General features: G+C 31.9%; 11 protein-coding genes, 1 long non-coding RNA gene, 1 other non-coding gene and 1 pseudogene across 30 annotated transcripts in view; 4 read left to right on the forward strand and 10 right to left on the reverse strand.

Moving 5' to 3' along the window:
• Positions 1–9,686: 9,686 nt before the first annotated feature.
• Positions 9,687–12,618, forward strand: LOC112695380 (serine/threonine-protein phosphatase PP1 isozyme 3). Of its 2 annotated transcripts, XR_003150382.3 has the most exons (5): positions 9,687–10,281; positions 10,355–10,914; positions 11,104–11,325; positions 12,184–12,456; positions 12,557–12,618. XR_003150382.3 is itself a non-coding variant. In XM_025747700.3 (4 exons), exons 1-4 carry the CDS (start codon positions 10,107–10,109, stop codon positions 12,205–12,207), a joined length of 981 nt encoding a protein of 326 aa, XP_025603485.1. In that variant the 5' UTR covers positions 9,687–10,106; the 3' UTR covers positions 12,208–12,528. The 2 variants fall into 2 exon arrangements, 1 of the variants encoding a protein (XP_025603485.1); XM_025747700.3 differs by lacking the exon at positions 12,557–12,618 and having other exon boundaries at positions 12,184–12,528.
• An 8,421-nt stretch (positions 12,619–21,039) lies between these two features.
• LOC112695381 (phosphoenolpyruvate carboxylase kinase 2) lies at positions 21,040–22,534 on the reverse strand. The gene is made up of 2 exons (XM_025747701.3): positions 21,457–22,534; positions 21,040–21,365 (listed from the first exon to the last, which is right to left on the reverse strand). The coding sequence occupies exons 1-2, from the start codon at positions 22,232–22,234 to the stop codon at positions 21,316–21,318; spliced, it is 828 nt and encodes a 275-aa protein (XP_025603486.1). The 5' UTR covers positions 22,235–22,534; the 3' UTR covers positions 21,040–21,315.
• Positions 22,535–25,877: 3,343 nt separating this feature from the next.
• LOC112695382 (probable serine/threonine protein phosphatase 2A regulatory subunit B''delta) lies at positions 25,878–31,976 on the reverse strand. Its single transcript, XM_025747703.3, has 13 exons — positions 31,557–31,976; positions 30,991–31,230; positions 30,802–30,907; positions 30,432–30,528; positions 29,890–29,995; positions 29,627–29,717; positions 28,936–29,077; positions 28,646–28,793; positions 28,300–28,409; positions 27,841–27,997; positions 27,534–27,659; positions 27,270–27,420; positions 25,878–26,543 (listed from the first exon to the last, which is right to left on the reverse strand). The coding sequence occupies exons 1-12, from the start codon at positions 31,704–31,706 to the stop codon at positions 27,280–27,282; spliced, it is 1,614 nt and encodes a 537-aa protein (XP_025603488.1). The 5' UTR covers positions 31,707–31,976; the 3' UTR covers positions 25,878–26,543; positions 27,270–27,279.
• A 6,439-nt stretch (positions 31,977–38,415) lies between these two features.
• LOC112695383 (uncharacterized) lies at positions 38,416–51,315 on the forward strand. 7 transcript variants are annotated; one of them, XR_011862078.1, is made up of 32 exons: positions 38,416–38,970; positions 39,736–39,823; positions 39,964–40,072; positions 40,596–40,694; positions 40,948–40,990; positions 41,472–41,543; positions 41,645–41,740; positions 41,870–42,100; positions 42,504–42,687; positions 43,166–43,277; positions 43,392–43,478; positions 43,576–43,714; positions 43,866–43,962; positions 44,067–44,129; positions 44,249–44,358; positions 44,690–44,794; positions 45,045–45,121; positions 45,449–45,524; positions 46,097–46,318; positions 46,880–46,951; positions 47,255–47,326; positions 47,410–47,474; positions 47,540–47,642; positions 47,717–47,848; positions 48,086–48,222; positions 48,402–48,509; positions 48,630–48,680; positions 48,753–48,830; positions 48,914–49,027; positions 49,321–49,517; positions 49,890–49,959; positions 50,526–51,315. XR_011862078.1 is itself a non-coding variant. In XM_029298798.2 (32 exons), exons 1-32 carry the CDS (start codon positions 38,842–38,844, stop codon positions 50,481–50,483), a joined length of 3,453 nt encoding a protein of 1,150 aa, XP_029154631.1. In that variant the 5' UTR covers positions 38,416–38,841; the 3' UTR covers positions 50,484–51,315. The 7 variants fall into 7 exon arrangements, 3 of the variants coding, with proteins under 3 accessions (XP_029154631.1, XP_025603489.1, XP_025603494.1); XR_003150383.2 differs by having other exon boundaries at positions 47,722–47,848; positions 48,079–48,222; XR_003150384.2 differs by having other exon boundaries at positions 47,722–47,848.
• A 9,098-nt stretch (positions 51,316–60,413) lies between these two features.
• On the reverse strand, positions 60,414–61,185 carry LOC112695386 (protein LIGHT-DEPENDENT SHORT HYPOCOTYLS 1-like). Its single transcript, XM_025747713.3, has one exon. It carries the CDS (start codon positions 61,183–61,185, stop codon positions 60,631–60,633), a length of 555 nt encoding a protein of 184 aa, XP_025603498.1. The 3' UTR covers positions 60,414–60,630.
• On the reverse strand, positions 61,091–76,856 carry LOC112695384 (low-specificity L-threonine aldolase 1-like). Of its 4 annotated transcripts, none has more exons than XM_025747711.3 (10): positions 76,202–76,846; positions 75,526–75,980; positions 75,318–75,429; positions 75,011–75,061; positions 74,849–74,920; positions 74,618–74,750; positions 74,428–74,486; positions 74,053–74,153; positions 73,798–73,864; positions 61,091–61,228 (listed from the first exon to the last, which is right to left on the reverse strand). In XM_025747711.3, the coding sequence occupies exons 2-10, from the start codon at positions 75,966–75,968 to the stop codon at positions 61,220–61,222; spliced, it is 1,047 nt and encodes a 348-aa protein (XP_025603496.1). In that variant the 5' UTR covers positions 75,969–75,980; positions 76,202–76,846; the 3' UTR covers positions 61,091–61,219. The 4 variants fall into 4 exon arrangements, with proteins under 4 accessions (XP_025603496.1, XP_072052644.1, XP_025603495.1 ...); XM_025747710.3 differs by lacking the exon at positions 61,091–61,228 and adding an exon at positions 72,985–73,184 and having other exon boundaries at positions 76,202–76,856; XM_072196543.1 differs by lacking the exon at positions 74,053–74,153.
• Positions 76,857–83,889: 7,033 nt separating this feature from the next.
• LOC112695387 (cell division cycle 5-like protein) lies at positions 83,890–88,942 on the reverse strand (annotated as a pseudogene).
• A 3,601-nt stretch (positions 88,943–92,543) lies between these two features.
• Positions 92,544–93,142, reverse strand: LOC140173403 (uncharacterized). Its single transcript, XR_011862080.1, has 2 exons — positions 93,008–93,142; positions 92,544–92,783 (listed from the first exon to the last, which is right to left on the reverse strand). It is a non-coding gene; the product is annotated as an uncharacterized lncRNA (long non-coding RNA).
• A 487-nt stretch (positions 93,143–93,629) lies between these two features.
• Positions 93,630–97,070, reverse strand: LOC112695388 (protein CHLOROPLAST J-LIKE DOMAIN 1, chloroplastic). Its single transcript, XM_025747716.3, has 10 exons — positions 96,757–97,070; positions 96,580–96,688; positions 96,386–96,490; positions 95,951–96,028; positions 95,243–95,298; positions 94,965–95,022; positions 94,723–94,848; positions 94,516–94,611; positions 94,034–94,105; positions 93,630–93,900 (listed from the first exon to the last, which is right to left on the reverse strand). Exons 1-10 carry the CDS (start codon positions 96,855–96,857, stop codon positions 93,838–93,840), a joined length of 864 nt encoding a protein of 287 aa, XP_025603501.1. The 5' UTR covers positions 96,858–97,070; the 3' UTR covers positions 93,630–93,837.
• A 41-nt stretch (positions 97,071–97,111) lies between these two features.
• Positions 97,112–97,184, forward strand: TRNAR-CCG (transfer RNA arginine (anticodon CCG)). The gene has a single exon. It is a non-coding gene; the product is annotated as a tRNA-Arg (tRNA).
• A 104-nt stretch (positions 97,185–97,288) lies between these two features.
• Positions 97,289–98,790, reverse strand: LOC112695389 (transcription factor MYB4). Its single transcript, XM_025747717.2, has 3 exons — positions 98,430–98,790; positions 98,147–98,276; positions 97,289–97,851 (listed from the first exon to the last, which is right to left on the reverse strand). Exons 1-3 carry the CDS (start codon positions 98,560–98,562, stop codon positions 97,452–97,454), a joined length of 663 nt encoding a protein of 220 aa, XP_025603502.1. The 5' UTR covers positions 98,563–98,790; the 3' UTR covers positions 97,289–97,451.
• Positions 98,791–103,380: 4,590 nt separating this feature from the next.
• Positions 103,381–107,728, reverse strand: LOC112695391 (uncharacterized protein At5g08430). Its single transcript, XM_072196544.1, has 9 exons — positions 107,514–107,728; positions 107,254–107,324; positions 106,717–106,904; positions 105,292–106,141; positions 105,052–105,152; positions 104,867–104,926; positions 104,590–104,640; positions 103,788–103,859; positions 103,381–103,631 (listed from the first exon to the last, which is right to left on the reverse strand). Exons 1-9 carry the CDS (start codon positions 107,624–107,626, stop codon positions 103,503–103,505), a joined length of 1,635 nt encoding a protein of 544 aa, XP_072052645.1. The 5' UTR covers positions 107,627–107,728; the 3' UTR covers positions 103,381–103,502.
• A 28,697-nt stretch (positions 107,729–136,425) lies between these two features.
• LOC112695390 (pentatricopeptide repeat-containing protein At3g24000, mitochondrial) lies at positions 136,426–143,318 on the forward strand. 8 transcript variants are annotated; one of them, XM_072196546.1, is made up of 5 exons: positions 136,426–136,905; positions 139,850–141,801; positions 142,186–142,322; positions 142,408–142,515; positions 142,616–143,318. In XM_072196546.1, the coding sequence occupies exons 1-2, from the start codon at positions 136,848–136,850 to the stop codon at positions 141,775–141,777; spliced, it is 1,986 nt and encodes a 661-aa protein (XP_072052647.1). In that variant the 5' UTR covers positions 136,426–136,847; the 3' UTR covers positions 141,778–141,801; positions 142,186–142,322; positions 142,408–142,515; positions 142,616–143,318. The 8 variants fall into 8 exon arrangements, with proteins under 8 accessions (XP_072052647.1, XP_072052651.1, XP_072052652.1 ...); XM_072196550.1 differs by having other exon boundaries at positions 136,431–136,905; positions 142,601–143,318; XM_072196551.1 differs by having other exon boundaries at positions 136,431–136,905; positions 142,613–143,318.
• Positions 143,319–143,690: 372 nt separating this feature from the next.
• LOC112695393 (uncharacterized protein At5g08430) overlaps positions 143,691–144,179 on the reverse strand; it is a 4,250-nt gene continuing 3,761 nt past the window's right edge. The window contains exons 8-9 of the mRNA XM_072196545.1: positions 144,108–144,179; positions 143,691–143,951 (exon numbers count right to left, since the gene is read on the reverse strand). Of these exons, the coding sequence (XP_072052646.1) occupies positions 143,838–143,951; positions 144,108–144,179 (186 nt within the window). The 3' untranslated portion in view covers positions 143,691–143,837. The remainder of the gene's footprint in view (positions 143,952–144,107) is intronic.

A 144,179-nucleotide genomic window follows, 5' to 3' on the forward strand; every position in this document is an offset into this window, starting at 1 on the left:
GATCTTTAGACTTTCTTATAATTTATATCTATATTCATATTAAAAATATTATTTATACACTAAAAGTAGTTATTAAAATAAGTCACTAATATATTTAAATATAAATATATATAGAGTTTAATATTTTTTTAATATGTATTTATATTTCAACATATATTTTATAGTGATAGTTGATTTTAGTATATATGTAAAACATAGTTATATTTACAGAAATTTTACACACAAAAATATATAATTTATATTTATATTTACAAAAATTTGTATGCATAATCAATATAATTTTTATATTCATATTTTTTAGAATTTATATGCATAAATTAATAAAATTTATTTATTAAAGATAATTTAATATTTAATTTGTGCTAAATAAATAATAGTCAAAAATACTAAAAATAATTAATTTTTAAGAACTTTTTAATTGTTGGTCAAAAATATTAGTCAATATTAATTAAAATTATTGGTCCTTTAGCGCTTTTTTTTGTTCGAATAATGTTTTTTTTAATGATAATTAATTACTAAATGTTTCCTTTACATATTTATTTGTAATTTATTATCATAACATGGAGTATCTTTTATTCTACACAAAGGGAAAAAATGAGAGTGACTTCTTTTTGGTTAAGTGTTTTTATTTTTTATCTAGTGTCTCCAATAATAATTTAAATAATAAAAATATTATTTATATATTAAAATTAACTAATAAAATAATTATTAATATATTCTGTATAAATATATATTATTTAATTTAATTTTAATATTTTATATTAATAATTAATTTTAATATATATTAATGAGTTATAGTTTAAATGACATAATCTTTTTATACTCACTTAGAAGTCACGAATTTAAGTTTCACTCTTAAATTCTTTTTTAAAAAAAAATTAATGCACACCTATTTTTCTTATTTGAACGGGTAAGGATGGGGGATCCGGGTGGGGCAAAGCAGTTGTTACGCTCCCGGTTTTGAAAGGTGGCACACAGCCAAATGATGACTATATATATGCAGTATGCTTAGTGATGTCAATTATCGTTGAATGTCTTCACTCAATAAAGTAACAAACTAAAGTCTGTCAAAAACTAATGTCACCCCATTAAGGATGATAGCCAACCCTATTAACTACCTAAGACATAGCAGCTATAAGTATAACATCCTCATACGCATTCGTTATTACAACATTTCTCTTGCCAACAATTAAATGTCAAAAACAATCAAATTCTCCTCTAGGTTACTTAATTTACATCTTATTAAGTGTACAGCATCAAATAAAGTAATAAACTATTAAATTAATTATATATATAACATAATATTAAAAATAAGTTAAATAATATATATACGTTGAATCATAGATTTTGTGTATATATAATATTTTTGGCTAACTTTCGTGATAAATTAAAGCATTAAGCAAATAAATTAGACACTGAATTCAATTATTTTTTTTGTTTTGTTGCTGAACAAATTAGTTATTGCCATCAAATTTCGTATTTATTTACAACCTTAGCTTTAATCAAATATTTCTACTTTACAACAGAATTTTGAATAAATGATGGTATTAATTTGTGTGCTCACAGTAGCTGGTACTCTTCTCTAACCCCTGGAATTGGTTGGGTTTGTCACTAGATGCATCTTTACATTAGACTTCAATCTTGTGCTCGTTATTAATTAATGAAAAATGTTACTTATCCATTAAATTTTCAGTTTTTAGATTAAAAAATTAAATACCAAAAAAATAAAAAAATAACATTTCTACTTTTTGAGATATTTAAATGATATTCATATTCTCTCTATTTATAAAAGATACATTTTTTTACGTAAAATGTATATTTCATATTATTATTTGAATCAACCAAATAATTATCATTAATTTATATATGCAATTATAGTTATTAAAGAGTACTATTTAATTTGGTCAAGTGAATTAAAGAATGAGTTGAAGAGTATTTAATTTGGTCAAGTGAATTTATATATACGATTATAGCTATTATTAAAGAGTATTTAATCTGGTCAAGTGAATTAAAAAGTGGATTATTTTAATCTTATAGAAGAGAAAATCTATATTTTATAAATATAAAAAAAAGAAAAATTCTATCTAAAAATTTCCAAAGAATAATGAAGTGTTATTTTCTTGAAAAAAGATAATTTTAAATAAAAAATGTTATATGTAAAAAATTTGTTTCTAAGTCAATTATTATATATATATATATATATATATATATTTATATATATTATTTAATTTATTTTTAATATATATTTTATATTTTAATATATATGATATTATATATTTGGTGACTGATATTTTGTATAAACGTAGTATAGTTAATTAATATTAAATTGATAATAATTCGTGTTGAATTTGAAACTATATATATAATCTGAACCAAAAATTATGTAGACTTTTTTTTTTTTATGGAAGCGTTTCCTTGTATAGATTGGGTTGACTTAGAGGCAAACACAACTACCACACCCTTCACAAGATCGATCTCTTCTACAACATCAACATGACTTTATAAATAGAAAATGGATTATGCTATGCTCACGCTAAAATCAGTCACTAAAATTAGTTATTAATATAAAATATATATTAAAATATAATTATATATTAAAAATAAATTAAATTATACATATATTTATATATAAATATATTAATAACTAATTTTAGTAACTAATTTTAATGTGTAAATAGTATTTTTTTTTATAGAAAATTAAAAACACGATCTAATTAGAAAAGGGAAGCGTAATTAAAAAAAAATCAAAGCAGGTGATTGCAATTGCAATAACGATGGAAAATAATTTATAATTTTTTAAGCGAAGATGGCGATCATATCACAGTTCACATCATACATTGAAGATGAGGGATCATTATTATTTAACAACAATGCTACATATTGAATATTTTGGATAATACTTGATCGATAATAATTTATGTTCATATTTATAAAAATTTATTTTAAAAAATATATAATTTATATTTATTATATTTATTAAGATTTATATACATAAATCAATATAGTTGAAAAATTAATCGAGTGATTAGTTTATTCGTCTAATTAAGTAAGTATTAAGGATGTGCATATTTTATATTTATCATACTGATTAAATTCTGCCTAAAATTATTTAAAATTTCGGGTCCCCAAGATTTTCTGATTATTTTAATTAATAAAGTAGAAAGCAATAAAAGAAGATCAAAAGAATGAAGTTTGGATATGATGGATGAGGAGAAAGGAGGGGTAGAGGGAGGTGAAGGAACCCTGCCACTCACTCTGTTCATTGATGAAGATGAAGATGAAGCAGCAGCAACAGCGTCTTCTTCCGAGGCCCAAGAGAAGAAGCTCAAGAAATTGATGAGTAACAGAACCACCACAAGATATCGAGCAGCTGCCATTATTACCAATTTGATTTAATGGAAGAGCACATGCATGCCACCACCTTCCATTCATTCTAGGTCAACTACACTAACACCATCATGCGTTTCCTTCTTCTAATTCCTTTCTCATCTTATTATTATGGGATTCTTTTTATTAACACTTCCCATTTTAAGTATGAAAAGTGTTGAGAAGTAAGCAATTTTTATAATTTGTAGTTATTAATTAGCTATTATTAATATTTTTAATAATATAAAATTATATTTAATAGTATATAAAATTATTATTTTTTTAATAATTAAATTTTAATTAAAGTCTAAACCAACTCCTCTCTAGGTAAATATACAAGTGCTAGTGTGCTACGCGATTATCAGTAGATTTTCAACTAACATTTTTTTTTGTGACTGAAATAAATTAAACAAAGAAAAATAAAACAAATAAAATAAGGAACTGCTTAAATAGAGGGGCAGTCATGTTTAAGACTACTTTTAAACTCCTCCCAAGATGAAAGAAGCTCCACATGCGAAAGTTGTAACTTTATCGCCATCTTTGCCATAGTATCTGCCACCGTGTTTGCATCTCTCGTAATCAAACGAAAGTCAACACGCCAATTCCAATGCATGATATCTCTTATTTTGAGCACCAATGGATCAATAAACCCAAAACCATATTGAGTAACAATATTAAATGCTTCCACACAATCCGTCTCACAAATAACATCTCGTTGACCCATATCCCAAGCTAAGAGATATCCTCTCCAAATAGCAAACAATTATCCTTGAAGAATACTATTACTCTCAATCATTCCCAAACACCCCCTTTGCCAGCTCCCATTACAATCTCTAATAACACAAGCAAAACCAACACTATCACCTGAACCAAAATAACTAGCATCACAATTAATCTTAAAAGTATCAATGGATGGGGGATTCCAAAAACCATTTAGAGTAGAGGAAAGGGACATACGTTGTAATTCAAAAATATTCCTAAGCTCTTTTTCTGAGGTTAATGCCAGACAAATCACTTTTTCCGGAGGCCAAGTTTCATGGGGATTAAATATGTCATTATTCCTTGCTCGCCATATCCACCAAAGTCCCGAAAAGAACTTGAACGGATGCTCTCTGCTATGATACAATAACTAGTTCTTCAAATCCAAAGGATGACAAGAAATATCCAACCTATGCCAGACAAGCTGAGCTTTTGGACAATCCTGAATACAATGTAAAACCGATTCCTGGCTAGAAAGACATCTTAGACACCTATCCGATGACAACATCCCTCTTCTAAAGCGAAAACTTGCAGTAGGAAGAGCCTCTTTAAGACACAACCAAGCCAAAAACTTATGCTTTTCCGGAACAAGCTGACGCCAAAGCCAAAACCAATTATCCTGCTCCTCCCAACCAAACAGTTGCTTACACAACCACAAGTAACCATTGCGTGAGTTATAGACTTTGGCAGCAGACCCACTCTAATACCAACCCACTTCTGGACCTGCTTGTTCATCTGGATTGTAAGAGAGAATATTATCTTTCAGATTTTGAGATAAAGGAGAATAAAGAGTATCCAAATGCCACCTACCAACCGACCAAATATCCTATATCCGGAGATTCGAATCAGAAATGTAAACATAATCCATCTCATTAGATAACCGTCATTCTCTCCTCCAGCTAGAAAACCAAAAATTCTGGTTCAAATCTCCAATACACCAAGCAAACCCATCCTTCAACACTTCCCAAGTCTTGCAAAGACACCTCCAAATGGGAGAGTCCTTATTCTTAGGATAACTAAAACAGTCATATAGAGATGATCGGTATTTGACATCTAACAATTGGACCCATAGCTTGTTTGGCTGCTGGAAAAAAGTCCAAACTAGCTTTCCAAGAAGAGCAATATTTACACAATAAAGATCTCTAATCCCCAAACCTCCATATTTTTTTGGAGTAACCAGTACCTTCCAACTAACAAGATTCAATCCTCTTCCATCAACTTGTCCTTTCCAAAGAAAATTCCTCATCATAGACTCCAATTTACTAATGATTCCTTTGGAAAAAATAGAGACCTGCATCTGGTACGTGGGAATAGCGGCGGCAATAGAATTAACCAAGTAGAGTCTACCAGCCCGATTGAGTAAACTCCCTTTCCAGCTTGCTAGCCTACTCCGAATCTTATCCAGGACACCATTGAAAGCTGAACGAGTCATCCTAGAATGGCTAAGGGTAACTCCAAGATACTTGCCCAAGTCCTGAACAAATCTGATAGAGGATACCCCAGTGAAAACCTCTTTCCTTGTTGCAGAGACATTCTTAGAGCAAAGCGCTTTAGACTTCTCCATATTAATCTTCATCCCAGATGCTTTGCAAAAAGTCTCTAAAATCAACATCACATTTTGCTCTTGTCTCTTTGTAGCTTTACAGAATAGAAGTAAGTCATCCGCAAACATTAAGTGGGATATTCTTGGTCTCCCTCTAGAAATAGCAACCGGCTCCCACAAGCCCAAATCAACCTGATGACTAATAAAGCATGCCAATCGCTCCATACACAACACAAAAAGATAGAGTGACATAGGGTCTCCTTGTCTAAGATCTCGGCTAGGAGTAAAGCCATTCAGACGACTCCCATTTCAAAGAATAGATAAAGAAGAAGCAGTGACACAATTCATAATCAAATTAAGTGTAGGAATAGGAAAACCAAAGCTCTTAAGGGTATGAGCTAAAAACCTCCAGTCAACTCTGTCATAAGCTTTCTCCAGATCAATCTTAAAGGCCAGTGTGCCTTTCTTTGATTTAGTCTTCTTCATAAAGTGGAGGACTTCTTGAGCAATAATGATGTTGTCAGGAGTTCCTCGTCCCGGAATAAATTCTCCTTGAAGAGGGCCAACAATCTCCGGAAGATGAGGACGAAGCCTATTAACAAGGACCTTCGTGATGATCTTGTAAACTACATTGCAGAGACTAATCGGCCTGAAATCTTTCATAGATACCGGTGATTCAACCTTTGGAATGAGAACCAGTAAAGTCTCCAACATTCTCGGATCAAGAGTAACACCGGAGAATGTCTGCTTAACCATCTTCCAAACATCAAGACCAGTGATCTCCCAATATTCTTTGAAGAAGAAAGCTTGAAATTCATCAGGTCCCGGAGCTTTAAAAGAGTTCATGTGAAAAACAGCTGTTCTGACTTCCTCCATAGTAACTGGTGCCGTAAGATTATTGTAAACTTTCTCATTTAGAAAAGGAAGAGGCACATCACCAAGGCAACCCAAATCAACATCATCCAAATGAATACAAAGAGAAAGAAATAAACAAATATCATAATGTGGAATTTAAACAGAGAAGGTCACACGATCAACATCTTAGTAAAAAAAAAGTTAATAAAAATTAAAGTTGGCTAGAATTAATTAGATATAAGGTAAATATAAGAGAAAATTATTAATAATTTAACATTTCTCATCAACTCGGAGATATTATTTTCTTACTAATGTCACTATTTAAAGGAATTAGAATATAAGAATAATATTTTAATAGTTTTTGAAAAATTTTTAGTAAGACGTACTTTTATTTTTAATTAATTTTTATTATCAAATACATTCTCAAATTTTTATTTAATTAGATTAGTCAATTATTTATACATCAGCTGGTTCGAATATATAGAGGAATTGATACAAGAGTTTTAATTTTTTTTTAATTTATATATTTTTATTAAATAATGATAGAAATTAATTTGTCTAATGTTTTATATAATTTGATGTGAAAATTTATATAAAAAATTATTGACTATTTGATGATTAACATTTTTTAAAAATTAAATATTTACTAAAAATTCTCTGTGATTGATTTAGAATATTACTCTTATAGGAAAGAAACGTGAATAAAAGTCAAAGAACCCAATAATTGATTAATATTGTTTATTTATAAATTATAAGCATTTCATACCCCAAATTTATACGTAATATAATGGGCTGTCTACTAGCTCCTATATCATTATAATGTGTGTAAAACTATAAAACTACTTATACACAATAATTTAATTAATAATACCCATGTTTGTCAACTCAATTTGGGAACATAACATATTTATATTTAACGTCCACCACAAATTTTGGTTAAACTCTCTCAAAGTCTTGTCTGTATCAAGTGGACAAACCACCACCCCAATTTACACGACTTTGAACTCTCACTATGTGTAATCCAATTTTCCCTTTTTCTACATTAAATGGAAGAATGGAACCTTTATACTTTCAAGCTACACGTGAAATTTAATGACATACGAGATTTAATTTAGAGTAAATAATCATTTTTCATCATAAAAATTCAGGTATTAATAAATTTATCCTAAAAACCAATTCACTTTATATCAGATGAATTTTAAATGACAAAATTATTCCAATCCTAAAATAACTAATTAAAATTTTTTAACTATCCTTTCTTATCTAACACAAATCTCAACTATAAACTCTAATCTTATCTCACTGGCAATTCTTAATTCTTTGTCACATCTCCCACTCCATTCCACTTGTAAGTACGATAAAAAAAAAATTAGGAAGTGTTAAGTAAATAATATTATCTTAAACAACATGAATAATTATCAATTAAATAAAAATATACTATATTTCTAAATTATTCATCTAAATTTTAATATTAAAATAATTATTCATACACCTAATGAAATGAATATCCGATATATATTTATTGTTTACATTGTTTAGTATTTTCATTGTTTACCTATACTTTTCCAAAAAAAATACTAAAAGAATCTCAATATAATTATTCAACTCTAATGCAGTTCAAAACAAAATTATTCAGTTAAAATCCCACGTTGTTGATTCCAAACGAATTCATCTTTTGCGATTCAAAATATTATAGTAAAAAATGGTTAATTTACTTTTTAATTAAAGTATTGTACACTCAAAATAGCCTTTCACTTGATGCTACTACTATCTTTTTTCACGTGAACATACATTTTTCCTCTTGAAAATAGTCTCTAATGATTCAAATCTTGTCGCACGCATTTAGTATCTCTCGAAGGCAAAGAAAAAATAAATAAAGTTAGACAATAATTTTTTTAAACAATATAAATAACAGATTTTAAAATTAATTTAATTAAAATAAAATATATTATATTTTTAAATTATTTATCTAAATTTTAATATTAAAATAATTATTTATACACTTAATAAATTAAATATTTGATATATTCATTATTTATATTATTTAATATTTTTATTATTTGTCAATACTTTTTTCATAAATAAAATACATTTTAATTTTCTAAGATAGAGCGGAGATTCTTGATGCCGCTGGTAGACGTGGACAGCAATAGCATAATGTGTTGATAATTGCAAGGTTCAAAGTTGTGGGACGCCATATGTTCCTCTAAGCAATGCAATGCCACGTCAATAGGAGCGTTTTTACTAACGAAACCGATCAAGTAAAGTGTGTGTTGCTGTGTTCTATTCAAAGGGGAAAACAATGAAAGCATGATTATAGAGAGGAACTAAACAAAATAATGAGAGGATAAAGACAAAGCATAATAGAGACTTCCACCACATACTTTGATCATGAAGCCATTGTCTCCAACGAGAGGTTACCATTCAATTCTACATCTATCCATGATTTTCTAAACTAAACAGTAAATACGTAGTAGTGACTACTGACTATTAAAATTAGATTAATTAAATGATAGATAAATAAATTTATATTTAATAGGTATGAATTTGACGCATCAAATAAAATGTAACAAATTGGTAATATATAAAGGGTTAATTATCGTATTTTCAAGAGTGATTATTCATATCAGTATAGTTAAAATAATATTAATTATAATTAAATATAAATAAGCATTTAAGTTGATTTCAACAAACTTTAGATTTGATAATTCACAATTAAAAAAGTCTAGGAATCAGTAATTTTTGTATTTTTTAGCCAGCACTTAACAATCAAAACAAAAGTAAGTTATCTCCCATCATTAGATGTAATCTCACACCATTAAAAATACTATTGATGGCTAATTAATGGTTATAAAACACCAAAATTACTGTTCCCCTAGCATTCCTCTTCACAATTTAGTTCCCACTAAATTTTAAATTTTTGATACACATATAAAATAAATAAATTTTAAACAAATTTTGTTATAAAACAATTAAAATTTCAAACAAATATTATGATAAAATAAATTAGATAATCGTTCGTTTGGAATATCTAAAAGCAAAAGTGTTAAAGAAATTACTCAAAGTTGAATCATAACGAATAAAGAGGTGTGAATCACTTTAGTTATTGATCACAATACCAAAAATGATATAAGAATTCTTTTAAATATTGTTGTATTTCTTTAATTTAATTTTTTGTTTCTGTTTAACTGCTCTACTGTACTGTGTTGTTGAGTTTTTTATTTTCAAAAAAAATGAGATAATCGTTCAAAGAACTTTTAGCATAATCAAAATTTATACTAAAAAATTTTAAAAATCAATTTAAATGGTTAATTTTAGAATAATAGAAACACAGAGTATATGAATACTATAATAATTTAAATATTTTGAAGGAAAGAGAAAGTAAGAAGTTAATAATGTTAATCCCCTTGATATTAAAAGTCATTTTAGTCCCTTCCTCTTTCTGTGTGTGTTTCCCGGAGGCAGTGGTGGCGAGAGAGGAATGCAACGACTCCTCCTCCCTCCGACAATCCATGTGGAGAATTCCGTCGAGTAGGCGAGTACAGTAGAAAGAGGCTGAAACCGAAACTCAAAAGTTTAACCGATGGAGCAGTCAGTGCTTGACGGCATAATCAACCGTCTCCTCGAAGTTCGTGGGCGCCCCGGCAAGCAGGTTCAGCTCTCGGAGTCCGAGATCCGCCAACTGTGCCTCGTTTCCAGAGACATTTTCTTGCAACAACCTAACTTATTGGACCTCCAAGCTCCCATTAAGATTTGCGGTACCCTAACTAACTTAACTTGTTCCAATCCCTCACTCACTCAACTCCTTTTATTGATTCGTGTTTGTTTCAGGTGATGTACATGGCCAATACTCCGATCTTCTACGCCTTTTCGAGTACGGCGGATTACCACCGGAAGCTAACTACTTGTTCTTGGGAGATTACGTGGATCGAGGCAAGCAGAGTTTAGAAACAATTTGCCTTCTTCTTGCTTATAAAATTAAATATCCTGAGAATTTCTTTCTGTTGAGGGGAAACCATGAATGTGCTTCTATCAATAGGATATATGGTTTTTATGACGAGTGTAAGAGGAGGTTCAATGTCAGTTTATGGAAGACTTTCACTGAATGCTTCAATTGCCTTCCCGTCGCCGCCCTTATCGACGAGAAGATTTTGTGTATGCACGGCGGACTTTCTCCGGACCTGCATAGTTTGGATCAGATCAGGAATCTGCAGCGCCCTACTGATGTGCCTGACACCGGTTTGCTTTGTGATCTTCTTTGGTCCGACCCTAGCAAAGATGTTCAAGGATGGGGAATGAATGACAGGGGAGTTTCTTATACCTTTGGTTCTGATAAAGTCTCCGAGTTCCTCCAGAAACATGATCTTGATCTTGTATGCCGCGCTCACCAGGTTAAATTCCAATTCAATTACTTCATTTGTGTTGCCATGTTGTTGTGAGAATTTTATGCTGTCACACTTATAAACTGAAATATCATCCTTGTGTTTGTAGAATAGCTTGAGCTTTTAGGCAAACATCTTCCATTGTTTAAGTTTGGATTGGACTTGAAATTTGTTTTTGGTTTAATTTGTTTGATACAGGTTGTGGAGGACGGATACGAGTTCTTTGCGAACCGACAGCTTGTGACAATATTTTCAGCTCCTAATTATTGTGGGGAGTTTGACAATGCTGGTGCCATGATGAGTGTTGATGAAACACTAATGTGCTCGTTCCAAATCTTAAAGCCGGCTGATAGGAAGACAAAGCTCAATTTTGGAAGTACGACCACTGCCAAGCCCGGAAACTCCCCGGCTGGAGTAAAGGTAAGAAGATAGTTTAGTGTTTTCTGGAAATTAATGCTCAACTATCTGCTGATTATCTTCTTCACATAAATGAGATATTTGTGAATACCAATCTTCGTGGTGAATTGGCAATTTCATGCTTGTTGCTTGATTTTCTTTTAGCTGAGACTATATGTATCGATTTTCTATGAAGTATTTAGATTACAATAATGCCAATGTATATCATGCTTTACTTGAATCAAACACCATGTTTGCCACCTTCAGAAAAATAATACGTGAAGTAGGTAGTTGTGATGATTACACAAAAACATGGTGATGAGGGGCATGTGCTTGAGGATAGGTTTCATGCACCAGTCTTGTCCAACATAACTAGTATAATTTGGATTTATCTTTTATATATACTAATTATACTAGGAATCAGGAAATCATGGTATTAGTGTAAACAGCAAAATATGAACCATAGCAGCCCAAGCTATTTGATATAGCAATTATTTCAAGAGTAAACACCAATTCAGTCCACCTATGATCTAAGTCGCATCAGTTTGGTCCCTCAAAGGAACTTGACATCAATCGGGTTTCTTAATAATAGAAAGTGACATAAAAAATAGCGGAATAATTTGATTTCAGTTATATATAATGGTTATTTATGGTGCTTTAGTTGTAAAAGGTATGTGCTAATGGTAAGTTCCCAAGCATGGATTAGTAGTCCATCACCCAAAAAGGGTGTGGGAGTACCTCATTTGATATCACAAGTTAACTAAACTATTGCAATCTTGCAAAGTTTCACATAATTTAGGCTATTATGCAAAAATTCTTTGAATTACTAGTATCCATGTTTCTAATCTATGGATCCCCCCACCCCCCAAAATTGTTTCACAGCATGCCTTTCCTAACATGTTCTGAAGTTGTTCTCGCCATGACTTTGGTGAAAAAGATTGCTGCCACAAGTGGTCTACATTATGATGAACACCTAATAGTTGCAAGAAAAGGGAAGTAAGAGATAGTTTGGATCCACACATGGATATTTGGAATTGTAAAATCAAAGGGAAACACATTCTGAAGTATGTAAACCATTGTTTTTATATTGGTACAAATTTGCATTTGAAGATGGAGAACCATAATCTCCTTCCTTATCTTCGTTGTACACTAATGGTATGTTTTCTAAATTGTAAGCTTTTCATTTTTCAAGAATAGATGGATAATAGCAGAAAACTATTTGAAAAATGCTTATACGATTGGCATATGGATGCAGTAGAGGAAAACAGCTCTGCTATTTGCTTTTTCGTGGGGCAATAGAAGCATATTAAAGAGCAATTGAGGATCGTGTTGGTCATCTGTTGTATTCTGTTTATGGCTGTTCATGTCTTATGGCTTATGGCCTCGGTTTAGGTTTTTTTTTTTTTTAATTTCCTTAATTAGAAGTGGAAGTCCAGTACATATTTGATGCTACATTTAAGTAATCCTTTTACATATTTCATAATCAAACTAGCTTAAACTAAACCTACACTTTTTCAAAAATGAAATAGCTTGCTTGTGTTCTACGAGCACATTTTTAAGAGTATGATATTATAATTTTTTTTTTGTAAGTTTTTGATATATTTAATGTATTAGAAATGTATTTTTTTAATATTTTTAATAAAATATTTTTTTATAATATTTTTAAAACGTGTCCTTGTGATTAACGTTAGCAAGATGCAATGAAAAATTATATAATTGATAACATCAAGACTAACCGAATTCATCATATTTCTAAAATCTAATCTTGATTCTGAAAGCCACTTCTTAGGCGTAGATTTTGCTGTATGGTCAACACTTCCCATGATCCCATCTTCAGTTCCGTTCCCATACCATTATTACATATAACGGTCGCAACAAATAAAAATGATATTTGTATACTAAAATTAATTTTTTTTGTATTTGTATACAAATACAAATATATATATATATATATATATTGTTTAAATTATTTTTAGTGTGTTTTATATTCTAATATATATTTTATACTAGTAGTTAATTTTGATAGCTAATTTTAGTATATACTTGACATAGTTGCACGTAGATTACATAACCACTAAAAATTTTTTTAAAACAATATAGCCCAAACCAATTCTAACTCATACAACAGCTCCAAAAACAAAAATCCATAATACTAGATACTTGGTTCAGGATAGTGTACACCAAGAAGAAAAGTGGTAGTGTGATTGTGAACTGTGAATGGGCAAATGGGCAAACCTCACTTAATCTCTCAATCGGAGCTGGTTCAGCTAACTTGAGCCTTGACTCTAACTCGGTTGAGTGATCGGATAGAGTAGGTTTCATGAACTTCAGGCCTGACTAGGTCCAAACGTAGTCAGACCACCAAATTAATCGAGTTCAGTCCAGGTCTTCGGGTCAGGGTAGGACTTGTGCACCCTTAGCGACTTTGCTTCTAATCTTTGTTGTAGATTTGGTTTGCACCAGCTGTTTGGATCTAAAGCATTATTCTTCCAGTTTACTCAAAACGCAATATGGAAAAGTTCTTTCTGGACTCTGATTGAGATGAAAGGGATGATGATACTACTTCAACTATGGAAGACAAAACCAAGGACAAGAAGAAAAGGAAAGAAAGCAAGGGAGGGGAGCCAACATTTAAGGATTTGTTATTTGTCATTAGATTTTAGTTTAATTACTCTATTGGTGACTATAGTTTTACAAAATTTTTAATTAAATCTTTATACTTTTTTTCTTTCAATTGAGTCATTGCACCAATTGATAGGACTCGAACCCAAGACTTTTGAAATAGAGAAGGGGCGGAATACCGTGTGAGTTATAGCTCATTAGCTATAATAAATAAATTGACTACTTCACCATTCAAAATAAATTTCAAAATCAATGTTTATATTCAATCAGTTGTAGCCCAAGTTAGTTTGATCACCGTCCAATATATAATTTAGAAAAAAAAGGGCAAAGCCTAGTTGGTCCCGGGCCCTAAAAAAAAATTCCATTGCATGCCCAAAAAAAATGACAAAATAATTACAATTTCATTCTAAAAAAGAGAAAGAAATACTACTTTGAACTCTTTTTTTAGATGGATTTTTTTAAATAAATAATTTAAATATTTTATTTACAGATATAATTAATTTGTAACATATTTATTAATTTTTATTTTTTATATATTTTATTTGTAATATAAACAAATTAAGATTGATTATATTTTATTTATCATATAAACGAGATAAGACACGATTTTATTTAGTTTTATCTTATTTGTAAATAAGATATATAGAATTTGAAAAATATACTATAGACGAGATAAATTTATAAAAAGAGATATGTAGAGTATATTAATTTTTACGTATCATATATATATATATGTGATACATGTTTAAAAATTTGTGTCTTATCTTATTTATATAAATAATAAAATAATTATTTACATAAATAATAAAATATAAATAGTGTCTAAACTCTAAATTACCTATTTCGATAAATAAAATATTTAAAATGGTTATTTAAAAAAATCCTTTTTGTGGAAGCTGAAGCTGAATATAGTAAAGGACGTTTTTAAAAAATATTCGAAAAGCTAGAAGTGTTTATGCCGCCCTCTTAAACCACAGTTAAAACATATTTTGAAATTTGTAATTATTTTTATATAAAGTTATTAATTAAAATTATTAATTTTGTATAAAAACAAAGGCGTGTAAGTATTTATTTTTTAAAAATATTGAATGATATCTACTATTGATGTAATTTTATGCACATAATAATGTTAATACAACTTAAGAAAGATCATAATTTTGTATCTTCAAATATAAACCACGTTTTGCACTCATAATGCTAGTTTTTATTCATTAATATTCGTACTAATTCAAAATAAAAATGTTTGATAGTAAAAAAAATTAGCTAAAAATAGTCATAATTTGTCTAATTTAATATTTATTAATTGTCGTGACAATTAATAAATATTAAATAAGATAAATTTTGCCTGTTTTTTTTGTCTAAGTAACATATATGTTCATCATTTAGAACTTGCACTTGGTCCAATCAGATTTCATCCACCAAGGAGGGAGTATATCTAGATTATAGTCTTAGTTTCGCTGCAAGCTTGTGATTTGATCACACGAATTTTATTACTAGTTTGCTGACATTATCAGTAATGTTCAATTTTCTTCAGGAGGAATAAATAAATAAGTAAAAATCAATCATATAAGAAAGAACTGGCTACACGGCGGTTTCAGATTTGTATAACATAAATCTCCGTCTTTCTCAACTATGTATGTGTCCATCAAAGATGCAATTAGATTATTATTATTACATTATTATATTTCTGTATGTGAGTGACACTTAATCCATGATAGATTTTATTTGAAGACAAACTTAGTGGTCACTTTTTAATTTTTATAAACAACTGGCCGTAGGACCTACCTAATTGTAAACGCAGCACACAAAACAAACTTGCTTAGGTTTATTACTACTAATAATAATGATAATTAACATCTATGTAGTAATAATCGAAAGGCTAAGATGATGTGTCCTTCCATGCCTTATCCACGAATGAAGCCAAAACTCTCCCTGAAATGAAAGCGACCTACATAATAAGTATTAATCATTTAATCATTTAATCATAGTATTAACTTTTCTTAGCATATGCTCTCCACTTAAGGGTACTGCTTCAACTCCTCAGCAGAATATTCTGAATGATCCAACATCATTCACCTTACTTAAGTTGGGTCACACACTTGAAAAATATTATTTGCAGTTTCTTACTGGAAAAAAATAATACGCTAACCAACTTTAGAAGCAGTGTGTCACATGGGTAGGGCCCTGTTTTAGGTACAATTATTGTATATTTTAACTGTGCAATTTCTCGATAGGAACTTAATCTAATAAAACATGGAAACTTTCGGTGGAATTCGAGAGCGGAATCTAACGAGTGAGGAGTGAGGATAAGAAGTTGACCCTCCAACAAACAAAGAAGTATAATTATTCCATCATTATTCTACGTTATATATTAAAAATCAGTACTAAATTAACTATTTTTATCTAAAAAACATATATTGAAATAAAAATAGATATTTAAAATATAAAAAACAACACATATATATACATATAACTACACATAATAATTGAATTAATAATAGTTAATTTTTGGTATACATACAAATTCAAAATTTAATGTGAGGTTGAAGTTAATATACATTAATTATTGTTGTACAAAATACTGCTAAAAAGTTAACTAGTTTAAATTGGTTTAATAATTATTCATTTGTTCACTTAAATAAATATAAATTATGTTAATATTTAAATTTTTTGGTAATTAAATTTAATCAAATTGGTTCAAATCCAATAAAAAATAGTTTCATTAGTGAGAACATGAATATACATTTCAACTACATGAACGTTCTCGCATTGTCCTTTCTTTTCCTTTTTTTTTTTCTCCTTCTTTTTCGCATTCCTTCTTCTTCATGTGTTTTCTCTTTCTCATCGTTCTTTTATTATTGTTGTTGTTGTTGCATTTTTTCTTTTTCTCCTCTTTTTTCTAGTAATTTTGCAGCATTATACATTTTTTTCTTTGTTTTATTTTTTTTATTCTTATTAAAAGAGTAAAATCAGAAGAATAACGAAAAGATAAAATAAGAAGAAAAACTAAGATGAACAAGAAAAGAAAAAGAAAGATGATAATGATGAAAACGAATAATAAGGAAGAGGAGGAGTTTTGAGTTATCATTAAATAATTTTGGTGAATTCTAGATTTAAAAAATGTGCATTTTTTGTCTATGCTTGTTTTAAATTAAGTTTGTTTGTGTATTGTCATCGTTAAATAATTTTAGTATATTCTGAATTTAAATAAAATATATATTTGGTTTGAACTAAGTTTATTTATGTGTCGTCATCATTAAGTAGTTTTTGGTGTATTCTAGATTTAAATAATTTGCACTTTTGGTCTGAGTTTGTTTTGAACTGAATTTGTTTGAGTGTCGTTATCATTAAAGAATTTTAGTACATTCTGAATTTAAATGGTTATATATATATAAGACGACAATGATGATAATAATGATAATGATAAATTGATGATGATAATAATGATGATGGAGAATAAAAAAATCGAACAAATTCAAATTAAAAACGAAGGAGGACAAGGAGGAGATGGAAATAGTAATAATATAGCGGTGATGACCACGATAACAAAAGATAAGTTTAAAAAAAAAGAAAGAAGAAAAAAAAATAACAACATATGTGAAAGAAAAAAAATGAAAAAAAAAAGAGAGTGCAGCATGACGTGGAACATAATAACAATTTTAATTAAATTTAGTTAAATATTTTATTTAGTTGTAGAATTTTATTCCACAAATATTACTAAAATTGTCTTCGAATTCTTCCAAAAGTTAGTGTTATTTGTCTTTTTTTTTTCATTTTATTATGAACAATATTATTTTTCTGTTAATAAAATTTAGAAGAAAAAGAGTTACACATATGATGTGTATGAAAAAAGAATCCCTCCCTTAACAGATTTTTTGGGGTTGTTCAATATTTGGTGTCCAAAATCTCCCGATCTTGTTAGAATCTATCATATTTTTTGTTTGGTTTGAATTTGTCATTTTATCTTATATGATCTAAGTTCAAGGCATAATGTAAAAATATTTAGTCTAATTCAAAATTATGTGATATAAATAAAATATATATTTTACGATAAATTAATAATAAAATCTTATATTTTTATATTTTAATTAATATTCTTTTTATAGTAAATGATATTGTATTTGTTTTAAAATAATTTATTTTATTATAATTATTGTATAATATTTTTTAAATATAATTTTAAATGTTAGATTTTATTATTTTCTTATATAAAATTTATAAAATTATACATTAATTATATATCGAATGCATCCAATTAAACATTTATTTTAAATTAATTTAGAGATAAATTTAGATCTTTAAAATAAATTCAATAAATAATTAAAGTGGAGTCAAGATTCATGACAGGAGCGAGGAATAATCCCGTCGATAAGTTATCAAACTTTGGCTCTGGCGTGGGCTCCACATTCAGCTCCCCACGTTATCATTAAATTAAATTATAATATGAAGAATATTTTATGAACATAATATTTTATTCAATAATGTTATTAAGATTAAAAAAAGTTAAAATTTATTTTTTTAATATTTATTAATTATTATAATATTAATAGATATTGAATAAAATAAAATTTGATTATTTTTTATTAATTTCTTTTAGTTATTAAATATTTTTGTATTTTATTTTACACTCAATAATGGTAGAAAAACAAAAAAATCAAAATTTATTTTTAGTAATTATTAAATAATTAATAAATTATAAAAAAATAAATTTTAATTATTTTTAGTTAATTTTTTATTATCAAATATTTTTAATATTATTTTAGATAATAATGCTTTGAAAATATAGAATAAATTCCTAAATTTAAATAAATCAAAGTTTAATTATTATTAAATCAAGATAATAAGAGTTACCTATACTGTAAGTTACAAAATTAACACTCTTAATATATCTCTTAATCAAAATCTTAATATTTGTTCATGATCTCATCTCATAAGCCAATAATTCAAAATAAAATAATATATTTGTTATAGTTTAATTTTTGCACTATATATTATATACGTGAAAATGGCAAGCAATTATAAATTAAATTCACCAAGTGTTGCTGATATGTTCACACTTCAATTCAAACAACTCCAAAATAGTCATCCTTTTATATATATATATATAACAACGTAAATTTTATGATGTCTATAATTTGATGTCTAATTTTTATCTAATTTATTTTTTTGTCAATTTTTAAATATTTAATAATTATTTATTTTTATATTTTTAAAATTAAATATTAATTTTTAACTCTTTTTAGTAAATTAGGTAAACACTTTTAGACACCATAACAATTACTATATATATATATATATATATATATATATATATATATATATATATATATATATATATATATATATATATAGAGGTTCTAAGTTCTAACACATGGCAGTATAGTGAAATGCTAAGCTCGACTATAAGTAAATTATATCTGTTTTTCAACGTAACAGACAATTCAAATAAAGTATCAAACAACCCATGACTCGTAAAATTGCCATCATTCAAGGAGTAAAATTAATAAAAAAAAAACAATTTTATTGTTCATTTTTTCATAGTAAATATTATTTAATATTAATATTTTGTCAACAATTAATACATATTTTTTGTTAATTATAATTAAATTTAAATATATAATTAATTAATAATAATTATATTTGTATAGGAATAATAATAACAACATTGATGTATAAATAGTATTATTATCTAATACTCTATTTATTTATTATAGAATACAAGTGTAAAATTAAAATATTCTTGACAAAATATTTTTCGTTGAGAAATGTGTATTAGGAGAGAAAAAACAAAAAGAATAAAGACGCAATTGCGATGAAGGTGGTGGCGTTGGGGTGCCGGCGACGGCGACGATGAAGACCCCTGGGCCATGCATTATGCATAGTCCTTCAGCTTTGAATTTTGACCATTGAATTAATTATCAATTTGTCATCATGTGTTCATTTTTTCTACGGTCAAATTAAAAACATAAAAACAGAGAATAAAACAAAGGATATTCCTTTTCCTTTTCCTTCAAGGAAACGAGCACCAACGTATCACATCACTATAGTCTATTGAAATAAGTTATCGCCATTATTTTGTTTCTAAAAAGATAAAAAGTCATATAAGCAAACCTGCTTCTTCGTCACTGCATACTTCATCTTTTTGAGTTTGAAGTTTAAACTTTAAAGAGGCTTAGTCACATGTTATTATTTGCAAGAATTTTCAGATAATAGATAATTGAATTTGGCATTTATATGACTTTATTTCAGTAGAATATGTTTGATTATTCTCGTAAATAAGCTTGAGTTTTAATAATTTTAATCTTAAAAAAATCTGTGAAAATTATCCTAATTTTAGATGTTTCAAATTAAAAAAAAAGAGTGATACACATGATTTTGAAGAAAAAACACAAAAGAGAAATGGTTTGTTACGTAAACAATGTATTTAAGTTAAATTCTTATTTTAACTGTTAATCATTCAATACACACATTCTTATTTGTTTTGATATTTTGATATAAATCTTCAAAAACTAAACTCTTTTGAAGATTAAAATATAAACTTAGTTTTCATACACTCACAATATAAAAAAATGTAACAACAAAAGTAACTAAATTTTAAATATCAAACTTTTTATATAATCAGTACATTAAAATTATCTCTTAAAATATATGTATCTAATCATTAAGAATTTAATTTTAAAGCTAAAATATTTTGGAGTGTAGACTTTTTTTTTTGGTGTCTAATTTTGAAGAGTAGACTGAGTGTGAGGTACATGTGCTTATATCTTTCAAGAAATCCAACATTGAAACAAAAATATTTTACAGTTAAAATATAAACATCTAGTTTCTTAAAAAAATAAAATGTTATTCACTTGAGAAATTAAAGTTTATTCTTTCTTAACCGAACAAATTTTTTTTTTCTAGAAAGACTGATATAACTACTTTCATAAAGAGTGAATTTCGATCGAAACTACCAATATATGATTGTTATAAGATATAACTCGTTTCACTTTTTTAAGAGATTAAAAAATAATGTAACCTTAAACAGGTACATTTAACTTATCAGCAAATAAAAGAACAAAAACTAGAATAAACAACTGAATTCAGTTGCACCAAACATCAAAAAGACATGAAACATGAATATCAATATACAATCTATAATTCACTAGTGAAAACTCTGTACATCAGGAAAGAACAGAGAAACTAAAACCAGTTGCAGAGTCTAGCTTAAAATCGTAGAACTCCATAAAATAAGAGTTTCTACTTTCTAGAACCATCAACCATATATCTTTTCTTATTTTTTTGTTAAGGGTGGTAAATCTACACCTAATTTTCTATGTGACATATGAACAAAATTGGAAAATTGCTGCTGAAATTCCTCGAATTCAATCACTCCCTCTTCCTCTACTTTCTTCAGTTCAGATCACTAGTCACACCTCCTCCACTTAAGATCCATGGATGCCCTGAAAAAACACATGAATATAAGTTTACAAAAACCTACTAATCATGAATGGAAAAAAAAAAAGAAAAAAAAAAGAGAAGTTAAAAACTTACTTAATGCTTGCTCTGCTGAAATTCTCCTTGAAGGGTCCTTGCAAATCATCTTTCTGAGAAGATCCTTAGCAGAAGAAGAAACAGACCTAAAGATGGTAGTTGGGAATCTAAGATTAGCCCTAACAACAGCTTCAAAAATCTCAGAAGCATTCTCTCCATAGAATGGTGGAATAGCACCCAACATTATGTAAAGAATCACACCGGAGCTCCAAACATCAACTTTCTCACTGTATTCCCTTCCCATCACCACCTCCGGCGCCACGTAATACGGCGTCCCCACCACCCCACTCATCCCTCTTCCGTCGCCGAACCACTCCGCCGAACCAAAGTCCGCAACTTTCAGATTCCCCCTTCTATCGAAAAGCAAATTATCTGGCTTTATGTCCCTGTGCGCTATCCCCAGCCTGTGGCAATGCGCCACCGCCTCAAGAAGCTGTTTCATTACGGCGGCGGCCTCTATCTCCGGCAAAGGTCGATCAGCAATTCGGTCGAATAGGGTTTCTTGCTCGCAAAGCTCAGCGACGATGGAGAGAGAATCGGAATCCTCATAGGCTCCGAAAATCTTAACAATGTTAGGGTGTGGAGAAAGAAAAGTCATGAACTTGGATTCGTTTTCGATGCAGGCACGATCGGTGGGGTCAAGAAGAAGACCCTTATCGATAACCTTGCATGCGAGAAACTCACCGGAATTAGGGTCGAAGCAGCGAAACACAGTGCCGAATCTACCACGACCAATCTCCTCCAGCAATTGGTATTGTCTCTGCAAGGCTTCACACATTGTCAATTTCACTCTCTTTCTTCTGATTTAGGGTTTTCTCGTTTTCTTAATCCCTAATTGATTTCGTGATTTGGGGTCTTCAGGTTGCGGTGGTTTCTGTATTTATAAAGAGAAGAAGAGACAGCGGGTTATGGAGGGGGTTTTGGACTTCTGAGTGGGAGGGTATTATGGGAATAAAGGAAAGGAATATTCGGTTTCAAAATTCCCAATTTCTCACAACACAACACGTTTGTCAAACTAAACGGAATCTATGATGGCCGCTGCTGTTTGAGTCCGTTATGGCGCTCATCATGCTTTTACGCTCTTTTTATTTTTCGTTTTTTTCAATAACTTACAAAATTGACCCCTTCCGTTTAATTAAGTTTGACATGGGGTTTATGACGTCTGATTATATTATGGTAAGAATAGTCTTCTTTAATAGCTCAGAGCTCATGCATGATGATGTTTTTTTTTTTAGTAATGTTTGAAAAAAAAATTCAAACTCATTTTATTTAATATTTATTAATTCTAATAATAATTAATAAATATTAAATAAAATAAATTTTTAGTCTTTTATTAATTTTTTATTATAAAATATTTTTTATTTTTTAAATAAAAATTAAATTTGGCAAGACTTTTACGGTTTATAACTGTTCTATACACTATAAGATATAGAAGATAAGATATTAAATTAAAGTTTAGAAGATAAGATATTAATTAAATTATTAAATTGACATCTCCTTTTATATATCTTCTCGCACAAGAAGACTTGCTATCTAATGAATAAATTTGAGTTATGACGATATCACCGCTCCTAAATTTAACTTTGATTTTTGTTTAGATATTGTATATAATTAAAAATAAAAAAATAAAGTAATACAGAATCAGTTATACCTAAAACAAACTATAAACTTTTAAATGATTTTAAATAGAGTGACAGATTCTGTTGGATGATGACTTGAAACTTGAAAGATAAGGCAAGAAATTAATATTGTTCATTTTAAATGAAGTGATAAGAGATAAATATTAGATCGGCGGTATTTAAAAAAATTTTACAATGGTATTTAATTTTTGTTATTGATAAAGTGATCTTTAAAAATTTTAAAATTTGACAAAAATACTCAAATGTAAAAGCATGACATCATATTAAACAGAAAATGTCGATATAGCTATTGAAAGAGTTTCAGTAATGGTGACAGAAAACTTTGATAGTGTTTTCAACAAGGAAGGGAGCTTGATTCGCTAATCTCTTCTCTTATCTCCTCCGTTACTTGTATCAAGACTTTTTTGTCTATTATTTTTTGGGACTTCCTCTCAAGTCAATCTGATTCATTCGTTGCATCAAACCTTCTATCTTCTTTTCATCAGGATAGATCGAATCAAATGAAAAACTTAAGCGAATCAATAATATCATACTTTAATTATTGATTGAAAAATTTCATCCATTTCAATTAGATGTCTATTCTTTTTTTAAATTAACTACCAGAACTGAGTTAAATAGGGCGTGCAAAAGACAAAAGGGATGGCTTCTATTCAAATTCTCTATCATTATATGTAAGAAGAGAGAGATGTTCGATGTTGCTTCTCCTCTATGTGCTTTAATAGCCGCTTGATGATGAAGCGAATCAAGCTTGGAGGAAAAAGAGAAAACATAAGAGGTGAGGGAAGAGATTAGCACATCAAGCTCTCCTCTTTGTCGAAAACGTCATTGAATTCTCTGCCACTATTACTGAAATTTTTTCGATTGCTAAATCAACATTTTTCGTTCATTGTGACGTCATATTTTTATGTATGGATATTTTTGTTAAATTTTAAAATCTCTTGAGAATCATTTTATCAATAACAAATGTTAGATACTATTTTATCAATTTAGTATTTACCTCGATAAAATATTTTAAAAAATAAGAAAATAAAAATATTATTAATTATTAAATTATTTAATTTAAAAATATTAGGTGAACAAATATTTTTATAACCAAATACACAACCAAAGTTTATTATTATACTTTAATGAGCATCCCAAATTCTTGATATATCTCAACTTTCATTTTACTTAGACTTGGTTTAATAAAATTTTTATTTTTAAAAGTAGTTTATAAAAGTTAATTTTTAAAAAATATTTTTTGTAGCATTTATATTTGATAAACTAAAATAAAAATAGTTTTTAATAAGCACAAACAACAACAAATATGTTTGATAAAATAGTTTTTAAAATTTTAAAATATTATAATAGATATTAATATAAGAATTAAATTTAAATATTAATTAATAGATAATATTATATTATATTTTTTTAATTTTGATGAGCACGATTAAACTTTTAAAAGCTTTTCTTTAGATACTTTTAAAAGCACATCTAACTTTTAAAAATTGTAAACACAAGTACATGACCTTTTTAATTTACCAAATAAAAAATGAAGTGTTTGTAAAATATCTATTTAAAAAATTTTACCAAACTAAATTTTAAAATATTAATTTACATATACATTTATTTAGGTAATTTTTAATGTGCTGATAAATAATTAGGTTAATTTAATTAAATTTAATTACCAACAAAATTTGGCCATGTAACATCATTCAATATCATTATATATATTATGTATTTTAATATATGTTCTAGTGACTAATTTTTTTATATATATGTAATATAATTGCTAAAAAAAATTATAAATACTTTAAATTTCCCTTGTTCTTTTTTATTATGATTGAATAAGTTAAATTAGCCAATTTACATGAGTTTTTCTTTTCGATTCAAAGTGGCTTAATATATGCGTTGTTCCTTTTTACATTAATTATTTATGTTTTGATATCATGTAGTAATAAATTATAGTCTATGTAATATGTAGTTTATATAAAAAATTGTCACATGCACACTAAGAAATTTTTTTGATATCCACTATTATATATTTGTGTATGAATATATAAATTATTTAATTTATTTTAATATATATTTTATATTTTAATATATATTTGATACGAACGATTAATTTAATTGTTAATTTTTTATATATATATTTAACATAATTATTTTTATATAATACAATAAAATACATTTCAATTTTTTGATATTATCATTATTTGGATAACTTTTTACGTTTTTATGGAATGACTGATTTGTTATATTACTTTTCTCTACTTAATTTTCTCTCTTTTTTTTTGGCAATTAGACCATTTTTTTTATGTATATTAATATTATTTAAAAATTTATTAGATTTTTAATATACTTAATTTTTTTTAGCAATTAGACCATTTTTTATGTATATTAATATTATTTAAATAATATTAAAAAAAGAAAAAAATTTATTGCTCAATTTCATTCTCTAATTAACATTTTTACGGTGAATACTACTTCAGTTAAAATACAAAATACAATGATTCTTAGAAAATGACTTACCAATAAAGTGATATACTACTAATAAAACTTTTTATTAAAAAATATGATTAACTCGATGAATAGGTTATTTTTTTAATTTCAATTATCAGAAAATAATATTGCTGCTTATTTTTGATAATATAACTATATATATAATTATACATAATTTTTACATTGTATGAATTTATAAAAAATGTCATTATTAAAATGAGAATTACATTCCGTAATTATTTATATAAATCTTAATCATCATCTATTACGGTATTAACTTATTCTTAGTATGTAGGGGAGTTGCGAAGGAAATGCCGTGTAATTATTATTAATAAAATGATATTATTCGAAAATGAAACAACGTTTTCTTCGAAGAAAACGCAAGATAAAAACAAAATCCAATGTCAACTTAAATGCTCTGCATACATCCTGAAAGACAAATCTAATAATGCAGAATGGATCTTATGTAGCAACTAGCAAGTAGCATTACATAATCCTTCAATTGGTCTGAAAAAGGTGGGGAGAAATAAATTATTTGCTGAAGGGTTGTCTGAATTATAGGCTACAAAAAACTGAAATCTTAGACACATCCGAGGCAAAACTGCAAAATTGGTCTCCACCGAAAAGTAAACTACAAACTTATCCATCAGAAAATCTCCCTAATAATGGTAAGCATACTAAGCTATGTCAATTTAATTCAACTTGGCTAATCACCTCTTAGCAAACCAGCCCTCACTTTAACATAGACTCATTAGTACAAGCTACAAAACTTCCCCGATCATGATTCCAATGTTGTTGCTGCTGTGTGCCCCTCAATCAAAGACACACTCAGTAGTTATTAGAGAAGCTGGGAATGTTTCATTCTCGTGGCTAAATTTGAAGGACACTTTAAAATTGATCTGAGTCTAGTGTCTTCGAACAAATGGCGAGTCCTTCCATTATTGGGCATTAAATTATGTTGATACACTGCATTAATGTATAATGATATAAAGTATAAAATCAGACTAGGTTAAAATAGGTGTCATGGTTACCAGAAAACAAATGAACAAGGAAGCATACTAGCTACATGATATTCTGATGTCAAAAAGGAACGTTAGTGGGAATAACTTGATAAAACAAGTGTGATTGGCAATCAAAATTTGAACTAGTCCATCCAAGCTCCAATTCATTTGAGCGAGCCCGCTAAACTACATTTGACATAATTCCAGGCGACTTATTTGTAAAAAATAAAAATGTCTGGTGACCAATATTTTTCTTTGTTTTTGTCTTTATATTTGAAACAACATTAGCAAATTCTCTACTTTTTTACACTAAAAATGTTTGTCCACTAGCATTTTTTGGCCTGAGCCATACTATCAAACCTCAATTTGGGTTCTGACCAAAAAAAGAAAAACCTCAATTTGGGTTGATGGCTAGCAAGCTAGGCGGCGGGAATGGATCCTCTCCGGTGAAAAAAAAACTGGATGGTGTCTAGTGCTTAATCCTACCATTCATTGTTCTCTCTCTCCTATTTAATTTTGGTCCCACTTATAGAATTAAAGGTGAAAGATCACACTTTATTCTCTCAAGTGTTCAAAAAAATGGAGACGATCCATTTCCGTAGGCGGCCCTAGGCAAGCAGACAAGAAAGAATTTCTGAATTCACAATGAATGCAGATTAAAATTGAATTTGTAACATCATATTTCACTTACCTAAAAAATATCAGTTGGGAGCCTCCATTGATTCATCCCATACTTCTGCACTTCCATTAGAGGCATCTTCTACATCTTCTTCCATTGAAAGCCTAATATATTCTCTATGAGCAAAGCGATCCCACTCCGTTAGTGTTGGATTCTCACGTTCCTGTTTACACAGGACATATAACAAGGCAGTCATGACTCTCGTGGTTCATTAGCAATGTAGCATCATATCAAATAGGCAAATAGCACAATAATTTTGATCACATATTTAGGTACCTGGCGAATCAAATATGCGTCACGAGTTTCAAAGGCCATGAACTTATTTATATTGAACAGGATATTGAAAATATGTCCTGAGAGTTTACGACCTTTCAGGTCACGCAGAGTTATATAAGTCTTATCCTGCAGAGCAGAGAAGTTAAATTTAGGAGCACCAAAATAAAAAGCACCCTGTGGTAAAAGGATTAGTAATAACATAAATAGAAGTAATGGCTCATTAGATTTGCATCACTTTTCAGCTATGAATTCCCAATAACAGAAGTGTAACATGACCAAACACCCAAAAGAAAAATTGAAAGAAAACCTCAGGTCCAATCATGTCAAGTATTTGGCACAATATATCCTCAAATAGCACACGCTCTTGGGCCATGCACTCCACTCGATGCAATTGCTCCTCATAAAAATATTGCAGTTCATTCCGTGTCAGAACTCCATTTCCATCCAAATCAATGCACTTGAACCTAATCATATGACAATGTCAAGCAAATTCACACGTAGCTAATAAGTTATTCACAAAGTTCAAATTCCCATGTTTCCTAATAATGGGAAAGATATCCAACACAAGTCCACAATCTGTCTCCAAGAGACAACCATGGACTCATTCACAGGCATATGCACAGTTCAAAATCCAAGTCACGTAAAACATGCTATGCACATGTGTAATTTAACAATGCATGATCTTTGTAACTGCATAGCTAGTTAGGATAATGAACGGGAAATAATGTACCAATTCTCAAATACCAAAAAAAAAAAAAAAAAGTACCAATACTCAAGACTCGGGTCTGATGATTTATCCTCTTCTGCCAGTATGAAGTAAACAAAATCTTCATAACACATCTTTCCCTCAACCTTACTAGTAAACTTTCTTGGAACCTGTGATAATATTGAAGTGAGTTAGAATATTCACCGGTGAACAAAGATTAGTGTGTGTGTGTGTGTGTGTGTGTGTGTGTGTGTGTGTGTGTGTGTGTGTGTGTGAGAGAGAGAGAGAGAGAGAGAGAGAGAGAGAGAGAGAGATGTGGTTTTGGATTGTATGTAGCAGAAGATGAAGACTGCTGAAGGCAAGTCTTGAGACAAAATTGATTTGTAATATTGTAATCCACACAAACCTGAGAAAATATTCTCTCGACAATTCGATAGGTGAGCGCATGATTACTATATCTGACAAGGTTGTCTTTGTCTATCAAGAAATCACGATCTGTATCCAGCTCCCAAAACTTGCAGTATATAACATAGAAATGTTCATAAGAGAAGTACCTGCAAACAGTTGTTTCATGCAAAGTAAAATTTAATGCATTTTAAAATAAATATACCTTAGAACCTTAAAACCTTAACTTTGAAAAAGAAATGTCTCGGTCATTTTCTGAAGTTGATGGTAATGGCATTTAACACTGTATACCTTAAAACCTTATTGATGTCGTCTTCTTCATCAGCATGCAGCATTGCATCAATTATGCTTCCACGCTTCAGCTCCCTCAGAGTAAGACGACCATTTGCCGATCTATTCACGTAGAAATATATTCTATATATTACGGTTTCAGCTGGAACATTGGAAAGGCAAGTATTAATGAACATCATATTCACATCCTAGATAACACAAGAGGATCATGCCAGAAACCATGAGCTATGAATCTTCGATAATCAAGTTTGATAAAAGTCCTTTAACTGGTTATCTTAAATAATTAACGATCAGCAAAAACCCCATATGCATAATTATAAATCAAACAATCTCAAAAATTGTTTTAAAGAAACCTTTTACACAAACTTATGCACTAGTACAGAACCGGCCTCCTTCCTCCCACTTTTCAAAGGCATGAAACACAACCTACAACATTCTGTGAAACTACAAGAAGTCCAATATAAGCTTACTTTTACGGAAACCTATCTTTTGGTGCATTTATTTTTACCTAATCCTTTATAATGAAACTTCAAAAATTGGTCTAGGGGCTCCCCTCACCCCTTTGGTCCCCCATGAACCCAAAAGTGAAGTATTTGAGGAACTAAGTATTATGAATCTCAAATTTATTTGCTGATATCTACAATTTTATGAGCCTAGGAATGCAAGGTTGTAACTAAGATGGAATACAAACCATATCTCTCTTGGAACTCAGGTGTGCTCTGCAGGAATTCTAGCCCTGGATGGGTTGCCAAAAGCTCACGTAGCACGGGTTTAAAATCATCCTGACGTGGGAGTAAAAAAAGGTTTTCAATAAGAAAGATAGATAGGAACATCATATCGGCCAAAAACAAAAATCAGTTAACGTGACCCTAAAAAAATAAATGAAGCTAGAATCAAATGGGAGGGAATAATTAATTGTCTTGAACTTTTGATAAAGAAATAAAAGCAAAATACCTTGGTAAGGTAATTGAGCTGTGGTTGCTTTAAAATTGTGTACATCTGAGTTGCAATATCCTTCGTCAACATGTTGCCTTTAATCCAATAATCAATAAATGCTTCTCTGAAGGAGCATTCCGTCAAGGATTTCAACAATAACAATTAGTAGAAAACAATAATTAATTAATTACAGAGAAAAGGCCATTCAAGTATAATTCTTAAAAGAAGGGAATGGAGATATAGTTAAATAAACCATGTTTAATTCATTAATAATAAATATGGTGTTCCACGCAAAGATATCAGAATAAAATTAGCATCCTTGCCATCCACTGTCTCTAAATTTCACTCCTTTTTCAAGAATATCTAACATAATAATCAGGAATACAGGTCTGTATTTCCCATAAAAGTTCTTTTCCTTTCTGAATAATTATTATGCTACTCAAGATTTCCAGCACGTCAAGTATTCAAACAGCTAAGGCTAAGAAGCATAATCTACGGTACAAATTAAAAAGGTAAAAAGTTGTGTTTTGGAAAAGAAAAAACAAGAAAAAGTTACGCACCTTGTGACGACACCAGTTCCATTATCAATCTTCTTGAAAAGAACTGCGGAAAAAAAAGATGGCAGCTTGCAAACTTCCTTTGTAACAGGCTTGAATTCTGGCAAAGCATAACAAGGAAACAAGTAAACAGGAAAGTGAATCTTAACTAGCTACTATAAAGTGACTTCCAGATAGATACTCACTTTTTGACTTTGGGAAACATTTAAAAGAAGTTATATTTTTCAAGCAAAGTTAGTTGGGGGAGTGTTATTACTTATTACTTAAGATAGCAAGAATATGATACTTATAAGTTATAACTATTTTAAATGCATTTTCTCAGTTGCCAACTGGCCCTTCAGAATATCACCTACTTATATGTGCAGTGTCTCACCATGCATCTGCAGCCCATCTGTGTGATCACGGAATAACCGGTCAATTCTAGACAAGCATTGTTCTTTCAAGTCATTTGGTGGTGGAGGTCCATGTTGAAAATAGAACTGCAAACACACAAGTCTATATGTTACAAGAATGAACATGGCATGAAAGAGTGATACAGTGGCAGTACATTGTTCTTTCTAACCTGTGGTATGGATTCTTTAACTGGCTCACTGACAACCTTCAGAGGAGAACTCAAATTAGAAGGACCAATTCTCTGTTTCACGACGCGAGGGGAACCAGACGTGCTTCTTGGTGAAAGAGGTGGAGCAGTGCCTGCAGGAAACATGGAAGGCAAAGGACTATTGCAAGCATTTGGACTATTGCTATTCGCCGGCACGTTTAAGGGAGCACCGGACTTTGCATCATTTAGCAATGATGTTATCTACAAAAATTACCAAGTGAGATACAAACACATTCATTATATTTGATAAAGTTTTCAAAGAATTAATAAATAAATAAATAAATAAATAAATAAGCATGTCTTATTGGTAACCACAATTTCAGACACTTGAGTCATCAAGAGTTCGTTCATAGTGCTTCATTCCAATAATAGGATAAGATGATTTCAACTAAAGGGAGAGGTTGAGAAACAATCCCTTTCAAAAACATTGTGGACTCGACTATGATTATCTAAATGATGATTAAATTGATAATCTCGCATGCAAAGTTCAAATGAAGAAATAGACATTGAATCTCTACGATGCATACCAAACGATTGCTTTCGGGAAGCGATAACCATTGTTCGAAGAGCGCCTCCATGAAATAGGCGTTAGTTTTGAGAGCAAAAGCAGAAACCTCCTGCAGCTGCAACATTTCGACGTCAAGAGACGCCACATCGCTAACGACATCCGTGCTCATCTCATTCACGAAAACTAAAACGCATAGAGATCAGAAAATACGAATTCTCTATAGAATTTTAATTTTGACACTGAAGCAAGCTGAATTTCAATGCCTTTTGATGAATCGGAACAGCGTAAACTAATCGGAAATGCGGTTTGCGATAGTTGCGGCGGAGTCAGCAGATCGAGATTTTGATGAAAAAAAAAAAGAAAAAGAATGCGAGCGATGTAATGAATGTGCAGATCCGTGAAGGAGAAAGAAGAAAGAATTGTGGAAGAGGATGAATTCAATTTTAGTGGTATTTTTAGTTTTAGGAAATAGTAGAAAAAATGAGAGGGCGACACGTGGTGTACTTAGGAAGAATTCAGTCTTGTGAATCTCACTAATCAAGGATCAAGGATTGTTAATAATTAATAATTATGTTCACATTTGTAATTGGACACACCCTTATCCACTCTCTCAGATGGACTTGCTTGAACAGCACGGTACCCCCGACGTTTTCGCATACAATGCAATGATCAGTGGGTTTGTTGAACCATGCATGCATGAAGACTTTAGCTTTGATTTTGCAAACAAATTTATCAACAATGGAGGGTTGAATTCATCTAATTCAAAAGAAAAATTAGAATAGTTGGTTACTGGTAGATGGATGTATATGGTGTATTGCTGACTCTGATTATTGCTAACAGGGGCTTAGGGTGTAGCCCGAATGAAACTAGTTACTCCTTGTTAGCATGGAAGCTATTTTTCAAACCTGAAAACTCAGATGCAGTTGACTTCACGTGAAGTTGATAACTGAGAGTCATTAGATGAAGTCGACTGCACCTGAATTTTCACATTTCTCAAATGTTTCATATGAATCCCACCCTTGATGTGTGCCACTTTTATGAGATGATTAAGAACACTTGTGCGTGTAAAATTTTTTTGGCATAAAGGTCTCTTCCATGAACTTTTCTTGTTCAATTTTGTTAATTAGTCTCATAATAAAGCTTTCGGTTGGAGTCAGGAGTGAAAGGACAAGAAGAGACTTGATTTCTACGCTATAAGGTGTAGGAGACTTCAATTTTCTGCATAAAATAATTAGGTTGAGTTAGGGATAAATAAATTGTCTAATGTATTCTACTGTTTTGGGATATATATCTGTGCATGCGTAATTGCGTATGTGTTGATTATGATTTTAGACACATGCAATGCTAGTTTATTTTTTTTTAATAAAAAATAGAGCCCAAAAAAACTACACAAAAATAACTCTAGAAAAAAAAGGATCAATAGTATTTGCCATGAAATAAGAAGAAATAGCAGAAGACACTGACTAAAAAAAATGGCATTCTAACAGTAGATTATGACCTTGTGTCGTCGGTCGATCAGTACAAACATTTGTTTTCCTGAATTCATGATGAATTTTTCAAGAGGTAAATCTATGACATCTGGAATGAATCGCAGCAACAAGAAATTTGGCAAAATGAAAATCAGTAATATTTTTCAGACAGAGTTTTACAGTAGCCTTTGAATCCACCTCAATATTTAGGTTAAAAATACTAAGGTAGCGTTTGTTTTGAGGTAATGAGACAGAGACTGAGAAACTGGGACTCAGTATTATATTTGTTAGTTCAGAGACTGGTACTAAAATTTATGTCTCTATCTCTAAAATTTCAGTATTTCAGTACCTCCAAAAAGTAGGGACACAGGGGACTAAAATTTTTTGAGATGGAGACTAAAACTTTAATAACATTTTATACCTAAAATATCCTCATTTCAATTAATTAATTCCAATTTTACCCTTTGTATAAATTAAATTAGAGTTTCATTCTTGTTTCAATTTCTGTCTCCCACTTTGCACCAAACAGAATACTGAGATTTATTTCAATTTCTGTTAGCGTTTGTTTTCAGGTACTGAGACAGAGACTGAGAGACTGAGACTCAGTATTATGTTTGTTAGTTCAGAGACTGGTACTAAAATTTCTGTCTCTGTCTCCAAAATTTCAGTATTTCAGTACTTCCAAAAAGTAGAGACACAGGGGACTGAAATTTTTAGAGATGGAGACTGAAACTTTAATAACATTTTATACCTTAAATACTTTCATTTCAATTAATTAATTCCAATTTTGCCCTTTGTGCAAATTAAATTAGAGTTTCATTCTTATTTCAATTTATGTCTCCTATTTTGCACCAAACAGAATACTGAGATTTGTTTCAATCCCTGTCTCTCAGTCTCAGTCTCTCAGTCTCAGTCTTTCTGTCTCTGTCTCTCCACCAAACGCTACCTTAGTCTCTGTCTTTCAGTCTTTGTCTTTCCGTCTCTGTCTCTCCACCAAACACTACCTAAGGTTGATAGCCAAATTCAGTCCAAGAAGAATTTTTCATAGTTCGGCTTGAGTAATAGAGCAAGTACCCAAATTAGCACTGAAACATGCCAAAAACTTACCATCATGATCCCTTATGATACCACCGCAAGCCGCAGTTCCTTCTTTTGTGACTGATCCATTAGTATTTAATTTGAAGAATGGCGAGGCAGGGGACACCCATCTTATTTGTTTCTCAAAAAAGGAACCAACTCTATTCCTGGTTCGAGAAAGTTTGGATTGTGCAAAATGGTAGTTTTTAGCTAGATGTAGAGGTGTCCAACAAATGAAATCTTCTTGCATAGAGCGGTCTACCTCAAAGATGAACTTGTTCCACTAAAATAAGAGGGTATGCATTGTGCAAACAAAGAGCAGGGGCCAAGAAAAACCTTGGTGGTGGGATTGAGCCGATAAATTTTTCAGAAGCCATGGGTAAAGAGGCTTACTGAAAAAAGTATCCATACTCAATGAATTATTTATGCTCTTCCACGTCTCATGCGCGACTTTACAATTTCGGAGGACATGGAGCACAAATTCAGGATAAAGACCATAAATACAACAAAGATCATCCGATTCCATTCTTCGAAAACGAAGCTCATTTGTGAAAAGAGCATTGTTTGCTACTAGTCAACAAAAATGCACGAAGTCGCTGTGGAGCCTGCAATTTTCAGACCTTTGTGAAAAGTGCAACTGTAGAGTTATCCTTAGCCTCCAAATAAATCGAACAAGCTAATTTAATGGTAAAGGAACTATTAGATGAGTGTAACTAAGCAACTTGGTCCTCTTCCATACCACTCTTCGGCGGTTTAATTGCAGTCAAGATAAGAACCCAATCTTCATCTAGAAAATTACCAAAGAAATTAAAATTTTAACTTGAGCCGAACACATATTCTGCCACTTTGCCCTCCATTCGATTTTCTATAAGAATTCGAGGACAAGATCAGCTAGTCTTTGCACACCAGGTATCCAATGGTCAGTCCACATATTCAACTGAGTTCCTGCACCCAGTTTCCAAATGAGATTTTGCTCAAAAATTGTCCAAACCTGACAGATACCTTTTCATACATTAGAACAAGATTGAGACTTGTTAATTATCGAAATTTGATTATTGCTGCATCTATATTTGCTCCGTAGGACATATACCCATAGAATATCAGAATGGTGAATCATCTTCCAAGCTAGTTTTATCATGTGAGCATTATTAAGAGCTCTGGCCGGTCTCAAACCCAATCCTCCCTGCGTCTTTTTTCCCCAACTAAGGAGATGAGGCTTCTTACCATCAGAAAGTCCTTCCCATATGAAATTTCTACAAATGCCATCAATTTTGTCACAAACACTCAGCGAAATCTTCATAGTTTGCATTAAATAAGAAGGGATGGTAGCTAGTACGGATTGCGTTAAAGTAACCCTCTCTGCAAGACAAATATTTTGAGCCTTCCAGGAGCTAAGTTGGTTGGCCATTCTATCCAGAATAAAATGGAAATTTTCTTTCTTAGTCCGGCCATGAAGTAAAGAAACCCTTAAATACTTACCCAAATTTGTGGTAAGTTTCATGCCCAAGGCATTACTTAAGTCAACTTTTCGATTAAAGGATACATTGTCTGAAAAGAAAACATAAGACTTCTCAAAGCTCATTTTCTCGCCAGAGCTATGGCAGAGGAGATCCAGAATATCCCTCATTATCTCCACTTGGTCCATGAAAGCCTTGCCAAACAAAACAATATCATCCGCAAAGCATAGATGTAACAGTTTAAGACCTCCTCGGTTTAAACATATCGGGTCCCAGAGATTATTATTCACAGTAGTCAATATGATATGGGCTAAACGCTCAATACACAGAACCAATAGATATGGAGATAAGGGATTACCTTGTTGAATACCTCTAGACAGGGAGAAGGGATTCCATTCCAGAGGACTTGCATTTCAGCAGAAGAATAACAATGATCAATAAGACTAATCAGATTAACTGGGAGACTAGTTTCAGTGAGAGTGTCATGGAGAAACTGCCAGTTCAGACGATCATATACCTTCTCAAGGTCAATCTTGACTGCCATATAGCCGATAAGACCTTTTTTTTATCTCATAGTGTGAATAGCTTCTTAAGCGATAATTATGTTATCTGCACTCTGTCTATTTAGAACAAAGGCACCATGAGATGGACTAATCAGATGTGACATCACCTCTTTTAGTCTCTGAGCAATAATCTTAGTAACAAGCTTATATGAGACATTATATAACCCAATAGGATGAAAATGGTGAAAGGATTTTGGACAATCTCTTTCAGGAATTAGGGAAATAAATGTCTTGTTTACTGTTTTAATGTCAAAATGGTTACTGAAAATATTATTTACCTAATTTACCAGAGAAGACTTGACCGTTTCCCATTTACTGTGATAAAACATAGCAGGAAGGCCATTAGGTAAGGGAGCTTTTCATGCTCCCATAGAGAATAGAGTAGCGGAAATTTTCTTTACGCTAACCATTCTATCCAGCTTGTTTTTTTCCTCCATTGACAGATTCGGAAATAGACCAAGAGCTTCCAGCCTCTCATAAAAATTATCATTAGTGTACAAATTGTGGAAATATTGAACTTCTATATTCTGGAGTAAAACAGAGTCTTCTACCCATTCTCCATTAACATCCTTTAACATAGTCACCATGTTCCTTCTCCTTTTAGAAATTGCAGTGCTGTGAAAATAAGATGTATTTTGATCACCAAAATTTATTCATTTGTACCTAGAACATTGTTTCTAGTATATTTCTTCTTGAATAATGAGTGTCTCCAGTTCTCTCCAAAGATCATATTGTAAATTATTCAAGAAAGGATTGATTTGGAAACGAAGAGCATTAGAGATACCATCTAACTGAGCTAAGAGGTGAGCCTTTCGTTTGGCAAGATTTCCAAAGACTTCTTTGTTCCAAGCCTTATCTACTTTAGAAAAGTTGCTAATATTAACCTCCATGGTATTTTCCTCCCGCTAGGATCTATCTAGAAGATTATCAAAACCAGAATGAGTGAGTCATGCTGTCAAGAAATAGAACGGTTGATTAGAATTTGTAAGACCTGAAGCCGTCTTCAAGTTCAAACGGATCGGAATATGGTACGATTTAAGCTTAGGAAGATGTTTCACCACGGCCATACTGAACCTCTGAGACCAAGCATTATTAGAAATATATCTATCAAGTCTTTTTCGAGTTGCCCCTTTTACCAGGTGAAAGGTTGCCTTTGAAAGCTAATATCCTGTAATCCACACTCTCAGATGTAGATAATACACTATTAAATTCTTCACTAACACAACATTCTCCTAAAATTTACACAACCAATTTTTATAATCCTGACCATAGTTCTTTAAATTTTTTATCAAATTTTTGGGACAAAAAATATAATCTATTCTTTTTTTTAAAGAAATACAATAACTAATATTTTGAACTAAAGTCTGCCAAAATATTATTTCACAATGAATTCAAATAGTCATCACATTTCATATGAACTAACTAATAAGATTGAGAAGAGTAATACTATACTTATTTATATTTATCACTTTTAGTTTTGTTGGTGAAAAACGAAAAAAATTTATATGAAGTGTAAAAATCAGTAAAATCATAAAATAAAATATTAATCATAATTAAATTTGTAATTTTTATTATATATGAATTTTACTACTTAGTTTAAAAATGATTAAATCTTAAGATATATTTGATTTATGTTTTTATTTTAACAAATTGTGAAAAATAAATATTTTATTATTTTATTGTTTTCTAAATAGTAAAAACAAAAGATATCAGAAATAAGAATGCAAACTAAATGCACTTTAATTTTTCACCTTAACAAATTCTTTACTCTCATATTTAAGAGTTAAGACAATGGACTTATATAATAAAAATAAAAAAAAGCTTAAAAAATAACATAATTTATTATTTTTTAGGTTTAATTACTCTGTTAGTCCTTATAGTTTTGCAAAATTTTCAATTGGGTTTCTACTTTTTTTCTTTCAATTGAGTCATTGTACTAAAATTTTTTTAATTGGGTGCTTACATTTTTTTTTTCCTTTTATTTACGTCTCTATACCAATTCTTTTTTTTTTTATTTGAGTCACTATAAAATTAAGCCAATTACTACTAATAAGAACTTAATTGAAAAAAAAATTTAGTGTAGAGACTCAATTAAAAAGAAAAAAAAGTATAAGAACCTAATTGAAAATTTCACGAAATTATAGTAATTAAATCTATTTTTTATTAACATTTTTTACTATCAATCTAATAATATATTTTTAATTTATATTTTTAAATAATATTAATTAATTTTAGATAAAAATAATGAATTATGTAATTCTCTAATATTTTTATTAATTTATTATAAATTCAAGGGTGATCTATTGTTCGTTAAACAAATTAATTAATTTTTAATTTTTACTAATTACTAATCTAGTGGAAATAAAAGGGAGGGGTGGGGAGGGGAAGCAGAAGTGCGGAAGAAACTGGACTTGACGCTCAACACCACCTACTCGCGGCGCACTTCTTGGGTTACTGCCGCCTGCACACTCATTCATTACATTATTACTCGCCACCTCAGCTCCACTCCTCTTCTTCTTCTTTTGGAAGTTAAAGAAAAAACAAAGAAAGAAGAGTGAGTGTGATAACAATAAACCACTCAGCTCCATTCTTAAACAACACCTTCATCACTCTCACTTCCCCCGATTTCAATTCCCAACTTTACCCCCTCATCGGCGACGCTGCTTTCCAATTCAATTCAAAGCCCTATATAATAGTCAAATTGTTTGTTTGCTCGGAATCCCTTGCGTGCGCCAAAGATGCAAGGGTTTACAGCAGCAGCACCACCAGCAGGTGGTGGTGGTGGAGGCGGCGCCGCCGGACCTTCCGATTTGGCTCAGCTTCAGTCTACCATGCAAGCCATCGAGCTAGCTTGCACTTCCATTCAGGTTCCCCTTCTACTTTCACCGTTTTCTGGTCTTGTCACACTGGATTCAATCATTCGCAATGGCATTTTTTTGTGCTACCTGTTTTACTACTGATTTTCAATCATGCTTGCTGTTTACATACAATGAAAGATCGGCAGAGTGAAAGTTCATTGATCGTTATATTGTGTTTTCTTCCCAGTTGCTATCGTTATCATTACTGGAGAGCAAGTTCCTTTTCTGGTTAGAATAGGAGGTATAAACTGTATGATAAAGAAAAATTCTATGATCATATAGTGTAAATGTTGTACACCCATATAGTAAGAAAGTTTTGCAGTTTCCTAAACTCAGGCACATTGCAAGAATATTGTATCTGAGATCATTTTCATTAATTAGTAGAAAATATTTATTAATAAGGAAAGTATCGACATGGTACCCACTGTCAGATTCATGGAACTTTCTAACCCATGCCTTTGCAAGGGAACAGATTGTAGATTAGTTTAGGAAGCTAGCATAGCACCTACCTTTTGAGTGTAAACAAAAATTGCGTGGAACCTCTTCCTGTTGTCGTTCATTACATCTCTAAAGTTGTAACAGATGTTGGGTAATGGGTTGTGCCACAATCTCACTACTTTTTATTGAATATGATTTTTGCTTTGAGATTTTCTGCTTCGGATCAATGAGGGTGCAGTTAAGTAGTAGGATCTCTGCATGCATTTAATAAAACATGAACTTATGCACATAAATTACTTATGAGGCAGTCATATTATCATTTGTGTTTGTTTTCAGATGCACATAAATCCAGCCGCTTCTGAGGCAGTCATATTGTCATTAGGCCAATCCTCTCAGCCATACAAGACTTGCAAATTCATTCTTGGTAAGTATAAATGTTGTAAACAGACAAATCCGTGGTTCTTGGGGATACTGTTTGGGTTCTGTCAAACAGCCTTTTTATGTTCATTAAATTATTCATATTATTGTTAGATCGTGCTGATACTGTTCTGGATGTCTTTGCAGAAAATTCCCAGGTGGCAACTGCAAGGTTTCAAGCGGCTGCAGCAATCCGGGAAGCAGCTATCAGAGAATGGGGTTTTCTTAGTGCTGATGATAAGAGAGGCTTGATTAGGTTTGCTTAAACCTTTGAATACCCGTTTCCTTATGAATACTCTATGTACTGATTCAGAAGAAAGAGGTTTCGGTTATCTAGGGCTTTTTTTTTTCCTTCAAAAAATGAGGACAAATATAAGGATGGAACCAATTCAGGATTTAGACAATACCTATTTTATTAACCACACAAGTTTTATCTTGTGTATGTATGCATACCACTTAAGAATCCAAACTGTGTTGTTTCAGTAATATTGATACTGGAACTGTCTTCTTTATTCTAAAGGAGGAAAATATTGCCGTGCCATTTCTTCTCAAAGGTTGCTAATTTATACACTTACTTGCTGATACCAAATGTATTCTTTGACATCAAGTGGTATACTTTTTCCTAATTCCTTGCCACATTAGCTGGGAGTGAAATATGTATGTTTCATGACTTATTAGATAATTATAATTTGAAGGATATTTCTCTAGTGATCTTGTCTCTATTAGAATCTGTCAAACCTATTGCTACTTATTCCTGTTTTATATTGTACTATGTGCAGTTTTTGTCTATGCTATACTATGCAACATGCTAGTTCTCCTGATGTGTTTGTCCAAGCAAAGGTTTCTTCAGTGGCTGCTCAGTTGATGAAAAGGGGTTGGTAAGTGACCTGCATATCAGTGTTGTCCCAACTAATGCGCATGCTAGATATCTTTTGCTAAACAAACAATTTACTGATATACCATGTGTTTGATTTGTTCTGATTGAAATTGCATAACACGAAACTTACTTCTCTTTTTTTTTAATACGTACTATAGCAATTAGCAATTTTATTGGCAGATCTGTATTGGATAAGGTTTAAGGTTAGATTTATGTCTCATGTTGTTGACTTGGCAAATGATTTCTATATATAGGCTTGAGTTTACGACTGCAGAGAAGGAGACGCTCTTTTATCAGGTACCAGCTTCATTTTTTCCCTTTTGTTTAAGCTCTCTCTCAGACTATGTTACTCTTTTTACATGTTGACTTCTTCCTATGCCTCCTTGTACTCATGCTTGAAATGTGTCAGTGGGCTGTTCAAATTCCTCAGAATTGATACAGTGATGACTGACAACTGGAGTAAATTTGAGTGGGTAGGTTGGGTCTTTTTCTTTGGATAGAAAATATTTGTTTGCTGTCTTGGTTTGGGGTTGCAACATTTAATATCCATTATTCCTTTGTGATGCTAAGTTTATTCTGCAGGATATCCCGTATTGTAATTTGCCCTACTTAGTATAACTTAATGCTCTTCTTGTTTGCTTACTTTTCCATTTTCCTCCTGTTATCTGGTTTTTCTGCTTTTTCTTCTGCGTTGCACATATTGTTTGTATATCCATTCAGTTTTTTAATTTGCTTGGAAACTTTCGTCTCTCATGCCTGACAGTTTTATATACTTCAGGTGAACCAAGCTATTTTGGGCATTCATGGCGTTGATGTGCAGTTTGCTGGAATCAAATTCCTTGAATCATTGGTATTTAATATTGGACTTCGTCACATAATGTCGGGAGATTTCTTTTTATTGTTTCAAGTGTTAATCTTACCTGCTTTCTTTGTATCTATATTCTTTTATAGGTATCTGAATTTTCTCCATCCACTTCAAGTGCTATGGGTCTTCCAAGGGAATTCCATGAGCAATGTAGGAGGTCACTTGAGCTAGACTACTTGAAGGTCTTTCTAATATATTTAGTCTCTTTTCTGCAAATCACTTGAAGTTTCTCTAATTCATCTTAGTCATCTTTATTTTCTTTAGCATTAATGTAGTATTTCTTTTGTTTACCTGGCTCATGTTTATTTTAGATATTCTACCGTTGGACACAAGAAGCTGCTTCAAGTGTCACAAACAAGATTGTTGAATCTGACTATGCTGTTCCCGAGGTTAAAGTTTGCACTGCAGCACTGGATTTAATGCTTCAGATTCTTAATTGGGATTTCCGTTGCAATACTAATGATACAAAAGTAAATGTATTCTCTGCTGGAATTAGGCAAGACGGGGATTCTCCTAGAAGGTCTGAATATCACCTAGTGCAGGTTAGAAGTTGGTTTACCTTTAATGAATTAATATGCCTTGGTGGAACAAAAGATAACATGGTGCCAAACTTGGTGGGTTAAACAGTTTAACCGATCGATTGTATTGTGTCATGGCAATCAACCCACCAATTCATTTTATTTTATTTTTCAACTTCATTATTGACCATGTTTAATATTGTTATCCCTTTATGGGGTGACCTTCAAACTGATCTTTTTAGAATGATGAACCTACCCCACCCTAGTTTTGGCTAACCCAAGGTTTATCAGGGCAGGCTGATCCTCTTGCTATCTCTATTGCTGCCATGCTTAAGAGAAGAAAACTATGATTTAAGTCATAACGAGAAATTTTGTGCAATTAGTTTGCTATTGCTGACTCTATTATTTTTTTTATGCTTATCTGCAGCCTGGTTCAGATTGGCGTGATGTATTAATATCAAGTGGTCATGTTGGATGGCTTTTGAGTTTATATTCAGCATTGAGGAAGAAATTTTCATGTGAAGGCTACTGGCTTGACTGCCCAATTGCTGTTTCTGCCCGAAAGCTAATCGTACAGTTTTGTTCTTTGACAGGAGCTGTATTTGCTTCTGGTATCCCCCTCTATGTTCAAGTTGATAAATATTTTACATATCTTTCTGATGCTTGTTATTTTAAATGATGGACTTACTGAGGTGTGGGGTTGTTGTGCGGATGGTAAGATCATCCTTGATAAGGTGTTAAAGTAAAGTAATTGGCCCTTTCTATAAACTTTCCCTCTTGTTCCACACACACGGGATTGTCTTTTGGACTGGAAAGTATGGGATGACACTTTAGAGATTGGGCTTGGCTTCAAGCAGTAGGCAGGGCTGCTAGATTGCTACTGTTTCAGTTCTTAAAATAATCTTATGCAAGTATGTGAATATTAGTTAATTCAAAGTTTCAAACTATTATTCATACTGCCTGATTTTGCTAGATAATTAGTCGTTGTTAAAGGGGGTCTCTGATTAGCAATAGGGACTCAATTCCCTGTATCTTCCTAACTTGTGGAGAACCATGATTAAAGTTTGAGTTTTTTGTATTGTGATCTAGATGATGTGAAAATGCATGAGCAGCACCTTCTGCAACTCTTATCTGGGATAATAGAGTGGGTCGATCCTCCTGATGCTGTTTCAAGAGCTATTGAATCGGGGAAAAGTGAAAGGTATGGGGGATCATCTGTATAGTACACCTGCACAAATGCACAAACGCAAATCTCAACCCCTCAAAACTTTTAATTATTTATATTTGACCCTATATTGGTGCTGGCTTCATTCAGTGAGATGCTTGATGGTTGCCGTGCATTATTAGCTATTGCACATGTAGCAACTCCCTATGTGTTTGATGATCTCCTAAAGCCTATGAGGTTATTTTTTATTGCAATTTCTTTTTCTGGTTTTTTCATTGTTAAACTTAATTGTAATTGAGTTGATGTGAACAAACTTTTTCCTTCGATATTTCAGGCCCTTTGGTACTCTTACATTTTTGTCAATGTTGATGTCGGAAGTAATTAAAGTCCTAATGACTAGCAACACTGATGAGGAGACTTGGAGCTGGGAAGCACGTGATGTCTTGTTGGATACTTGGACTGCCCTTCTTACGGTACTAAGTTAAAATAGAACATCTTTTCTTTTATAATTTCTATTATTATTATTATTTTAATGTTACTTGTTACCTTAATAAGATTCTTTCTGTCCTTGAATAAAGGAGGTTTAGTTCTGATCATCAAACTGAAATATTTGTTGTTCTCCAGCCAATAAATATGATCTCTGCAAATGCTTTGCTTCCATCTGAAGGGATAAAAGCTGCAGCAAATCTCTTTGGTTTCATTGTAGAATGCGAGCTTAGAAGTAACTTTATATACAACTTTGTATATTGCTTTGTCATTTTCTTGTTTTACTTGCTTCTTTTTCATCGTATAGTTATGCTGATGTGATTTTTTCATTTAATTTAGTGGCCTCCGCATCAGCATTTAATGATGAAGGCGATGCAGACTATCTTCACGCTTCTGTATCTGGTATGGAACAAGAATTATGCAAAGACTATCACTGCTGAATTTCAGCGGTAAAACATATGTTATGTTGGAGCTTGATGAGTTTTCCTGTTTTCCTTTTTACATTAATATTGTCTTTGCAGCCATGGATGAAAGGTTAAGCTCCTATTCTCTTATTGCTAGAGCTTCTGTTGACGTTACAATTCCCTTGCTCCATGGAGTGTTTTCTGAGCGGGTTGCACGCCTAAATCAGGTTTATCTATTCTCCTACCTATTTAGACTACAAAAATTCAAATTGGTGGTTGTTCAGATCTCAGATATTGAGATGTTGGCCTTTTGTGATTAAGAATAAATTATCAAAGGAAACCATTGTACAGGAGGTAGACAAATCAAATTTACTTTTAGATTGTATAAAGGGAGAAAATATCACGATGCTAACACTGTAACACCAGCTCATTCCACTCAGACTTGCTCTTATATATATTGTTCCATCTTTTTCTGCTTGTATTGTACTCACCATCCATAATATTTTCTGCTAAGCTGTGAATTATTTTCATAACTCAAAATTATTCACTTCATTGTAGGGACGGGGAATAGTTGACTTGACTGAAACTATGGAAGAACTTTATTCATTATTGTTGATTATTGGGCATGTAATTGCAGATGAAGGGGAAGGGGAAATTCCTCTGGTATGTGGATTTTATTTTCTCCTTATTTTTTAAATTTCACTTGGAACCAGCCTTTAGTACTGCATTTTTTTAATATAAAAAATATCCTAATAAGGAGCAAACGCTCAACGGATTTTTATTTTTATTTTATTTTGGAGAAAAAGGTTCTTCAAAGTTACTTTATATTTCAAACTTTATTTCTTATCATATTAAATGTTGGCAGTAATGTGTGATTCAAGTTTTAATTTAATGTGCCTTGTGATATATTTAGGTTCCGAATGCTATACAAACCCAATTTGTTGTTAATGCCATGGAAGCAGACAAACATCCTGTTATAGTACTTTCCAGGTAAATTTCCTTTCCGCTCGTCTGATTTGGGAATTCTCATAAACCTTTTCGTATTCAGTTAATACAAAGTGTTCGGCCATTTTTGCCCTTGTTTCTTGGTTAGGCCATTTTAAAATTGTTGTCCTTTTGCATTTGGGGTTTGTTTTTGTGCACATGTACATGTATGTGGCCCTTAACTTGTAATTTTGAGTTGAAGAACTGGTTTGGCTTAAGGTATGAATTCTTCCTTGGATATGGAAGAATTGGAATTTGAAATCCTGATAAGATTTGATATGATTTTAACCCAATTGTCCAACCATAAAATATTTATTTTCCTAATCAATGCAGCTCAATCATAAAATTTGCTGAGCAGTGCCAAAATCCGGAAATGAGATCATCAGTTTTTAGTCCCCGACTTATGGAGGTAACAAATGCTATTTATCTTGTCCTATACAGTATACATTCATTTTCTATGTATTTGTTATTGTCGTCAAATCTGGATATGGTGCTGTGCTGCCTTGGCTTTATTTCAGTCCTAGACTGTATCTTTGGGGGAGATTTTCTATAAGATTTTACAATCACAGATTATTATAATCATGGGTCATTGCATATATTCCCCACCTTCCAAACCCCCCCCCCCCCTTTCTTTCTCCCTTTCTTTTGTTTTCAAAATGCCAAGACTTACTGTTAAACAACTTGAAAATTTTCAAGGCTAAGCTGAAATTACTCTTTACCTCGATTGGTTGCATATGAATAAGCCATTTATGTGTTTAATGTTTTTAAGTTGTCTGAGGGAGGACAGTTTTAAAACCTCTGTCTAAGATCCTCCGAGTCTTTCTCTAGTTTTCTCACTCTTATTGTCACTACGAAGTTATTTATTTGAAGTGAGATGATATTGATGCTGAGCCTGATACTGCATTTTGCAGTTTCTGTAATTCTTTTCTTCAACAGATGTGTTTAACTTCCCACTCCCTTTTTATTGTTTATCAATGCCAGTCACTTATATGGTTCCTTGCACGGTGGTCACGTACATATTTGATGTCTTCCGATGGGAATGGGGACAAAATCTTGGATTCAGGTCATCATCCCGAGCATAGTTCAAAAAAGGCTTTGCTTAGTTTCTTTGGAGAGCATAACCAAGGAAAACCCGTCCTTGATATTATTGTTCGAGTATCCTTGGTCACACTTATATCATATCCAGGGGAAAAGGATCTTCAGGTTTGAGTTTAAAACTCACATCATTTTAATATTTTCAAATACTCTTTTAAATAAAGTAATATTGAACAATTCTTCAAATCTTTTTATGCAATTTGGTGACAGATTAGGGCAGGTGGATATACCTGTAGTTTGTTTCCTTTTATTGATAAACAAAGAATATTAAGAAGAAAAGAACAATATAAGATTAGAGGACAAAATCTCCTTACATGAGTAAAGCGAAACAAAAGAGAAAACTATGAATGAAGGATAGTTTTTTCAAAATCGAACATGTTTGAGGGAAAAAAACCCTCAAAATGTTTTGAGTTTTACACCAAATTGAGGCCAAACACCTAACTATATCCCCCAAAACATGCTTTTCTGAAAATCTAACATTGGAGGTGTGTGAATTGCACTGGAAGCAAATACTCCAATTATTATCGACTTAATATGTATCTTTGCCTTTTCTTTTTCCCTTCTGAAATTTAATATTTCAATCATAAGCTCTGCAAGTTTATCTATGTTAACACTACTGCAATAATAGTAAACTATCTTGCATTATTCTTTTGTATTATTTTTATGCAGGGCATTACCTGCTACCAGTTACTTCATTCACTGGTTCAGCAAAAGCATATATGCATTCATCTTGTTACACTGGTGAGCCAACAATTGCATGTATAATTTTATCTCTGGAAACTGGATTTATCTCTCAGACTCGTTTTCTGTTATGCTCTGTACAAGTGTTTGGAAGATATGAGAGACTAAATTTCCAATTATCTTAGAAGTAATGGTCATGTTCCAATGCTTTCAACGACCTTCAACTTTGACTATAGTCACTAAACCTCTAATTTTATGGCACTCGGTACTTAAAAACAGTAAATATTGTTTAAAAAAAAAAAGAACAAAAGAAGTAAATATTACCTTGGCATGTTTGTCTTGAACTTTTAATATCTTGGGCAGAATTCATGGAATGAACTAGCAACTGCATTTTCCACAGAAAAGACTTTGTTCCTTTTGGACACTGCTCATCAGGTAAGAACTTTATTAAACTTGCACATCCCAGCTGATTTGTTGCCATATGTTGTGGTGTAAATGCCTTCTGTTTTTTCCTTCAGCGGTCACTTGCACAAACACTTGTTCGTTCAGCTTCAGGCATGAGAAATTTGGACACATCAAGCCAGTGAGTATCTGCTGCAGCATTATTTTGTGACTTTACAACTTCCCTGACACTAAATTTATATGAAGGTATGTGAGGAATCTCATGGGTCATATTGCGACATATATAGTGGAGATGTCCAGCAAGAGTAATTTTAAAAGTATTGCCCAACAGCCGGATATCCTCCTATCGGTGAGGACACAAGCATTTATTTAATTCTCATCTTTATGTGAATAGTTTTCCAATATAATCACTGATATCTGTAGGTCAGCTGCATGTTAGAACGTCTGCGTGGAGCTGCTAGTGCTTCTGAACCTCGAACTCAGAAGGCTATTTTTGAGCTAGGGTTCTCTGTAATGAATCCCATTCTTGTTCTTCTTGAAGTATATAAACATGAGGTAGCATTCACTTTTTTTGATACCTTGCCATATTTTGATATTTTTATGCTCTTGACAAGCGTGATTTCTATGACTGTCGGTGATAATTTGTTTATTGTCCTTATAATGTCCGTTTTCTAAGTTACTCATATTCCTTACTATTAATCCATCATATTTTTAGTTTAGCAAATGTGTATGAACTTCCATGTTTCTGACATCTTTCACTGTACTTATATGTAATTATTGCTTAGTCTGCAGTTGTCTATCTGCTACTCAAATTTGTAGTTGATTGGGTTGATGGACAAATTACATACTTGGAGGCGCAAGAAACTGCTTCTGTTGTTAATTTCTGCATGCGTTTGCTTCAGTTATATTCATCTCACAATATTGGCAAGGTATTTTTTGTTTTATTATCAATTATGTAATATATTGGTTCTTATATGGACAAATACTTTGGGATAGGACGAAAATTTGACTTGTTGATGAACTTGTTACTGGATGAAAATCTTGTATTAGTTAGACTTGTAACTTTCTCTCATACTCAGATCAAGTGTATTTTTGCTCCTTTTGTCAGATATCAATAAGTCTTTCAAGCAGCTTACTTAGTGAGGCAAAAACGGATATGTATAAAGATTTGCGTGCTCTTCTTCAACTTCTTTCAAGTCTTTGCTCTAAAGACATGGTATTTTTTTATTTTTGTGTGTGTATATTAGCTAGGTCAACCATTGCAAAAGGATATACCTGTCTCTCATACTCCTACCTAGCATTTGGCCTGCTTAACTGAAAATACTTAATGTGCCAGATCGATTTCTCGTCAGATTCAATTGAGATCCAAGGCACTAACATATCTCAGGTATTATTATTATTATTATTAAACTATTTCATATAAATTTACTAGTCAAACTCTGATACCTGGGTCTTACAGGTGGTTTACTTTGGTCTTCACATAGTTACACCACTGATTTCTATGGACCTCCTGAAATATCCCAAACTTTGTCATGATGTAAGATATTCATCCATCAACGTGGAAAAATTGCTGTAGTGATTATTTGATCAAAAGCTGATACTTTAATGATTAATTTGCAGTATTTTTCTCTCCTTTCACATGTGTTGGAGGTTTATCCTGAAACTTTTGCACAACTAAATAATGAAGCCTTTGCTCATATACTTGGAACTCTTGACTTTGGCCTCCACCATCAGGTAATATACGTGACACTTCTTTTATAGTACTCAATTACATTTGATGAGACAAAGAAACTACAAAATTTTAGATACATACATATATATATATATATATATATATATATATATATATATATATATAAACTGATTTAGTTTTACCATTCACTGTCCTTTATGAATTTCTTGTGTTGAAAACAAGCGATATGTTCTCTACTATATATGTATTTCCAAATCCAAATAATTCTTTTGCATTTCATATAATGGTTGTAATTAGAATTTGTGGCAAATCTGCATGCCTTACTTTCTTGCAGGATGCAGATGTGGTTACCAAGTGTCTGAGAGCTCTGCAAGCTCTTGCTTCTTACCACTACAAGGAGACGAGTAACGGTAACATAGGCTTGGGCACACATGCCACGGGTCTTAAGGATTCGAATGGGAATTTCCAAGAAGGCCTCTTGAGTCGGTTCCTTCGTTCATTGCTGCAATTGCTCCTTTTCGAGGACTATAGGTGAGAGTTCAAACAAAACATTTCCTTCCTCCAAAGCCTGTTCCCTAACAAAGGATTGTGTCTTGTGTTTATCTCTGCAAGCATAGAATGATTAATGTAATTATGATCTTGTTACTGCATGACTTGAATCTATCCATAGAATGAATATATTTGAATGGAGGTCAGTTGCATTTGAATCTATGGCACCTTCCATTCAGTCTCACATTGTTTGTAGAAATGACGATAGACCATCAAATGAATTTATATATACATTCTGCCTGACCTTAAAGAACATAATTTCAGTATTTCAGACTTGTGAGCATGGTTTCTCACAAATACCTTGTATTGGTAAAACCATTCCAAAATTAGCTTAGTATTGGTTTGTTATTTCAGTTCTGATCTAACCAGTGTGGCAGCAGATGCTCTCCTTCCACTAATTCTTTGTGAGCAAAGCCTGTATCAGGTATGCTTCTCAAACTTGCATTTCGTATAGTATTCGCTGCAAACTTTTTCGGTTAAAAGTGCCCATTTTGGTTAAAATGCGTAAATTAAGATGAGCATGAGCAAGGATGATAAATCAACGCTCGCTGTTTGATATTCTTATAAACACCTCTTAATCGCATGAATTCCTTAAAGAATTTAATTTTGATGGACAGTCATTGGAAAGTAGTTTTACACGTGAATCTAATAACATAATGCCACATCAGTAAAAAGAATTGTTTTTTATATTGACCATGTGAATCATCATCCAAAAGAATAGATAAGATTGCATAACTCTGTAAAACGTTATACATTGTCAGTGCATCAAAATTAAACTCATTCCTTAAATGCTATGTTTTTTATTAATATTTATTATTTTCGAGTTATCATTATATGCAGGAACTCCCATTGAAAGTCGGCATGTACTCTCTATTACCGATTACTAAATATTATCACAATGTGCCCCCACCCCTGTTCTCTGTGTGTTGTGTGTTCATTCTTTACTAGACGCTCCTGAGATGTCTCTGTCTTGGGTGAATTTTTTGACAGAAATTAGGCAATGATTTGATAGAAAGACAAACAAATCCAACGCTCAGATCAAGGCTAGCAAATGCATTGCACACACTAACATCTGCAAATCAGCTCTCTTCCTCCCTTGATAGGATAAATTCTCAGAGATTTAGGAAAAATCTTAGTAGCTTCCTGATTGAAGTTCGTGGATTTCTAAGGACAATGTGATCAACCGTGTATGACTTCTGTTGTATAATGCTTCAAAGAATGAGTTGACATTCACATTTGAAACAAACCACCGGAGAGAGAAGCTCGTCAGATATAATTTTTGTGGAGTAATTGAAACATCCATCATATCGGCAGTGCCCATTCTGTTTACTCAGATCCGTCCGGTTGTTTCCAAAGGCAAAAGCTGGTTGTTTATGTTGGTCAGAGACTATGAAAGAAAGCATCAAGGCTCTTTAAAGATCTGAGTACCAACTTATTGGCATAATGGCTTGTGATGCCATTTTCTTCTTGGCGAATTGCATTGTTGTGTAGATATGTTACTCAAGTCTAAGATTCGATTGGAGGGGTTTTCTTTATTCAACCTTTCATGTTTGTGAAGAAAAGCACATTCTGTTCTGATCTGTTGAGATGTTAAACCAGTTCCGTGTTTCTGCATACTTGAGCTTTTATGCACCTGTAACAACTATACTAATGCCACCATCTTATTTTTGGTGTTTTTTCATCTCAAGAAGCACAATTTGTATAGCTGTAACTTTTTAACTGCAATTGTGTAATTATTCATGATGAATATTGAATTTTGCGGTTTTTCGTGATAAGTAAACTACAATGCTCCACTATGGTAAGTAATTATCTGGGGTTAAATAGCTGTTCATCGTGGACAATCCTTACGTTGGGGCCATGCACTGGAAACACCCTACAAACAAGACTTGTTTGAAGTTATTGACAAAGAAAAGGAGAATGTCTAGGATTTTTTTTATTATAAAATAAAATCTTTATTTTCAGATAAAAATTATTTTAACTTTAATTGCGAAGATCCAAATTTTTCTTTTGGTGTTAGGAGCAAGTTTGCCCCTCTGCTCAACGAACCTTGTCATTTTCACAAGGTTTGCCACTCTCTTCGGCAAATTTTAGAGTGCCTGTTCAATAAATCCTACTAAGGCTAATCAGTCAATAAAATCATTACTAGTAATTCATTCTTCTTTTTTTATTTTCATCCTTTATTTATTCTATACAATGTTTGGAATTTCATTATTATCCATTTATTATGATGGTGAAATAGTATATGATTAAGAAAAATCTATCGTGCTTAGTTTTACTCAACTAATATTTGTATATATGCTACATGAAGAAAGTCTAACAGCATTGAAGGATTTAATATTGCATACTGTTGGTCAACAATAAATGAAAAGAATAAAAAAATTTTAGTACAAATATTTGTCCAAAGTAGATAATACTTTGTTTTACAAAAAGTATATCATAGATTACAATTGAATATTATTGTTTTGTTATTTTTTTTTATTTGATGATGGTTTAGTTAAGATTTTACATCGGTTACGTGATGATGAGGACATACGTCATATTACAATTGAACCCCATGACAAACTCCCACATCGACCAAGGTCATCCAATAGAGGCAATCACCTCATGTGTATGCAAGAGTCAGAGGTATTCGGAAACAAAGTGTCCCTGATCATCTGCATGATGTGTCTTCTGGTGTAATGCAGCAGGCGCTCCTCCGTCGGGTACTCCTCCAACTGCTCGCAAACAATATCGCGACACCAAGTAAGATTGATAGTTCACTTGTTTTGTGATTGTCTATCATGGGGGCTCAAAACAACACCTAACAGCTACTGACAAACGTCCTCAATAGAGTGTCCATAATAAAACTGCTCCCGCCCACCGATGTAGCCGCTGACTGGATCTCCATCAATGTTGAGTTCCAACTGATACGCCACGTCCTGTAGAGTGATAGTCATCTCTCCACAGGACAAGTGAAAAGTATGGGACTCAAGTCGTCATCTCTCGATCAAAGCAGAGACCAATGCCCAATCATTTGTCCTACTCTAGCATATATGCCACATGCTCAAATCCTGTTCGTCTAAGGTGTGTCCTAATCTGTATGGACAACCATTGTAGTAAATTCCTTCTTGTACACAAGACTCGAGGATCCTACCAAAAAAATCAACCAGTTAGACAAAACGGAAGTCACAAGTAATAAGACAAATTTTAAACATATAAAAGACATAAGTTATAAAGTATACCATTCGGCCAACTCTGCCAGCAATATGGACAATCTGATCTCGTTTATAAAGGGTATTCTCGTATTCTAACATGTTTTACGACATGAGACTATACTATAATAGAATAAATTAGAATAAAATAATTTCAAATTAACTAGCGTTTTATCAAACATATTCGAAATAAATGTAAAACCTAAATCATAAACTATAATTTTATTCTAAACCATAATAAATTCAAATGAAACAATAATCTAAATAAAAAAACTTAAAACTAACTAGTTTATTATCAAACACATTGAAATAAATCTCAATACTCTAAATACTTAGACCATAAACTATAATTTTACTCTAAATTATAATTAGTTCAAATGAAACAATAATCATAATAAATTTTTTCATTAACTAACATCTATTAATCTCCTACCATAATTACATGATCGTTTGACATTATTTAAACTAATAATAGATGGTAATTTAAACTAACTATATCATCTAATTATCAAACTAACTAAAACTAATAAGAAAAGTTAATCTAACTAAATAAACAGTTAAAATCATAAAATAATAGAACAATAAATTAAATTAAAAAATAGAAGAACAAAATAACCTAAAATTGACTAATAATTGAAGAGATAAAAAAATTGAATACAGTTAAAATGAAAAGTAAGATAAGAGAGGACGAGAGTAAAAAAGTGAAAATGAAATCTAAGAGAAGACCATGTTATATTTGGGCGAATTTACTTAAAATTTGTCAGAGAGCGGATAAGGTTTGCCGAGGGAAGTAGCGAACTTGTCCTTGACGCAAAAAAAAAATTTCAAAATTAAAATTAGAATAATTTTTATTTAAAAATAAATATTTTTTATTTTATAATAAAAGAATCCAGAATGACAATGTCTAATTGGGGATAATTAATTCGGGAATGTTAGGGTGTATATTTTTAGTATATAAAAAAATAAAAAGGAAAAGTTGGCTATTGTTAGTCTAAAATTCTAAATGTAAGATAAAAATAAAAAATATATTAATTATTTAACATTACTCAATTAATTATATACTTTAAGGAGAAGTATATCTTTAGAACATGTTTGGTTAGAAGAATATTTTTATATTTCTAAAAGATTTATATTAAAAATTTTACATTGGAATAATTTTACAAAGTAACATTTTCGAAAATGAAAATTTTTTTTACGAACTACACATTTCTTTAGTGGTAGGAAGTTTCACCATACATAAAATTGAATGGCAATTTAATTGCACATCCAAAATTTGTTTGAAGCACATTTTTTTATTTTAATCGTTAAATTTAATAAATGCATTTTATTTATTCTCCATTAAAAATAAAAAGTCATTACGGTTCTAATAATTTTGAACAGAATTCACTATACTTAATTCAATCATATTGAATATACTAAAAAATAATCACTAAATTAATTATTTATATAAAATAAAATATATAATGCAAAATAATAGTTAATTTTTTCACCTAATAATAGTACAATGATAGAGAGGGGAAGGTGGCCCCCTACCATTTTTGGCGTGGAAGTGTTGTAAAAATGGTAAAAATGAAGCATGAGCAAAGATAGAAATAAATAAAAAGGAAAAAGCATAAGGAGGGAGGAAATGGACGGTTGGAAAATGATCTGAATCGAGAAAGTGGGGCTCGTGGATCGAGGTAGTCCACTTAGCCGACAGGGAGTACGATGTGCACGTGGAATCACACAAATAGAAAGTGTGATGTACCCTCAAAGGGTTGACCGTTGATTGCGCTATACTTGTACGATCGGTCATTTCATACCCAAACCCTACTTTTCCCTCCAATGCCAAACTATTTCTTCTTTTATTTTTCCACTCTCTTTTCATAAATACTCTTTCTTTATTGGTAAAATGGTTGCTAAGAAATTTTTAGTGAAAAGAAAATGTGGTGCTCAAATGATTGTTGTTATCGACTATAATTTACCTTATTGAAATTTTAACACTTTCGAATTTAAAACTCTATACTATGTCATGAAATCATTTATTCTAAAAATTTAAGCCGATGAAAAAAAGTAATTCTAATAATTATATCTCTAATATTAAATTAAACATCTTTAATTTTCTATTGTACACATTATACAAATATTTCATTGATTTCTTATACTTCCACAAAAAATATACATGATATACACATGTGTTTAGTGTTACATACATCACACAAAATACATATTCATAGTAACGCACATGTGTGTAATATTACTACGTGTGTGTTTGGATTACAGTTTGTAAATCAGAGTTTGCATAAAATTGATTTTGTAAAATTGATTTTGATGATAAGTTAGTTTGGGTTAACCTGTAAAATAAATATTGTTTGGATTATACTACTCAAAATTACTTTTAGATAAAAAATTACTAAAATAGACATCAATTTTATATACCTGCAAAATCAGAATACTATAAAAAATAATATAAAAAATATTTATTATATAAATAAAATAAATACAATAAAAAATAAAAATATAAAAGAAAGTACTATAAATTTTATAATGTCACACAAAAATAAAATATTCTATAATTTTTTTTAGTATCGTCAGTACTCTTTAATTTAGTATTATTTTAGAGTATAAATTTTTATTATTTATGACTCTATTGTTACTTATAATTAATTTTTTATTTATTTTGTCCTTTTTTTATAGGATCATAATTTATATTATTCAAAATTTTGATAATAAACATAGTATATAATAATTACAATTACAATTACAAATTTTACAAATTCAGAATCAAAAAAAAAATAATACAAAACAAAAATAGAGTACATCAAAGAATAGAAAAAAAATTATACAGATAAGAAATAATAAAAATTCCATAAAACCAACAACATATATCATATGAACAAAAAAAATACCATAAAACGTAAATAAAATTCATATGAATAAAATCAAATAAAAATAAAAAAATTTCAATTTGTTAGTGATTGAAATAAATCTAAACGATTTTGATGAAAAAAATGGAACTAAAAAATTATGAAGAAGTAGGAAGAATTACAAAGAATGACTGTGAAGATAATAGTTACTAGTATCATTCTTATAGAAGAAAATGAAGGGTAGGGATGGTAAAAAAGAAATATTTTAGCTTCTCCTAAACATGAAACGTGAAACGTGAAACGCGGAAGCTACAAATTTGAGCTTCTCCTAAACGTGGGTTCAGAGGCAGAATCAATTCTGCGTTCACAAAGATAAAAATTGCCAAACATCAAAGTGAAACTTTCAAGAAGTTCAAACGGACTTCTCTCCTCCCCAACGTGTTTTCCAAACACACTCTATATCGCTGTTCTAAAGTTTCAACTTTTAACATTGATACTTCTTTGGCTTGTGTGTATATAACAATTCATTAATAAAAAATAAATTTTTAAAAATAAAACTCAAATTGACAATAAAATTAGTCTATGAGTCGTCGAACTAAAAAAATATCGTGAACATTACAAAAAAAAATTCATTGATTCATTTCCTAATTGAAAAATCTCAACGTACGTACTGATCAAACAACTGGCAATTTCATGCTCTTTCGTATCTTGCTTGTGTTATTGACTATTTAACTATGGAAGTCGCTAACACAGACTCAAATTCATATATACTGAAATTCAGAAGTGACAATCTTTTTCCGGAAAAAAAAAATTATATTTAACTAGTGAAAATATTGCCATGAGTTATATACCACCTAATCAGCTTTATTTATATCCATACATCATAATGATTTTAAATTAAATACAACTTCTTTTAACAATTTATAAATATTTTAGCAAGTATTTGATGAATTTAATTGTTAGGTCGACACTAATAAGTTAGAGTAAATCTTTTCCTTAATAATTTAAAATATTTATTTGATTTGATTTGGAGTCTTTAATAAAGTAACTTTTGTATTATTTAAAACTAAAATCATTTTAAAGTCGCCTTAATAATCTTGCTTTGCCAACGGACTTTATGTCATGTTTCGGACTAGGCAGTGTTTGTGTTAACCTTATGTTACGGATCTAACATTCTAATATCATGTTATGATACCATTCATTTCAAAAATTTATACTGATGTAAAAAGGTAACACTAATGGTTATATTTCTAATACTCCCTAAACCTCCATTGTACGTATTGTACAAATATTTCATTGGCTATCTATACTTTCTTTTTTTAATAATTAGTAATATATATACCACTCTCAAATAGCTTTTAGATAAATAAATCAAACCATACGGGATTTTTTAAGGTTTTTTTTTTTTTTAGAAAATCATAATTCCACCAGCTCAATTATTATGTTCCTTTGTTTTTATATAGGACTCAATTATTATGTTGAAAGGTCCTTACACAACACAATTTAAGCATAAGGGAATCATATGTTTAATTCTTATATATATATATATATATATATATATATATATATATATATATATATATATATATATATATTTTGGATCAAAGAAAAATCCTCATTTGGCATTTTTTTTTCTTTTAAAAAAGGTGAAATAGTGCAAATTCACGAAATGAAATTTATATAATAGAAAGAATTTCAAGTGTTTTTGAAATATTAGCATTTTAATCATTGAATTATAAAAATATATATAATATATTAATTAAAATTACCCGTTAAAATTAATAAAACACCGATATTCTAAAAACACTTGAAAATTCTTTCATATAATAAAGATGGTCAGTTTTTTGTACCTTAAAGAAAGAAACAATTTAATTAAAAAGGGTAAACAGTATCCATTAGATTTAATATTAAGTATATCGAATAAGAAGGAACTTTGGAAAGGGTCCTGAAAAGTCCCTGGAAAAAGCTTGTTAAACTCTCTGCAAGATGCAAAACAAGTCAAAATGAACAGTATATATACATTCTTATCATAGGTTGGATCATTGATTTTTATTTTTGTGACGATAGGATACATCATACATGACACATCAAAACTAAAGCTGTATATGCAAATTTATCAGCTTCAATAATTTGTAGAGTTCAATGGTTAATTAATTCCATAATTATTTTTAGAACAATAATCGAAAGACAATAATTTAAAATTACCTTATTTAACTTAATATTTATACTTTTATGTATATAGTATTTAAAATTACATATTTATTACATTTAATATTATGTATTTATTTTAGAAATAATTAATAAATATATAATAAAACAACTTTGGAATAATTTGAGATAATTTTTATTGTCTCCACAATATTTCTGTCATTTTTAACACTATATGTCACGCTCCTTTTTTTCACAAATGAATCAAATAATTCCATAATATCTTATTGTAACTACTCTTGTATATGAATAAATCAGTTACATGTATCAAAATGTTCCTTAATAGTTAATAATTTTCCTGTTTTCTTGCCATCTTATCTTTACCTGCTCTAATTGTTGTTATGATTGCCTCCATTATTTAATTAACTCTTCTAATTGATGTTTTGCAAGTCTTCTTATAAATTTATGTTTTAGTAATAAGATTATATTAATTTTATCTTTTCATAATATATCAACACATCCAACTGATTATATATATAGATATAGTAGATTTGATATAAGAAATACACAAGTTCGATTCTGATTAGGGTTTCATACTTTGGAAGTTTTATTCCCTCTTTTTTCCATCAACGTTGGCAAAGACATAGTATACTTAAATAATTACTGAGTATAATTTTTGGCATATTTCTGTAATGTGATTAACTGTAATTTATTTAGATATGATTAAAAAAAATTAAATATTATGTACAGTAAAAAATTAATATTATTGAAGGATAAAATTAAAATTTATTTCTATATATTGTTTTTGTCCCCAATGTTTTCGTCCTATTTAAGTTTTTAACGTTTCAAAATCGTCTCAATTTTGTCCCGTCGTTAATTCTGTTAACGGATCCGGTAGGACAACATTAAGTCAATTTTAAAACGTCGGAAACTTAAATAGAATGATTGAAACGTTAAAGACAACTTTAGAACTTACTCCAAACGTCGAGGACAAAAACAATACTTTACTCTATACTTAAATAATTACTGAGTATGATTTTTGGCATATTTCTGTACGTTTAACGAGAACTTCAATTCCAAACCTGTTTTTATTAATGCTAGAAAAATAAAAAAATAACTATAATTTTTTTTATTTAATATTTATTATTTTTTACTAAAATTAATTAATCCTAAATAAAATAAGTTTTAACTGTTTTTTTAACTAATTTTGTTTTGTTATTAAATATTTTCGTTTCTCATATTATCATATAATAATTGTTTTCATGTAGGAGCATCATTACGTATATAAATATATAGGCGGATTTAATTTAATTATGTAGAAGGGTTGATGAAGAAAAGATAAAACTCAGATTGTTCTGATTTAATTAAGTCTAAGAAGTAGACTGTTAAGAGAATCATTGAAAGTGACGATAATCATGTATCATCATCATCATCATTAGTCAAGCTCTTGTCGTTTTAAAGCTTAAATAAACAAACATTTTTTTTTAATTTTGCATCAGAAACCAAGGGTAAATACATTGGGTTTGATAATGTATATTAGAATATATATAATGATGTCTCTTATCCAAGATTACCTAACCCATATATATTCCCAGAAAGGAGACAGACCATCATGATAAGCCTACGCTTTTCCATCCAAATTAAGGGGGTTAGGCAAATATAGCTTTGCCCTTATTGTCAAGAATTATTATTCTCCAAACAAATCAATTCCCCTTTGAGATTCCCATTTTTAATTAGCTGGCAGATATGATAAAGAAGATAATCTAGACTTTGTCTCATCACACTCTCACTGTCTCACACTGATTTCACAATAATATCATCTTTAAACTAATATACAATACCTAACCCCATTCGGCCAATTATATTAAGCTCGTGAGTTTTTTTGCTAATTTCAAATCTTCAATAGTAAATTGATATGTAACTTACAGATTATTTATTACTGACTATTATGATGTTTTATTAAGTTGTATTTATACTATATATCTCCTTTGGTACATATTAAAAATACTACATATATATCAAAATTAGCCATTATATATTTATATATAATTAATTTATTTTTAATATATATTTTATATTAGTAACTAATTAGTGAAAATATAACATGTATGTCTCATTTAATTTTATCTAGTTAAGTATTTCTCCAGTTAGTATATATGGTAGTTCTGTTAGGGTTTCAACAACAACAACAATAATAATAATATATCACTAAATCTTGAGGTTAAAGAAATGTTTATGATATTAAACTTGCCACCCTACATGGATGTATGTGCATGGAAGAAGAGAATAGATTAGAGGAGGAAAACCGGCAGTTTTAGCTAACACACAAAAATAGAATAAACTAAAATGAAGGATGGTGAAGTAACGGAAAGTAAAAAACTTGGGTATATATCCAAAACAAGTTAAATGCATCAATTGTAATAAGTTTGAATGATTGTATATATGACTCAAAAAGAAAGAGTTCACAGTTCACAGTGCAAGTTGAAAATGCACATGGCATAGTAAAATTTCATTGTAATCAAACAAAAACAGCAACAATAATAATAATAACACGCATTGTTGATGATTTGATATGACAAGAAGCTACATATAGATGGTCCAAAATGAATTGAAATAGATGAGTACTACTATCAAACTATTGATGAATATATATCTATAATTAGACAGACATGTATATAATAAGTATATATATATAGCAGCAGCAGATTGATTCATGATTATAATTATAAATAGTAAATAATATTGTCCAAGACAAGAAAATAATATAACCATAAATAGTAGTAACAAAGTGTATCTGATCAAGTCCATAAAATAAACGAAAAGAAAGAGAGACATAAAGAAAAGAACATATATATACCAGTTGCAGTTACGTTGTTCATGATGAAAGAAATGATTGAAGCAGGTTCCAAATTAAGCATGAGTAGCAGAAGCATCAGATGAAGAAGAAGAGGTTTTAGGCTTTGGCCTCTTGCGCTTCTTCTCGTAGCTCACTCCTCTTGCTTTTGACTGAAAATCACGAACATCTCTCAGGTAAATCCTAACGGCACGAGCGCCGAACGGATTCGTCTCTGCTCTGCCGCCGTTCTCCTCGTAGGCGGCGCGGAGGCGGCCGATCAGGGCGTCGAGGCTTCCCCAGGCCTGGCGGAGCGGGCAGGGGCAGGGCGCCGGAGGGTTAGGGAGCCCGAAGAAGGGGCAGGTAGGGTTGTGTACCTTGGTCTTCCCGAACTGATCCAGGTAATGGAGGAACTCCAGAACGTGTGCGCCGCTGCAGAGTGGCAGAGACAGCGGCGGACGGTGGTTTCTCAGGTACTGGCAGAAGGTGTTCCAGTCTCGGCGCTTTTGGTTCTCGTAACGGCTCGGCGATGAAGATGACGACGGCGGAGGATTGGTGTTTGTTGCTGCTGTTGGATTCACCAGGCTCTGGATTTCGAAGCTCCGGTTTGTTGAATCGGTTACCAAATCCATTGCTTTCAAGATCTGAGGGTTAGGGTTTTGGTTTCTAGGGTAACTGGAAAAGGAAGCAATTAATTAATTAATACGAACCTAAATTGAAACACACACTCTAGTGTCTACTACTGTATGTATCTCCTCATATATATATATGATCAGTGCAAATGGAAGAAGAAGAAGAAGAAGAAGGAGGAGAAGATGGTGATGTTATGAATGAAAGAAAGATTGAGATGAGTGTGTTGGGGAGTGAGTACTAAACTGAGAGTTGAATAATAATGGAAGTTATTGTGTGTCCAGTGTTAGTAGTACGTACTGTTTTGAATTTCATCATCCTAGCGAGTAGCCAGTGGTCACAAAGAAGAAGCTTTGTTTTTTGAGGGAAGCCAAGAAGGACCAATGGCTAATTAAATGATATAGAGAGAGACTATGAGTCAGTCAGAGACGACAAAGTTTGGCGGTAAACAGGGATACATGATGCTGACCTTTGATTATCACTCTCACTCTCACTCTCACTCTCACATCCATCTATCTATCCATTCTCCTTTCTCTTATTATAATTAACCTTTTTATTTTCTCTCTTACTTTTAATTCATTACATATACATCTAATTAAATGATCAATTAAGATATGGTGTGTTATAAGGAGAATAAGATTTTGAATAATTTAAACCTAATTTTCATAAATATCATATGTAGACAAAATAAATAAAGAGAATAAGATTGTAGGAACGCTTTTTCAAATCAAGTCTTACACGGACTAGCTGCCCGTTTGTAAGTTTGATTCCTTTTCTTACTAGATACTACTCTGCTCACCAATTTCTCTGTTTTTTTTTTTTGGGACCAAAATTTTCGCCTAATTAATCTATGTAGAGTTGTCAAGACAAATCTTGTTTTGCGCCACGTCATATTGATAAGAATGTAGCAATATATAAGGTGGAATCTATACTGGATATAATTAGGATGATTATATAAATATTATTAAAATTATATTTATAATTTTTATATTTTAATAATATTTTTAATAATTAAAAAATTATTAAATAATAAAAAATATTATTTTAATTTTTTGAGACATGTAATTATCATAACGACTATAGTATAAACACCGTATGATGGACAATTATTAATAGAGAAAAACTTAAAGAAAAATAGAATTTATTATTTTTGTCAAACACTTTTAATTATCAATCTAATTTTTTTAATTTAATAATTCAATAATATATTTTTAGTCTATATTTTAAAATATTATTAATTAATTATTGACAAAAATAATAAATTCTACTAACATTCTAACACTACTCTTATTAATAATAATCTATCAATATGAGAAACCAATCATAATAATATGAATATATAATATTATTTGATGCATTATTACCATCTTTCTTCTTTCTCTAAATCCTCACCTCCTTATCGATTTCCAATTATATATTTTCTTTTTGTATGTAAATAAATAAATACACAACAACGATATATATATAATGGTTTCATAGACACATTAGTCAATATTATTACTTTTGTCCGTCAAATTACATTTATTCTCTCTGTAAAGAAAAAAAAATTACATTTCTTTTGTATTGACGTTAATGAGAAAAATGTAGTTCGTCCTGAAGCGTTAGTTGACTGATTTTCAGGGTTGTTTTTGTTCTGAATTTGAAATTTGAGAAAATTCTCCTAATACAACGAAATTGGATTATTTATTTAGCTGGTCTAATAAGTTTGAAATTTACTGAGTCATATGTTCTAACAATATTCTTAGCACTTTTGTTATAAGTGTGTATTTCTTGGGTGTCTTCTTTTATTATAAGTATGCTTAAATGTGAACTGTTATTTTTTTTTTTAAACTCTCGATTCTTATTTAAGCGGACAAATGAGTCGTTATTCTATATCAAATATTCGAAAAATAGGAAGGAAAAATTAAAAGAAAACAAAAAAAATATAGTCATCCGAAATTGAACGTCAAGCTGAAAGCGCGATTCATGAAAGGTGCTTTTGTGATGGAACAATGACATTTATACGAAAAATAATTTTAAAAAGCAAATTCATTGCACCTGCCGGAGGAATTAAAATTTAAAAGGTTATGGTTGGTTTAGACTTTTGTAGTAGTAACTAGTAACTAGGACGAAGCAGTAACTGCAAAGCTAGGTTAAGTTGTAAGTTGTAACAGATGAATAGTACTTTTTTTTTCGATTTTATTTTTTTATGAGTTATTTTTAATATTAAAATAAAAATGTATAAAGTATAAAAATAATACTTTATGTAATGTTTATATATAGAGAGAGAAATTGATGAGAGGACAAAGTCCTTAATCCTTGGCTGACCCGGACCAAGCGGCACGGCAACAGGAGGTTTTTTCCGCCAATGTTATACCCTTTTTATTTTTTATAAATTACTAATTATAATAGGCTTAATTCTTACATATTATGATATCAAATTTTTTTTTTCAATTGAATTTAATTAAATTGATTTAAACTTGAGGAAACTCATTCGTACAATATACCGTCGCGTCGTTCTTCTTTTTTGTAATTTTCGTGCGTCTCCTTTTTTTAATTTGTTTTTATTTTATTTTATTTTTTTAAAGAGTAAAATAGAAAGAATTATAAAAAAAATAAAAAAATATAAAAAAAGATGAAGAAAAAAATAGTAAAAAATAAGATGCAAAAGATAAAAAAATTTTGAATTATGTATAATTTATCAGATAAATAACATCAAAATTTTTTAATAATAACACATAAATTTCTTAGTTTTGACACCAAAATTTTACTACAAAAGTGCAAAAATATATTTTTTAATGATGTATTTTTTTCTTTTTTTTTTGGTTACTCTTATTTCTTCTATTAGAAACATTGTTTTTTATATTAGACTTAAATAAACATGTTTGTACCGTAGAATCTTATTTAGTTGAATGAATGCATGTTTGTTTCTCTTCTTGTTTCTACTTCTTCTTCTTTATTTGATTTTTTCTTATTTTTATTCTTATTAAAAGAACAAGAAAAATTATAAGAAGATAAAACAAAAAAATCATTAGAAGGCAAAATAAGAAGAAGAAGTTAAACAAGAAAAGAAGATAGAAAAAGAAGATGATGATAATGAAAAAGAAGAAGGAACAGGCAGTGACGGATTTAGAAAATTTTGATAGTGGGACAAAATATATATATATATATATAATTATTTTTATAATAAAAATATTATGTGTATATAAAAATTAGTTATCAAATTATTTATTAATTATTATGTATTCGTATATAAATATATGTATTGTTTAATTTATTTTTAATGTGTATTACACAGATAGTTATTTTCGATGTAAATATAATATGATTAGTTTTTATAATATCTAATTTTATAAATTAAAACACTAAAATAATCATTTATAAATAGGGTAAAGTATATTTTTTGTCCTTAAAGTTTGAAAAGTTTAAAAAATATCTCTAAATTTTATTTTGTTTCAATTTTGTCCTAAAAGTTTTTGATTTGCATCAAATATACCCCAAATTTTTCAAAAAATTTAAGATCGATTCAACAACAATTTCATAAGAACAACCCCTTAACACAAGTAAATCAAGCATAATTTTCATGCGTTATTGTTATATTGGTCTTAAATTTTTTAAAAATTTAGCTTTTGAGTGCATCGAAAACTTTTAGAACAAAATTGAAACAAAATAAAATTTAGGGATATTTTTAAAAATTTTGCCAAATTTTGGGGACAAAAAATATAATTTACCCCTTATAAATATCTGTCTTTTTATATAGGATAATGCTACATATTCATATTTTTTTGTTAACCAAGTCTAATTAAATTTGTCTAAAACAACAAAAATCAGTTATGACTAATATTATTTTAAGTTTTATTGTTTAACTTGGTTAGACTTGATTCATAAAAAGACTTAGATGTGTAGTATTTCTTTTACATATATATAAGTAAATACTTATTTAAAAATTTACTTCTTATATAATTAAAAGTCAATTTTTATTGAGATTCATAGTTAAAAAAGTTCTTTCAATTAATGTAGTTGTTACAGAAAAAATAAATAAAACTAATATAAAAAAAAGATAAATAACACTCTTTTGAGTTGATTTTTAAGAAAAAACACAAATTTCATTTAAATTGAGAATTAATCATTCTAATAACATCTAATATGAAATTTTTAAATTAACTATGAAGTACCAAAAGTTGAGTAAAAATTTATTGTGGGGTCAAATTTAATAATTTAGTAGGGGCAAATAAATATTATTATCATATACTACTCAGAAAAATTTCAAATCGTAGTTGGGGTGATTGCCCCCACTCTTATGTACATACATCCGTCCCTGGGAACAAGAGCTGTTGTTTTGAGTTATCATTAAATAATTTCAGTGTATTTTAGATTTAGTTTCGATACATTTTAGATTTAAATAAAGTGCATTTATTCTGAACTTATTTTGAATTGAGTTTATTTGTGTGTCGTCATCGTTAAGAAATTTCGGTGCATTTTGAATTTGATCTATTATACTTATAAGAAGACGATGACGATAATGACAATAAACGATAATGATAATGATGATGACGAAGAAGATGGAGAAGAAGAAAGAGTAAAAAGAAAGAAGAAAAAAATTCATATAAACGAAGAAGGAGGAAGAAGAGTAGGATGAGACACTGGTGGTGACAACGACGATCACGAAAGAAAAAATGAAAAAAAAAAGAAGAAAAGAAGAAGAAAGCACCAATAAAAATGAAGAAAAATAAGTAATTGAATTAACGGTGAAAAAAGAAAAAGAAAAAAATATTGTAACACGAATAACAATTTTATTAGAAATTTGTAAATTAGGAAAATACATGCATGTACTCAAATTTTAAATAAAATATTCTACATAGTCAATAATAATTTAGAAATGAAAGAAAATATTTTATTCCATATAAAACAATTAAAAAAATTTTTTTTTTTGAAACATAGAAAGCTCAACACATTAAAGTGGAGCATAAAATAAAGAAGAAGACACACAACGAGCTACCAACCAAACCAACACCTAACACCCCAAACCTATCAACAGCCTCCCCCAGAATCACCACCACGCCATTCTGTATAGCTCATCACCGTCTTTGTGTGGATTACCTCCAGCCTTGCTCTTGTATTCTTAAAGATTCGTGCATTCCGTTCCAACCAGATGTTCCAAATAACTGCACAGAACACTGTCATCCACATCTGCTGCCCTTGTTGTCTATTATGCAAGCCATGCCAGCTTTCAAACATTTCCCTAATGGTTCCAGGGATCACCCACTCTCTACCTAGTGACCTCAACCACTTACACCACACCTGCCAAGCTACCTCACACCTAAGGAATAAATGCTCAGCAGATTCTAATTCCTTAGTACACATTACACACAAACTATCCCCCAGAATGTTGACTCCTATTTTACCCAACCGCTCCTTGGTGTTAACTCGATCAACTAGCACAAACCATCCAAATAGCTCAATCCTCGGAGGAACAAAACCTTTCCAAACGGAGCTCGTGAAACTATAACTCGTTATTTCAGCCGAAAGAGTCTCCGCTTGTATAGCCTGTATCACAGAACGAGTAGAGAAAACACCTTTATTGTCAAACTTCCACACCACGCTGTCCTCCCGACCTGATGACAACCTCACTGGCCTTAACCTCTCATGCAGCTGATTGACAAGTTCTAGCTCCCATTGGAACAACTCCCTCCTCCATTGGAAATTCCAAATCCAATCAAGCCCATCCCAAAAGCCACAGTCCCCAATTAGAAGTCCTTGCTGGCTTGAGATAGAGTATAGTCTCGGATAACTCCCTTTGAGAACACCCCCTTGAATCCAGTTATCTTCCCAAAATCGGGTTTGCATACCATTGCCTATTTCCATTGCCAGTCCACTTACCATTTTATCCCGAATCCGCGGTTCTTTTATATTCAGCTGACAGATGTCCCTCCAAGGCCCTCCTTTTACTTGTAAAGGCTGAGTTGCCAACATTACATTCGGGTTCAACTTGTTACACGAACAAACAATCTTCTTCCACAGCGGGCAATCCTCCTTTGAAAACCGCCACCACCACTTAAACAGGAGCGCTGTGTTCCTTAGCATTGCATCACCAACCCCCAAGCCCCCCACCTTTTTTGGAGCCTGTACTAGCTCCCACTTAACCATAGGTATACCAGAGTTACCATTCTCCTTGCACCACATAAAGTTCCGTTGTAGAGTGATCAGCTTGTCTGCCACGGCTTTCGGCATCTTGTACAGACTAAGATAATATATGGGAAGACTATTCAGTACCGACTTGATAAGGACCAGCTTCCCTGATTTATTCAACACCTTCGCTTTCCACAAGCTAAGCTTCTGTTCCACCTTATCAATGATTGGTTTTCAAGTCTTTACTAGCCGCGGATTTGCACCTAAAGAAATTCCCAAGTATCTTACCGGTAGAGCAGCTTGCTGGCATCCCAGTATTCCACATGCCTGATCAATCCATCTTTGCTCACAGTTCACCGATATCAGATTTGATTTTTCAAAATTGATGCTCAGCCCCGACATCAACTCAAAGCACCGCAACAGTCTCTTATAGTTGACAATTGTTTCAGTCTCCGGCGGGCAGAACAAGATAGTGTCATCCGCAAACTGTAAGTGTGACAGTTCAATATGATCTCCCCCTACCAACAGTGGAGCAATGCGTCCGTTCCTGACAGCTTCCCCCAACATCCGATGCAAAACATCAACCACTAAAACGAACAGCAGTGGAGAGAGCGGGTCCCCTTGTCTTAGTCTCCTCTCCATCTTGAATGGCTTAGACGGTGACCCATTCACCAAGACTGCCATGGTAGCCGTAGTAACACCCTCCTTCACCCAACTCCTCCATCTTTGGCCAAAGCCCATTTTCTGGAGCACAATGTCAACAAAACTCCATCGCACTCTGTCATAGGCCTTTTGAAAATCCAGTTTGATAATGGCTGCTGTCTTTTTCCGGGTCTTCAACCAATGAACCGTCTCGCAGGCTATGAGGGCGCCATCATGAATTTTCCTTCCCTTAACAAACGCAGTCTGAGTCTCTCCGACCAACCCCGGCATCACAGCTCGCATTCTTCTCACCAACACCTTCGAAATCACTTTATACACACACCCCACCATACTAATTGGCCGAAAATCCTTCACCTCCTTTGCACCTTCAAACTTTGGAGCTAGTGTCACCCAAGTGACATTGGCATCCGTTGGCATCTTCGCACTTTGAAAGAACCCCAATACCGCAGCAATGAAATCCCGCCCAATGTCCTCCCAGCATTTCTTTATGAAGTTCATGTTATACCCATCACTCCCTGGGGCCTTGGAAGATTCGCAGTCCCACACAGCCTCCTTGATTTCCTCCTCCGTTGGCATTGCTTCTAAAGCTTCAGCCTCAGCCCTATGGATACACTTTACTAAGCCATCCCTGATTCCAATCCTCGGAACATATTCTTGTCTATATAACTCCTTATAGAATCCTCGAATCGCACCTTTTATTCTCGCCTGATTCCGCACAAGTCTTCCATGTATCATTAGTGCGTCGATCCTGTTATTCCGTCTTCTGGCTGAGGCAATGTTATGAAAGTATCTGGTATTCTTATCCATGTTTGCAGCATGCTTAGATCGAGACATCTGTTTCCAGTGCAATTCCTTTCTAATGTACCATTTTGAACAAAAGCTCACAAGCGCCTTCCGTCGAGCCTCTGTTGTACCATCATAAATTCCATCACTGACTAAATTGTCTAGCCTGGTAAGCTCCTCCTCAAACCTCATAAGTCTCTTATCCATGTCCCTGAAGTTCTCCTTGTGCCATTTCCGCAATGGTTCTGTTAAAGCCCTCAGTTTGCACGTGAACTGCGCTTCTCCGAGGCTTTGCCATTCATCCTTCACCATTCTCAGAAACCCCTCATGCGTAAACCAGGAATCCAGACTTCTGAACGGTCGAGGTGCCCCTCCGAATCTTGTCCCGTCCAATATCAATGGACAGTGATCGGATAGCCCCCTTGGGCCACCCTTTATCCTAATATCCGGAAACTGCTCAGTCCATTCAATAGTCACCATCACTCTATCAATCCGACTACAAGACCGCCCCCTAAACCATGTAAACTTCCTATCCGTAAGAGGCAAATCAATCAACTGCATGTCATGCACCCATCCCTTAAACTCTTCCGATGATGCCGGCAAGCTAGTAACTCCTTTACGCTCCTCAACTTGTAAAATTTCATTAAAGTCCCCCATAAAACAGAACGGAACCTGACACAGCCCTGCCACATAACTCAGTTCCTCCCACACCCCCCTCTTTGCCTCCCTCCCATGCGCCCCGTACACCAAACAAAAAGCACAGTAAAAGTTGGTCCTTGTTAAGATGCCTTCAACACACAGCCACCTCTCACCTTTATATCTGTGACGGACTTGAAACACTCCATCATCCCAAATTAATAACAGACCCCCCGCTGTTCCTACAGCTTCCACAAAATCCCAACCAGCATTACTAGATCCCCAAAGCCTTGCAACCTCATATTTAGTAGTCACTTCTTTTTTTGTTTCAACCAACCCCAACATGTTCAATTTATATTTACTTTTCAAAGACTTCAGCATGCTCATTTTACCGTCCCCCCTCCACCCCCTAATATTCCAACTGCCCACAATCATTTAAATAAAGTTTTGCTCACCTTTTGTTTATTTTTTGGCCGACTCCTTCTCGCCTTTTCCTTCTGCTTCGCTAGCCTTCTCTTTGCCGCTATTTCCTCATTTTGCGCTTGTAGAATCGCCATAATGTCTTCTTCCTCATCGTATAAAACCGCTCCCAATTCCACAGCCAGTGCCCAGGTTGCTTGGTTTTCCTGGCTCTGTACTCCCTGCGTCCCCTTGTACTCCTCCCCTTCTACATGACCACCTGGGCCCAGCTCATTCCCTGCTCCACCCCCCGGGCGTCGCTTTTAGCAGCCACCCCCAGTATGTCTCCCTCTGTGTTGCCTTTAGCTTCTGAGGTTTCACCCTTCCTCGTTTTTCGGCTTAGACTCGTTTGGGAACCATCATCGTGGAGACCGGTCTCACCACCACTGTGATGCGCCCCTTGTATCTGCCGGCGATTTGCTTCCCCCACCCTCGTCCCCTCATGCGCTACACCGCCACAATCCAACTCAACACCAGCCTCCTCAGTCGGCCCTACTCCCTCCACCTTCTCTTCCAAAACCTGGATCCTATCCTCCAACGAGCCCCTAACTGTGTGCCTCACCTCTCCCTCCTCAAGTTCCTCCTCCTCTTGGCACCCCAGCCTCTCTCGCAAACCTACCATTTGCGCCGCATCACCCAAATCTCGTGGGACCTGCCGGATCATAAGACTACCCGACCCGGCCTTGCCCCCAATGGAAAGAGGTCCATGGACCGTTGCCTGCAGTAGACTAGCCTGGCCCAGCCCAACAGCTGGCTCCCTTCGCAGGCGTGTTTCGTACACAGTCAACCTCCCATCTACCCCCTGATTTGCTATTGGGCCAACTGAAGACCAGCCCACCCCTCTACAATAACCCACACACGCCCCAGCCTTGTAACACACCTGATGGGCCTCGTCATACATACCATAAGTACCAACCCATTCCACATGATCTCCTCTCACACCTCCACAAACCTGCGTAACCGTATTCTCCGACTCCCCCTCATGAACCACCTCACACCCCTTAGAATCTGCTACTCCACCTTCCTTGGTACTATCTGAATCTGGTACAACCGTATCCTTTTTGAAATTCAAATACTCAACGTTCACATCATTCAAAAAGACATCAGAAGTTACTATTCTGCCCTCTCCTTGCGCAGCCTCTGTAAGCCTGTCGGAAACCAATTCTGCCGCCGGATCCCAGTTACCCACCCCCTTTTCCAGGGCCGTGCCAGCGGCGCTAGAAGCTGCATTCTCATCATAGCCACTTCTGCTTCTCTCCATACTGACCGCAGCATCCTCCTGGCAGTCTACCTCCTTCACAAAAATCCCAAATGCTGTCTTCCCAACAACAATTTGCATCCATTCTCTGATTGCATCGAACACCCCCGTCTCAACTTGAATCCTTCCCACTGTGAAGGAGGCTTTTTCCCCAGTAATTACATCACACTGAAGCACATTGCCCCACTGCCCTCCTATTTTCTTGAACGTTTCCGGCGACCATGCATGCAAAGAAATTCCGTAGCACTCCAGCCACGTTCTTCGAGTAGTACAACGTTCCGATTCCTCCCAACGCGAGATCCTATGAAAGACTTGCAGCAAAGTATCCATCTTGAACGTAAACACACCCTCCGCATGCTGCACAGTATCAAATATTAACAGGACTTTGCACGTCCCGATCTCCCGGACATCCACAATTTGAGGTATATTTTTAGAGACCACCCACTGGGTGCAATGTTTGTCCCACTAAACTCCTCGCCAACCATTCCATATTTGGTTCAACTATTGGCACATCAATTCTTTTCATATGTCCACTCCCCTTTGTGGCAGTCTGATGTTCTCGCACTGGCTGTTCCCCAAAGGATTTGTCAGCCGCAACCCTGTTCCCATGATAAGACGCCCCTGCTACGCCTCCATTCTTACGTACGATTTCCTTCCTCACTGATCCACCCATCGCTTGAGATTGTCTTCTATACTTCGCTTCTCCAACGGTAATTACCTTCCCCCGTAATCTCCAGTGGTTCATTTCTGCAATCGCCTTGAGGGCGCCCCCTTTTGTCGTGTAACGAACAAAAGCAAACAGGTAAATCGATCCACTCTTTCGTTTCCGGGCAAGATATATGTCGTTAATTCTTCCTGTCACTATAAAAATTTGTAATATTCTAGTGATTTAGGTAAATACATGATAAAAATATATTTTTTTTTAATTTTTAAATTATTATTGACTATGTAGAGTATTTCTTTAATGTCTTTAGTCATTAGGATATTACAAATTTTTATAGTACTCCTAACATTTTTTAAGCTATTTTTTAAAAATTGTTTTGCATAGGATCAAATATTTTTTGTAGTATAATTTAAATAAATTTATTAAAAAAATTTATTAAAAAATATTCATGAGTTATTAAAAATAGACAAAAGAGTATTGTATGAAATTCGAACTGATAGCTTATTAATATTTTAAAAAGTCTCGTAATTAAATATTTTGTTAGCTTTTTTTAATGTATAAAATAAAAAATATATTTTTTTAATTTTTAAATTATTAATTTTTTTTTAATAAGTGTATAATTTGAACCCAGCTGGTTCGAATTAGTGTGTGCGTGTGTTTGTGTATAATTTGAACCCAACTTGTTTGAATTATCTAGAAATGGAGTTCGAATCAGGCTGGTTCGAACTACATATAAATATACATTGGTGAATTCGCAGATTTTAGTTTGGCGAATTTGTGTACAATTTTGCTTCCCTTAACTTATTTGAGTTTTTTACCCTTAAATTAATCTTAATCACCAATATGTATCTAAAAATTAGGAATATATTTTAATTAAAAAATAATTAAATAATATTAAAAACTGAATTTTATTATACAAATAATATTTTTTATATTTTAATTATTAATTTTTTTATAAAAATAACTATAAGTAAGTTTCTCGTTATTTGAATTACAATTACGAAAACAGTTTATGACAGTAGAACTGTAACATGATAGAGGGAGCAGTAGTAGTGATGAGCATCGTGAGACGTAGACATGCAGGGAGGGGAGTCAGAAAAATAATCACAACTTAGCTTCTACTATTTATTTCTTTCTTTTCACCGTCATTTTCGGAAATTCACATCCCATTATTATTTAAGATTAGTTTTTTGTTTTTTACATGCTGGCTTATTTTGCAGTTAAACGTAATGATGATCAAATGCTCTTGATTCTTGAACCAGATAGTAGTAGGGACTAATTTTGATTCCTTACCGAGATTTTAACTACAAAATGATTATTAACCCCCCTAAGGCCCATATTTTATTATAGATTCAAGTAAATTACATGGCAGCAATTATCAAATAATTCCACTAGTTGCCATTTTCATTTTGTACTCCATTTACAGCTTTCTGCAAAATTCAATAAAGAGGAGTTTCATCAATACTATATTCTAATATTCTAACTATGTTGAGTGAAAAAATGAATTATTGCATTGTATGTATATATATACGCTATATAAAACATCGTACAAATTCATACTTTATTTATTGTTAGATGAGATATAAACTAGATTTACGTTAGATTTATATCCTATTTAACGATAAATAAAATGTAAATCAATACATGTTTACTTAATATCATTAAAGTTAAATTACACAATAAGTTCTTACATTTTTAGTAAAATTGCAAATTAGTCCCTACACTTTAAAAGTTTATAATTAAATTTTTAAAGAGAATTAAAATTTATAATTTAGTCCCGTTAATTTAAAAAGTGTTTGATTTAATAGAATATTCTCAACATATTCTCAATTTTAACAGAATATTCTTAATATATTCTGAGAATATTCTGTTAAATCAACATTTTTTGACTGGCGGGAACTAAATTACAAATGTTAATTCTCTTTAGGAACCTAATTACAAATTTTTAAAGTGTAAGGACCAATTTACAATTTTACTGAAAATATAGAGACTAATTGTGTAATTTAACCTATCATTAAAAAAAAAAGGGGCAGATTAATTCACCTGAAAGCAGGACAAGGCGAACTGAACATCACTTTCTGATATTTGGTGGTGTAACACAACTCTCAACCTAGAAGAAGCAAATAATGCCATTATTTTATTATCCATAATGTGTGGTTAATATGCATTAACTACTACTTATTATGCTGTGAAAATATAATCACTTTAAAGTGCCCTGGCTAATATTATTGCACAAAACATATAAAATCTTAATCAATACTAATTGAAATAATTATTAAGCAATAAAACAATAAACACCTTGATAAGCCTGTTTGCTTAAGAAGAATACCATATTCTTCTAAGTCCTTGCACAGCTTTATTGCTGTAGTTCCTGAGGACTCTTCTATTTCAACATATATCTGACAACAGAAATAAAATAAAATAGTTGTAGATCTTTTATTTTTTTAAGCAACTATACTAGTAGAAAAAAGATTAGCAACTAAATAATTATCGGTATAAAATACATATTAAAAATAAATTAAATAATACATATAATTATATACAAATATATAATAATTAATTTTTAATGTGCACGTAATATTTTTTTTTTCAAGTTAATGCATCCATACACAACTTTTACTATTGCAGGACTCTAATTTAGATCACAAAAATATTGGGGGAAAAAGTACTTACTATATTGGTTTCCACAGAAGAGGTACACACTCTCAGGCCCTGAATTTTGTTCAATCCATCTAAAAAACAAAGGAAAAATTTCATGTAAAAATTAAGCAAGTGTGAATTTGGAAGTAAAAAATCTTTAGTGTGTAAAGTCTAAACTTGCAATTCTTCAAGCACACAAAAACTGCATGTGTAAATCAATTACCAGCCAAGAGTCTTGCTTTCTTGTGATCACTTTCTAGCTTTGGAAGATTTTCCTGTAAAGCAACAAGTGCAGCAGCACATAGGATCCCAATCTGTCTCATACCGCCACCTAACGTTTTCCGGAGCCGCCTAGCCTGAAAAAGGTGTATTGCACTAGACTTAGTATCATGTTCTTTCAGATAGAATCTGCATATAGCTTCTATTATATCCCCTTTTGAAGAGTTTGGATTACCTTGGCAATGAAGCTATTGGAACCAACAATGACAGATCCAACTGGAGCACCAAGACCTTTTGATAGGCAAACCTAATTAATTTTATTCAAATCAATCATAGACAGGTTAGATTAATTATCATGCAATGTGGGGAATAAGATTTCTAAAAGGGTATAACATACTGAAACTGAATCAGCTGCTTGAACAAGCCTATCCACTGGAACACCAAGTGCCTGAAATGTAACAATTAAAATTGCAAGTAATTTATTTTTCTTCAAGTGTCAGTATAATTCAGTAATTTATTACTTACAACCAAGGTAGAGAAAATCAAGATTTTACGTGAAATTAGAAAACTAAATTAAATATGTGAAACATAAAACTGTAACAAGATGTGAATCGTAAAATCGTTTTTGTAAAATCAACTGACTCATTAAAAATTGATATCAGAAGATTTAAGAGTTATATCGAGATTCTAACTACTATGCTTACAACAGATGCATTGAATATGCGAGCTCCATCGATGTGAAGCTTCAGTCCATGCTTCTTAGTAATCTGTCCAACTCTGTCTGTATATTCAACTGAAAGGCATCTTCCACCATGACTGAATGCAGCAAAAGAATATCACAGAAACACATTGTTAATAGAAAAAAGGGTAAGATTTCTACACCTTGATTAACAAAAGAACTGAGTTGCTTACTTGCAATGAGTATTTTCCAAGCAGATAAGCCTTGTGGTTGGAAACACAATCTCCTCCTTTGGATCTCTAATAGCAGCCTCAATCAAATCAATGTCCATGGTTCCATCATCGTTGTTCTTAACAGTTCTAGGATGCACACCTCCAAGAGTTGAAATGCCTCCATTCTCATATATATGGATATGGGAGTTGTGTCCAAGAATCACTTCACTTCCCCTGCTTTCACAATGAACAAGCACAGATATAAGGTTCGCCATGGTGCCGGACGGGACAAAAAGACCTGCTTCCTTTCCCATTATCTTTGCCATCTCTGATTCTAAGTGAAAAGCAGTTGGGTCATGTTCTAGAACATCATCACCAACTTCAGCACCTTCCATAGCAGCTCGCATTGTTTCGGTTGGTTTTGTGACTGTATCTGATCGAAGATCCACAATCCTTTTCACCATTTTCTCAGAAAACTAACACAAGCCAAAATCAAATGTCAAATTCCATTCTCTCCTTGTTAATGGAATCTGGATTAAGACAATCCTTGTTACATAATTTAATTAACAAAAGCATAGTCCATAAAAAGTCACGGAAGATATCTTGGAACTTGGTATGCTTGCAAAATTCAAGAACCATGAATTATGAATTACAATAATTTAGTGATTTAGAGATTAAGATAAGAGAATCTAATTACCTTGATACACCTGCTAAATTGAAATAGTAGTAAGAACCCAAGTAGAGTTGAGCAGTAATACGGTTGTGTACTCTTTATTTGAAGCAGGTTTTTTGGAGTAAATTGCAGTGGCAGAGATTCTAAACTTGAGTTCTGTTTAATACCGTAATCATAATTATAATCTGGGAAAGATTTAAAGGTGAATTTGCCGAAAGAATCATTAGCTTATGATGAAATGACAACAAACATGGAGAGCCAACAACCAATGGATAACACCAACTTGTTACCATATTTTATATTTTCCACCAACTATTGCTTTGTCTTTATTTCTTTCGTCACTGTTTTTTTTTTTCCTTACCAAAAAGATATATTTTTTCATACAAGCATCAATCAAACTTGAACAATTTGGTGCCATTTTTTTCAGTCCGATTATAATACAATAGATTTTTGGTTAATGTAAACACGTGGGAACAAATATTTTGTTTTTGGTCTGACCAATATTATTTATTCATAACATTCCATTAGAGGACCTTGAGAAAAGAAAAGTAAAAAAAAAAACAAAGTCTGAATAAAATGTTTCATTCTTGAGCAAAGGGATTTCTTATTTACTCAAGACGCCGCCTCCTTGCTGAAAATAGCTTACAAGGGCACGGTGAATTTGAATCTAATCTTTCACAAAACCATGTGCTCTGTAACTAAGTGTAGAAGAACACATAAACATCCACTTGGTGGAAGTAACGAGGACAAGAAGTAGGGACAATTACAGGTAATTTTTTTTTTGGGTTTAGAAACGGGGTAAAGAAACCCCAAAAAAAAAAGAGTCCCAGTTACAAAACTAAGCACGGCAAAGTAATTACAGTTACAATTACAATTACAATTACAGGTAAGTTACTATCTCACTAGTTCATATAATTTAGGATAAAGTATTAAATTGGGCTCCACGCTTGAGCTAATTCTATTTTGGTCTCTAACAACTTGTTTGAAATGCATCTAATTTAAAATCATAGATGAATTGAATTCTATTCCTTGCTTTGGAATAGAAAAAAAAAACATGAAGTTGAATTCTAATAAGAAATCAAATTCTCATTTTACTCCCATTTACAAATCAGACCTATTTTGGTCTGATTTCAAAATCAATTCTCACTTAAACTGTGCAATATCAAAAATACCCCTGTCCAAATTATAATATTCCATAATCCCCTCACTTTCTTAAATCCTATTTTTCTTATTTGTTGGAGGATTGAAGCTGCACACCGTGAAGCTCTGTTTGTATTCGTCAGGGTTGTTCGCTACTTTCACCATTCTCTGACAAGGTGCAAGCTCTTTGTTGCAGTGCCGTAAAGCCTTCCTCTTCGAGCAACGCAAACTCTTCACCTATCAATTGCTAGGAGCCGGAATTAGAGGTAGGGAAATGTTGATTACTTTGGCAAAAATTTGTTACCCATACTCTAGATTTGTGTATTTGTTTAATGTGCACAATCTGTTTAATGAAATTGTTAGAGAATCATTAGAATTAATATCGTATCGTATTAGTATCGTTTATATTTATAGCATATCTGTATATTAATTGTAAGATTCTATGTCTTTATTACGTTGATTCATCTAGCACTTATAAATACCCCTTGTATATTGTACATTTCATTACACTGAATAATACACAACACACTTCTCTCAGATATCTCTCTTGTTTCTAACATGGTATCATGAGCTTAGGCCTTTTTTTTAGTTCCATAAATTGTCATGATTTTTTGGCTTGTTATTGCTGATGGTCATAATCTTCAATCTTTGTTTTTATTTTGAGCACGCGATTCCAATCTGTTTGATGACTGATCACTTTTTTATGCTCATACCCACAACAACTTATGATTTTATTTTAAGCCCGCGGTTCTCATGTATAATTGGTTTTGTTGCTACTGTTTGGTGATTGTTATAGTGTGGTATATTGTTTTATATAAATCACAAGCTATTTCATTATAGATTATTTTGTTGCTCTCATGTTAAATTGGATAGGACTCAATTAAAGAACCGTTCTCGATGAAAGATATTTTGACACATGGATTACAAATTTGGATGGAATGGCTATTTTGTTTTAAGCCTTTTACTGTTAATTAATTTTCAAGGCTTTTGTATGGGTTTGTGATTGTGATGTCATCCCTTTCATGCGATGGTTCTTTTGGGTATAAGATGAAACTAAGTTTCTTTCTTTAAACATGTATCCTTTTCCTATCTAATGTAATGTCATTCCGTTTCTTTATTATCATCAACATACCGTTTCTTTATTACTTTGATATTATGTAGGTATCTAATATGATAGAATCTGAAATAAATGCAATTTTAGCCATAGTTACTTTTGCGGGCTATTTGGCTTGTATGCGAAATATGATTCGGCAAATGTTTTGTATTGAAAGATCAATCACCCAATCTCAACGTCATAGTAGAGAACAAATACGTCGAGAATTGATTGCTCAATTAGAAACACATTATAACTCACGTTCTATAATACGTATGAGTTATGATGCTTTCACTAGATTAGTTGCAATACTTCGTCAACGAGGGCTTCTTAGAGATAACCAATATAGTATTGTTGAAGAGCAAGTGGCAAAATTTTTACATATTTTAAGTGGTCTAATACCTCATCTGCTAAAGGTTAAAAAAGAAAAGTGGCAATAATAGACGAGTATTCCCAAGATATGAAAGACATGACTATGGCAATGAAAGATATTGCAAATGCTATCATAAGTTCGCATCCTGAAATTTAGAAGACATCTGATATGAGGGAAGCTTTAACTAAATTAGGTTTGCAGGGCCGCTCATTTTGTGAAGCTCTTGAATGGCTTGTTACTCATCCTACTCTTCTTGGAGTATTTTTTGGCTTACCGAAAGAGCTTCGTCTTGAATGGTTGAGGAGAAAAATGGATTTTGAGTTTTAGAAATTTGTGGCAATGTTTTTAAATTTAAACTAATGTTCCTTTTTTATGTTATACTTAGTATGATGAAATCTCTACTATTTAGACTTTTATGTTATGTTTAGCGTGATGGAAACTCAAAACTTCTATGAGGGTCATGTGAGGTTAATTTATTGATATGGATTATGAGTATTTTGTTTTAAATTAAACTTTGTTATGTTTATGGCTTATGGAGTTATCTCATTTTTAATTTTATTGTTTTTTTAACAAAAACATAATCATATCAAACGAGTGTCATAATCACACACAAATAAGATTATAGAAAAAAAATGAAAAAGTTATGAGATGTTGATTTTTTTTAAAAATAATTTAAATTTCTCATTTTTAAAAATTTTTTACCTATCATGATTTCATAGGTGAGATGGATCTAATTGGTGAGGTTGTGTTAGACCAATTTTACTTATAAGTGATTTATATAATTATACTATCTAATTTAATTGATAAATAAAATTATACTTAATATTTATTGAGAGGTAAAAATGTCTTAGAGAAATAATATAATTTATCAACAAGTCATTCCAAACAATGAAATTCAATTCTATCTCATTAAATGAGTTAGTTGTTCCAAACTATAGAATTGAATTCCATTTCTTTAGAAATTCATTTCTTGATGGAATTGAATTCTAATTCCATCATTTAAAGGTGTCCAAACAGGCTGTAAGATTTTAATTGTCCTATTCACATTCGGAAAAAAAAATTGATTAGTCTCAATTAAGTCCTGCTGTCAAGTCATGGTGAAAGTCCTACATTGCCGTTTAAAGAGTTTGTGGTTAATAGACGTGTAAGTGTTTTCGCATTGAGACTTAGAACGCATACACTCACTCACACAGACTCTTCTTCTTTTTCTTCTTATTCTTGTCTAGTACAAAACAAAAAAAGAACCACAAACCCTATCAGTCGTCATTCAAGGGTTGCGTTCGAATGTAGAGTGGTGGCATTGGCGGTCGCTCGTAAACAAGTTCTACCCGTGCAGTTAGTTTGAAACCTTTCAACGCCTAAAGAACAACGTGTCAAGTATTCATGAATTAAATCTCCTCTACCCTTTTGGTTCCCATCTTAATGCATGATGTATGTGATGATGCTGTGTGTATGATTGTATTCTTTTAGGATTTAATATTCGTGTAATGTCCCAAGATTTTTCTTGAAACATTTTATATTTGATTTCTTTTATTGCTATCCTATCCTCTAATTTTATCAAAATACCAATTTTATCCTTATCCTTTTCATCAAACCCTAACCCTAATTCCAAAAATTAAACTCAAACTCTCCCTCTTACACATATACACACACATTTCAGAGAAAAAGGGAGAAGGAATGAAAGCAAAGAAAAGAGAAAGGGGGAGCTGCAAAGGGAGAAGGAGAAGAAGAGAACATGAAAAAAGGGGGACGACGGTGCCGGCGGAGGGAGGAGCGCTGCTCGCCATCGCCGTCGCAAAGAAGGAAGCAAGAGGGAGAGAGAGAGAAAGAGCGACATGTGAGAGAGAGAGAGAGAGAGAGAGAGAGAGAGAGAGAGAGACCAGAGAGGAAGACCACGACGAAGAAGAGAAGAAGGCACCGCCTCTGCCACCACCAAGTCGTGCCTCGTCGTCGCTGCCGAATCTTCCCTCACTACCGCTACCGAGGAGCCCAAAAAGAGAGAAACTTCGAGAATGAGAAAGGAGAACGTGACGGAGCTCGTCGTTGGGAAGGGATGAAGCGACGGTCGTGGGTGTTGCCGCCGCTGCCCACCGTCGTCATCACTGGATCTCGCCGTTGAGATTGCTAGAGCCACTGCCTTTGCCCTTTCAAAATGCCGCATGAGTTGCTTTGATGCCACTGTGAGTTCGTTTCACCACTATTCTAGTCTAGTTGGTGATTGTTTGTTTTATTTTTTTCCGTCACTGTTTTACCATTGCCATTGATGATGCTGTCATTGCTCCGTTAATTCTTGTGCATATTGGTAGGCATAAAATTGATGTTGTTGCAGCCGCAATTTTTTGCTGTCCCGGTCTAAATTATGTGTCTTTTCATTTCATTCTACATCGATCTTCAGATTTGGTCTCTTCGGTCCCTTGAGACCACGTTGTGAGTAGGCTTTATATTTATAATTGTTTGATTGTGCATCTATAATTATTTTGATATATATCAATTATGACATTTGAATTATACTCACTATATTTGTCTTGAACGATTTTAAATTTATTAGAATAATTAATTTATTAGAATTAAATAATTCATTGTTATGAAGTTTATACGTTTGGAACTATACATACATGAGATCATATATATTTTTGATGAAGTTTTGTATTATTCCAAAATGTTTGATTTTACCTGAATATCTGTTTTTGAAGCATTGAAGTATTTGTTGGTACTCACTTACTTTAAAGATTGTGAAATATGTTTGAAATTTCTTATGATTGAAAAAGTATGATTGGAAAAAGATTTATAATGAGAAAGTATCATTTGATTTGATTTGATTCGATACCTTATATATTTGAAAGATCAAAGATTTGTTGTATTTGAAATTATATGTTTTGAATTGGTTTGGGAGGCTCATATTAGAAAATCGTAGTTAACTGTGGTTATGACGTTAACCTAAATGCATCTGGCTCAGACCTCAGCTAGTAGGGCATTGCTAGCCTAACGTGTAGGCCACACGTTGGATCTGTTATTCCATACGGACACACTAGAGAAAAGGGCTACCTATAGAAGTAGAGCCGCCCAAGTGTGGACTTTTGATTTGATTTCTCTATAAGAACTCCCTTATTGATTCACTTATGATTATCAACTACTATTTTCTAATTAAAATTACTTTAATAATAATGTATATATAGTCTCATGTCAATTATAGATGTATTGTCTAGTCACTGAGTTGCAAAACTCACTCCGTTTTTCTAAAAATATTTTTCAGAAACAAATACTTGACTATATGAGATTTTCTATTCAAGAGTAATGATCTGCACTGAGTATCTATTTTTTGTCAAGTTTCTAGATTGTTATATGCTCCACGTGTCACAGGCATGATCCAACCATTCTTAATTATTTTAATTTTTGTTAAAAATGTATAACTATTTATTTTAAAACTTGTAAAATATTTGTAACTTTCTTATTTAACTTATATTTGAATATGTTAGGCTTGTTATGAGATTATTTTTCTGAGCGCCGGTTATAGCTTATTTTGGGCCGTGACAATTCGTTTCTTGTTTTGTTTTGGAATTTCTTATTTTGTCCTAGTGAATGAGTTTATGTCTTTCTGTTGTTGTTGATCAATGTGAGAGTTTTATTGAGTGGTTTATGTTTATCTGACAGATTGTTGAGGGAATGAATTATTTTTGTGTAAGATACACCATGGGGGGAGGTTTGAATTTGATGATAAACCGTTACACTACGTGGGTGGTGAGACTTCCATTGTAGATTATTGTGATGAAGATAGGTGGAGTAGGTTCGAGACTGCTAAGATAGTAGTCGAACAGGGCTATTTAACAGAGAACATCACTGCGATGTGGTACAAGTCTTTAAAAGAAGAAATAGAGGAAGGACACCCAATAGTTTAAAATCTCTATACATTTAACAACCATTGATCAGTTGAAAGAGGAGACTAGAAATATGACACTTATCTGATAGTTGACGCATCCCCAAAATCTTCTTCTAAGATTCTTTGCCGTAGAAGATGTCTGCAGTACTGGTCTTTCCCCATAAAAGCACGTCCTTCTTCTCCCGTGAGTCTTATTGCTGCTATGCGAACCTCGAGAAGATTATGGAGAAGTCATTTTTAGTAGTCCGAGGGACAAGAACATGAATAACATTAGAAGTTTTGGGTTTACTTACATAGTGTTTGGAATAGCAGATTTTGGAAAGAAGAAAAATGAAAAAGGAGAAAATGGATGGAAAAATCTATTTTTCATTGTTTGAATTAGAGAAGAAAATGAGCTGAAAACATAAAAGTAGGTGTGGGGCCATATAAACATTTTCTCCTCAATGCTGCGATGAAAACTGAAAAGAGATGGCCAAACAATATTAAAATTTTATATTTACTATTGGAAAAATAATTTATATACATTAATAAATTATAATTTATATATAATGTATGTAAGGGTAATAAGGTAATTTTATTCTATTATAATTTTCTCATTTCTTACTTTTCTTTCTAGTTTCTATTTAAACAAAAGATATTTTTCTTCTTAATTTTTTCTATCCATTTTTTCTATATTCAAACAACATGCAAAGAAATCCACTTTTTCTTTTATTTTTTTCTCTCATTTTTTTCCTCCCATTTTCTTTCCTTTCATTTTCTATCAAACATCCAAACAAAGTGTTATTGATACTAATTTCTTTTTTTTTTTTAGGATTTTCTTGCCTCCAATAGTAAAGTCCATCGTGTGTGCCACATTGGCCATGTAGGATACGTCGTTACTTATTTTACTATGACTTGATGGCAGGACTTGATTGAAACTAATTAAAACTTTTTTGGATGTAAATAAGACAATTAAAACTTTAGGAACCAATTAAATTGGATTGGTCTAGTAGTTAACTCAAAAATTCACTTAAACAAGTGTTTAGGGTTCAAATTCTTCCATGGACCTCTTTAAAAAATTTTCCATCTGAAGATGCTATTTTTAAAATTTGTTATACAACCATTTGATACTTATATTAATTATTATTTAAAATTTGAATTTTGTTCTCACATACATCAGGAAAAAGGCTCAAATCCGAGATTTCTATACGGGAGAAATAAAATTTCTAAAATTTTTAACGCACCATTAATTTTCTGTAAATTATATATTGACCCCACGATCCATCAAAGTACATTATATTCTTCTCCCCATTGAAGAACTTGCCTACGTCACTAATGTTATGTTGCAAAATTTTAGAGTGAGCGTCCAATAAACACAGGTTAATGACTCCACTGAATCTGGATTCTGCAACAACACCCAAACCTCAACGTTTGAACTTGGTGATGGAGACTCCAGCCTAAAAAATATCCTCTCCTCTATCTGCCACAACTTCAATCCTATCTCCCTCATCAAGTGGAGTGGTTTCAGAAATAGATCCTCTCAATTGTTAAAAAAAATGGAGAATGCAAAGTATGATCTCTAGCCCTTCATTGTTCTCTCTTTCATATTTATTTTTAGTCCCACTTATAAAATTAATAGTGGAAAATCACACTTTACTCCCTTAATTGTTAAAAAAAATTGAGAGGATCCATTTCCAGTGGTTTCTTGGGTGCTGTTATCACATTGGTTTACAGCTTACATCCTATCCAAATAGTCAATGTCTATAAAACCACTAGTGTCTGTTCTCGAAACAAGATTCAGAGTTGTTAATGTTATCTTATACCACCTTTGCAATTATCCTCTACAGTAAGTGCATCTGCCAATTTAGTATGTGTGTCATGTGTCGTCCGCTCCTCGCAGGACTCCATATCCACACCATTTTTGGATTTCAGAGTGGCATTGTCAGGTACAACGTCTGCTGGCTGGTCCGAAGACGTAGCACCTTCATCGTTAACTAGGCAGGGAAAACCATTACAGTTCTCTGTGCCCTGGGCATTAATTTCATCAGCTGCATTCTCAATACACTCAAGCTCATGATTCTTTGCTACAATTTCTTGTTTTTGTGCTTGTGTCCTACACTGTTCCATGACCATTTGTATCCTTTCCAGCTCTGCTATAAGATCCCCATAATTCTGTTGTGAGGTTTTCTCAAGTTCCTTTTGCTTCTGTACTTCTGACCATAGATTGTTAATCCTGTGTGATGCTGCTAACTGCTCCTGCTTTTGTAAAGCTTGGAAGCACTCCAATTCTGTTACAGCTATATCCATCTGCTTAAAAGTGGCCAAAGACTTCTTTTTGCCCTCATCTGAAAACTCGAAAGCCAGATTATGACGTTCAAAATTCAGTACCGACAAGCAGTCAAGTGGTACAAAGAAAAGATACATATTCTATTTTTGGATAAAATTTTAGATTCTTGAGGGGGAAAAGAATAATGTCTTTAAATAGACTGAGTTAGGACACAATGGCTGTGTTTGTTTGTTTACGGGACACTGAGATCAGGGACACAAAGACACAATCATATTTAGCAGATAGAAAATGCATAGAGACATTGTGTCCAGAGACACCAAATTAATATATATTGTCTTTCCGAACAAAAAGAACATAAAAACACTAATAAGAGACACAACTTATTTTTCATTTTTCTTTCATTATTTTTATTAATTTTCATAATTATATTTTTTATTATTATATCTTTCTTCACAAATTTTTTGTATGAAAAAAAAGAATAATTAAATTTTCATAATTTATTCTAGTTTATCACCAAATAAAATACAATAATACTAATTTTTGTGTTTCTGTCTTTTGTATCTTTTAGTATTCTGTCTTGTTTTGTTTTTAAAACCAAATGCAGTCAATGTGCTTTTAGTTGCATAAATTAAAGCAAATTGTACCAAATTGTACCAAGAGGTATGAGCCCAAAACAATCCAACAGAGAAAGGTTCAAAATAAATTTGAATATCATGCACCTAAAAATAAAATACCTTCTACATAAAAACATTTCTTTGAAATAAAGTTTTTTTATATATCTAATATCAGATATGAACATGTGTATAGTGAGTATGAAAGCACTAGTTTGGGTGAAAGTGTGTTCGCACACCACTTTCCCCGTTAGTTGAATTCCTACAATAGTTTGTTTCGGTGCCATTAAGTTGATTAAAAAAATTTTTTTAACGTGTTTAGTAAATTTTTAATAATAAAAATAAAAGTATTAGAAAAATAAAAAAATTTCTTTTCAAAGCTATAATTTACATATTTTTTTAAAAGTTTTTTCCTTAAAAAAATTATATTTTTTGCATAATAAATAAACAAAAAAGTATTTTTATATTGTTATACCTAAACATAATTGATAGATAAAAAAATCTTTCTATATGAAATATCCAAACATAAAATTACTTTTATTTTTCTATAAGATCTTTTAAAAAAACATAACTTGAAAAATGATTTTTTCCTAAACACACCTTCATTTACAACCAACTTTAAAGAACTGAACAAACAACAAGATTCTAGCATCTCAATAATATCACCTGCAAGCCAATGTGTAAACAAGAAAATCCACAAGACTACCAGCCGGAAACCAAGGAACTATACACCTAAAATTAGTCACCAGCATCACCAGATACCAATACTGAAAGAAAGAGAAACATAGCAATAAGCCTTGAGTGAGTACTGTCACCTTCTTCTCAAGGCAATCTTCTCTTTACCATCATCCAACTTGCTTCTCACATTTTCAAATTCATTCTGTAAAGCTGCTAGCTTCTCCAAGTTTCCAGCAACACTTGATAGACCATAGGCATTACGAGTGGGAAAGTACATAAGATCATTAATGCAAGTTGTATGTGCTTCAACAAATTCATCAAAGGAATTCACTTTTGTGCCCCATTGCCACATGAACTACTGTGCCTCTTGCTTTATCTACTGATCGGCCTGCCAAGGACAAAATATGAATAAATAACATGCAAAAATGACATTATCAACTCTGCTTACAAGGAAGCCCCAAAACGTTTAATCCTATACTTGCGAAATCACATCATTTGTTTACTATCTAAAGGTGGCCAAGCTTCTAGCATATGCAAACAGAACTGACAACAAACCATAAAAATGGAAATTAAAGAAAGAAACAAGGTACGCAGATACATCAGTAACACATACAACTTTAATCTCATCTTCCTGAAAATCTTCTATCACAGAGACAATCGGCTCATTTATTGCACGCTTGGTTCCTTTGTTTTTCTCCTTATTCACCATCTCATCAAGTGGATACTTAGCATTGTCGTGCTCTGGTAAGGTTAGAAGCTCCTTTATTATCAACTCATCAGCTTGCTCAATAGAGGTTGGTGGAACAAAGGAACTCTTGTCCCCATCAGCTCTCACGAGGGAATTTTTAATAAGCTCCAAAGATGCTTCAGGAGGCCTAGGAAGTCCTCTTTGAAGGACTTTTGATCGTTTTTTAAGTAATGCCTGCTGCCTTGCCTCTTCTTCTGCCTTTTCTCTGGCAATTCTGTCAGACATATCCTCTTCAATCTTCTCCTCCAGTTCTTCTGCATCTTCGGGAACCGGTTGCATCACGATTTGGTACTGATTTTTGGGATGGGGAAGGCTGCTTAAACCTGAGCGCAAACTTCGTTTCATATCAGCTAACTCATGTTTTTGCAGTTTCACGCATATCCATGCCCTCATTAATATGTAGTTCATCCCTGAGAGGAATTCTGAGAGGAGTTCCCTTTGGAGTCATGCTGAAAGAATACCCATCCCTTGCTGGAGTCAAACCACTTCTAGGAGTAAGACCTGCACCTCCAGGAGTTGCAGAGGGAGTCAGCATCGGATTTGGAGTCTGAATTTCCTTTTTTCTTAGGAGTGACTCCGGAAAATTCTGAAGGATGCAACTCTGGGTTCTCTCCTCCTAATAATGGTGTCTGAGACTCCCTCAACCTAGCCAGATTTTCAGCCTCCATCATGATAGCATCGCCCTTACCGACTGGTGTTCTCTGAGGAGTCCTTAAAGGAGTCATTCCTTTGTCTGGGGTCAGTGCATAATTAGCCGTGCTCTTACCTTTTGCAAATTCCTCACTCCCTGCAAGGTCACTGGCATAACCCAATTTCGCAATTTCATCCAACTCATGGTCAGAAATCTGAGGTGGTGGAAGAATAAGTAATGACCTCTTTCGAACAGCTTCAGGGTCATTCAGCTTGTTGGCATGCAGAATAGCGGACGGTGCATCTTGCTTTTGTGCAATTTTATTTTTTGCAATGCCTTGCTTCCTTAACCGTGCCTCGACATCAATCCTTCTTTTTCCCTCAAGTTCTTCAATTGTAGTAGGGAACTGGGGCTGTTCCACTGGTCTGTCCTCATCAGTAACATCGAAAAACCCCGAAGGAGGCCTCTTTTCAAAGGGATTCCTTTCCGTTTCCTCCTGCGCTGCCTGACATCAATTCCCGCAGCCTTCAGTTCTCTCTTTTTCTGCAAAGAAGCAAGCCTCCTGGCTTCCTCGAGCTGTTTCTCCCTGGCTTTCCTTTTCGCCTTCTTTCCTTTCGTATTGTCCAACCGAGCTCGAGCCTCAGAAAGCATCTCCTTTTCATCCTCATCCATGTCAACAGGATCCGGACGTGCAGGCTTTGACTCAGGATTGGGATCAATCTCGCCGGGACGCAACTTTCCAGGGTCGTCACCAGGCTCATAGTTGTCATCCTTAACAGAAGCCGCATCGAGGAGCTTCTGATAGCGCTCGAGGCACTGGGAAGGGGTACGTCCAACAATGGGAGCAATTGTTCTCCACTACGTTGGCATAAGCTTCGCAAGATGAAGCAATTTCTCATCTGAGTCCAACATACACACCATAAGTTACAATTTACGTAATACAACGTAAAAAAGAGCAACAAAAGATAAACAATTTGTGCATGGTTTAAATCCCAGGAGGGAGAATAAAATAAAGAAACAAAAGTTGAGGATTAAAGAAGGGACCTTTTTGATGGAAGGATCGAGCCACTCGTACCAGCGAGCCTTGCATTGCTTGGCGGAGTTGCGGACGAGGAGGGAAGAAATGCGAGCCCATTGGTTCTTGCCGTATTTCATAACAGCAGCTTTGAGGATTTCATCTTCGGTGTTCTTCCAAACACCGCCCTTTATCATAATCCTCATTTTGCGCCCTTTTGTGTTTCACAAGCCCCACTTGATTAATGATGAAGAAGATGAGAAAGAAGAAGGAGAAGGCAGCACTGCAGCAGGCATAGATAAAAATCAGAAAAATGAAGGATTTTAATTTACCGAGTGAATATCCCATTCGCCCTGCCATTACTTCAAAAAAAATTTTCTTTGGGATTGATTAATTTTTGTACAAAAAAAACAACTGAATTTTTTTTAGCACAAAAATCTTGTGATTCTTTCCAAATAATTATCAGAAATTGGTTGAATTTTTTTTTTGTTAACAATCTCGTTATCTTTCGAAATAATATTTTATTATTAATTTATTCATGTGGGAATTGGAAGCCCTTCCTTGTTCTTCTTCTTCTTCTCCCAATGGGAGAGAATCACTTAATAGTTTTTTTTTGGACATGGAATCACCCTCATAGTTTAAAAAAAAATAAATAACGGATAAAATCCTATAGATACAACCCGCTCAGGTTATATGGGCCCTATACATTGTTAATCCGCCTTGTCTATAGTTGGGCCTCTTGGACTCGGCCCACTTTCTTTAGTAATAGCTCCTTTTTATTTTGAGTTAAAAAAACATCGTCTAACTAAAATCGTAATAGCTCCTTTTTATTTTTAGTAATAGCTCCTCTTTTTTTTTTAAGTCAAAGTTAGACGATGAAATCCTTAACAAATTTTAATCATAATTTATCAAAAAAAAATTTAATCATAAAAAATGGAGTATTTATTCAAATTGATTCCCAAAAATTTGTAAAGTGGATGTTTTGGTCCTTAACAAAAATGAATTATATAATTGGTCCTTAACATTTTTTGGCGTAAGAGGAATTGGTCCTTTTTGACACTGCTCTATTAAGCATTAACGGAACAATATGACATGTGAATCAAGTTGGTAACTCAGCCGTTAAGCGCCACGTGTTAAACTAGGATAATTCAGTCCCTCTTAAGCAAACCATTTATCAAACATATAGGTCTCCAAAAAATCACATATTAGGCAAATAGGCCTCTACTCATTTTATTTAACAGTCAGATAAACTCTTCCATCTCTCCGAAACCAAATTTTATACACATAATTCCAATACTACTTCATAGTCGCTTGTCATACACAAACATAGTGACAGGTATGTAATTATCCTCACAAGATTACAAATATAATCACAAGTTCACAACAGTGTAAACATAAACAATGCAAATATAATCACAACAATACAAATATGTTTAGGCCGTATTAAAATTCTCTAACACAAGTATGTTTTCTTGTTACACATTTCTTTAATTTTTTTGTCTCTCTATATAGGATGTAGACCTACTTCCATACTAAAAGTTTTTGGATCATACTAATACATCTTCTTGTATTCATAATAGCCAAATTCTTCAAATCAAAATAATTCACTAGGGCAAGATCCAATGAAAAAAATCTCTTTACTTAAATACCTATGAGCCTAAACATACTTGTGCTAAAGAATTTTAATATGGCCTAAACATATTTGTAACCTGATTATATTTGTATTGCTGTGAAATTATATATATCGTTTAATATTTAATGATTTATTAATAAAAAATTATATAAAAAAAATAGAATTGGTAGACTTAATCTGCCAACCCACTAACTCGCCGTTAGGTGGGGTGGGGAAGAAATTCGAAACCGCCTTACTAGGCGGGCGCGAGGCGGACCAACCCACTCAATGGCGGTCTTTTGGTGGGACGGACAACCCGTTTGCCACCCCTCCTTACTAAAAAGAGCATAAAATTAGAGAAGAATTTTTTATTTTAGGATAAACTTCCACTAAAATTAAAAAATTTCCTCTTACCCTGAATCATTTGTAGTTAAATTTTTTTTCCGACTTTAGTCCTGTTTTAATACCAAAAGAAAATTTAATGATCAAATCAGTTTTTAACTTTCTATTTTATTAGACATATCAATTTTTATATCAAATTTTGATAAACAAATCAATCCTTGTCATTTATTTAATAAAGAAATATTAGTTTCTAAAAATTTTTAAAATTCTAAGATCAGCCTCTTTATTTAGAAAAATAATCTGATAGAGAAACTAATTTGTCTAACAAAAAAAATTTAAAAATTGATTAGATTAAAATTTATTGAGTACTAAAGTATTTGACTAAATAGTTCTCGTAAATTGATTTGGATATTACTCTTATTTTTTATGTTCTAATTTCTGAGGGTTCAATCATATCAAGTATATGACTAATTTGTCTAAGACCTATATGGCTAATTCAGAATAAATCCCTATAATAATTCTTGAGATTCACGTAAATACTCAATGCAATTCTCAATATCCCAATTTCTCCATTGTAGTCCTTCAGATAGAGCTCCGAGTACTTATAGTGGTCCCTGGACATATTTTTGGTGATGAGTCATCACCAGAGCGCTAACGTAGCGACGTTTTGCCACGCTGGAAGGCTCCAACGGCTAGCTAAGCTGGCTAATTTCCAATTTGTACCCATGTTGGTTTCTCCCATTATATTTAACCCTAAATTCCCAAATTTTCATAAAGTTTATCTTTTCTTGTTCATCGCTCTCTTCTCATGAGCAAGAGCCTAGACGGAAGAATGATATGGCAAAAAGAATCCATCCACCTTGAGAAAATTTAGTGAAAACAGCACTGACGTAAACCCCCCTTCCATGATGAAAAACACAACAAAGTAAAGGGTAACCAGCACAGCTGGGGTTCTCCATATCATGATCAACCAAGACAATTGCAGAGAGTGCTTCCAAAACAGAAATCATGGTTATATAAACCAGGAGAGCAAATTGTCTGACAATGTCATGAAGCTCTAATCTACTCTGCTACCACCACCATCATCGACATGAGCAAGAGCCCCAGACGAAAGAATGAGAAGAGGGCGATGAACGAGAAGAAGAGATAAACTTTATGAAAATTTGGGAATTTAGGGTTATATGAAGGACCAACATGGGTACAAATTGAAAATTAGCCAACTCAGCTAACCATATGAGCCCTCCAGCGTGGCAAAACGTCGCCACGTCAATGTTCCAGTGATGATTCATCACCAGAAATATGCCTAGAGACCACTATGAGTACTCAGAGCTCTATCTAGAGAACTACAATGGAGAAATTGAGATCTTGAGGACTGCATTGAGTATTTACACGAATCTCAGGGACTACTATAGAGATTTACTCAACTAATTCATTTATGTTTAAGGGGTCACTATTCAAGTATCCTTCCATTAAGTTAAAGCCCATTATTATAAGTTATAATAACAACTAAAATTTAGAAGGATACAGAAACAAAAATGCAAAGACCCAAAAACATAATTTTACAATTTACTGAAAACTCATTTTAACTTAGAATGTATTTGATTAGTGTGTGAAAATATTTCTTATAAATAAGTTCAATATATATTAGAGTTAATACGTTTTTCGGTCTCTAACTATTTTCTCAAAAGACATTACCCCCCCAACCATTCTAAAATCCAATGTCAGTTCCCAACCAGCTTTGTATTTTTGCTCAATCTAGTCCCTATAACCAGTTGGCAATAAATCTCCTGCTGATGTATTAGGTAAGGTGTCCACATGGATTTGTCTCATTCTAAAAATAACTAATTGCCCCCTGCATCTTCAAAATGATGTCGTCTCCTCACCTCATCTCTTCCCCTTCTGCACACCCCCCTCTCAATTTTTTTTACGATAGTTAGTACTCACAAATCCAAGCAGGGAGTGGGAATACAATCCAAAACAAACAACTAACAGCACTCCTAATGAACTAAAAGTAATCAACAAGAAGATTTTATTCAACATGCACGACACCAAGCTTAATGAACAAGATTAAACATAAAAGGCATGAAGATAAACTTCCTTGGCCTCAGGTATCCTTGCTTCTCCGATCTAGTGCCCTTAGCTTTTCTTTCCATTTTAATTCTTTACCAAGCCAAACAGCCCCCCTTCTCTCATTCTTCAATCTCCAATCTCCAAAACTTTCTGGAAAATTTTTCATTTTCAGTGTGGCCTCAAATTGGAATCCACACAAGACATTCACTCACCCACACTGCCACACACATAAAATACAATTCAAGATTGAAACTTTATTGAGAATACAATTGGGTCAATGAAACATCCCTAATCATTGCCTATTCTTCAAAATCCAGCCGGGGGAATTACGATGGAATCCAAAATCTCAAGTTCAAAGATGGAGTCAAATTCACCTTAAAAATCCCAAACTGAAAAGGAGAAGGTCTTGAGCACCCAATCGAACCTCAGGGAAGGAGAATAACCGTGGTGCTCCACCCGTCTTCCCTACACCTACTCCACTGTTTCTATTTGTATTTGAGACTGAAAATTTTGAGTAGAGGAAATGGTGTTTTTGATGCACTTTTGGTGGTTGATGGTGTGTCGAGAAAGGGAAGAAAAGAGATGATAAATATTATAAAATAATAAAAATAAAAGTTAATTGAAACAAAAATAAACATAAAAAAATTCAAGAAAGGATTTTTTAGTCCATATATTTTTTAAATCATTTCTATGTATCTGACACATCACTTATTTAATTGACATATCAGCAGAACTGTTTGGTAACCGGTTTCGGGGACTAATTTGACCAAAATCTTTAATGGGCGGGGACCGATTAGGTACTCTAGAATTGTTAGGGGGAACTTTGTCCTTCAAATAAATAGTACAGGGTATATACTCTATATATTAACACTTCAAAATCTATCCCTAAACTTTAAATATGTTAAACCCCAAGTAACATAGCTTTGAAGGGAAAGCTAATTAATCGCCAATAAACAGAACCAAGAGGAAAAGAAAGAGCATTGGTGGGTGAAAATAGAAAGACAGAAAAGGCAATAGTAAGGAATAAATGAGTTCCCAGCCGAAGATGTAACATATCTTAATATTGACTCTCATTCACGTGTTCTACTCAGAAGTAGGATGATTTGATTCTTCTTCTTTTGACAAAATTTGACTCACTAGAATAAAAACCAAAAATAACACTACATGCAGGGTTTCTACGACTTCAAGAGAGCTTCCCACTTCACTATCTATAATAAGTTGCCAAAATATAAAGCATTACCGCCGATGAAGTGGTGATTATCAACTCCTGCAGATATAAAGTTCAATGTTACAATTTCTACCAACAAGATAATAAGAAATTTCGGTGACAAACTGTTCTAGCCGGACAAAGTAAATACTCTGTTTTGGTGCTTCTTTTTATATTAAAAAAAATGTCATACCTGGCTGTTGTAAAGGGCAGCGGGAATAAAACCACCTGCATACTCAATTATGTTCAAAAAGATAGTGTATCCCTGCAAGAAAAATGGTAGAAAGCATTTTTTAATCTTTAATTTGAAAACTGAATGATTTGAGGGTTGAGGCATATATTATTCTTAATACAGAAAAGTTCAAACCTAGTTAACTGAGTTGAATATTAATTTACTAAACAACAAAATTGAAATAACTGAACAACCCAGAGAAGATAGAAATTAGAATATCAATCAAAATAAAAATCCACAAAAATATGGATTAGTTAGGGTATCATCGAACTTCAAAATCTTCTGGAAGCGATAACTTGCCTAGCATGGTACTACATGAAGTCCGACTTAAGGAAAAGTTGTGCAAATCAGCGATCACATACACATTGAAAATTATACCACAGATGTAATAAATAAACCACAGATGAAGTTGTCACACCAAAGATATGATGAATCAACATTACCACAGATGACAAAGCTACACAACCAAACACCAATGCCAGAGATCGAAGCAATCGTTTTCCCATACGCAGGCCTTCTCCGGTATCCTCACCTTCTTCCTGTAGCCAAGACCAACTTGAACTATTTCAATTATATTGAAAATTGGACATTGTTCAGAAATAAAAGATTTTATAATTCCATTGAATATTCTGCCTAGGATACAAACTCACATTATATGTTCGGGTTGCAGGAGATTCAAATGATTTTAACTTCTCAAATAGCCTATAAACAAAAGCAAATGCTAAAAATTGCAAAGGTTTATATTCAGCACTCCGCCTAACAAGGATCCAAGCTGTCTGCAGACAAATGGTTAGGAATTCTGATTAAACACTACAGCATAGACACAATACTTATTCTGAGCAATGATATTTCCCAAAGAATAAATAAAATCAACCCTTCATTTACTACTCACGAAAACAGCAGATATTGCCAAGTTGATGCGTGTATCATTTGTAGTTGATTTAGCAAACCTGAAATTACATTGACGGAAAATTGAATAACAAAAAATTACAGAAAATGTTCAGTATAATGAAATATCATTTGTCCATGAAAAGCAACAAGATTAGTAGAAAAGAATTCAAATATTGAATGATCCACTAACGTAGGTGTATGGTAGAATGAGTATCGAAAGATACACAGCAACAACAGTAACAAGTCATGAATCACAAGTGATAAGATGCAATATCAAACCTTGGCCCCCAAGGTATAATTGGCTGCTTGTCAGCATACTTGATGTCCTTCGAAACCTGTAATTGTTTAGGAGGTTATATAAGATCTTGTGGAGGTCAAACACAAATGTAGAATTTAGGATCACGTATTTAGATATATAAGAAGAATGTATAGTTTAAACAAAATAAAGTGTGTGAAACTGAGAATTAAACATTTTCATTAACTTCCTTGTGGAGATAGTTGGATACTTTTCAAATCCACTACACATGCCAAGCATAAAAGAATTGCATAGCTAAAGCAGAAATCGTGCTTGTGTAGATAAAATGTGCATATAATCATCAACGGTTCTAAGAATAAAACCAATATACTGTAGTAGTGGAAGTTATTTCATCAGGTCACCCTATCTCGGATCCCATCACACACATGAAAGAAAACAAGTGCTAGTAATTACGCCTGAATTCTTTGTTGTTAATGCTATAATCTATGAGTAATGTTAGCTTTCTGCAGCCAACATTAGCCAACCTTTTTTAAAACTATTGTTTATACTAAATTCTAGAACCTAAAATTGGCTAATGTTGGTTCCCTATACTTTCTCTTAACTTAATGAAGTACCTTCAATCTCAAGAATAAGTCTAAGTGTTAGACAATATATTTGTGTGTCTTCATACTACTATCAAGTGATGACTTCAATGTCGAGTGTCCAAGAAATGAAAGATTACCCTACTTTACCTTAAATGATCCAAAAGTCACACCCTTTTTCCGATTAGTCAACTGAGCCATCATGAGTTTGTCATATGCCTTCTCCAACTGGATTATACATTTGGAAATCACAACATACCATATGTTAGTGGATTGAACTTAAAGGAAAGCCTCACATCAAAATAGAGCAGTAACAACTTCACAAGTCAGAAATAAACAACTCATTTTGTAACCCTAGGAAATCTAGATTTTGACCAACCTTAAACAATTAAACACTGCTCAAGTTATAATCTACTAACCCGGAACATGGATTCTATTAAAATCTTAGGGGATGCCGTTCAAGAAATGAGTAAAGCCATATCATCAACTATTCCTCCGTAATAAAATACCACTGCATTGAAAGTTTCCATGCCCAACAACCATTGTTTGCCCCAAAATGAAAGGATGAGAAAGAAGGAATCTTACCCGGGAAGCAGTAGCTTCGTCGCCGTTAATCTCAGCCTCCTTCTTCTTTTTCGCATATGCAGCCTTGATCATGTCAAATCTTTCAATAGGACTAACACCTAGAACCTGCACAATAATATCGTAACCTAAGCAAGTTTCAGCTTCAAATTTCAACGCTGTAGAGAGAGAGAGATAAAAAGGGATTCGATTTGAACCTCGTAAGGGTTGAAGTCACCGTCAGGATTGGAGCTGGAACTTCCAGCTCCAGCTGCAGAAGCAGCAGAACAGAAAAGCTTGGCCCTGGTACTCCATGTATTGTGGAACCTGAAAATTCATTTCAGAAAACAATAAAAAAGAAAATATATCAGCGAAGAAGAAGAAGAGAGAGAAACCTGAGAAGAAAGGGAGAGGGTTGAGGTCTGTGGCGGGAAGTGTGGATGTGTGAGAGAGTCAATTGATTAGGGAAAAGTGCGTTGGAGACTGCCGAAGCCATTTTCTGCAAACTGCTAAATGCTAATGCTATCGAACCACAAAGCCCAGAGTTTTATAGGGTTTTACCATTTTCATCTGCTTGCTTTTTCTCTTTCTCCATTTACTGCGATTTATTATTGCCTAAGCTCTGGCAACTAACTGACTCGCTGAGGGAATTAAAAAAAAAAAAAAGCAAAACAAAACATGTTGAGGGTACCAAATGTGTCAAATGTTTGTTAGTAAAAATATTTTAACATGCTAAAAAGGTATCAACTTGTTCGCGTGGCCTAATGGATAAGGCGCTCGCCTCCGGAGCGGGAGATTGTGGGTTCGAGTCCCACCGTGAACGCTTCTTTTTTAATGTTCAATTGTTAAATCTCGCTTTCTTCTTTACATTGCAGTAACTTTGGCTAATCACCACAGTTAGTAAGTATTTTTAGACAAGGCAAAAGCTGTTACAAATTCCTTTCTTTTCATCCATTCATATTTATTTTCCCTCTGCCAATTTGCATTAGCAAAGTGGATATAAATTTTGTACACAAACATAAGAAAAATCTAGGAATAAGACACAAACATATCATGTAGTAATCTATCCTACATTAAATCCACATGCCCTTTAAGATAGCTGTCCTGATTTGATGAATATATTGTACCAAAATTCCATCTCTTCACTGAGCTGAATGGAACCATCGTTATGATTTCCCATGGTTTCACCTGAAGAGGATGTTATTGCACTGCAAAATCCTGGTCCTGCAATAATATTTGGTGATGAACTTGATCTATTCCTTGAGGTTGAGGATAAACCATCATTGAAGCTAGAAGCAGCACTACCACTACTTGGTGCAATTGCTGCTACTACTCTTGGCATGGTGATGATTTGTGAGGAATATTTACTACCACTGATGCCATTATTGTGCACTTCACTTTTCTCAATCCTTTTCTTCAAATGAGTGTGCCAAAAGTTCTTTATTTCATTATCTGTACGACCCGGTAATCTTGCTGCAATCGCCGACCACCTGATGATCATGATGAACACCGTACCATGGTTAATTAACACTACTAATTATATGACTTTACCAAATTCAATCACATTTGATGATCGAAAACATTTGGTAACAAAAAATAGTAGCCAAAAACAGCTAAAACTTATTACTTTTAGCTTTATTTAATACATCTTGTAATAAATAAATATTAAATAAGACAAGTTTAGACTGTTTGGAGTGATTGTTTTTTGTCGATATGATACATGTAATACATGTGATATCAACTACCATGCACGTAGATTTGTCATCAAGTTATTAATATTGTTACCTATTTCCAAGAATTGCATGAAGTTTGAGAATGGCCTCTTCCTCTTCCTTGCTGAATTTCCCTCTTTTAATATCTGGCCTCAGGTAATTTATCCAACGAAGCCTACAACTCTTGCCACACCTTAACAAACCTAATAAGTACACATTATTAGATATTCCTTTAGCATTTGTTCTGTTTCTTTATTGCTATATTATTGTAAATATTATACTAAGCTTGTGAATGATCAATGATATATATATATATTGATTAATAATAGCAACATAATTTATTTATTTAGACTCACCAGCTTGTTTAGGAAGTGCACGCCAGTTTCCATGGCCATATCTATGAATGAAAGATATCAATATCTGATCTTCTTCAGCAGTCCAGGGTCCCTTCTTCAAACCCATTCTCTCACAACAAGGAGTTTTTGCCATTTTTCACTGCTTAACTAGAAACTTCAATTCAATTCTCCTTTGTTTCTTTGTTAGCTTAAACTCTTTCAAGGTAGCTTCACCTCTTAGCTATAAATATAGTTAAATACTATATAGCTTTGTGTTTCAATGCTAAAGTGTTTGACAGTGATATCATTATTATTCCATTTGTGTTTTTTTTTTTCCAATAGCACTTGTTTTCCTTCAAAGCACGCCCAGTTGAAATTGAGCAAATCAAATGGTCATGTGATAACAAATTTATAATAGAGATGGGCCATGTGAATATGAATGTCATAGTTATTTTTATATATAAATATTAAATATAATGACTTTTGAAACGTTTTAATTTAATTTAATACATAGTATATAACACAATACTACTTTGTTGTAGGCTCCAACCTTAGCTTCGAGGTTGCTTCTCTTCGAAACATGGGATTCCTGTAGAGCCTTTAAAGTAATGATTTTAATGGACAAAGAGGTCAAAAGTAGTATGCGCCTTCAATCCTCTTACCACTGTTCTCTGCCGCCCCCTTCCATTATCTTCTTCAACCTTCAAATGGTTTTCGGCTAACCCGTTTACAATAAAATTAAAATCTTCAAGGACTTCAGTGTAATTTAAGCAAAATATGAACGAATGGATAAAAAATTTAATTTTGATGCGTTAGCGTAAACTAGTTTTATAGTATATCTAATGCATAATATTATATTAATAAAAATAATTAATTTTTTATATTAATTACATGAATAAATGATGATTAAAAAAATAAATATAATAATACGATAATATAAAATATTTTATATTATTAATATATTAAAATTAAATTTATAAATAAATAACAAATTTCGTAAAAAAATTAAAATTTTAAATAAAATCGAAAGAATAAATTAAATACGTAAAACATGAAATTATAATAATATATAAATAATAAAATCATTTATTTTGTAAAAATTTTATACAACTGATTGACTTATCTAAAATTATAATATCAAAATATTTTAAAAGTTAAATCAAAATTCTTATCACGTCTTTACGATATGTATATATTACTAACAAGGAGACAAGGAGTCATATTCTGTTGCCTGTTGGTTGTCACTTTTCACCTAACCGAGGCACACTTAGACATTAGAAATACACAGACAAAATATTAATAGAATGTATTTAGTTTGTATTTTTTTATTTTTATTTTTTAATATTTTTTGCTTTTGAAAAATTTGTAAAGAAAAATAATTCAATCATATCTTTTTGTTTTTACCTTCTCTTTTTAAATTTTTTTATAAAATCTTAAAAATAAAAATAAAAAATAAAAATCCAAACTAAATCAATCTTTAAGAGGCTAGAATTTTTTTTTTAAATAAAATAAAATCTTTAAATATATTCCGTGATCTTGACCTATTAATAATGTTTGGATGTAAATATGAGGATCATTGTATTTTGTCACCTTCCTCTTTTTTTTTTTTGCTTTTGATGATAAGAGATGCATATGTTCTATTAATAACTCGACCCGAATTGAATGTAGGGTATAACATATTTTAGTTGGTCACTTTCTAGTAGGTAATAACTTATATTTACAGTATTCTTAATGTTATATATCTTAATTAATATGATAATTTTTCTTCTTGTTTTCAAACTATTGCTCAATTTCAGACTCATTGATAGGATTATTCTCAGAATTTCCTTAACCAAACAAATAATCTTGATTCATTGTCTTGAGATTCAATATGAAAAAGTAATTTGACCGATTGTACAGTCGAAAAATGATAGGCATGTAAACGTGAGTTGTGCATTCGTGAAGTAGTTCATCTCTTTCTCTTTCTCATCAAGAATTTTTATGGGTTCAACCTTTATATCTTCACCATCATCAGAGTTAACTTGATACGGGTCCATCATTGGATCTCTTATTGTAGGATCTTCATGACTTTCAAAATCTTGCATCATCCCATTAGAATCCTCTTTATTTGATCTCTTTTGACTATCCTCAAGTGACATATTTAGATCAACCATCAATCATCTAATGTTTATTCTAGCTGCCCCAATTGAGTGGGTATCATAATCCATATGGCCATAGAAGTTCCTCCACACAAGTCGACCAAAAAAACAAATAACTCCAACAGATGAACATTTGTTCAATGGTTTTGCCAACCCCTTATTAAACGTATATCGACGTCATCACGTAATCGACACCTAAATCACACAAAATCTTATTAGAATTGATAATAACATAATAAAATAAATGTTATCTATGAAACATAAAATAATAAAAATAATTAAATAAACGCTACGAATAATAAACCTTTTGTAAAACAAAATGTCATCTACCTCCGTCGGATATCTACGATAAATTTTTTTCACTTTCTTTATGTGTTGTTGACCAATGACATGAATTATAAAATTCTTCATTGTCGTTAGACATTCCATTTTGTCTGAATATATATAAAGGTTGACTGAATAGAACTAAATACAATAGATCCATCTTGATCATATACTATTTCACCATCATAATGAATAGATAACAATAAAATTCTAGATATTTTAGAGAATAAAAATCAAATGAAAAAATAATAAAATGTGAGAAGAATGAATAAGAGATAACTAATTTTTGTTCTTAACAACTTCGGTGGAATATATAAGGATGGAGGAAGGTCCGCCGAGGTTGAGAGTCGCACGAAATTCGTCGAGGGATTAAGAGAACTTCAAGTATTTATGTGAAGTTCGCTGAGGAATTAGGCGAACTTTGTCAAAATGTTGAAGTTCGTCAAAGAGCTCGGCGAACTTGCCTCCAACGTCAAAAAAAAAATCTCTAAAATAAAAATGAAATTAATTTTTTTTATTTTATTTAAAAAAAAATCCTAAGAGTCTAATCTTATGATTATTTTATGACTTAAAATTTTTTAATTGGAGACCGTGTAAGGGTTTTTATTAGGGATGATAACGGGACAGGACGCGGGTGGGGGATACTTTTTCGCTCTTCGTCCCCTCTTTTAGATTTGCTCCTCATCTCCATTTTTTGCGAATCTCTATTTCCTGCAAGCCCCATTTCCCATCTTCCTAATCATTTATATGAAAATTCTAATGAAAAATTAAAAAAAATCAGAAAACATTATTATAATATATAAGGACACAGTCACACAGTGGTGAAAAGAAAAAAGGACGCCGCGATCAAAGACAATGAGACAGTAAAGGGGTGACGACACGATGAGCACTGAGTAGGAGTGGCTAGGGGTATAGTTGTAATGCTATGGGAGATTGGGATTTACGAGTTCTGGCCTTCTGGGTTGACTGAGAAGTGAGACGACGCAGTGCTAGCTAGTGTTATGGAGATTGGAGAGAAGAGAAGACCGTTTTGAAATTAGGATTAGATTTTTCAAAATATATATATATGGTATGTGAAATGATAAAAAATTTATATTAAAAATAAATTATTAAATATATTTAAATAAATTTAATAATTCAGGAGATTAGCGACAACGAAGTAGGAATCTCCACTCGGATTTCCACATCTGCCTCAAAAGAATTTTAGTCTCTATCTTTATTCCCAATTCGCATCTACCTCAAAAGAATTTTAGTCTCCATCTTCATTCCCATAGAAAAATTTTCTATTTCAGATTCCATTTGAAATAGTTCTCGCAAAAATTTTTGTGTTTCGAAAAATTTTGTAATCCCTAAGTTTTAGGCTACCTCTTTGAAGCATAGCATGCCCAATTTCGAACCTATGGGAGAGAAATTTTTGCCAAATAAAATAAGAATTTTACGCAAAAGGACTTCTGGCAAAGGGTGCAATAAGAAAAAGTCACAAATGGACTATATGCAAATTTTCTAAACCATGTGGTTGACTCTGAAATCTGAAAAAATCACAATTTTTTTTTTCACATTACTTTTTACCCTTACAAATCAAGAATTAATATGTCACAAATCAAAATTACTATTTACCCTTACAAATCAAGGATTAATATGTCATAAATCAAAACTCTATTTAAAAATTTGTTGATGTCCAATAAATTATTATATGAACAAAATAAAATTCAAACTCTCAATACTTATTTAAATAAACTAATAAACTAACCACTAAAACAACTCAAATTATTTAAAAAAGTTGACAATTAAACTGAATTATTCTAATTATAGTCACGTTTGAGAAGGTGTCGGCATGTCAAAGTATTGAAAGTGAAATTAAGTGGTTTTACAAAGCGGAAAGGAATAATTATAGAGCACTGCAAGATTTTCCTTACAATAAAATCTCTTTCCGTATCTATTTGTTTTAATTGCAGCACAGGTCAAACCATCATAACCATGCTTGACAAAGTAAGATCCTCTTCTTTACTTTGCTGATTATGCTTCATTGAATATTCATTTATTAAAACCACTGAACTTGGCCGCAATTGAAAAACTCTAAAGCAATCACATTGCTGAATCAGCAAAAAAGACTGCACCTGATTAAAATTGAACCACAAGAACAATTTTGAAAAAAACAAAAGTGTGGGAAACTTCATAGAAGAGAGATTGGGAGGAAGTGGGAAAATTGCACATGACGTGTCTCATGGATAATGTTGGCAGACAAAAATCATGAATATGAGAGCACCAACTATATATAAAACTACAATCATGTTAAGTGTACACAAAAAATCAGCCACTATATCAATTATTTGTATAAAATACATATTAAAATATAAAATTTTTATTGAAAATTCATGTATTTAAACACATACATAACAACTGATTTGGTGACTGATTTTTAATGTACACATGACATTTTTGATAAAGCTATTATACACGACAGTACATAGCCTTAATTCCAAGTGTCACAAAATTGACCAAACATAAACTAGCTAGAATTAATTTATTATTATTAAAAAGGCTATAACCTATTGGAGCAGCATTAAGAAATTAACATGTTTCCAAAAGCATGGACCTTCATTCTAAACCATAAAACCACAAGTTACATGTGTTAGTTCTCTTCAGGATCATTGTGGGGCTCTGTAGTAAACTCTGGGGAAACTGAAGGAACTCGCTTTAACAACTCTTCTTGCTTCCATGGTTGTTGAAGTTCTTCCCTTTCATCTAGTAAGGCAAATTTTGTATAGCACAAAAAAACATGGTTAAGGAGAAACTATGATTCTTATACTGAAGCAACAGAAACTTATACAAGGTCTATGCTAACGTGTATGACTATGAGCTACTAAGATTTCATGCATTTATTTTTAATAAAAATATAATAATAGGAACAAGGATATTCTCTTTGTCTTCCCCTCAGGTTTGCACGGTCAATTTGATTTTGCAAATAGGTTAGTCGTGTCGCGATCCACTAGCAAGAACATAAAGTGAAGGAGGGTCAGATAAATAAGAAAGACATTTACAAGCTGTGATAAATGCAACAAACACCAAAACCAAAATAACCAAACGTTACAAGATTTTGGTAAGCAAAGCCAATGTTGTAATAAAGTAATCTATCGAATTCTCTTAATTAGGAATTGTTTAGAATTAGAAGCAATGTTGGGTGGTCCTGCCTTCATTGTTTTTTATATTTTGGCTAAATTACTGTTTATATAAGAACTAAGATGGTGCTTTTATTGATTGTTACTCCCTATAGCGCGCTAATTTGATATTTAATACTCTATAACACATTATCTCGACTAAGGATAGTAGAGAAAGAAAGCAAGAGTCAATGACATGCACAAAATGTCAAAAAGGATTCAATCAAGGATACTTCAAAATGGAGCTCAGTTTTCACTTTTCACACATAACATATCAACTCTATCTCTGTCAGTCTGTGATCACAGACTCTCCTAATAAAATGTTTTGGGCTCATAAGTCAGGCAGAAGGGAAAAGGAATGTGCTCATATGATCATGATTACGATTATTCTAACAAAGGATCGACTAATGTAATTCGTGCAATGAAGTCTTATAGATATAGATATTTCAAACATTTGAACCTGTACGTAGAAAAGGGTAGATATAACACTGTTCTTTTTGTATTTGCGGGGTGAATAGGTAGATGTTAACTTATAGCTACCAAGAGTCAAAAGAAGCATACATGCTTTGTTATATCCTCATGAAGACTTTTTGCCTTTTCTTGAAGCTCCACCTGTAAAAAAGCAAAGGGGTAAAAGAATTACTCAAATTTCCTATGATTTTCAAGCTTGTATTAGGTAATTATACTAACTTTAGAGCTACAATCTAACAACTTTAACAGTCAAATTGATACATTAAACAAGTAGAATATGATTTCTTATTAAACTAATACAATTCCTAATTGGGATAGTATTCCTCGAAAAGATAAAAATGCTTCTTCGAATGTCAAAACAACTTACAACAGTTAGTTTCTGCAGCAGGTTGGCTTTCACTTTTAGCCGCAAATCCTCACATTCTTGCTGTAAACAATATAAAACACAAATAACTGTTATGCAGCAATAAACGCTTAGAAGCACAACATACTGCATACAAAATGTTCATAAATTATTCAAACAAAATAACATGCTCAATGCAGCTGATTGACCTCTGTGAAGTCATTATCAGAAAGCTCGGAGATAGGGATGGCTTTAGACATGAAGGAAACTTGCAAAAGAATTCTCTTAACATCATCCTCCAATACAACACCTATAAGTTAAACAGGAGCATTAAGCAAAAAGTTAGGAAACATAGGCCAACACTGTAAAACACAAAGCAACTTAACAAACCTAGCAAATAAAAGGGAGAAGTGTAAAATATAGATTATCAAACATGTCTAATTTGATACCTGTAACTCTCACAAGATGGTAAGACCTAGTCTGCTTACAATCACTGGAATCCATTTTAACTCTAACGAAGGCTCCAACAACCTTACCCGTAAAACTTTCAAGTTGTTTAGATAACTCTAGCACCAATCTTTGTCTTAAGTAAATAAGTCTTATATTACTGGCACTTATGGATGCAAAACGACTAGCCTTGATAGACAAGTCCTCCTTTTCCAATTTAAGTTTTCCTTTCGAGCTTGACAATCTCCTTTCCCTACATGAAGTCTGAGCACTGAGACCCTTGTCTGGAGGAGTGCTTATGCTTTCATAATTGCTTTCTTCACCATCTCTATCACCCGACTTTTCAGCATAGTGAAGTTCCAATAGAGGATATATTTGATTTTTTGACATAACCTTTTTTCCGAATATAGGAAACAACTTTTCATCAAGGAGGAACTTCTTCTTATCTTGCGAGAGATAGAGATTGTTCTTCTCAATGTATTCACACACGAGAGTCCGTATACCCCACTGTGACAATGGTTCAGTACTAAATTTTCCAATGGACGCAAGGAAGCTAAGGAGAGGTTTCGATCCCCATCCCATAAACTCCAGTGATCTGGACTGCTTCCTTTTGGTTGAGTTGTGTTTATACACAAAAGCTTCATTGCCGTCCGATGACATGGAGTCATTCTGACTTTCTTTATCTACATCAATGACTTTGCTTTGATCTGGAGAATTTTTAACCACTTTGTTGTAGTTGGTTTCTGCAGCAGAGATATCATCACTAGTTAATCCTTCGTTTAGCTTAATAATTTCCCAGTATTCCTTGAATAGACCCTCATATGTATCTCTTCCATTCACGCTTATCTTGTTCTGCAAGGAACAAACAAATTTTATTGGAAACTGCCAACTATAGATATCATCTCAACTTAAATTATAATATGATTCCAATTTACCAATCTGATCATTATCATTTAGCTGTTTCATCTTTCATCCAAAAGAACCAAATGACGGTAACAATTTTGGCTCAATAGTCTAGACTCACATATGTTGCAAAGACCTGACCAGCCATTTATTTTATCTCAACTACAAATGTTAAACAGCCTTACTTCTCACACTCTCATATGTTAATATTGCGAATTATCTTGTACACTCAGAAACTGAAACATCCACAAATTAGAGAAAAGAAATAGCAATAGTTTCACCAAAATTTTCAGTCTTTGTTAGTTGTTACGATTGTGGCCTATATTCTTTTTTCTCTCAATCAGTAATGATGTAAGTCACATAGTAATTGAAAACTAGTATATATCCTTTGCCATAATGCTTCCTAATATTATGAAGTTAGTGCAGAAAGGGTGTAGCAGCTAAATTAAATGCAATTATGGATTCGATGTAATCAATAATTAATTTGGTCAAAAATAAATGGCATTCCATATTATCACACCGACCCCCTGAGAGTCCAGCTCCAAATTTTGTTCTATAATTTTGACTAGCGGCGCGCAGTTGCAGCATAATCCTTTATCACCCTTGACAGTGATAAATTCTGAGGAAGCCAAGCACTCTTTGCACAAAGCATTTGGACAACCAAGGCAATAAAACTTTGCGGATTCCTTGCATTCGAAGCAATAATGCCAAGCTGAAAATATAAAATACAAATGCAGCATTTCAGTTATGGCAACCTAATCATGTAGTCATTGAAAGAGCTTAATCTCATGGTAATTGGACATGCAAAAACCTAATGATTTAGTTAGGGTTTGGTGTACTCAATTAGGAAAAGAAGAAACCACAGAGAATAAAATTCAATGTATTTTTACATGCATGCATTAAACTTGATGGAACCATTAGTGGAAGGCCATCTAGTTTGCAAATCAAAAGTTCCCATTTAAAAGAAGACTAATCAGTAATCATATATTTGGCTACCCAGCAAGAACTCTACTACATTATCAAGAACTCTACTACATTATCAAGAAACTCAAATGGCTTACCACAAATCCAAGATTTGTCCTTCTCAGGGGTAACTGGAACACAGTAGGAGTGATAAACCTTCACACAGTTCCTGAAAGCAAAAGAATCAGAGTCAACCCATACCATACCATACCATACCATACCATATACCATACCATACCATACCATAACTGGTGGAGCTTATTACAAGTGAAGACTTAAAAAAGAAAAAGGAAAAAAAAAAGAACCTAACGCAACTGAATCGTTTGAACTCCCTCCAAAAAAAAAAAAAGAAACAAACCTGCGATCGCATACAATGACTTCTCCACCATCCTTGCATTCAAAGCACCAATCTTCGGATTCTTTTGGTGGGTAGAGTTTTCTCTTCTTACCTCCACTGCTGTTATTTGACATTCTCTCAGGTCTCAACTGTGATATAGTGAAGGTGATGGTACAGATCTTTGCTATGAGCTTTTAAATACCAATAAGGCTTTTGTCTTCTTTTTTTTTTTCTTTTGTTGCGTCAACCCAATAAAACATGTCATTAATTAGTCTGATACTCTGATAGGTTACTTATGATAAAGAAAAACAGTCAAAGACAAAAATTAGAAAATAGTTATTTAAAAATCTATCCAGATCTTTATCAGATATTTTTTTGACCAAATATATTTTTAAAAAAATATTCTAATAATTTAACTTTTTTATAAAAATAATTTAATTATAAAATAAATTTAGTATTTATAATTTTACTGGTATATATTCTCTGTTAATGCGAATTAATATCCAATTAGTATATGTATTCGTGCAATATACGAAAAATATTTATTTTTGTATATTTATGTTTGAAATATGATTTTTTTTAAAAGTTTGTTATAAATATATTTAATAAACGGGTCTGCTACACATACAAGCAATAAGGCCTTACAAGTGTTATAAGTCTCTAGCCCACAAATATTCCACACGCGCACTAATTATATTGAATGGAGCGTAACATTCACGTGCTCTCACTCAAACTATTACGCTTCTCTTCGCGTAAACTGCCCCTTAATGGCAGACTCTTCCACTTCTTCCGCTTCTTAAAGTCATTCAGAGAAAACGCAACCCTTCCATTTTCGAGCAACATTCGAAACTCAAGATATACAATTCGTCGCTAACATTCGAAAACTCCATCAACACACCATAAAACTCTCGATCAAGAATCTCCAGAGAAAACAAAGCTATAATACTCAAGGTACGTTACATTACCATTCCTGTATATTTTCCAGATTTCAAACTAGGTTTTACTGTTCTTCTACGTTGTTGTACGTTTTACTGTTCTTCTTGCTCTACGTCTCATTTTACAATTTATAATGTTCTAGGTTTTATTGTTATTCTTACTTCTATGTTACACTGTTCTTCTTCGTTCTTGTAGGTGTTACTATTCTTGTTGTTCTAGTTCTCCTGGTAACTGATTTTTAAGGGTATATTCCGTAGTTTGGTAGGTGTATATGGAGTAATTTGTTGGGTGTATATGGCATAAAATATTGGGTGTATATTTCTGAACTGATATACTGTAATAGTCAGCACTTGCTTATATTTGCTTGTCCATGGGTGTATATTGCTTGACCTTGTAATGTTGCTTGATATTGATGCATGTTTGAGTGATACTTGACTGATATATATAGGTGTATCTGAATCATATCTATGGGTGTATCTGACTGATATATATGGGTGTATCTGAATCATATCTATGGGTGTATCTTACTGTTATCAATGGGTGTATCTGACTCATATATATGGGTGTATCTTACTGATATCTTTGGGTGTATTTTTCATTTCAGAGAAAATGGCAGCGAGAAACCAACCTGGAAGAAATGTAAGAACAAATATATGTCTTACATGAAATCAGTTTTATATAATAGAAATATATCTGACTATAATTTTATTTTTGTTTACATCAAACCAAAGATCTTAAGTGTGCAACACATCTCTTAAGTGATAAATTCAGAAACATGAGTGAGGAGAAGAAAACAATTGTGAGGGATTTGGGATTCGGTGGCTTGATGCACATCCCGCCGCTAAGGGTGCATCACCAAATTGTCAGACAGATTATAAGGATATAGACACTGATTAATGTAAATGTTATATAGTCCTGTAACAAATTGAACACATGTTGTAAAAAATTTTCAATTATAATCAAGTTTATTGTAAAATTTCTTTCAATAATTAAACTCTCTCTGCTGTATTCAAAATGTATGAATTACAAGTACTATAATACGAAGGAAAATATCAAACCAAATATACACCCATAACCTGCCATTTTTTACACCCAAAGAAAGTTGAATATACACAAAAAAATCTATCCCCCTGATGCTTTATCCCTAAAATCCTGAACCCTAAACACTTAAAACCTAAACCCTAAACCCCTAACCCGTAAACCCTAAAACCTAAACCGTAAACCCTAAAACCCTAAACCCTAATACCTAAAACTCTTAAACCGTTGTAAAAAAAATAGTATTTTATAACATAAAAACAAGATTCTGAAGTATATATATGTATATATATGTAAAATGTGAAATACAAGAAAATTCAGAAATACACCCAAAAGAAGACTGCTTTTACACCCAAAAGAATGCATGCTCTCGCTCCTTTGTGTGCTTCTCATCCCTGTCCAGAAGTGGTGATCCAGATAGATTGGAACCCATATATGATGGTCTTCATAGAGATCTGCAGAATACACCCAAACACAGACTATAAATACACCCGAAAAAAATTAAATTTACACCTCTGCTGCAGATTTTAAACAAACATTACCTGAAAGCCACTTGTTGTCCACAAGACCAAAATTCAGTAGAAAATCATTTCAATTCTTATCAAATGAGTCTTTAAGCACACCCACACTTCTCGCACTTCTCTCGTAATGTAATTCCTCACATCCTTTTCAATAAAATTTAACTCGCGATGACCCCCGACAGCCGCAACAAATGATTGGTAAGTTTTGCTTAGTTTAATACCAGCCTTCTCGTTATTCTCTATTGTACGACGAATGGACATGCTTAGTTCCCTGTGCTGTTTGAGATATTTTAGATTTCCATTTTTCCTCTCTGCTACATGTAATCAGTTGGTTCTTAATCTCGTTTCCCTTCCTATTTGTGCTCCGAACTCTTGTAGAAAACCCTGCAGTCTTGGCGTAGTTCCTGTAAACTTTTTCAGCATCTTCAATGGTGGTAAAGGTCATTCCAACCTTGGAAACAAACTGGTCATCAACAACAGAGAGAGGCTGCAGAATACACCATGTCAAAAACTAAAAATACACCCAATCATGTCTAATATAATACACCCGAACCGCAACAACTCAACTAAAATGACAATAAAAGTCACAAACTGTAAATACACAGGTTGCAGAATACACCATGTCAAAAACTAGAAACACACCCAATCGTGTCTGATATAATACACCCGAACCACAACAACTCGGTTAAAATAACAGAAAAATCAGTAAACTGTAAATACACGCACACTTCCCTCAAAAATACACCCAAAAAAGTTTTGATCTACACCTGATCGTCTGCTATAAATTCCAGAAAATTAATCAAAACTAATACATTACATTCAATCCACAGATTTATCTTCATGCATTATTTTGACAGTCAATGTTCACGAATTATTCACCTACACAATGCTATACAAATTACTGCAACAAAATTCATAGTAATCTTATGTAAATCAAACCTCAGAAACTTCGTTAGATTCAAATTCATAGTCCACTTCGCCTGGATTCAGCTGACAATCTGAGGTTGAATCATCCATTATCTTCAAAACGAGTTCAAACTTTGATTTCAGAAAATGAAAAATAAAATAGAAAATGAAGCTGGAGTTACAGAGAGAGGAACTAACATAAATGAGGAAGAAGAAACGAGTGAGAAAGGAGAGGAAAAGAACGATCGAAGAAACCAGGGGAAGCTTCGCGAGAAGAAGAACGAACAAATCTGCAAATAACGAAAACGAAAAAGGAAACAAATCTTTTAAATTTGATAGTTAGATATACGCGGGATCCTTATATAGCGCGTGTATACAACGTAACCCTTAGAGCGTATTTTGGGGTTTTATTTGTTAATAAACTTGTAAACCGTACAAGTCATTAGAGCTTGTATGCAGAACTTTTCTGTTTAATAAAATTCTTAAAGAATATGAATCTCAATTTAGGTCCACTTTTATAATATAATTAAGACAAATTTAAAAATAACTCCTTACATTAAATTTAAAAGTATTTTTATAATTATTTTAATTTGTCGTAACTCAATAATTTCTAGCACAATAAAAATACCGCACTGTTAAATTTATTATAAATTTTTAAATTTTATTTTATTGTTAGAAATTTTTATTATATTTGTTAATTAAAAGCACAAAATTTTATTTTCAAAAGAATTATCAAAATATATTTAAACCAACTAATGTAAATATGAATTATATAACATTTATCTATCAGATATGAGTAATTTTTTCTCTCTTAGAATATTTTTTTATTTGATTCAAACAAAAAATTGCCAAAATTAGAGAGTCTTCGGGTGAATATAAAATGATATCTTTTTTTGAGTAAATTCTATATTCATGCCTAGTAGGTTTGAATTTAATCCTATTTTAATTGACGTTAACATTGATCATATCATAAACTCTTTCTTAAAATATCTTTTTTTTTTTTAGTTGTGCAGTATATAAAAGACCTTTATAAAATAGTATAAAAAGAATTAACTAAAAATTGTACAAAAGATATAATTGATTTATTAATGATATAAAAATTATAATTACATCTTCATCAATTAGAGTTTTTTGTGCTCACGCTTTAAATTATTTTACATTCCACAACTTAAAGTACTCTAATTTTAAGTTTTTCAATTTTTTGCTGAAAGTTATCTTGACATTCTTAATAAAAAAAAATTGGTTAAATTATATAGTTGGTCCTTACACTTTTAGTAAAATTGTAAATTGGTCTCTATACTTTAAAAATTTGTAATTGAGTCCCTAAAGAAAATTAAAATTTACAATTTAATCTTTACCGTTCAAAAAGTATTGATTTAACAGAATATACTCAGCATATGCTGAGAATATTCTGTTAAAATAGAAAATATGTTGAGAATATTCTGTTAAATCAAACACTTTTTGAATGGCGGGAACTAAATTACAAATTTTAATTTTCTTTAAAGACCCAATTATAAATTTTTAAAGTGTAAGGACCAATTTATAATTTCACTGAAAGTGTAGGAACCAACTGTGTAATTTAACCAAAAAATTTAGATAATGCTCCATTTAATAATATATTAAACTAAATGTTAGACCCTAACCTAGTAATCATGACAATTATTTTATAATAATTTAATTCTTTCAAATTCTTTTGGTAGGCAGAATTTTTTCTTTTTACCTCCATTTCTACTTATATTTGGCATTTCTACTGATATTTGGCATTTCATCGGTGAATATGATTGTACAGCTTAAAACTCTACTATGAACTTTTAAATACTAATTATATTTTTGTCTTTTTTTTTTCTTTTGTTGCATCAATCTCAATAAAATAAAATATCAAGTCATTAATATTCTGATAGGCTACTTATAATAGAGAGACAATTAGAGACAAAAATAGAAAAATAGTTATTTAAAAATTTAATTAGATTTTTTTTGTGACTTCTAATTAGATCTTTTGATTAGATATATTTTTGACCAAATATATTTTTAAAAAAATATTCAAATAATTTTAATTTTTTATACGAAAATAATTTAATTATAAAATTAATTTAGTATTTATAATTTTACTAGTATATATCTTTTATTATAATGCGAGTTAACATCCAATTAGTATATGTGCTCGTACAATATACAAAAAATATTTATTTCTTTATATTTATGTTTGAAATATGTTTTTTTTTAATTGTTACGAATATATTTAATTTATTTAACATATTTTTGTTTATGAAATTATACATATATTTGATAAATTATTTAATAAAATTTTCAGAGAATATGAATCTCAATTTAGATCCACCTTTATAATATAATTTAGACAAATTTAGAAATAACTCCTTACAATAAATTTAAAAGTATTTATACAATTATTTTAATTTGTCGCAACTCAACAATTTTTAGCACAATAAAAATACCGCACTGTTAAATTTATTATAGATTTTTAAATTTTCTTTTATTGTTAGAATTCTTATTACATCTGTTAATTAAAAGTACAAAATTTTATATTCAAAGTATTTATTAAAATATATTTAAATCAACTAACGTAAATATGAATTATATAACTTTTACCTATCAAATATGAGTACTTTTTCTCTCTTAGAATATTTTTTTATTTGATTAAAAAAATTGTCAAAATTAGAGTCTTCCGATGAGTATAAAATAATATATTTCCTAAATAAATTCTATATTTATTTAAATCTAATCTCATTTTGGCTGACGTTAACATTGATCATGTCATAAAATTTTTCTTAAAATATTTTATTTTTTAATATAGATATATTTAAATTTTTAGTTGTGCAGTATATAAGGCACTCTTAAAAAATAGTATAAAAAAAATTAACTAAAAATTGTACAAAATGCATAATTAGTTTATTATTGATATACAAATTATAATTACATCTTCGTCAATTAGAATCTTTTCAATTAAAGTTTTTTGTTCCTACGCTTTAAATTATTTTACACTCCACTCCACAATTGTAAGTACTCTAATTTTAAGTTTTCCAATTTTATGCTCGAATGTTATCTCGACACCCTTAATAAAATCATACCTACAAGAAAAATTAAAAAAATAAAAAAATTAGATAATATTACATTTAACAATATATTAAACTAAATGTTAAACAGTAACCTTAGTAATCATGACAATTGTTATATAATAATTTAATTTTTTCGGGATCTTTTGGTGGTAGAGTTTTCTCTTCTTACCTTTATTTCTACTGTTATTTAACATTCTCTCATGTCTCAACTGTGGAAGTGAATGTGATTGTGCAACTTAGACCTCTGCTATGAGCCTTTAAATACCAATCAGACTTTTGTCATTTTTTTTCTTTTGTTGCATCAGTCTCAATAAAACAAAATATTAAGTCAGTAATTAGTCTGATACTCTGATAAACTACTTATGATATAGAGAGACAGTGAGAGACAGAAATTAAAAAATAATTATTTAAAAATCTAAATAAAAATATATTTTTTTAAAAATATTCTGATAATTTTAATTTTTTTATAAAAAATAATTTAATTATAAAATTAATTCAGTATTTACAATTTTACTAGTATATATTTTTTATTATAATGCGAGTTAATATCTAATTACTATATGTACTCGTTTAATATATGAAAAATATTTATTTCTATTTATATTTATGTTTGAAATGTGATTTTTTTTAAATTGTTACGAATATATTAAATTTATTTAACATATTTTTTGTTTATGTAATTATACATATATTTGATAAATTATTTAATAAAATTCTCAGAGAATATAAATTTCAATTTAGGTCCACTTTTATAATATAATTAAGGCAAATTTAGAAACAACTCCTTACATTAAATTTAAAAGTATTTTTACATTTATTTTAATTTGTTGCAACTCAACAATTTCTATCACAATAAATATACCGCACTGTTAAATTTATTATAAATTTTTTAATTTCCTTTTATTGTTAGAAGTTATATTATATCTGTTATTTAAAGACACAAAATTTTATTTTCAATAGTTTTATCAAAATATATTTAAACCAACTAATGTAAATATGAATTATATAACCTTTACCTATCAAATATGAATAATTTCTTCTCGTTTGAAATATTTTTTTATTTGATTAAAAAAATGGCCAAAATTAAAGAGTCTTTGAGTGAGTATAAAATGATATCTTTCCTGGGTAAATTTTATACACGCGTAGTTGATTTTGAATCTAATTTTACTTTGACTAACGCCAACATTGATCATATCATAAACTTTTCCTTAAAATATCTTTTTCTTTCTAAATATAGATATATTTAAATTTTTAATTGTGCAGTATATAAGACACTCTTATAAAATATTATAAAAAATTAACTAAGAATTGTACAAAATATATAATTGGTTTACCATTGATATATAAATTATAATTACATCTTTATCAATTAGAACCTTTTCAATTAGAGCTTTTTGTGCTCATACTTTAAATTATTTTACACTCCACACAAGTATTCTAACTTTAAGTGATACAATTTTATGCTCGAATGTTATTTTGACATTCTTAATAAGATCATACCTACAACCAGAAAAAAAAATTAAAATATAAAAAAAATTTAGATAATACTCCATTTAATAATATATTAAACTAAATGTTACACCGTAATCTAAAATTATGACAATTATTATATAATAATTTAATTCTTTAGGTATTTTTGGTGGGCAGTATTTTCTCTTTCTACCTCTATTTTTACTGTCATTTACCTCTGTTTAGAATTCGGTGAATGTGAGTGTACAACTTAGACCTCTGCTATGAGCCTTTAAATACCAATCAGGCTTTTGTCTTTTTTTTTTTTTTTTGTTGCGTCAATCCCAATAAAACAAAATATTAAGTCATTTTATTAGTCTAATGTTCTAATAGGCTACTTAAGATAGAGAGAGACAGTCAGAGACAAAAATTGAAAAATAATTATTTAAAAATCTAATTAGATATTTGATCATATAAATTTTTGACTAAATATATTTTTAAAAAAATATTATGAAGATTTTAATTTTTTATACGAAAATTAATTTAGTATTTATAATGTTACTAGTATATATCCTTTATTATAATGCGAGTTAATATCTAATTAGTATACATATTCGTGGAATATACGAAAAATATTTATTTCTTTATATTTATGTTTGAAATATGATTTTTTTTAAAAATGTTACATATATTTAATTTATTTAACATTTTTTTGTTTATGTAATTATACATATATTAATAAATTATTTAATAAAATTATCAGAGAATATAAATCTCAATTTAGGGCCACTTTTATAATATAATTAAGGCAAATTTAGAAACAACTTCTTACATTAAATTTAAAAGTATTTTTACAATTATTTCAATTTGTTGCAACTCAACAATTTCTGGCACAATAAAAATATCTCACTGTTAAATTTATTATAGATTTTTAAATTTTCTTTTATTGTTATAATTCTTATTATATATCTTAATTTAAAGTACAAAATTTTATTTTCAAAACATTTATCAAAATATATTTAAACCAACTAATGTAAATATGAATTATATAACCTTAACCTTTTACATATGATTAATTTCTTCTCTCTTGGAATATTATTTTATTTGTTTAAAAAAATTGCCAAAATTAAAGAGTCGTCAGCTAAGTATAAAATGAAATCTTTCCCGAGCGAATTCTATATTCATGTCTAGTTGGTTTGAATCTAATCTTATTTTGACTGACGCTAACATTGATCGTATCATAAAATTTTTCTTAAAATATCTTAAATTTTAATACAGATATATTTAAATTTTTAGTTGTGCAGTGTATAAGACACTCTTATAAAATAGTATAAAAAAGAATTAACTAAGAATTGTACAAAATGCGTAATTAGTTTATTATTGATATACAAATTATAATTACATCTTTGTCAATTAGAATCTCTTCAATTAAAGCTTTTTGTTTCCACGCTTTAAATTATTTTACACTCCACAACTGTTTTAAGTTTTTTAATTTTATACTCAAATGTTATCTCGACACCCTTAATAAAATCATACCTAGAAGAAAAATTAAAAAAATAAAAAATATAAAAAAAATTTAGATAATATTTCATTTAACAATATATTAAACTAAATGTTAAACAATAACCTAATAATTATGACAATTGTTATATAATAATTTAATTTTTTCGGGTTCTTTTGGTAGGTAGAGTTTTCTCTTCTTAACTATATTTCTACTGTTATTTGACATTCTCTCATGTCTCAACTGTGAAAGTGAATGTGATTGTGCAGCTTAGACCTCTGCTATGAGCCTTTAAATACCAATCAGGCTTTTGTCTTTTTTTCTTTTGTTGCATCAATCCCAATAAAATAAAATATTAAGTCAGTAATTAATCTGATACTCTGATAGACTACTTATAATAGAGTGAGACAGTGAGAGACAGAAATTAAAAAATAATTATTTAAAAATCTAAATAAATCTTTGATCAGATATATTCTTAAAAAAATATTCTGATAATTTTAATTTTTTTATACGAAAAATAATTTAATTATAAAATTAATTCAGTATTTACAATTTTACCAGTATATATTCTTTATTATAATGCGAGTTAATATCTAATTAGTATATGTACTAGTGTAATATACGAAAAATATTTATTTCTTTATATTTATGTTTAAAATATGAATTTTTTTTAAATTGTTACGAATATATTGAATTTATTTAACATATTTTTTATTTATGTAATTATACATATATTTAATAAATTATTTAATAAAATTCTCAGAGAATATGAATCTGAATTTAGGTCTATTTTTATAATATAATTAAAGCAAATTTAGAAACAACTCTTTGCATTAAATTTAAAAGTATTTTTATATTTATTTCAATTTGTCACGACTCAACAATTTCTAGCAAAATACATATACCGCACTGTTAAATTTATTATAAATTTTTAAATTTTTTTATTGTTAGAATTCATATTATATATGTTAATTATAGGCACAAAATTTTATTTTCAATAGTTTTATCAAAATATATTTAAACCAACTAATATAAATATGAATTATATAACTTTTACCTATTAAATATGAGTAATTTCTTCTCTTTTAAAATATTTTTTATTTGATTAAAAAAATGGCCAAAATTAGAGAGTCTTTGAATGAGTATAAAATGAAATCTTTCCTGAGTAAATTCTAAATTCATGCGTAGTTGGTTTGAATCTAATTTTATTTTGACTAACATCAACATTGATCATATCATAAATTCTTCCTTAAAATATCTTTTTCTTTTTAAATATAGATATATTTGAATTTTTAGTTGTGCAGTATATAAGACACTCTTATAAAATATTATAAAAAAATAAACTAAAAATTGTACAAAATATATAATTGGTTTACTATTGATATACAAATTATAATTACATCTTTATCAATTAGAATCTTTTTAATTAGAGGTTTTTGTGCTCATGCTTTAAATTATTTTACACTCCACAACTCAAGTATTCTAATTTTAAGTTATACAATTTTATGCTCGAACGTTATTTTGACATTCTTAATAAGATCATACCTACAACCAGACAAAAACAAAAAAAAATAAGAAAATATAAAAGAAATTTTAGATAATACTCCATTTAACAATATATTAAACTAAATGTTAGACCGTAATCTAAAATCATGACAATTGTTATATAATAATTTAATTTTTTAGGTATTTTTGGTGGGTAGAAATTTTTTTTCCTACCTCCATTTTTAGTGTTATTTAGCATTCTCTCAAGTTTTAATTGGGATTCAGTGAATGTGATTGTACAACTTAGACCTTTGCTATGAACCTTTAAATACCAATCAGACTTTTGTCTTTTTTTTCTTTTGTTGCGTCAATCCCAATAAAACAAAATATTAAGTCATTTATTAGTCTAGTGCTTTAATAGGTTACTTAAGATAAAGAGAGACAGTCAAAGACAAAAAATAAAAAATAATTATTTAAAAATCTAATTAGATATTTAATTAGATAAATTTTTGACCAAATATATTTTTAAAAAATATTATGATAATTTTAATTTTTTTATAAGAAAATAATTTAATTAAAAATTTAATTTAGTATTCATAATGTTATTAATATATATCCTTTATTATAGTGCGAGTTAATATCCAATTAGTATATGTATTTGTGGAATATACGAAAAATATTTATTTCTTTATATTAAGCTTGAAATATGATTTTTTTAAAATTATTAAGAATATATTTAATTTATTTAATATTTTTTTGTTTATGTAATTATACATATATTTGATAAATTATTTAATAAAATTATCAAAGAATATGAATCTCAATTTAGATCCACTTTAAGGCAAATTTAAAAACAACTCCTTATATTAAATTTAAAAGTATTTTTATAATTATTTCAATTTGTTGCAACTCAACAATTTTTAGCACAATAAAAATACTGCACTGTTAAATTTATTATAGATTTTTAAATTTTCTTTTATTGTTATAAATCTTATTATATATCTTAATTTAAAGCACAAAATTTTATTTTCAAAATATTTATCAAAATATATTTAAACCAACAAATGTAAATATGAATTATATAACCTTAACCTTTTACATATGAGTAATTTCTTCTCTCTTGGAATATTCTTTTATTTGATTAAAAAATTGCCAAAATTAAAGAGTCTTCAGCTAAGTATAAAATGAAATCTTTTCTGAACGAATTCTATATTTATGTCTAGTTGGTTTGAATCTAATCTTATTTTGACTGATGCTAACATTGATCATATCATAAAATCTTTTTTAAAATATCTTAAATTTTAATATAGATATATTTAAATTTTTAGTTGTGCAGTGTATAAGGCACTCTTATAAAATAGTATAAAAAAGAATTAACTAAGAATTGTACAAAATGCGTAATTAATTTATTATTGATATACAAATTATAATTACATATTTGTCAATTAGAATCTCTTCAATTAAAACTTTTTGTTCCCACGCTTTAAATTATTTTACACTCTACAATTATAAGTACTTTAATTTTAAGTTTTTCAATTTTATGCTCGAATGTTATCTCGACACCCTTAATAAAATCATACCTATAAGAAAAATTATAAAAATAAAAAATAAAAATAAAAATTTAGATGATATTTCATTTAACAATATATTAAACTAAATGTTAAACAGTAACCTAATAATCATGACAATTGTTATATAATAATTTAATTTTTTCGAATTTTTTGGTGGGCAGAATTTTCTCTTCTTACCAATATTTCTACTGTTATTTGACATTCTCTCATGTTTCAACTGTGGAAGTGAATGTAATTGTGCAGCTTAGATCTCTGGTATGAGTCTTTAAATACCAATGAGACTTTTATCTTTTTTTTTCTTTTGTTGCGTCAATTCCAATAAAATAAATTATTAAGTCAGTAATTAGTCTGATACTCTGATAGACTACTTATAATAGAGAGAAACAGTCACAGAAAAAAAATGAAAAATAATTATTTAAAAATTTAAATAAATCTTTAATCAGATATATTTTAAAAAAAATATTCTGATAATTTAAATTTTTTTATACGAAAATAATTTAATTATAAAATTAATTTAGTATTTACAATTTTACTAATATATATTCTTTATTATAATGCGGGTTAATATCTAATTAGTATGTGTACTCGTGTAATATACGAAAAATATTTATTTCTTTATATTTATGTTTGAAATATGATTTTTTTAAAAATTGTTACGAATATATTGAATTTATTTAACATATTTTTTGTTTATGTAATTATACATATATTTGATAAATTATTTAATAAAATTCTAAGAGAATATGAATCTCAATTTAAGTTCATTTTTATAATATAATTAAGGCAAATTTAGAAACAACTCCTTACATTAAATTTAAAAGTATTTTTATAATTATTTCAATTTGTCGTAACTCAACAATTTCTAGCACAATAAACATATTGCACTGTTAAATTCATTATAAATTTTTAAATTTTCTTTTATTGTTAGAATTCATATTATATCTGTTAATTAAAGGCCCAAAATTTTATTTTCAAGAGTTTTATAAAAATATATTTAAACCAACTAATGTAAATATGAATTATATAACCTTTACCTATCAAATATGAGTAATTTCTTATCTCTTAGAATATTCTCTTATTTGATTAAAAAAATTTTGCCAAAATTAAGAGTCTTTAGCTGAGTATAAAATGATAGCTTTCTTGAGTAAATTCTATATTCATGCCTAGTTGATTTGAATCTAATCTTATTTTAACTGACGCTAACATTGATCATATCATAAAATATTTTTTGAAATATCTTTTTTTTAATACAGATATATTTGAATTTTTAGTTGTGAATATATAAGGAATTCTTATAAAATAGTATAAAAAAGAATTAACTAAGAATTGTACAAAATATATAATTTATTTATTATTGATATACAAATTGTAAATATATCTTCGTTAATTAGAACCTCTTCAATTAGAGCAGCTTTTTGTGTCCACGCTTTAAATTATTTTACACTCCTCAATCAAACTATTCTAATTTTAAATTTTTCAATTTTATGTTCGAACATTATCTTGACACCCTTAATTAGATCTTACCTTCAAGAAAAATTAAAAAAATAAAAAATATAGATAATACTCAATTTAATAATATATTAAACTAAATGTTAGACAGTAACCTTGTTGTATAATAATTTAATTCTTTCGAGTTCTTGTGGTGGGTAGAATTTTCTCTTTTTACCTCCATTTTTACTGTTATTTAGAATTCTCTCAAGTCTCAACTGTGATTCAGTGAATGTGATTGTACAGCTTAAACCTTTGTTATGAGCCTTTAAATACCAATCAAGCTTTTGTCTTTTTTTTATTATTATTTTGTTGCGTCAACCGCAACAAAACAAAATATTTAGTCATTAATTAGTCTGATATTCTGATGGACTACTCGTAATAAAGAGAAATAATCAGAGACAGAAATTAAAAAAAATAGTTATTTAAAAAATTAATTAGATATTTGATCTGATATATTTTTCTACCAAATATATTTTCAAAAAATATTTTGATGATTTAATTTTTTTATACGAAAATAATTTAATTATCAAATTAATTTAGTATTTATAAATTTACTAATATATATCCTTTATTATAATGTGAGTTAATATCCAATTATTATATCTACTCGTGCAATATACGAAAAAAACCTTATTTCTTTATATTTATGTTTGAAATATGATTTTTTCAAAAATATTGTTATAAATATATTTATTTTATTTCACCTATTTTTTGTTTATGTAATTATACATATATTTGATAAATTATTTAATAAAATTCTCAAAGAATATAAATCTCAATTTAGGTCTACCTTTATAATATAATTAAGGCAAATTTAGAAATAACACCTTACATTAAATTTAAAAGTACTTTTGCAATTATTTCAATTTGTCGCAACTCAACAATTTCTAGCTCAATAAAAATACCACACTGTTAAATTTATTATAAATTTTTAAATTTTATTTTATTATTAGAATTCTTATTATATCTGTTAATTAAAAGTACAAGATTTTATTTTCAAAAGATTTATCAAAATATATTTAAACCAACTAATGTAAATATGAATTATTTAAATCCTTAGAAAATAATAAATAGTTAATGAATAAATTAATTATTAATCAAAATGATTAGAAAATAGGATTTGATAGTTTAATGTGATAGAAAAAATTATAACGAGAATTTTGACATTAATTTCAAAGAATTTAGCCTAAGATTGGGCCGAACAAGTCGAACCAGACGAATCGGACCCAAAATAGGCACAAAGGCCCAACCCAACCCACCAAATTAAAGAAAGCTCAGCATTCATCCTCTTCCCCAAATGAAAAATGTAACACCCTAATGCTTTTAAACCGGGTTAAGCCTCATTTGAAATTAGGGATGTCAATGGGGCGAGGCAGGGGCGGGGGATGCTTCCCTGCTCCCCGTCCCCGCCCCCAGAATTAATCCTCATCCCCACCCTGATCCACGCCGTGGGGGGATAACTGTCCCCATCTCCATTTCCTGCGGGCCCCATTCCCCATCCCTTTATGTTTAACATTCATATGAAAATTATAGTAAAAAAATATCAAAAAAATAAAAAAACAAATTAGAAAATACTATTACAAACACACAAACATATCTTATCCAAGATTATAAGTCTACAAATACAACATATTAAATTATAGTCCATAAAATAAAATCTTAAAATACAATTTTCATTCTAAAAAAAATAATAAGATATAGTTTTTAACATCAAGTGGAAACTGGAGAGAGTTGGGGCTGTAGGAGAGAACAACGTATGGGGCTGTGGGAGTTTTGGAGTTTGAAAAAAATGGAGATGAAAGAGAGTTGAGACTGAAAATAGAGAGTAGATGTCACAACAAACAACACAGTGAGTAGGAAAGACTGAATAATAGGGATAGGGTTTTTTTAATTGGTGAAATTACTAAAAAAAACTCCTATATTAGAAATAAAGTAAGGTTATTTAAGAAATTTCAAATATTTGGGGAATTATTGGGGATGGGGCGGAGGATCTCCGCTCGGGTCCCCACGCCTGTCTCGGGAGAATTTTGCTCCCCATCCCTATCTCCACGGAAAAAATTTTCCACCATTGGGACCCCATTCGGGACGGTCCCCGCGGGGATCCCCGCCTCCTGGAATTTTTGACACCCTTATTTGAAATATATTAGTCATTGATATTCAAAAAATTTTAAAGAATTTTTAAAGTAATATGAAATCTTTTTATATAATAATTTACATGTGTAAAAATATTGAATAATTAGTTTTTATTAGAATAGTTACTAGTTGAAAAATATAAGTGGATCTGAAAATACTAACAAAAAAACGGGCGTGCTAAACTATGAAGGCACAACAATGACAAGCTTTACTCATACTAAATAATCATAAAAAGAAACATCATAGTTGCAATTACAATCACTCGATAAAAATAAAACAAGACACATAGAAAATCTTAATTCTCTTAATTTGTTTAAATATGAATGAAGCCATCGCCTATTCTTCTTTCATAAGATAAACGTATAATATTTCGTATCTACGTTTTTGATAGCTCGCTCCTAATAGTGCACTTGCCTTTTCACCTCAACTGAACAGGGTATTGCTTTGTGCCGCATCCTTCCTGAAGATGGTACGGAGAGAGGGGTGAGAAACAAAAGTTTCTCAATAATTTATCTATATGGTGTCATCGTATCCATCTCCAGCCACTCCGAGTTTTAAAATAAAAACAGTGATAATGCAATGTTGTTCAATTATTATTTTCAAAAGTCCTTATTAGTCGGAGTAGTGTGACTTTTAGATACTTCTCATTTACTTATGTTATGATATGTGTGATGCATACAAAATGGCTATAGAGTTAAAACATATAAATATAAACTCATAAAATTTGGTATGATGTCCTCATAGGCCATAAAGCAAGACAAAACAAATAATAAATAAGAGAAGAATAGTAACATCGCCATAGATAAATCAAACATAATAGATCTGAATAAAATAAAGATTTTAAACAATATCATACATTATACAAAAAGGAACTTTGGATAAAGGGAGGATCTTTAAATGCAATAATAAACATAATCATAAATTAAAAAAAGATAAAAGAAAAACAATCATGATCATACTTTTCATTGTACTTTTTATTATTTTTTTCTCGTAGCTTTTATGGAAGGTATTGATCTCAAACCGGTATAAAATACCTTCCATAAAAGGTGAGAGTCCCCTTCCCTTACCGAAGGTTCTTATCCCAAACGTTTTGGCGATCACCTTCCCTTACCGAAGGATCATCTCGATCGATCACCTTCCCTTATCGAAGGATCATATCGATTTCTTGTCTTTGGGGGTCACCTTCCCTTACCGCAAGATCATTCCCTCAGTTCAATTTACAATCAATGTTATTTAGACATACACAAGAAAAGAGTTATATCAACAAAGATATCTTATTATATAAAATTGATGGGAGTCCCCTTTCTTTACCGAAGGTTCCCAAAAGTTTGCCGATCACCTTCCCTTACCGAATGATCATCTCGATTCAATCACCTTCCCTTATTGAAGGATCATCTCGATTATCTTGTCTTTGGGGGTTACCTTCCCTTACCGAAGGATCATTCCCTCAGTTCTTTAATGCACATAACTTTGTTATTATAATGCACAATGTGTATGAAGGAAAGAGACATTATATCATGACATTTAATGCTAACATCTATATCCAAAAACATTTAACATATGATATAAAAATTAGCATAAAACCCCCTACCTCGAGTAAAGTTCCGATAGGTGTTCCGATGCAAATAGATGCAGTTTGTTAGTGAAGAGAGACTTGTTTCATATCTAGACTTTGTGTATACTAGAATGTTTTGTATAGAAAAAGGGAATAGAATGAGAAAAGAAGGATCAAATAGCTCTCAGATATGTGCAGATTATGTTAGGAGGCATTTAGGTGAAATCTTCAATCTGAAATGTCACTTTGTGAACCCTATAACGTTTTATACGTTTGGAATTTGGAAATAACTATTAGAGACAAATTTATAGAGAATTGAATTAGCTTTAAAATAAATCTTAAATAAAGTCAATAAAATAACCAGAGTTTGAGAAATTTCCAAAATACTGTTAGTATATCAGGCTAGCTAATAAGAGCGCGATTTTCTACTATGAACTTGTAACCGATTTATCTACCTAATTTAATTTGAATTTGATTTTATACTGAACTTAAGGAATAGAGCTAGTATTCTTATCTTTTCATATAACTAAATATCATTCAAATCTAATAAATTTAGAATTAATTATGACTATATTTTAAAACGTTGTTTATTGTCGGTTAGAGATTTATTACCACTAGTGTTTTTATATGTTTAAATTTTAAATTCAAATCTTAAATCATTACCATTTTAATTGCTTAATTAGTTTAAAAAAATGACTTGATTAAAAAAGTTGGGATGTTACAAGAAACACGCTGATGCATGTCCAGGGAGAGAAGAGAGCTTCCAAAGAATACAAACCCTCATTCAATAATTCAAATCACCATAACTTCTTCATCCAAACTCCGATCGCAGCACTGTTTGTGGTCACGCGTCCACCGCATCGACCTCTACGATCCTATCAGTTTAATTTCATAGGTAAGCTTCAATATCACCCCAGTGCAAATACCGCTAAAATTAGTAAATAATTAGTCAATAAATTGAATTTTAATAAAGAAAATTAAAAATATAAATCTAATATCAAAATAGGACAGAATTCTTCAAAACGAGAATTTCGATATTAATTTCAAAAAATTTAGCCCAAAATTAGATCGAATGAACCTAACCGGTTGAATCAGACCCAAAACCGAGTCCGTGGGTCCAACCGGACCCATAACTTAAAAGGAGGAGAAGCTTCTTCTCCCCCATTCAGCAACAACACCAACAAACAGATTGGGGAAAGGAGAACTTACCCAAACCATCATCAACCCTTTAATCCACCATAACTTTCCCGTTTGAGCTCCGATCGCCGCACCGTTTGCGGCCACGCATCTAGCGCATCGAGCTCTACGTTTCTGTCGGATCAATTTCACTAGTAAGCTCAAATTTCATCTCATATTTTCTATTCCATTTTCTATTCTTGAAATTGAACCCTTATAGTGAGATTTTGCCAATTTGGTGTTCTAGATTCAATTTAGCTTACGGAGCTTATTGGGTTTGAGTTTCTACGTGTGTGGATGCGGTAAGGATCACCTAAACCTAAATCCAATCTTGAATTTATTATGTGAAATCTGAAATTGAAATGTACATGTGTATTAGGTGTGAATTAATTAGATATATATGCATTGAAATTGAATTGTGAATATTGGAAGCTTGGTGAAAGATTGGTGCTAAGATTTTGGTGGATTTCTCAAGTTAGGGGGGCTGTATGTGTGATTTGTGAGGTTGCCTTGGACTAAACGTGGTGATTGGCCAAGGTATGATTTAGGTTTTGCGTATTTAATATTTAAGGTTTTGTGAAAACTTAGGCTAGGAAACTATATGATAAGTTGAAGTGAGTTAAATGGTTAGTTTTTATGAGATTGATGGATAAGTTGATGTGGGCTTGTGTTAGGTAATTGATAATGTGAGTAGTATGTAAATGTATCGCTATATGCTAGTGTGATGATGATGAATGAAGGACTTGTGGTTATGGTAATGTAATGATACGGTTGGGAAATTGAGTGGTATTTTTTTTGGATTTGTTGGTATTATTATAATGAATAATGTTGTGATGATGGTTGAAGAATTTCATGATGATGATATTATGTGTAAATAGAGTAATTAGTTTGTTACTAAAAAATGTAAAAAATTAGGAAAATGTGATGTTATTGAGCTAAGGTTACAAGAATTATTGTGCTATGGTTAAGGTCTATTTATATTGATGGATATAAATGTATTGAATTGAGTGGGAATGAATTTTGGAAAGAAAATAAGGTTTGAAGTTTTTTCTGAAAAACTTGGTTTTTGGTCGAACTTCGGCGGTTCATAACTGGAGCTTTAAATTTTTGTTGGAAGTGGAAATTGTTCCAACTCAAAGATGGTTTTGAAAGCTTTTGAACGATATAAATTTTGTGCAAAATAGAATTTTGTAGCAAAAGTTATGAACGTCGGAAGTTTAGGTATGAGTTATGTGATTATGCAGGAGGATACAGGGCATTATGCAGCTTTTTGGACGAGTTATATTTTTTCAATCAACGTACGTCCACGCGTATGCATGGCCCACGCATACATGTGGCATGGAACTTTAAACGGCGCATGCGCGAATAATCCATGCGTACGCGTGATGAACCAACATGCATGACCACGCGTACGCATGGTAAGGGAGTGCGCGCACGTGCTACCCTTTTCATACTACCACGCGTACGAGTGGCCCACGCGCACGCATGGCCTCTGTTTTTTACAGAACTGGTTTATGTGTTTTAAAATCAATTTTAGACCTCCAAACCTTTATTTTCATTCTCTTAGTCATAATAAGTGATACTAAGCCTAGTGATTAGTTAGAGCTAGGAAATAGAGATAACTTGGAAATGAAGCCAAGGTTAAAAACGATGGATTGTATAAGAAGAAGGTGTATATATGAATGAATTAAGATGTGAAGGCTTGAATGATTGATTTCCTACATTATGAAATGTGTGAGGTAAGTAAGAGAATAATGTAAGAAGTTGAGGATTGATAATGTTAATCAATCAAGAATAATAAAATGTATGATCAATGGGTTAAGTAAAGTTGAGAATGATGAGATGAGACATGAATTAGTATTGACAATGAAAATGATAAATTATAAGAAATTATCGAATAACTCGAGCTTGGGGCGTTGTCCCCATGTTAGCCAGGATTTTTCCCGTGGTTATTATTAAGCTTGGGGTAATGTCTTCCCCATGTCAACTTGGGGCGTTGTCTCTTTTTCCTATGTTAGTTTGGGATTCGTCCCATAGATATTATTGAGCTTGGGGGCGTTTTCTTCCCCATGTCAGGTTGGAGATTCTCCCCATAGTGTATTTTTGAGCTTGAGGACATGTCAGGATGGCTACGTAACCGACAGTTGATATCAACAGCCTTAGGACAGGCATGCATCATGTGCATTTGTTTGTTTGTCTGCTAAGCATTACTTGGGAATGCCTAATTGATTATTTATCATGCTACTTGTTCTATTTGCTACTTGCAATTATCTATTTCCTACTTGTGTGTGAATTTGTTTGGTTGCTTGTCTCTGCTAAATCACGGATGATGGAGGAGCGGAGGAATGGCGGATTGGTTAGGTGTTAATGTTAGGTTTTAAAGTAAGTAAGTTTTGGACGCTTAGGTCACTTACCCCCTTTTATGGCTTCTTCTTAGAGTTTAAGTTTTATGATTGTATGTTGAAGTTCTAGGATTGCCTCTGGTATTTCTAGAACCTTATTTATTATACGCGTGACACCTTTACCATGCTGAAAACCTCCGGTTCTCACCCCATACTGTGTTGTTGTTTTCAGATGCAGGTCGAGAAGCTCCTCGCTAGGCATCTGGTTTTCCCTGAAGCGGAGTAGTCCCCGGTGTATTTTGGGTTTTCAGTTTGTATATGTATGTATATATGTACTAGCTTGCTTTCCAAGAAACTTGATTATTTTGTTCCTCATAGAGGTTACAGGAGAGTTAGAGACTTGTTTCTGTATTATATATATATATATATTCTCTGGCCAGCCTTGCCTTCGCAAGTTGAGTTAGGAGCTAGTTTCACTGTATTCTTGATGCTCTTGTTACTCTATCACTTATTCTTATCTTTAATCTTTAGGTTTTGTAGCACGCGAGTAATTCTATTTCTTGAGCATTGCGCTTTTTATTTCGCGATTATGTTTTACCCGTTTTTCAAGGCTCCTAGTATATTATCTCTTTCCACTATTATATGTAAATATTTTCCGAATAGAGGTCCGTAACACCACACTACCTTTGTTCTATGACTTAAACGTAAAACTCTATGTAGTAGGGTGTTACATCTAGCCTCTCTATCCCTCAATTTTTAAAATTAAAGGGAATCCATGTTGAGATTTTGTTTAATTTGGTACTCTAGGTTCAATTTAGCTTGTGGAGCTTGACGGATTTAGTTCGTTTAGTCTGTGGGCACAGTGTGAGTCCTAAACCCTAGTTTTTCTTGTTTGGATTATGTTGGATATTGAATTATTGGATATATGTATGTATATATACGTGTTAGGTATATGAATGCATGATATGAAGATTCTTGGAATCATTGGAAGCTTGATTTGAGAGCTTGGTGGAGTTAGAGTTAAATCTTGGTGATTGAAGCATTGCACTTTTGCTTTGTGGTTTGCCTGGGTTAATACGTTAAAATCGGTCAAGGTATGGTTTATGTTTCACGTATTTAATATATAATATTCTGTGAAAACTTAGGCTAGATAACCATAGGATAAGAATGAATATATGAGGGTATAAATTGCTTAGTGCCTTGTTGATAACTATGAGCCAAGTTAAGTATGGATTTGTTATTTAATGTTGAGAATGAAATTTTGAATATTAAATGATGATTTAATGATGGTTGATAAATTGAGATTAATGAATGTGTATAGATGATGAATTGTTGAAGGTCTTCTTGATATAGTTGTGGAGTTATGCATGAGAATTATTTAGAATTGAGGCATGATAGATGATGGAAGGGTGCATAGTTGTGTTGTGGTGATATTGCATGTGTTGTAACTAATTTTGAGTATAGAAGGATTGATATTGAATGATGATTTGATGATGATATATGTATGTATGTATGTTGAATAGGTGAAATGAGAATCTTGTGGAATTAAGAAACGGTAGGATGTGAGGTTGTTGTGGTATTGATAAGGATATATTGTGTTGATGGCTATAGGTATGGTAAGTGAATTGAGGTTGAGTTTTAAAGAAAATGGAGGTTTTAAAGTTTTGTGTAAAGTTGGTTTTTGGCCGAACTTCGGTGAACCATAACTTGCCTTTCGGGCCCTCAAATGATTCCAAATTTGTTTTTGTATAAAAATTGGGTTCGCAAAATTTACGTCGTTCAAAGAAGGAGGAAAATGATTTAAAACAAAAAAGTTATGTGCGTCGAAAGTCTGGTGTTTAATTTAGCAAATGTACAGATTTCAAACTTAGCCAAAATTTTGATAAAATTCACGCCCACGCGTACGCGTGGGCGGCGCGTACGTGTGGCAGGGGCAATTTGTGTACGCGAAACCTTCACACGCATAGGGTAGCTACTGCCTCGCGTGTATGCGTGTGTGGGCAAGCCTATGCGTACGCGTGGCCCACGTGTACGCGTGACTCCCCTGTTTTCAGCATAAGTATTTTGTGCTTTAAAGCTGAACTTTGAACCTCCAAACCTCTATTTTTACCCTTTTAACCCTAGAACATAATGATAAGCTTAGCTATAAGCTGAAGCTAGGAAATAGAGATAACTTGGAAATAAAGTAAAGGTTAAAAATGATGAATTGTATAAGAAGGAGGTGCACGTGAATGAGTTTTGATGCTAAGGCTTGACTGATTGATTTTCTACAAGTAATATGAAATGTATGTGGTAAGTAAGAAAGTAATGCAAGAAAGTGAGAATTGATGATATTAATTAATTGAGAATAATAGAACATATGATTAATGAGTAAGTGATTATGATTTATTGAGGAAGTGAGGTAATGTCGCGAGTATGCTGGAGATGCATATGTGAGTTAAAGGTTGATTATTTTGAGCTTGGGGTGCTGTCCTTCCCACGTCAGCCGAGAATTTCTCCCGTGGATAATATTGAGCTTGGGGTATTATTTTTCCCATGTCAGCTTGGGGTGTTCTCTCTTCTCCCCATGTCAGCTTGGGACTCTTTCCATGGATGTTATTGAGATTGGGGTGATCTCTTCCCCATATCAGTTTGGGGATTCTCCCCATGGTGTATTTTTTAACTTGAGAACATGTCGGGATGGCTAGGTAACCGACAATTGATATCAACAGCCATAGGGCAGGCATGCATCATATGCATTTGTATGTATGACTTGCTTATGCATTAATTGAGATTGCCTAATTAATTATAATATGCTAATTGTCATAATTGATATCTGTATTATCTGTATTCTACCCGTGCTTGCCTTGTCTATTTGTTTGTCATTGTATTTACCAGAGATGGAAGAACGGAGGAAGGATAGAAGGGTTTAGTGTTTAGGTCAAATTCTAGTTAAGTTTCGGAACCCTTAGAAGACCACCTCTTATGGTTTCTGTTTAATATATTAAGATTATAATCTGAGTGTCGATATTCTAGGATTGCCTCTAGCATTTCCAGGACCTTATATATTATGTGTGTGGCACCTTTACCATGCTGAGAACTTCCAGTTCTCACCCCATACTGTGTTGTTATTTTCAGATGCAGGTCGAGAGGCTCCTCACTAGGCGTCTGGACTTCTGAAGCGGAGTAGTCTCTGGGTTTTACTTTGATGTACAATTATATATATATGTACTTAACTTTCTCTCTGAATAACTTGTTTATTTTGTTCCTCTTAGAGGCTTAAGGAGAGCTAGAGTTTTACCTACGTATTTGAGTTTTTGGGATATGTATATATGTATGTAAATATTCTCCGACCAGCTTTAACTTCACAGGTTGAGTTAGGAATTTGTTATTTTGTATCTTGATCCCAGTTTTGTTATCTTTCACTTGTTAACTACAGCTTTCTTGGCACGCAAATTATCTCATTTCTTTAGCGTTACATTTTTATTCTGTGATTTTGTTTAACTTGTTTTTCAAGGCTTCTAGTTAAATATCTCATTCCCTATTTTTTATATATATACTTTTAGAGGTCGTAATACCTTACTATCTCAGTCTTATGACTTAAGCATAAGATTAAGTGCAGTAGGATGTTACATTATGATATCAGAGCAGTTTGTTCCCATAGAGCCTGAAGAATGGATTGACTATGCTTTTGAGCATACTCTGGATGCCTGTACATGCTAATTAGGATATCTAACTGATATAAGTGACATGAATATTCGTGAGCATGCATTTAGGATTCTAAAACACTAAATTTAAGATATTGAAACTGATCACTTTAATATTAATTATTTGGTGTGAACAGCAGAGGCGGATTTAGGGGGACCAACATGGACCATGTCCCCCTAAATTTTCAAAACTTAAAAATACATTAAATATAATGTTTAAAAGTTTTAACAAATATACATTTTAGTTCAATGGTTAAAGGGAGGCATTTTATACTTCAAAACATGGGTTCAAGTTCAATGTCATGCATTTAAAATTTATTTTCTTTTATTCTTTTAATTTTTTTATAATTTTTCTATTTATTATTATATAAAAATACTTTGGTTTTTATAATAATTTTTAATTGAATGTAATAAGAAAATATATACATAAAAATAAATTAGATTAAATTTTATTTTGTATAATATTAAAATCAAAATATATTAAGTGAATTATTTATTAATATGAATATATCTTATATATTATATTACATTCATTAATTTATTTTAAATACATATATTAAAAATATTAAAAAAATAAATTTATATTATTTATGTTATATCTTTTATAATAAGAATAAAAATTCAATTTTTTTTTGTAATTCTTCTATCTATTATTATATAAAAATATTTTAGTTTTTATAATAACTTCTAATTGAATGTAATAAAAAAATATATACATAAAAATAAATTAGATTAAATTTTATTTTTTATAATATTAAAATTAAAATATATTTAGTGAATTATTTATTAATATGAATATATCTTATATATTATATTCATTAATTTATTTTAAATATAGATATTAACAGTATTAAAAAAACAAATTTATATTATTTATGTATATCTTTTATAATAAGGATAAAAATTAAAATTTTATGAAAAAATAACTTTGATCTAAATAATTTTTTAAAATTAATTTTAGTTTAAAATAATATTAAAATATATAATTATTTTTTTATTAAAATTTTCAGTTTTAATATGGCACTTTTAATTTTTTTATTTACGGTCCCCTTTTTATAAGATTTCTGGATCTGTCACTAGTGAACAGGGACCAAATGTCGTCTCGCGAATCCGAGCGAGGTACCCGGAGAAAAAATCTTAGGACCGAACCAATGCAAGGACGTCGAGATGGAAGCTCGGGTGCTGATACAAGTAATGTAGGTCGATACTATAGGTCTATGACCCTTATTGATTTTCTCAAGAGTGGTTCACTCAGTTTAATGAAAATGTCAATGCGTTGGAGGCTGATCGATGGTTTCGAGACGTGGTGAGGTTTTTGTACACTCAACACGTTCTTGAAGTACAGTAAGTGAAAATAGTAACCTACATGTTGGAGGGAGATGCTCAGAATTGGTGACAGGAGTTATGTCACACCTTGTAGATGGAGTTAACAGATGTCCCTTGGAATATATTTAAGACGGAGCTTTATGGAAAATATTTCTTGCATGCACTTTGCACTGCAAAGGAGTTGGAATTAACGCAGCTGAAGCAAAAGGATATGTACATTGCTGACTATACCCGAGAATTCGACAACTTATGCCGTTTCTCAAAAGCTTGTCAAGGAAATCCAGCCGACTATGAGGAGGGAATGTGTGCTAAGTATGAAAAAGGACTTAGAAGAGATATCTTTAACTACGTGTATCAACAAAGGCTAACAAATTTCACTGAATTAGTTAAGAAGAGTCAGTTCGCAGAAGATTGCTCCATGAAATGGGTGATGTTACAAGAAGGCTATGGAGAGACTGCTCCAGACGAGCCGCATAGGGCTAGACTGAGAATGTATTTTGTGTGTGGAGTACCGGGACACATGTCTAGGGATGGTCCGCGTGGGAGAGCCACAGGTGCAGGATGGCCGCAACAGGATCAAGGTAAGTGTGAGACCAAACATGTAAGTTGGATTTATTTTGCTTGGAGCTGGAACTTCGCATATGAGTTGAAAGTTTAGGACTGGTAATATCAAACGCCGTGTTGAGCTTGGATTCAAACTAGGAATTGAGGCCAAGGAGAATGTTTCCAACCGCTTTTGTTAGTAACCGAAATTTTCGAGGATGAAAATTTCTGTTAAGGGGGTAGGATGTAAACCCCGAGAAAATAATAAATAGTTAGCGAATAAATTAATTATTAATCAAAGTGATTAGAAAATAGGATTTGATAGTTTAATGTGATAGAGAAAATTAAAACGAGAATTTCGACACTAATTTCAAAGAGTTTGACCCAAAATTGGGCCGAAAAGGCCGAACCAAACGAACCGGATCTAAAATGGGCCCAAAGGCCCAACACAACCTACCAAATTAAAGAAAGCTCACATTCCTCCGGGATGATTTTGGCTTCTTCTTCTTGTGTAAGAGCTATCTTAGTGAGTTTTTCAACTGTCTCAACTAAAGACTGATTCGTTGTCCATCATCGAGCGCGTCCATAATTTCCTTGCGAGAAATTGCAAGAGACCTTAGCACAATTGATGTGTTTTGGGATTTTCTAGGGTCCACAAGGAATAACTGAGCTGAAGATGCATGACATACGTTTCTTTCATTGGTTTGGTTCTTGGTTGAGTATCCAATGAGTATTTCTATGAGTTCATCGTCAAACCTGTAAATATGAAGTTAGAAAGATGAAATCCACAGAAAGACATTAGCTACAACCTTATCCCAATGTAGAGGCCTAAGTCTTGTTTGGCTAGCACTCTTCTCTCTTGATTCTGCAACCTCTAAGGTGTTGTTTTCCATGTTGGCTTTTCCTTTAGGTGGTGGTGGTGGTGGTTTTGATAATGAAGGCATAGGTGATGCTTTTGGAATTTTTTTTCTTGGAGGAGAAGGTGGTGGTGGTGGAGGAGGAGGAGGAGGAGATGGTGGTGATGGTGGTTGTAGTGGTTTCACTAAATCCTCATGAACCGTCAAACCTGAACCTGGAGATTCACATAGCAATGGAACCTCTTAAAGTCTCATAATGCATAGATCTTCGAACCAATACATCTATTCTCTTTTCTTCTTCTTCTTTTTCTTCATTATCTTCATAACTAGGATTGAATATTCTAGTTGGGAAACTAGTTTTGAAATGCCTTCTTTGTGTTTCCACCATATACAGAATATCAATCCCATTTTCTTCAGCAAGTAACCCTTTCATATTATTATCAACTTTCCTTATATCCTCTTGGTTAAATCCTGCTTCTCTTCGAAAACTCGCCACAACTCTGTCTATGGTGGTAACTCCAAGAGCAAGCAAATTTTTTCAAGTAGAAGAAAATCACAGCAACAAGTAGCATAGCAATGGCTGCAGCAGCCACAACCATTACAAATGCATGACCATGGGATGACATTATGGGAATACTTTCAAGTGTTGTTTTTAGGTGAGATCAATGGCAAGTTACATTCTTGGATTCTTGTTCAAGTAAAGTTTGGAAAGCTAGCTGGTTGAGACTTAAGAGAATGTGGAGAAAGAGAGAAAGAACAAAGGAATAAGGAATGAAAAGTAGCATGGTTGAAAGGTCTTGTAGAACATCTTTCCATTTATAAATGTATGTAACTATAGCTGCTGGCAATTTCAATGTGGTAGTTGTCAACATGTGCTGTACAATGCATATAATAGAAGCTAATTTGTGTGATCAATTTCAAGTATTTTAAATTGAATATTGAATTCAATAGAATATCAGATATTTATTATTTTTGATATCTAAATAATTATTTTAGATAATATAAGTGTATTGTGTTTAATAAATTAATAGTATTTTATTTTAAATATTTATTTTTTAATTCATATTAAGATAAATAAATAACCCATTATACATTATACATATAGTACAATATTCCATTAACTTTCTTAGCCGGATTCGAGGATTTATGCCAAGGCATTTAGTAGGATCATAAATTTATGCTGTAGTATATAATTATAATCTATGGTGAGACAAATTTTTTGTTAGTGAATTAACTATTGCTCCCTTTTGTTTATGGTGTATGGTGGACGTGCACACGCCCGGATCGCCTTGAAAAACCCGACCCGGGATCGAAGCTTTTTTACATTTTGGCCCATCTCTGAAACTGACCCAAGGAAAAAACCATCCGGAAGAACAACTCAATCGGGTCTGGCTCTGAAACTTGTCCACATCTCACCACACACGACACACAGTCTCCTCTCTGGCGCTCTCTCCCTCTCAATGTTAGGGCACGCATAAGAAACAGTGCCACCGTTCAGACACCCACCGTCCACCGTCACTGGCCTCACGGTGTTCTTCCTCGGAACCCGCGCTACTCTGCTTTTGCTCGACTGCTTCTCGGAACTGGCTACTCTGTTTCTGCGCTGTACAGCTTCTCCGCGCCGCACTCGCCGGCGAACCTCTGTCACGGCGCCACCAACAGCGGCCGCGGAGTGTGAAGGTTACTGCTTTGCTCTTGCTCCTCTTCTTCTCCTGCTTCTCTTCTTCTCGATGCTGCTCATCTTCTTCTCGGAGCTGGTGCTCTTCTCATGAGGAAGGTCAGAATCCCCTGCTCAGCCGCTCCTCTTCTTCTCGGCACTGGTTCTGGTAATGCTTCTGAACTTTTGTTTTTCTAAAATAGGATCAAGGTTAAGCTTTGTTATTACAATTTATAATGCTGGATTTGTTCTGAATTTGTTATTATAATTTATAAGGTTGATTTGTTGTTCTGAACTTCTGATTATTGTTGATTTGTTTTGATTATTGTTGATTGGTTCTCTTTGTTTGGTTGTGATCTGTTTTGATTTTAGTTACGTATAATGTTGATTTGTTCTTCATGTTTGGCTCTGATTTTTCTGAATTCAATTAAAATATGTTCTAGTTATTGTTGTTTTATTCTCCTTGTTTGGTTCTAATTTATTCTGATTTTAATTAAAACATGTTCTGACTATTGTTGATTTGTTCTCCTTGTTTGGTTCTGATTTGTGTTAAATATGTTGTTGCTTTGTTCTCCTTATTTGGTTCTGATTCGTGGCCTGGTTTTTACCGGTATAATTGTGGCTCGAAACTGTTTAGGTTTTATCAGATCTAGGGTCGTATTAGGGTCTAAAAAATAGGTCCAAGATATATTTAGGGCCGAGTCTGGGTTGAAACAAATCCGGTTTCACCCGGTCCATTACACCCCTAGTGTATGGATGAGTGAGTGGTTCAACTGTCATAACATAATTTCTGTTGCCACTGTTAAACTAGGCAAACAATTGATGACGTTTCCCTTGCATAAGGCAAACGTATGAGATATGTTACTTGTACAATGGAGTAATGGACTCAAATCAACACACATTTTCTATGATCCTGTCTATTAAATAAAATATAAAGGTAGTTGCTATGGTGCTTAAAAGTGTTTGCCTAATTTATTAAAAATGATTAAAAATCAATATTTAATTTTAAAAGTATAAAAATAAATAATAATTAAATATTCAAAATTTGCCATAAAAAGTAAGTTAGGCGCCAAGTTATAGACACCATAGAATTCACCAAATATAAAATTCATTCCATATGAATTTTACACCTCATCTAATAATAAATGAGAATCTATTTACTCAATATGCAGAAGAAAACAACAACAATAACAAAGTTTTATCCCACCATTGGCTAGATATGTAGAATAAAACAAACACACCAAATATTTTTCTAAAAAAAAATGTTATTTGTAGGCCTAAACAATGTAAGATGCGTTTTTATTTTCTGTTTTCACTTTTAGTGTTTTTTATTTTTAAAATTTTGTGAAAGAAGAAAAAAATAGTAAAAACAATAAAAAATTTGTTTTCTTTTTTTTACCCCTTATTTTTTCTTATTTTTTTTATATAAAATTCTGAAACAGAAAATATTGAAAATAAAAATAAAAAGTAAAGCAAAAACCAAACTTCCGAATTGTACTGACTTGAGGATTAGTGAAATTTTTTGCTCTAAGGGAGCCAAAGTGCATCCTTATCTATATAATTAACCAAACATTAGATGTTATCTTATGAATGAGTACATAAGAGTAAATAACAAGTGTTGGGGAAGTAAAGAATTACCCAGCTCGATCATCTTGAGCAGTTCATTTCATGTCATCCCTGGCATGGTATTATCTGTCATCATCAGATTAACCTTTCCACTCTGCCACCATAACCAATCAAACTATGCAAAGGATCCAACCTACAATTCCAACTGACTAGCATTTCAAAAGAGAATGAGTTAAAGAATCTAAATGCAGAACTTTAAGCCAGGGGAGCTCTTATCACAGTCTAAGCTAAATACTTAACCGCTCTAATTCCATTCTCCACTACCATCACTGATAAATATCAAAATTAATTCACTTTACAATCTCGTATTCAGCCTCAAATAAATAGAGACCTTCTCATTCTGTGGATCTGTAAAGTCATTTGCAACAAATACATGGACAAAATTCTGAATCTCAACCTAACTACATGTAGGCTCCTTCTTCAAGCCACTGTCTTTCATTATCTTTCTAACTTTTGCAACATCCTTTCACCTACCCGCTGAGGCATATATATTGGCAAGCAATATATGTGTCCTTGAATAAGAAGGTTCAAGCTCAAATATTTGTTCAGCAGCATAGGCACCTATCTCCATGTTCTTATACATCCTAGAAGCACTAAGTAAAGCTCCCCATATAGCTGCAGTTTGATTGGCATTTCTTCAATGAAACTTTTAGCTTGATAAAGGTCAGCTCGACCGAAAAGATCAACAATTCTCACATAATGTGAGATTTTCGGTTCAATGTTGTACTTTTTCATTAATCCAAAATAATTTTTACCCTCATCCAAAAGCCCAGCACGGCTACAAGCAGTAAGAACACTCAGGAATGTGATGTCATTGGGTTCAATCCCAATCCTCAACATTTCTTCGAACTGTTGCACAGTTTCTTTTCCAAACCCATGCTGGGCATACCCTATAAGCATCGAATTGAAAGAAACCACATCAATCTTGAGCAATCAATTGAAAACCTTTCTTGCATCCTGAATGCTACCTGACTTTGCATACATGTGAAGAAGAGTGTTCCCCAGGCTGAGCGAGCAGCAGCTTGATGCCGCGAATGAGGGAGGTTCTGACCATCTACTCAACGGTGTTGCTGCGAAGGAATTGGTAGGCGCACAGCGAATCCGTCTCCGACGCACTTTTTCTCAAACTCATCTCTGCTAATTTGAGTCCCAAACAACAGTAGGGTTTGAATTCAATTCATTTTTTGTGGAATCCAAACAACAGTACGAGGTGATGATCCAATGTAACAATCCTTTTATGCTTTCCTCTTCAATTCGTCACTTCAAATCACTGCTCATATGCCCCTGTAAGCTCAACAATTTAACTCCTCTTTTTTGTATGCATTCTTTTTCTCTTTCTTTTCAGCCCAATGTCTCCATAACAACAGATTAACTGTTATGTTGGTTAGTTAGTTAGTTACTGGGATATGTTATTATATGCACACGTATAATTAATCAATACAGTATTCTAAGCTTATTGGGTCTTCCACTTTGCTCCGTGATTGCAGTTAAACTCATAGAATGGCGTTTGAATACCATTCGAACCCTTTGGCAATCTTCATCAGCAGCAACTACTTTTTCCGATTCACATCGTGACAGATTGGACGATTTGTGTGTCATTGATGACAGGGACCTTCTTCTTCCAAGTCGGAATTCCGAAACTGGTCTCCATGTTCTGGATCTTATTGGCAGCGGCTCGCTTGAGCCGAACCGATCCATGTACAATGCAATGCTAAAGAGATGCACCCAGTTCGGGAAGCTTAGAGAAGGAAGATTGGTGCATTCACACATCCTTAATTCTAAGCTCAGGGATGACCTTGTTATTCGAAATTCTGTTCTTTTCATGTATGCAAGGTGTGGCAGTTTGGAAGAGGCTCGCCGAGTGTTCGACGAAATGCCGTCCAAAGACATGGTTACTTGGACGTCCATGATTACCGGGTATTCCCAGAATGAATGCGCCCAACATGCACTTGCTTTGTTTCCTCAGATGCTACAATTTGGGTCCAGACCAAATGAATTCACGTTATCCAGCTTGGTGAAATCTTGTGGATTTATATCCAGCTATAAGGATGGGCAGAAAATTCATGCATGTTGTCTGAAGTATGGATTCCACTCAAATGTTTTTGTGGGCAGTTCGATTGTAGACATGTATGCTAGGTGTGGATACTTGAGCGAAGCACGATTGTCATTTGACAAGCTGGAAAATAAGAATGAGGTTTCATGGAATGCTTTGATAACTGGATATGCTAGGAAGGGTGAATTAGAGGATGCGTTGGCTCTGTTTATTAGGATGCAGAGGGAAGGTTATAAACCAACAGAATTTACATATTCATCCCTTATATGTGCTTCCTCGAGTATAGGATCTTTGGAGCAAGGTAAATGGCTTCATGCACTTACAATAAAATGGGGCAAAAAATTAACTGGTTACGTGGGCAACACTCTTCTTCACATGTATGCAAAGTCAGGTAGCATTCAGGATGCAAGAAAGGTTTTCAATCGATTGCTCAAGATTGATGTGGTTTCTTTCAATTCGATGCTTATAGGGTATGCCCAGCACGGGTTTGGAAAAGAAGCTGTGCAACAGTTCGAAGAAATGTTGAGGATTGGGATTGAACCCAATGACATCACATTCCTAAGTGTTCTTACTGCTTGTAGCCGTGCTGGGCTTTTGGATGAGGGTAAAAATTATTTTGGATTAATGAAAAAGTACAATGTTGAACCGAAAATCTCACATTATGTGACAATTGTTGATCTTTTTGGTCGAGCTGGCCTTCTTTATCAAGCTAAAAGTTTCATTGAAGAAATGCCAATTGAACCCACTGCAGCTATATGGGGAGCTCTGCTTGGTGCTTCTAGGATGTATAAGAACATGGAGATAGGTGTTTATGCTGCTGAACAAATATTTGAGATTGAACCTTCTTATTCAGGGACACATATATTGCTTGCCAATATGTATGCCTCTGCGGGTAGGTGGAAGGATGTTGCAAAAGTTAGAAAGGTAATGAAAGACAGTGGCTTGAAGAAGGAGCCTGCATGTAGTTGGGTTGAGATTCAGAATTCTGTCCATGTATTTGTTGCAAATGACTTTGCAAATCCACAAAATGAGAAGGTCCTTAAAATGTGGGAGAAGCTAAATCATGAAATTAAGGCAATTGGCTATGTTCCAGACACTAGTCATGTGCTTCTGTGTGTAGATCAACAAGAGAAGGAAGTAAGTATACAATATCACAGTGAGAAGTTGGCTCTCGCATTTGCACTTCTAAATACTTCTCCTGGATCCACCATACGTATCATGAAGAATATCAGGGTTTGTGGTGATTGCCACTCAGCAATAAAATATGTGTCATCATTGGTGAAGAGGGAAATCATAGTGAGAGACACTAATCGCTTCCACCACTTTCGTGATGGCTCCTGTTCATGTGGAGACTACTGGTAGTACCAATTATTATCAACAAATCAGGTAGAGTTTTGGAGGGTTACTGGTTGCTGTTCTCTAGTATCTCTGAATATTGTCACTCAACTACTCTGCTTGTGGTTTAGTTGATTTTGTAACATTTTTTTTTAATTATACAATCTGGTTATAGTAAATATAAGTGATGATCATGAGTAAGATACTTTCAAACTTGGTTAAAACAAAACTTTGTGGGCTTGTGAGATACACCTAGCTATTTATTTGAGGCTGAATACGATATTGTAAAGTGAATTCATTTTAATATTTATCAGTGATGGAAGTGGAGAATGGAATTAGAGCGGTTGAGTATTTGGCTTAGACTGTGATAAGAGCTCCCCTGGCTTAAAGTTCTGCGTTTAGATTTCTTAACACAATTCTCTTTTGAAATGCTAGTCAGTTGGAATTGTAGGTTGGATCCTTTGCATAGTTTGATTGGTTATGGTGGCAGAGTGGGAAGGTTAATCTGATGATGACAGATGATACCATGCCAGGGATGACATGAAATGAACTGTTCAAGATGATCGAGCTGGGTAATTCTTTACTTCCCCGACACTTGTTATTTACTCTTATGTATTCATTCATAAGATAACATCTAATGTTTGGTTAATTATATAGATAAGGATGCACTTTGGCTCCCTTTGTGTTAATTTCACCAGCAAGGATTCTAGGGGCGATCATGTTAATCAGGAAGGGGGAAAAAAAAGTCTTTACCTGAACTGATAGGTGGGTTCTCTCAAGTCACTGTTTTTCTGTGCTTTCTCATAGCCAGTATCAATTTCTAGACACCCTTTTAATACTTAAATTTTAGTGGTTTTATTAGCAGGTTCTTGGAAGGAGGGAGCAGAGGCGTTTCTGACACTTCCAATTGAAGCCAGTGCAGGTGTAAAGTGTAAGATGCATAAGGGCGTGTTTGCGAGTTTGAGATCTGAGTGGGAGGGGAAGGGAATGGATTGATGAGTAAAGTGAAGTATCTTTTACTTCTCAGATCAAACCTTCCATTTTCCTTCTGTTCCCTCCAAGACCTCAACTCCAGCACGCCCAAATAGTTTCATCACGAGAGATGAAAATGATGGAAGATGATGGAAAATCTTGGGATCAGATATGTGTTAGTCCACCCTTTCAACTGTCATCATCAGGATTTTCACCATCACCTTGTCCTCCAAGAAGTCTACATTGTGATTGAGACAGAGTAGTGTCCTAATTGTGCTCTTTCTTTTGCCACACCGGTGTTCATGTCAAATTATATGGTATATATTCCGTATCAAAAATGCTGTGTACACAAAAAATTAGTCACTATGTTGTGTATAAATGCATATGTTTCGCACATTTTCAGTGTGTATTTTGCATTATTCTATACGGGTTATTAATTTGCGATTGATGTTTTGTCATTTGTGTATAGGTAACATAGTTGACTATGTATTTGTTCTACCCCCTATGTATTGTTGACAGTATGAACTCGGATCCAAAAGGGTAATTAGTCCATCACTAATGTTGTGACCACTATTGTTATTGCAAGTTTGCAACCACGTGAAGACCTCCTTTCTCTATCTGGTTATAAAAATTAATTTTTTTGGTCCTTGGAATTAGACGAGACCAACTTACCCATGCGTGGATAATGTTGGCAGACAACAATCATGAATACGAGAATACCAATTATATATAAAACTACAATCATGTTTAATGTACTTAAAAAATCAGCTGTTAATATCAATTATTTATATAAAATATATGTTAAAATATAAAATTTATATTGAAAATAAATTAGATATATTTAAACACATATGACAACTGAATCAATGGCTGATTTTTATTGTGTACATGACATTTTTGATAATGCTATTATACACATCATTACACAGCCTTAATTCCAAGTGTCATAAAATTGACCAAACATAAACTAGCTAGAATAATTATTTATTAATTTATTATTATTAAAAAGGCTATAACCTATTGGAGCAACATTAAGAAATTAACTTGTTTCCAAAAGCATGGACCTTCATTCTGAACCATAAAACCACAAGTTACATGTGTTATTCTCTTCAGGATCATTTGTGTGGCTTTGTAGGAAACTCTGGGACAACTGATGGAACTCGCTTTAACAACTCTTCTTGCTTCCATGGTTGTTGAAGTTTTTCCCTTTCATCTAGTAAGGCAAATTTTGTATAGCACAAAAAAAAATGGTTAAGGAGAAACTATGATTCTTATACTGAAGCAAGAGAAACGGATACAAGGTATATGCTAACGTGTATGACTATAAGCTACTAAGATTTCATGTATTTATTTTTAATAAAATTATAATAATAGGAACAAGGATATTCTCTTTGTCTTCCCTTCAGGTTTGCACGGTCAATTTGATTTTGCAAATAGGTTAGTCGAGTCGCGATCCA

This window comes from Arachis hypogaea, chromosome 6 (genome assembly GCF_003086295.3).
Source record: "Arachis hypogaea cultivar Tifrunner chromosome 6, arahy.Tifrunner.gnm2.J5K5, whole genome shotgun sequence".
NCBI lineage: Eukaryota > Viridiplantae > Streptophyta > Magnoliopsida > Fabales > Fabaceae > Arachis > Arachis hypogaea.

Bases quoted from the DNA above. Each gene is read 5' to 3' on its own strand.
- LOC112695388 (XM_025747716.3), bottom strand. From the start codon at position 96,857: ATGGCTTCGGCAGTCTCCAACGCACTTTTCCCTAATCAATTGACTCTC. The intron at 96,689-96,756 runs GTTTCTCTCTCT...ATGAATTTTCAG, and splicing joins CCCTCTCCCTTTCTTCTCAG to GTTCCACAATACATGGAGTA. The intron at 94,849-94,964 runs GTGAGTAGTAAA...ATTTGTCTGCAG, and splicing joins TGGCAATATCTGCTGTTTTC to ACAGCTTGGATCCTTGTTAG.
- LOC112695390 (XM_072196546.1), top strand. From the start codon at position 136,848: ATGAGGAAGGTCAGAATCCCCTGCTCAGCCGCTCCTCTTCTTCTCGGC. The intron at 136,906-139,849 runs GTAATGCTTCTG...CCGTGATTGCAG, and splicing joins TCTTCTCGGCACTGGTTCTG to TTAAACTCATAGAATGGCGT.
- LOC112695386 (XM_025747713.3), bottom strand. From the start codon at position 61,185: ATGGATTTGGTAACCGATTCAACAAACCGGAGCTTCGAAATCCAGAGC.
- LOC112695380 (XM_025747700.3), top strand. From the start codon at position 10,107: ATGGAGCAGTCAGTGCTTGACGGCATAATCAACCGTCTCCTCGAAGTT. The intron at 10,282-10,354 runs GTACCCTAACTA...TGTTTGTTTCAG, and splicing joins AGCTCCCATTAAGATTTGCG to GTGATGTACATGGCCAATAC. The intron at 11,326-12,183 runs GTAAGAAGATAG...ATTGTTTCACAG, and splicing joins ACTCCCCGGCTGGAGTAAAG to CATGCCTTTCCTAACATGTT.
- LOC112695391 (XM_072196544.1), bottom strand. From the start codon at position 107,626: ATGTCAAATAACAGCAGTGGAGGTAAGAAGAGAAAACTCTACCCACCA. The intron at 106,142-106,716 runs GTCGGTGTGATA...TGTTCCTTGCAG, and splicing joins TGGAGCTGGACTCTCAGGGG to AACAAGATAAGCGTGAATGG. The intron at 105,153-105,291 runs GTATCAAATTAG...TTTAACTTATAG, and splicing joins CCATCTTGTGAGAGTTACAG to GTGTTGTATTGGAGGATGAT.
- LOC112695381 (XM_025747701.3), bottom strand. From the start codon at position 22,234: ATGTGTGAAGCCTTGCAGAGACAATACCAATTGCTGGAGGAGATTGGT. The intron at 21,366-21,456 runs GTAAGTTTTTAA...GTGTTTTTTCAG, and splicing joins TTCAGCAGAGCAAGCATTAA to GGCATCCATGGATCTTAAGT.
- LOC112695382 (XM_025747703.3), bottom strand. From the start codon at position 31,706: ATGAGCACGGATGTCGTTAGCGATGTGGCGTCTCTTGACGTCGAAATG. The intron at 28,794-28,935 runs GTATACAGTGTT...AACTGTTTGCAG, and splicing joins GACATCAATAAGGTTTTAAG to GTACTTCTCTTATGAACATT. The intron at 27,660-27,840 runs GTTTTCTTTCAA...TCTGCTCTGCAG, and splicing joins TTGACATGATTGGACCTGAG to GATAAGACTTATATAACTCT.
- LOC112695384 (XM_025747710.3), bottom strand. From the start codon at position 75,968: ATGGTGAAAAGGATTGTGGATCTTCGATCAGATACAGTCACAAAACCA. The intron at 74,487-74,617 runs GTAATTGATTTA...TTTGTTTTTTAG, and splicing joins GAAAGCAAGACTCTTGGCTG to ATGGATTGAACAAAATTCAG. The intron at 74,154-74,427 runs GTAAGTACTTTT...TTCTGTTGTCAG, and splicing joins CTTCTGTGGAAACCAATATA to ATATATGTTGAAATAGAAGA.
- LOC112695389 (XM_025747717.2), bottom strand. From the start codon at position 98,562: ATGGCAAAAACTCCTTGTTGTGAGAGAATGGGTTTGAAGAAGGGACCC. The intron at 98,277-98,429 runs GTGAGTCTAAAT...TGTACTTATTAG, and splicing joins TGCACTTCCTAAACAAGCTG to GTTTGTTAAGGTGTGGCAAG. The intron at 97,852-98,146 runs GTAACAATATTA...CATGATCATCAG, and splicing joins CATGCAATTCTTGGAAATAG to GTGGTCGGCGATTGCAGCAA.
- LOC112695383 (XM_025747704.3), top strand. From the start codon at position 38,842: ATGCAAGGGTTTACAGCAGCAGCACCACCAGCAGGTGGTGGTGGTGGA. The intron at 39,824-39,963 runs GTAAGTATAAAT...ATGTCTTTGCAG, and splicing joins GACTTGCAAATTCATTCTTG to AAAATTCCCAGGTGGCAACT. The intron at 42,101-42,503 runs GTTAGAAGTTGG...GCTTATCTGCAG, and splicing joins CTGAATATCACCTAGTGCAG to CCTGGTTCAGATTGGCGTGA.